Source organism: Lolium rigidum, chromosome 4, assembly GCF_022539505.1.
Source record: "Lolium rigidum isolate FL_2022 chromosome 4, APGP_CSIRO_Lrig_0.1, whole genome shotgun sequence".
Taxonomy (NCBI): domain Eukaryota; kingdom Viridiplantae; phylum Streptophyta; class Magnoliopsida; order Poales; family Poaceae; genus Lolium; species Lolium rigidum.
Window position 1 is genome coordinate 58,513,951 of NC_061511.1, and position 129,660 is coordinate 58,643,610.

Consider the following 129,660-nt stretch of genomic DNA (forward strand, 5'->3'; position numbering starts at 1 on the left):
AAAACAAGACGTTGCCGTGCGACAAATCGCACGGCAAAGGGGCCTATACGCCCGGCAAAGTCTTTGCCGTGCGTGGGCCGCACGGCAACGAGCGCTCGGCAACGCTACCGACGGCAACGATGTCATTGCCGTGCGCTTCGGGTAGTCTGCACGGCAACGTCTTTGCCGTGCGTCCTGAGCTTTGCCGTGAGCCCACGCGTTTCCCGTGCGGCAAAACGTTGCCGTGCGTCTACTATGCTGCCGTGCGACAAATCACTGCCGTGCGTCTAGTTCGCTGCCGTGCGACAAGTCTCTGCCGTGCGCCTAGTCTCTGCCGTGCCAACTTCTCTGCCGTGCGTCTACCTCGCTGCCGTGCGCCTAGTCTCTGCCGTGAGCCTAGTCTCTGCCGTGCAAACTTCTTTGCCGTGCGCCCTCGCCCTTCCCAGCACGGCAAAGCCTCCTCCGAGCACACCCAGCGCCTCCCGGGAGCACGGGCTTGCGCCACGTGGCGCCTTTGCCGTGCGTGTGCGCACGGCAAAGTGACCAAATGTCCTTTGCCGTGTGCACACACACGGCAAAGGGGCCTGATTTTTTCATTTTTTTGCTGTTTTTCATTTATCCCTGCAGTTCAAATATTGCATTTCACAAATATATAACATATACAACATATATATTCACCATAGCATCACCAAACACATCAACAACACCACAAATACATCGAGCACACATAGTTCATGCATAACAAGTGCAATGTCCATTATTACAATCCATAACAAGTGCGAACAATCCATAACAAGTGCGAACAATGCATTACAACGACGACGAGTGCACGAAGACCATGCCATCAACCTTGTCCTCCTCCGCTTCCGCCGGCCTCATCGTCATTGCCTTGTGACATATAATCTATAAGCATGTTGATGGAATGAACATTTGCATTTGCATATTGAACACTTGAACAAGTAGCGGGTTGGGCACAAGAGGACTCACCGCGGTTCATGCTCCGGATGATGTTCATGTTGTTGACGGTGATAGGTGTCCCCGGGGTCTGAGTGGGCGGTGGCGGCATCCACATGGAGTAAGGTGGAGGAGGAAGACTCCCCGGTGGAGTAGACAGAGCCGTATGGCTCATCAGCCAGCTCATCTGTGCCTGCTGCTGCTGCATCATCTGCTGCTGCTGTTGCATCTGCTGCATCATATGTGTCTGCTGCTGCTGGTACTCCAGAATCGTCCGCTCCATGTTCCGTGCGTGCTCCTGGGCCGCCTGCTCCTTCGCTGCCATCTCCTCCTACGTTGTGTTGCCGCGATGTCATTAACATTTCAATGGAAAGCATGTAAAGGAAATGTAGAGACCCGAGGAAGAACATACCCGTAACCGCTCGACGAGCTAGATCCGAAGCCCGTGGCCGGGCTCTACCTCGAGGCTGGCCGCTCTTACGACCACGACGGATCCGGCGGAGAGAGGGAACCCTCGCTGGGTCGACGCACCCGTCACCAAACCATAGGCGGCCATGCTTCAAGCCTTCTCCCGCAAGCACCGCGACCTCAGGGTCAAAGTCCTCGGCCTCTGGATTGGCCTCCTCGCCGTACTTCCGCTTGAACTTGGAGACATACGACGTGCACTCGGGTCTCGGATTGCGGGTTAACCCACACGGACCCCGTCTCGGGATCAGGCGTCTTCCTTTGCTTCATCTTCTTTAGCACGGCAAAGACGTTGAGGCTTCGCTCCCGTCCCGACTTCCTGCAAAAGAGAACATGTAATTCGGTGAAGTGACACACCCTTGGAGAGTTAACAAATATATAACATGAATTCAAAGAATGAAGGAACCATTAATTTGCTCACCTCCTTACGCAGGTGAAGAGAGATGGGGATGCTGCCTTGGATATGCGATCCACCTCGCATCTCTGCCCGCTTCTTCTTGCCCTCCTCGTGCTTCTTGAGGTGCTGGGGGCATGTCCACCACATGACCATCGCACGAAAGCACCTATCGTCGTTGCCGACGTGCGAGGAGGGTTCTACATGCACAAGATAAACCCATTATGGTAAAATAAACTACATGGCGATAAAGAAATCAATAACACATAAATGCAAATACCATGCAAGTACTGCCACGGCTGCATGAGCGTGTCGCGAGCGTCCTCCTTACTCATGTGGACGAAGCGGTCGGCGTGCCGATCGCGGACGCATTGAACACGTGCCTCGTAGTGCATGCCGGTCACCCTCTTCCTTGCAAGCTGGTGTAGGACATCATCGCACGCATTCTCCTTGCCCTCGGCCCTCTTGAAGAATTTCTGCAACATAGGTAAAACAAGGGGCATTAGTGCAATTATTGTGAACCAAGGAGAGTGTATGAATGGTAAGAAGTCAAAAGTCACGTACCCAGAATTTGGCAACAACCAAATCCGCCGCGGTGCCGCGGCCAAGAGGATCTTCCGCGAGGCTGTAGTGCGCCCACCTCCAAGCTACGTCGCAGCCACCGGTAGGGAGATCGACTATCCCGGGGAAATAAAATCTAAGTAGGCCCCCAAGGATGTTCGAGTACCCACGTGGCGGTCTCTGCGTCGGGTCTTCAAAGCTGGAACGAGCTGCACCATGAAACGACAACATCAATATGTATGTGATAATAATTTTGATAATGACAAAATTGCGATAACGAAATGCCAAAAAATAACATGTACCTCCTTCCATAGGGCACAAGAACAACGTGCCTGTAGCGCCAGCTCTTCGGCGAGGGGAGCTGTGTTATCCCACGCCGATATGGCTTCCTATCACGTGGCCTCAGCCTCTCCAAAGCTGGAACGTACTGGTAATCCTCCGGCTCACACCACTCTAGGCTTGGATCAGGATCGAACACTAAGTTCCCCAACCCCTCATCCTCCGAGAGGTCGTCCTCATCCCCCTCCTCCTCCTGGTCCTCCCCACCCCCCTCCTCCTCCTGGTCCTCCCCACCCACCTCCTCCTCCTGGTCCTCCCCACCCCGTGGTGCTCCTGGTCCTCCTCCTCGTCATCATCATCGGGCTGCGGGAGGGGGCTAGGACTAGGAGTGAGTACCCGCGTCGCATTCTTCCTACGCGGCCGCCTCGTGGGAGCGGCGGGAGGGGGGCTAGGAGGGGGGTAGTAGCTCGGCCCCGCCTCGAAGTCCCTACACCTACCAAGTCCTTGAGCTTCTTTTTAAGACCGCCACCCCTTTTTTTGGCGCCATGCTTCAATCACCTGCAAACACAAATGAAGAGAGTGGTTTATTAGTACGCAATATTGTAAAGAGATAAATATTAGTGAAAGCAACAGAAATATAAGTAGATGAACATTAATGAAAGCAACAAATAATGCAAAAGGATGAACATTAATTAATTAGTGGAAGCAACAAATAGCTACCATAGAGTTCTCTCAAACATAGCACGGAGTTCTTACAAATAACCTAGCTAGACAATCTCTATTACACGGAGTTATTACAAATAGGCTAGCCTCACAATTACTACTACATAGATCGGTAGCACTGTGTCGCCATCCGTGATTGGACCGCGTGTCTCCTCATCGTCATCAGGCTCGGCGAACCAATAATCATCAATGAAACCTGGAGGTGGTCCATCCGCATCGAGGTCAATCCCCGCTTTGAACGCCTCGAGCAAACTCGGGTCTTCCAGGGCACAGACATCCTCATCTTCATCTTCTCGCATTGTCTCCATCCATGCCCGCGTCTTCTTGTTCATCGTCTACGACCATGTCATCGATAGTCGGCAAGCCGATTGTGAAATGGCCGGGGAGCCCTTCTTCTCGATAAAACTCGACACTCCTTGCTGAGGGGTCTACGCGGCGGTAATCGTCCTTGTTTGGCGGGGGCGGCCTATTGCGTGAAGGCACCGTCATCACAACATCCCATCCATGTAGACGTTTTGTCGGGTTTCTGCACGCGTACGGGAGATAGAATACTTGAAAGGCCTGGGTTGCCAAGATGTACACATCCTCTCCCTTATAAACGGAGTTCCTTTCAACTTCGACCAACCCAATTTCAGGATCCCGTCTCACCCGACGTGGGTCAAACCAATGGCATTTGAAGACGACGGGATTTAGCCCTTTGTGAAACCCGTAATTCAGCTCGTATATACCCTCGACTCTTCCATAGTAATGGAGCCCATCATCACCTTGACATACCACCCCACTATTTATTGTCTTCGCGTTGGGCCGGCTTGTTGTGTATTGATGGAGTCGCGGAAGCGATACCCGTTCACGTCATAGGAGTTGAACGCTTCTACGGAATGGTCAAAGCCCCTAGCAATTTTTCTTAGCTCCGACTTCATCTCTTTGTCGGTTCTTGCCTACAAGTTTAGCACAAGAAGTTTAGAACGAGAAATGACCGATAAATGTAGGAAGTGCTAGCTAATTTGGATAGAATAGTACCAAATTACAAAACCAGCTACTGAAACCGAAACCGCCTCCCTTATCGAAAATTTGCTTGGATTCTTCCGGGGTAGGCTCCCTGTGGGTATTCTTCCAATGTATAGCCTTGAATTTCCTATACCGATGAAAAGAGGAAGAGTTAGCCACGAACATACGAGTGAACGTTTGCGAATAATTAAATGGTTCGCACTTACTCGATGTACGGCTTCACTTCGACCATGGTGTTTAAGACATACGAGTGGATCAAGGTCCGCTCGGGTAGGTCCGTTCCGTACGGCTTCGAGCCACTTGACTTGCCACCAAGCCCCACGAAGATGCTAAGCTTGGGTACTTCTTCATTGTTGGCGGCATTGTAACGGAGGACCGGGTTGTGCTTTGTGGGAATGTTGGGATCATAGTGCTTAGTGGTGAAGTTTGCCACCTCCACGTTCGGGACTGCCTCGGCTATGGATGCTTCGATCTTGCATTTATTGCCGGTCATTTGACGAAGCTTTTGTGTTTCTCTCTCGGGACCAAACTGCCAACGGCCCCAATTCGGGCCCCCTTTAAGCACTCCTCCGCGAGGTGCGGGATCATGTGTTGCATCGGATTAAAAAACCCCGGAGGAAAGATCTTCTCCGGATCGCAAAGCAACACGGGTGCCTCTTCATCCAGACTTCTCAATCACTTTAGTGTCTAACTCCCTAGCACAAATCCGGCGGAAGAAAAAACTCAACCTCGCTAGCACTCGCCAAGTCTTCTCGGGGACATAGCCTCGAATCATCACCGGCATTATCCGCTCAAGCCATATGTGGTAGTCATGACTCTTCGGTCCTTGTACTCGCAGGCGTTTCAATGTTCAGGCCCCTCATCCGGTTGGCTGCGAACCCATCGGGGAAAAACAAGGAGTCCTTCATCCATTGGAAGACCTCCCTTTTTTGGGCCTTTGTGAGGCAGAACGGAGCGTGTGGCTTAGTCCAAGTTTTTTTGGCACCATTAGGTGGCTGCATGTTCAACTCCGGCCTATCACACCACCTTTCTTGATCAATTCGAGCCTTTATGTTATCCTTCGTCTTCTCGGTGTCCACAATCGTGCTCCAAATGGCTTCACCGATATTCTTCTCGGTGTGCATTACATCAATGTTATGCGGGAGCTCGAGAAACTCAAAGTAAGGGAGCTTCCATAAGCACGGCTTGTGAGTCCATTGGTGTGTCTCCCCATATCCTAAGAAACCATTCCCATCGGGGCTAGGCTGAAGAGCATCTAACTCGGCCTTGATTTCCGTTCCGGTCTTCGGAATTGGCTTCGGGCCACGGACAACACGGCCTTTCTTGAAACTCTTTACATCACTCCCGTATGCATGCCTCCGCTCAAGGAACTCGTCGAGCTTCATCAAAGCATGAATACTTGCCTCCCTTGTTTAGCCGAAGAAAGTCACGGCCTGTCTGCACTGTGGGCAAGGCCACTTCCCATGTGTACACCACCCGCGGAACAAAGCACGTCGCTGGCAGGTCATGCGGGGACGTGTGGTACCACACATACATATCGAAGTACTCCTTCTTTGATGCGTCATATGTTCGGATCCCGCGACCTTCCCAGCCACGAACCAAGTCATCCACCGGCGGTTCCAGGTACACATTCATGTTCTTGCCCGGGTATTTGGGCCTCGGGATTATCATCGACACAAACATGTTCTCCGATCTCATGCAGACGCCAGGGGGGAGGTTCATGGGAATAACAAACACTGGCCAACAAGCTGTATACTGCAGCCGACATACCATATGGATTGAACCCATCAGTTGATATCGCAGCTGCTACGCTCCTCGGGTCACACTGCTTTCGGTGGAAATTTCTTCACAAAGTTCTTCCATGCGGTACCATCCGACGGATGTATCATCTTGTCGGTGTATCTCGTTTCCTTCCACGGCCCACCTCATCTCGTTGGGCAGTATCCTCGGTCATGAAGAGCCGCTGGATCCTCGGTAGAACCGGAAGATAGCGGAGGATATTCTTGGCAACCGTGGTCTGCCTCTTCTGACCATCACCATTGCGGTCTACCTCAAAGTACCTAGAGGAATTGCATTTGATGCAATAATTTGTGTCAGCGTGCTCCTCTCTGAATAGCATGCATCCCTTTGGACAAGCGTGTATCTGCTGAGATGACATCTTAAGGTCACCGAGCAATTTGGTCGAATAGTAGAAGTTTTGCGGCAAGAGGTGCCCTTTCGGCGGAAGGCTGCCTACGATGACCGAGAAGTTCATCGAACCCATCTCTGCACAAGTTCCTATGGCACTTCAAGGCCATAAGGCGAGCGATGGCATCTAGTTGGGTAACCTCTGTATTTTCATGTAGGGGTTTCTGCGAAGCAAACGAGCCTCATAGTACTCCTTTGTGTTTTCCTCCGGGTCCTCACTTGTCTCCGCATCCCGAGGTGTCTCCACCTCTACATGAGAGCTTTCGGGCACATTACCATTAGCCAAGTTTTCTAAGCACCTATCAAAACCGAGTGTCATATTCCCCCCTAGGTTGAATCTGCCGCACCTCCTTCCTAGCACGTTTCTTTGCCTTTTCTCCATGGTAAGTCCAAATCCTGTAGGACGGTGTGAACCCAAACTTGATCAGGTGCATACTCATAGTTTCCTTGTCCTGTGCCTTTCGGTTAGCGCACTTACTACAAGGGCACCAAACACTTATAGGTCTGCTAGGGATGGCAAACGCCCTATCCACAAAGCTGCTCGGTCTTTTCTCCCCATTCATCGAGTATAGTTGCACCGGCTGATTCTGCCATCGTACATCCAGCCACGATTATCCATCCTCTAATCAGCAACAAAACAGACGAACATAGCATTTATATATCAAATAGGAAATAAATGCATCATATATTTATTTATTTTACGCGTGCATCAACCTGAAACTCTACTAGGTGGGCTCCTAGCAGCCGCCGGATCCGTAGATTGAGTACGTTCTCCCAGCTCTACCCCGATCCGAGACAGAATTTGGCGGCACCTCCCCGCTGCTCTCCCGATACACGTCTCGGCAAAAAGCCGAGAGGGGTGTGCATCCGGAGAACAACGGGGAGGCGCTACCGAAATCCTGTCTCGGATCGGGGTAGAGCACGGAGAACGTACCCAACTACGCATCCGCCGGCTGTCCCGATAAATGCCGTAAGAGTTACGGTTCATAATATGCGAGACCACTAATGCATATTTATCCGCGTAACCCTTACGGTCGGGAAGAGACGCCTAGGTATCGCGACGGACTTGGTGATCTAGACATAAAGAAAAAACCTAGGTACAAGAGAGGCGAACGGATTCTCACCCTCGAAGCGTGACCGACAGCCGGCGAAGAAGACCAACGACCCTCTGAGAGAATCGTCGAAGAAGATCCGAAACGCCCCGTCAAACACCCCCGCGACGCCGCCCCTCGTGTCCACCTCGAAGCATCGCTCGCATAACGAGAAAAATAGTCATGCAAGTGAACAAGAATTTTTTACAATAGTGGTATAACAATATTACTTCACCATAAAGAATTTCCTTCCGGCACATTATCTTATTTTTGCCATATGGGGCTAGTTTTAACATATCCGTATCATAAACACCTTTTTCAAAGCTAAATTCCTATTTCTAATTTATACTAAACACTAAAATATTATCTCGCTTCACCTCCAGATTACTATCTCGCTTCACCTCCGGCGCCTCGAAGAGCTTTCCGTTATTGCGGCCAAGAGATCCTCACCGCTGTTGCATTTGCATCTACGGAATTGCAAGCGATTGGCATTGTCACCGATTCTTTGCATCTACTCATTTGCTACGATTGCTATTGCGCGCTACTGATTGTTTGTATACTTTATATATTTCTTTGCATGTACCGACTAGAACAAAAAAAGTAAGAGATAGAAAAATTGCTAACCTTAATTGAGCAGCGATGCGGGATCGGAGGCAGGGCAGGCCGCAGCGACGCGGGAGGCAGGGCAGGGCGGCTCGAGGGGCAGAGGAGCGGGAGGCAGGGCGGCTCGACGCGGGAGGCAGGGCAGGGAAGGGGCGGCCCAGGCGGTGGCGGCTGACCGGAGGGGTAGAGGAGCAGGAGGTGGGCGACGGCGGCCTGCTGCGTGGGCGGTGGGGGCTGGCGACGGCGGCTGGCCGGAGGGGCCAGCAGCGGCGGCTGCGTGGGCGGAGGGGCCAGCAGCGGCGGCTGCGTGGGCGGGTGGGGCCAGCAGCGGCGGCTGCGTGGGCGGTGGGGGCTGGCGACGGCGGCTGGCCGGAGGGGCAGAGGAGAGCAGGAGGTGGGCGGCGGCGCTTGGCGCGTGGGAGGAGGCAGGTGGGGGCGCGTGCTCGATCTGGCCGGGGAACACCTGGTCGGATCGATGCGTTTTAGGGTTAAGTGAAAAGCCTTTGCCGTGCGCGAGGCCTTTGCCGTGCGGCGGGGCGCTTTGCCGTGCGGCAAAGACTTTGCCGTGCGCAAATAACCTTTGCCGTGCGGCTAGGCCTTTGCCGTGCGCAAAGTTTCCTTTGCCGTGCGGCAGAGTTCTTTGCCGTGGGCTCACGCACGGCAAAGAATTTTTTATTTTTACCATTTTAATTATCGATAACATTAAGTTTTATTTAAAAATTATATTAAACTTGTTTTTTCAAAATGTGTATTATGTAATAATATATGTCCCATGCTTTTCAATAAATATGTGATTCAATCCGGTTCACCTCACGCGGAAAAATCAAGGGGGTAGACGCAACTTCAATTGCTAACGCGGGAGTTGCGAGATCAACCCGAAATCCCTAACCATAACCCTTAACCCTAAACCTTACCCTAACCCTAAATCATAACCTAAGGGAATGAAAAGTTACATTGGTGCACCCTGCGCGGAGAAATCTGGGGGGTAGACCCGCCGGGGCACACGTTCCGCTGTTTTGGGGGGAGGAGGGGGATAACGACCGCCGGAGCACCGGAACCCCACCAAACCTTGCATGTGGACCTATGATATGTTCCAAAGTGTGGTGCAAGGTCTAATGGTGCAAAAGTAGCTCCCCTAAACCCTAAACCCTAAACCGGGAGGCTTCGAGCCCTAAACCCCTCTAAATCCCTAAACCACGACGCCGGAGCTGCAGAACCATGCATCATAAACCCTAACCCTAACCCTAAACCCTAAACCTAAACCTAACCATCAATACTTACCCTTTAACCTAAACCCTAGCCCTAGCCCCTAAACCCTAGCCCTAACCCTACACCTAACCCTAACCGATAGACCGGGCACACCGTCGATCGTGTGATAATGGCTCTAGCTGCTGGTATATGTGCCAAAGGGTCCCAATCTTTGGTTCTCCATGTGTATATGTACTAAACAAACATAAAGGAATGAAAAGTTACATTGGTGCACCCTGCGCGGAGAAATCTAGGGGGTAGACCCGCCGGGGCACACGTTCCGCTGTTTTGGGGGAAGGAGGGGGATAACGACCGCCGGAGCACCGGAACCCCACCAAACCTTGCATGTGGACCTATGCTATGTGTCAAAGTGTGATGCAAGGTGTGATTCACAAAATGGTGCATGGCATGGATCCCCGGTCCGACATTCCTCACCTTCGGGCGATAACACTTAGCAGATTCTCGGACGTGTACGGCTGAAGTGTCCCGCCGCGGGTATATCGGGGGCTAGACTGTGCCAAAGGGTGCCACACATGGTTTTCCATATGTCCATGGACTAAACAAACCTAAACCTATGAAAAGTTACATTGGTGGAACCTCGCGCGGAGAAATCTAGGGGGGTAGACCCGCCGGGCACGCGTTCCGCTGTTTTGGGGGAGGAGGGGGATAACGACCGCCGGAGCACCGGAACCCCACCAAACCTTGCATGTGGACCTATGATATGTTCCAAAGTGTGGTGCAAGGTCTAATGGTGCAAAAGTAGCTCCCCTAAACCCTAAACCCTAAACCGGGAGGCTTCGAGCCCTAAACCCCTCTAAATCCCTAAACCACGACGCCGGAGCTCGCAGAACCATGCATCATAAACCCTAACCCTAACCCTAAACCCTAAACCTAAACCTAACCATAAATACTTACCCTTTAACCTAAACCCTAGCCCTAGCCCCTAAACCCTAGCCCTAACCCTACACCTAACCCTAACCAAGTAGACCGAGCACACCGTCGATCGTGTGATAATGGCTCTAGCTGCTGGTATATGTGCCAAAGGGTCCCAATCTTTGGTTCTCCATGTGTATATGTACTAAACAAACATAAAGGAATGAAAAGTTACATTGGTGCACCCTCGCGCGGAGAAATCTAGGGGGGTAGACCCGCTGGGGCACACGTTCCGCTGTTTTGGGGGAAGGAGGGGGATAACGACCGCCGGAGCACCGGAACCCCACCAAACCTTGCATGTGGACCTATGCTATGTGTCAAAGTGTGATGCAAGGTGTGATTCACAAAATGGTGCATGGCATGGATCCCCGGTCCGACATTCCTCACCTTCGGGCGATAACACTTAACGATTCTCGGACGTGTACGTCGAAGTGTCCCGCCGCGGGTATATCGGGGGCTAGACTGTGCCAAAGGGTGCCACACATGGTTTTCCATATGTCCATGGACTAAACAAACCTAAACCTATGAAAAGTTACATTGGTGCACCCTCGCGCGGAGAAATCTAGGGGGTAGACCCGCCGGGGCACGCGTTCCGCTGTTTTGGGTGGAGGAGGGGGATAACGACCGCCGGAGCACCGGAACCCCACCAAACCTTGCATGTGGACCTATGATATGTTCCAAAGTGTGGTGCAAGGTCTAATGGTGCAAAAGTAGCTCCCCTAAACCCTAAACCCTAAGCTCGGGAGGCTTCGAGCCCTAAACCCCTCTAAATCCCTAAACCACGACGCCGAGACTGCAGAACCATGCATCATAAACCCTAACCCTAACCCTAAACCCTAAACCTAAACCTAACCATAAATACTTACCCTTTAACCTAAACCCTAGCCCTAGCCCCTAAACCCTAGCCCTAACCCTACACCTAACCCTAACCAATGAGACCGAGCACACCGTCGATCGTGTGATAATGGCTCTAGCTGCTGGTATATGTGCCAAAGGGTCCCAATCTTTGGTTCTCCATGTGTATATGTACTAAACAAACATAAAGGAATGAAAAGTTACATTGGTGCACCCTCGCGCGGAGAAATCTAGGGGGTAGACCCGCTGGGGCACACGTTCCACTGTTTTGGGGGAAGGAGGGGGATAACGACCGCCGGAGCACCGGAACCCCACCAAACCTTGCATGTGGACCTATGCTATGTGTCAAAGTGTGATGCAAGGTGTGATTCACAAAATGGTGCATGGCATGGATCCCCGGTCCGACATTCCTCACCTTCGGGCGATAACACTTATCGATTCCCGGACGTGTACGTCGAAGTGTCCCGCCGCGGGTATATCGGGGCTAGACTGTGCCAAAGGGTGCCACACATGGTTTTCCATATGTCCATGGACTAAACAAACCTAAACCTATGAAAAGTTACATTGGTGCACCCTCGCGCGGAGAAATCTAGGGGGTAGACCCGCCGGAGCACGCGTTCCGCTGTTTTGGGGGAGGAGGGGGATAACGACCGCCGGAGCACCGGAACCCCACCAAACCTTGCATGTGGACCTATTCTATGTGTCAAAGTGTGATGCAAGGTGTGATTCACAAAATGGTGCATGGCATGGATCCCCGGTCCGACATTCCTCACCTTCGGGCGATAACACTTAACGGATTCCCGGACGTGTACGCCGAAGTGTCCCGCCGCGGGTATATCGGGGGCTAGACTGTGCCAAAGGGTGCCACACATGGTTTTCCATATGTCCATGGACTAAACAAACCTAAACCTATGAAAAGTTACATTGGTGCACCCTCGCGCGGAGAAATCTAGCTAGGGGGGTAGACCCGCCGGGGCACGCGTTCCGCTGTTTTGGGGGGAGGAGGGGGATAACGACCGCCGGAGCACCGGAACCCCACCAAACCTTGCATGTGGACCTATGATATGTTCCAAAGTGTGGTGCAAGGTCTAATGGTGCAAAAGTAGCTCCCCTAAACCCTAAACCCTAAACTGGGGAGGCTTCGAGCCCTAAACCCCTCTAAATCCCTAAACCACGACGCTGGAGTCTGCGAACCATGCATCATAAACCCTAACCCTAACCCTAAACCCTAAACCTAAACCTAACCATAAATACTTACCCTTTAACCTAAACCCTAGCCCTAGCCCCTAAACCCTAGCCCTAACCCTACACCTAACCCTAACCGAGTAGACCGGGCACACCGTCGATCGTGTGATAATGGCTCTAGCTGCTGGTATATGTGCCAAAGGGTCCCAATCTTTGGTTCTCCATGTGTATATGTACTAAACAAACCTAAAAGAATGAAAAGTTACATTGGTGCACCCTCGCGCGGAGAAATCTAGGGGGTAGACCCGCCGGGGCACACGTTCCGCTGTTTTGGGGGAGGAGGGGGATAACGACCGCCGGAGCACCGGAACCCCACCAAACCTTGCATGTGGACCTATTCTATGTGTCAAAGTGTGATGCAAGGTGTGATTCAAAAAATGGTGCATGGCATGGATCCCCGGTCTGACATTCCTCACCTTCGGGCGATAACACTTACCGATTCCCGGACGTGTACGCTGAAGTGTCCCGCCGCGGGTATATCGGGGGCTAGACTGTGCCAAAGGGTGCCACACATGGTTTTCCATATGTCCATGGACTAAACAAACCTAAACCTATGAAAAGTTACATTGGTGCACCCTCGCGCGGAGAAATCTAGGGGGTAGACCCGCCGGAGCACGCGTTCCGCTGTTTTGGGGGAGGAGGGGGATAACGACCGCCGGAGCACCGGAACCCCACCAAACCTTGCATGTGGACCTATGATATGTTCCAAAGTGTGGTGCAAGGTCTAATGGTGCAAAAGTAGCTCCCCTAAACCCTAAACCCTAAACTGGGGAGGCTTCGAGCCCTAAACCCCTCTAAATCCCTAAACCACGACGCCGGAGCTGCAGAACCATGCATCATAAACCCTAACCCTAACCTTCAACCCTAAACCTAAACCTAACCATAAATACTTACCCTTTAACCTAAACCCTAGCCCTAGCCCCTAAACCCTAGCCCTAACCCTACACCTAACCCTAACCGATGAGACCAGGCACACCGTCGATCGTGTGATAATGGCTCTAGCTGCTGGTATATGTGCCAAAGGGTCCCAATCTTTGGTTCTCCATGTGTATATGTACTAAACAAACATAAAGGAATGAAAAGTTACATTGGTGCACCCTCGCGCGGAGAAATCTAGGGGGGTAGACCCACTGGGGCACACGTTCCGCTGTTTTGGGGGAAGGAGGGGGATAACGACCGCCGGAGCACCGGAACCCCACCAAACCTTGCATGTGGACCTATGCTATGTGTCAAAGTGTGATGCAAGGTGTGATTCACAAAATGGTGCATGGCATGGATCCCCGGTCCGACATTCCTCACCTTCGGGCGATAACACTTAATGCATTCCCGGACGTGTACGCCGAAGTGTCCCGCCGCGGGTATATCGGGGGCTGGACTGTGCCAAAGGGTGCCACACATGGTTTTCCATATGTCCATGGACTAAACAAACCTAAACCTATGAAAATGTATATTGGTGGAACCTCGCGCGGAGAAATCTAGGGGGTAGACCATCAGGGGCTCACAGACAGCCGTTTTTAGGGGGAATGACCCCCGGAGCACCGAAATGCAACCAAAACTTGCAACTCGGACCTAAAACCTACCCTAACAAACCTAAGAGAATGAAAAAGTACATTGTGCACCCTCGCGCGGAGAAATCAACGGGGGTAGACCCGCCGTCCCGCTGTTTTGGGGGAAGGAGGGGGACGGCCGCCGGAGCACCGGAACCCCGATATTTGTGGGGGATGAGCATGGAGACTAATTTTGTATTGCACATTGTCTTAAGTAACACTAATAAATAGTCATCAAAAAGTAAAACTAATAAAAAAATAAATATAAGTATTAGATGTAAATAAAATAGAAAGAAAAACAAATAAAATGAAGTATGGCGCACGGCAAAGAAGGAGTGCACGGCAAAGGCGTCTTTGCCGTGCATTTTATCTGGCCGCACGGCAAAGGAAGCCCACGGCAATGTCCCAGTCCTTTGCCGAGCACAGTTTCTTTGCCGTGCGGCCTCCGTTGGCTTTGCCGTCATGGTTTCTTTGCCGTGCGCGTTTGAGGAACTTTGCCGTGCGAGTGAACGTTGCCGTGCGGCATGGGTGAGGTTGCCGTGCTCTTTATCTTTGCCGTGCGCCACCCTGTAACTTTGCCGTGCACATATTCTTTGCCGTGCGTGCCTCTTGCGGCGCACGGCAAAGAATTCTTTGCCGTGCGGTGCCTCACGGCAATGATATGCTGCACGGCAGCGCCTGATTTTCCTGTAGTGATTGTGCTCTTTATCATGAAAACAACATTTCGTATTTGCTTGGAAATTCCTTTTAACCAAGTTATGCAAGAACCATGTACAGTAAAGGTTGTGATTTAAAAAGTGCTTTTATCTTCCATATCTATTTGGGCAAGCACCTATTGTGTCCATATAGAAGATAAAGATATATAGATATAACCGTGGACCCATGTAGCGATGTTAAGTTCCAAGTGAACTCGTCATTGTCTAACATTAGAAAAACGCCCATCAACCATTGTATGAAATGAAACCATATTGTCTATTCATCAATTGTAAGAGTTCTTCTACAAACTATAATTAGTGGGAAAGGCTTATAGAGAAGGATACTGCTGAGCCAAAGGCTTGTACTATAGCCAACTAATTTATGGTGGATCTATTTATAGATTTGGTTGTATATATATGTTCATATATTTGTCAATATAATGTAGTGGTATGAAGCTGAGGAGCTCCACAACGACTTGACAATTGGCATTTGGCCGGGTCTTGGATGAGTATTTTCCTTCAAACTCGCTTGCTTGATGGCATTTTAACGGTTATGTCCATCTATTGGATCTTCCTACGGCTGACGACGTCTGCGTTGAGGACCTTGACTCATTTGATAGCTTGGTATCTCAAACTATCTAGACCAGGAAGCAAGGCCTAGACCAACAGTCAGGTGGATTGGGATATACGGAGTATATATCTAGAAGGGGGTCATCCTATGGATGTTGGCCTCTCAACTCATTCAAATTGGGGGCGCAAATCTTAGTTAGTAATTTAGGTGTTTTAATTTGGGCACCTAAATTGTGCTTTGCAAGGGTTGCACACATGGCTATTTATCAGGTGGTGGCTTACGATTGGTGGTGCTCTTCAAGTATCGAATTTAGAGCTCTTGGTTAAATCTCTAGGGCTAAACCTCGTTGGTTGCAACACGTATATATGTGGTGTTTAAGCGTTGTTTCCAGGTCGAAGGTTATGCTTGGATATTTCTCATACTTGTTCTCTGGTGTGAAGACATGTGATCTGACCTTCAATTGCTAGGTTTGGTGAAGGTGATGCTTCTCCTGCCGTTCTCTTCTGGGAGACGTCATTGTTTGGAGAACCCTTCTTACAATTGGAGTGTTGTGAAGGATGGTGCTTGTTACATGTGCTTGTTTTTTGCATGTCATTGTGTTCTGTTTTTTCTTGTTCATAATACGTACGGTGGCTGTGTGCATGCTCCTTGCTCTGACATTGTGTTTTGGAGAATCCGGATGTACTTGGTATGATGTCGATATTAAATGTATCAGCCTTTGTTGTAAAATGTATATGCATATATGAGCTGATAGTGAGAAATTAAAGAAATATTGTCTGCGTTTTAAACCACGAAGTCTGTAGGAACATGTTGCAACCTAATGATCCTTTAGTGCATAATTGCTAGTTGAGTGCAATGGATGATTACATGCCGCGTGTATATTAACATAAGTCAAATGCGAACCTGCATATAAAATGTTATTTCCACCGCATCGACATAGGCTAATGCATTGGTCCTGCTCAACGGCCCTCAAGCCAAGATAGTTGACTTGAACAATATATGCTCCTTCTAGCCAGTGACACTTCCTTTGTCCGGTACATATGCTAAAACAAACAAATTAATGAACTCAAGAGGCTGGCTGGTGGTTAGGGTCGATGGATCGACATGGGTGACTAGCTAACTAATTAAGCTAATTAAAGTCAACGACTCGACGGGGGCAACAAGCAGTAGTAAGCTCTTCATCCATGGCGGCCGAGGGTGTTAGGCCCCTAGGTGTGATGCTCTCCAAGCTGGCGGCACATGAGGCGGGCTCTGCTGCGTGACCGGCTGGAGTGGCTGCATGCCTTCGTCCGCACCGCCGACCGGAAACGCCAGGGCCGGCACCGACGTTGATGTATTCTGCCGTGTCTTCGACCCTGTGGAGGTGCTCGACAACGGCTTGCCCTACCACCTGCAGGTATAGATTCCTCGATCCCTACCCGGCTACCCCAGGAGGACTCTAGAGTTAGCTATACAGACATGACATCGCCTCCTCGTTTTCCTTTTTTTTTTGAAAAAAAAGAGAATAATCCCGTCTCTCCATCAATTGATCAACAAAGACATATTTATTGCATACTTTCAAAATTTACAAATACGAACCACAGAATGCAGCTATATGAATGATGAATCCATCGGCCGAATATACATAAGATAAAACGTATATCCATCATGTAATCTACTAATATACGAAGTGCCATCGATCACCCCGATTGAAAATATTCTGTGCCAATGCATCCAGAATTTATAGGATCTAGCTGCCACCGAGGGGGCCAGAAAAAAACAAATATATATAGATCCAATGCGTAGCTTTCTAAATAATCATCTCCAGCCTTGTTTATAGCTAACTTCGTGAATAATCTGCAGAGTCGTCGGGTCGACATCCAGTTAGCCAACACCTTCGACATGGAGGATGCCTTCGACATTGAGGATGCGCTCGACGACTTAACCTTCCATCACCAGGTATAGATTTATCGATCCATACTCTCTAGATCTCTAGGCTTACCTATAAATACATGACATATATTTGCCGACTCATTGTTTCGAGGGAGCTCTGCATAATTGGGGATGGAATGGAAACTTACTCGACACACGAGATATTGTCAAGCTTGCATGTTGTTACATTTGATGCTAATATGTGTTGTAGACTTATTACTTTTTTTAAAAGGAGAGTATAAAACCTTTTCCCCTATGCATCATTTGATGTACACAACCATCTTTATTGCATTGTTTATACTATTTAAAGTTCAAAAATCATAAATCACAAGGAATGACTACATAGAGGAACCAATATAATACACACAACGAAGAAAACGTGTGCATAATATAACCTACTTCCATCCCACAAAAAGCTGCTCAACTTCTTCTAAATACAGATCTATCTATAACTAAAATATGTCTATTTACCTCCGTATCTAGACGAAGTTGAGCAACCTTTTTAGAGCTGCGAGAGTATTAATGTGGCACCGGCCAACCTCTTTGTAGTTACCCCGTGCACTAATCTCCAGATCGTTGTACCCATAATCAATCTCTCTGTCCCTCGATCTCTGAGAAGAAAGAGTGCATGTAGATCCATTGTGTAGCTTTGTGGATAAGCTAAAGAATATGAGCATCTTTTGCCTTGTTAAGAAATTTTTCTTTTGATAGTTTTAAATGGCCAACACAAAAAGCATAAACTCTCATAGAATATGAGTTTTTTGCTTTTCTATCAATCTCATTTAGCCCCCACTTTGTGGACCGTATTCCACGTTGATTGTGTATTTATTTCTTAACAAAGTAAATGTTTTACCATTTTCAAGGTTATTGATGGTTCATAAAGAAACTTGGCCAGGTGATGTTCCTAAATAGATGACCTTCTAACTCCAGAAACTATTTCGTCATCCAAAATAGATAAAATAGAAAATGTGGAATTTAAATTATTACATGAGAAGGGTAGTCTGTCACAAAGCTGAGGGGCCTTCATCGCATGAGTGTCATCGGCATTTGGGTCCGGCCGAATGTGACCACTCCAATGAAGCCTCTTATGTGATCCCTCTGAGATGCCCTCAAAGGCGAGTGGCAAGGTCGAAGGTGTAGGAGAGCACGGTGTTTCTCACATGGCATGCTCGAACTCAAACGAGAACCCTCTGGGACTATTGAGTAAGATGGAAGTTTGCCGCAGAGTGTTGTTAGCCAGTACGACAACCATACAAAATTAGGCAGCCTGGGCCCACCCACTGGCAGCATCATATCCGCTGAACGCGACAGTGGTAGATCGATGGCAAGTCACAGTAGTCCTACACCCTCTAGGCTGCTGCCAGTGGGGTGGGCTTAGTCTTCATAATTTAGTTTGGTTGTCGTATCGGGGCTAAGGGCACTCTGCGGCAAACTTGAATCTTACTGACTACTCGAATAGAGGGTTCTCATTTGAGTTCAGGCATGCCATGTGGGAAACATGCATGCTCCCCTACACCTTGGGCCTCGCCATTTGGTTGTGAAAACTCGAAAGTAAAGTGAAGCACTCTCCATACCAATCGTGCCAAAGGACATTCAAAGAATGTGATTGATAGACTCCTAGAAATAAAAAAGCACATTTTGTACAACCATTCCAATCCAGGGCGGTCATGGCCGAGCTGCATTTGGCATGCTGCCGAGTTACCAGCATATCGCCGAATGCAATAGTGGTAGATGGATAGCATGTCACGGCAGCCCTACACCCTAGGTTGACGCTCGGCAGCCTTCCGAGTGCATGTTGGCATCTTCTCCTCTCTAGCATGCAAACAGTCCACGACGATGGGTGTGGTAGGGCTTGTAGCTGCCAACGTGAGTCCAACCCCATGGAGGTAAAGACACACTGACTCGCCCTTGTGGTGATTGCATGGTGAGGTGAGATGCCTCATGCTTGACCATATTTATCCACCTAACCGAGAATGTAACAAAACAAATGTTTGACTTTTTACCATTACGATCACTAGTAGAGATATGTATGCCTACAGCCTACCGATGGTATGGCTGTTATCACCAGAATTTGACCAAGTCAAAGGTGGGCCGCAATTGCAGAAGGAGTTAAAGATTATACACGGAAGAAGTACATGAATCGGCCTTTTATGCCAAGTTGGGCTAGTTTGCCCTTGTATCATGTAACATATTAGATCGCATCTTAGTTTAGGAGATAGAGTTTTACCCGTGCACGGTAGTGCACACCCACATTAGAAAGTCCCCTGGACTATAAATATGTATCTAGGGTTTATGGAATAAACAACAACCAACGTTCAACCACAAACAAATCTCGGCGCATCGCCAACTCCTTCGTCTCGAGGGTTTCTACCGGTAAGCACCATGCTGCCTAGATCGCATCTTGCGATCTAGGCAACACAAGCCTGCCCACGTTGTTCATGCGTTGCTCGTCATCGAAGCCTTTTTGATGGCGAGCAACGTAGTTATCTTAGACATGTTAGGGTTAGCATTGTTCTTCGAATTACATGCTTTCGTAGTGCAACCCTTGCATGTCTAGCCGCCCTTACACCTATCTTAGGTGTAGGGCGGCACCCGCTTGATCATAGTTTAGTAGATCTGATCCGTTACGGTTGCTCCTTGTTTCATCAAGGATTAGTTTAACATCCGCAATAGTTAGGCCTTACAAAGGGTTGGAGGATCCAGCGGCGTGTAGGGTGGCGTTTGCTAGCCCTAGAAAGGACGTTCCGATGATCAACCTCGTGTTGGTTTTTAGGCCCTCTCTAGGATCGGCTTACGGTCACCGTGCGCGAGCGCGAGGCCCAATCGTGAGTAGGATGATCCGATTATGCGGCAAAAACCCTAAATCGTCGTAGATCTCATCAGCTTTATCTTGATCAAGCAGGACCACCATATATTCGGACACCCCGTCTGAATCATGGGTGGATCGGCTCTTTGAGCCGATTCACAGGATAACCTGAGAGCCGATCGAGGCTCGTATTTAACGTTTACGTGTGTGCCCTGCAGGAAACTAAGCGAGGCATCATCCACACCTTCCCGACCGGGTATAGGTCGGGTGGCACGCCCTTGTGATAAACATCGGACGTGCGACCAGGAGGCTTTGCGGGCCGTCGCTCTGAGGGACTGGGGCCAGCCGCAGCCCTAGTTGTTCCCGGCTCTACCGTGTTGACCGTCTCTGCCCGCCAGGGGGTTTCTGACGTCAACACATTCTGGCACGCCCGGTGGGACGATCTTCCACATCCACCGCATCGCCATCTACACCTGAGATGGCGGAAAGCACTCCGGTCAAGTATGAGGATCTGCCTGATGAACTCAAGAAGAAACATCACGAGATCAAGGCAACCCTCGAAGCCGAACTCATCGGCTCCTTTGAGAAGACCTGGCCACGCTATATCAAGCTCGGTAGAAGCTCACGTCCGTTGCCTGGCGCCAACATGGTGGATCTCAGCCACTCCATATGCCAGCCAGAGTTCTCCTTTGGTGTCAACATGGCAGGGCTTGCAAGCCGCCATGGCAAGGATGAAGCGGAAAGCAGCCACCCCCGTGGCAGGGATAAAGAGGAGGCCGATCCAAGCGACCGGCCCCGGGATAATGACAACTGCTCTCACGGCAGAGACGAGGAGGAAGCCGTTCCGCGCGACCGGCTCCGACACGATGTATGGGCAATGGGGGCGTCGGCTGATACACTGGGAAAAATCCATTGCGCTCCTGACAAAGCCGACGTTCACATCGTAGGACCTGGGCCGACCATAGAGCCGATTTCAGCAATTACCTGGCAGAATCGGCTCGGGGGGGCACCTAAGTATATGAGCATACACGACATCGTTGAACATGTGTGGAGAAATATTTGTGGCTGATAGGGAAATCGGCCAGTAAAAAAAAAAACTACAGAAATCGAGACATGCGTCAGTCGACACGGCGGTCAACCTTACAGCGAAGCAAGTTTACATGCATCAGTTCACACAAAGAAGCCCTACTGAAGAAAAGCCTCAAGGGCGCGAAGAGCATCGGCACGGATCCGATCCACCTCGGCGATCTCGGCCGCGTCATCCTCGTCCCTCCCCATCACCAGCTGGCTGCTCAGAGCACGAATTTCAGCCAGGTCGGTCTTCAGATCAGCTGTGAGACCTTGTGCTTCCTCTTGGGAGCGAGCAATGAGGGCTTTCTCATCCTGGATAAGTTGTTTGGTCTCCCTGGTCCTCTTTTCAAGGTCTTCCAGCTCTTTGCACAAGGTTTCAAGTCTGGCACTACGAGTGGAAGCAGCGGTCTTGGCGTCTAAAGCGGCTTTCTTCTCATTGAGCCGTTGACATTTGCCTGCAATATCGGCTCTTAACGGGAGTTGGGCACGTCGAAGAGTAATCCTTTGACGAGCCGATTGCACCCGTGACCTGAAAACTGACAGAGTCACTGCCGGCCAAAGCTTAACTTGCAGCGCTACTGGGAGACGGGGCTGGATGTCCTCGAGGAGACCCTTGATTGCCTCGGGGTTCTCTACCAGGGCTTCGACCGAGGAGGAGAGCAAAGCTTTGAGGCGCTGGAGTGGACCATCAACTGCGCTAGGTTCCAGCTCTTCACCTGCTTGGGAACCTGCCTTGGAAACAGCTGGCTCGATGGAGTTGGGATCGAACGACAACAAGCTTGAAGGGTCACACCCCTGACAGACGAGCAAGAGCAGCATGAGCATGCGACAGAGGAAAAGAGTGGGCCCGGGAGAATGAATCTTACCTCCCCCAAGAAAGGAATGGAAGCCGAGGTAGCAGCAATCGGCTTTGCGGTAGTTTCGGTCAGGGTAGCCACTTGGTCGGTCATGCTTGGCGAGTTGGGTAGGCCAAGGGTAGCCGATGGCATCGGCAATTCTTCAACGTCCCCGCTAGAGGTCCCGTTAGTCTGCAAGGGAAATGTTGAGGCAATCCAATTAGTAGCAAGACAGTGTGAAACACGAACTGTTGAGGGAATTACATTTGAAACCTCTTGGCTCGGCGAGGTGACTTGAGGGCCTGTGCGAGCCCGTGTGACGCATCGACGCTTCAGGCGTGACCCCGTTTGGATCGGAGCCTGAAGGACAGCAGGTTCGGGAGTCGACCTCTTCCTAGAAGCCGACGTTGGCGAGTCCGTCTGGCTCTGCGTGGTGGATCTTTCTATATCGTCCGAGGAGGAGTCCCTTGGACTGGACTGTGCTCCCTCACTGGAGTTCCCCTCAGTGGAAGCCTGAAAGAAAGGAGGTACACCCATGTTACAAAGGTTAGAAAGGCGAACGTGGTCGGACGAAACACGGATCAACTTACGTGCAGGCTTTCCTGAGCAGGAGCTTTGCGCTTTAGGGTCTTCCTGGCAGCCACCTTTCTCACTGCCGTCCTCGCCTGCGTCGAGGCTCGGGGGGCAAATGACCCGGAAGATGCTTTACTCTTGTGAGCCGATTTCGGTGAAATCGGCTGGCTCTGCATTATAATTTTCTTCAGAGGTGGCGAGTTCTGGCAGAAGAGGACCACTGGGGCTGGAGGAAGGAATACGAAGGGGGAGCCATCGGCTTGCGTGGGAGTCGGGCCGTCTTGTTGCTGTCAGGGAATGGGGTCAGGTCGCAAACAATCATCATAAGCGGCTGCAAGAAATATTTCGAGTGATGGTACCTGGTCTGCAGGGATGTCATACTCGGCATCAAGTTGTCTCAACAGCGGTCCTAAGGCCCTTCTGAAGACATGGGTCTTCCACATGGACCACCAAGTCTCGAAACCATCAGTGGTGAAGGAGAAACGGAGGTCGTGGGGAATAGGAATGGCCAAAGCATCAAAGAAGGTATAACACCTTTGGCCCGTAAGGATGTCAGGCAGTTCAGCTCTGCTTGCTGTCAGATGGTGCAAAAAGAAGTGTGGAGGCACCTGCCCAAGACCAAGCTGTCGGGCTGCCACTACCGGTTGATAACACTCATAGCCAGGTTTGATGATCCGGTTTGAAGTGCTCATGCCGACAGGAAGGAAGCAAGGACGAATCATGATGGAATACAGATGCTGGGTGCTGGCGTCATCGGCAAAATTATCCAATCGAAAAGAGACTGGATTTTCAAAATTCACTGATTCAGTATAAGGAAAGAACAGGGGGTTGTCTAAACCTTGAAAGAAGATCTTGAACCACCCTGCTGCTTCTTTAGGGATCAGCCTGCTGCCTGGGAGACCATACAAAGCTTGGCCATAGCTGAGGTGCATCGGATATCCTTTCCGTTGACATCCGGAAAGGTGCAGGAGGTCAAAGGTGGGAAGTCGGGGATCTGGGTCTGAAAGTATAGCTGCGCCCATAGCTGAATAAACCACCAGGGGCCGCCAGTTTTGACTGTCTTTTGAGAGAACAGTTTGACAGACATCAGTTGAAGAGATCGATAGACCTCTCCAAGAAACAGTTTGCCTAGGCCGAGTTGGGTGCCTTTAGCCAGTTCATAGGCCAGGGAAAGATAATTCTTGGTAGGGGCGAGGGATGGGCCACGGAAGATAAAATGCTCTAACCGGAAGTTCGGGAAGGCCGTATGTTCTCTCTCTCGTCACGGGACCTTTGGTCTTCATATAACGTTTGAGGTAGGCTCCCCAGCTGGTGCACTCTTTTTTAGAAGAAAGGGTGAAAGGAACTCTCGGCAGTTTGAATGCAGAAGGGCTTGGGGACGCAACGTCTAGGCCTGTGATCATGGCTACATCCAGCAGGGTTGGCGTCATAGGGCCATGGCCGAACATAAAGCAGTTCCGTGCGTCAGACCAGAAATAGCCGATGGTTTTCAGAATATTTTCATTTTTCTCAAGAGGAGATAATGATAATGACAGGGCATCGGCTATTCCTATGGCTTCCCAGGTTGCATACTGGGTTCTGGATACTCTATTATACCATACCACCCAACCCTCAGGGGGATTAGGCCAGGCTCGTAGATAGTCGGCCCATGAGGTCAGATCTAAGTTCTGATTTACGAAGGGAATTCTGTTAGCTTCGCAGGAAATTAAGTGAGCAGGACTCTCAGAAGAGCGAGGACCGAGGCACAAAGAATTTGCGAGAGAAGGATGTGGTAGCAAGATGTCTGAGACCTAAAATTGATAGCGGAATAGAGCATTAATTCAGGTGTTTGCTGTTCGCTCTTAACATTGGTGCATATGACAAGAGGGCTGTCGAGGGTTACCTTCAGACCGGAGACCATGGCGTCAGCGTTGGATGATTCCGCCATTGGGAGCGCTGAGGAATTGGGACGGTGCGGCTGAAATCTGAGATTCGTGGAACTGTCGGGGCAGCGATTTGGGGATCTAGGTTTCTCAGATGAGGGGCGCAGGTTACCGTTTGGGAGGGCGGCTAGGTTGACCCTGCTCCCGTTATATTTTGGAGGCTGATGTGGTACCATCGGCTCTTTCAGGGAGTGCTTGACTCTAGCTATCGGCAAAGTTAAGTGAAGACATTCCTTCAGTTGAGATGAATGCTTTAGGACGGTGATAAAGTCAAAGGGGGAAAGGCGCCACGACATGTCCCGACGAAAGGAAAGCATAATGATTTTGGAAATGTTATTTCCAAAACCAGGGGGGCATGTGTTATCACCAGAATTTGACCAAGTCAAAGGTGGGCCGCAATTGCAGAAGGAGTTAAAGATTATACACGGAAGAAGTACATGAATCGGCCTTTTATGCCAAGTTGGGCTAGTTTGCCCTTGTATCATGTAACATATTAGATCGCATCTTAGTTTAGGAGATAGAGTTTTACCCGTGCACGGTAGTGCACGCCCACATTAGAAAGTCCCCTGGACTATAAATATGTATCTAGGGTTTATGGAATAAACAACAACCAACGTTCAACCACAAACAAATCTCGGCGCATCGCCAACTCCTTCGTCTCGAGGGTTTCTACCGGTAAGCACCATGCTGCCTAGATCGCATCTTGCGATCTAGGCAGCACAAGCCTGCCCACGTTGTTCATGCGTTGCTCGTATCGAAGCCTTTTTGATGGCGAGCAACGTAGTTATCTTAGACATGTTAGGGTTAGCATTGTTCTTCGAATTACATGCTTTCGTAGTGCAACCCTTGCATGTCTAGCCGCCCTTACACCTATCTTAGGTGTAGGGGCGGCACCCGCTTGATCATAGTTTAGTAGATCTGATCCGTTACGGTTGCTCCTTGTTTCATCAAGGATTAGTTTAACATCCGCAATAGTTAGGCCTTACAAAGGGTTGGAGGATCCAGCGGCGTGTAGGGTGGCGTTTGCTAGCCCTAGAAAGGACGTTCCGATGATCAACCTCGTGTTGGTTTTTAGGCCCTCTCTAGGATCGGCTTACGGTCACCGTGCGCGAGCGCGAGGCCCAATCGTGAGTAGGATGATCCGATTATGCGGCGAAAACCCTAAATCGTCGTAGATCTCATCAGCTTTATCTTGATCAAGCAGGACCACCATATATTCGGACACCCCGTCTGAATCATAGGTGGATCGGCTCTTTGAGCCGATTCACGGAGATAACCCGAGAGCCGATCGAGGCTCGTATTTAACGTTTACGTGTGTGCCCCGCAGGAAACTAAGCGAGGCATCATCCACACCTTCCCGACCGGGTATAGGTCGGGTGGCACGCCCTTGTGATAAACATCGGACGTGCGACCAGGAGGCTTTGCGGGCCGTCGCTCTGAGGGACTGGGGCCAGCCGCAGCCCTAGTTGGTCCCGGCTCTACCGTGTTGACCGTCTCTGCCCGCCAGGGGGTTTCTGACGTCAACAATGGCAAAACTAGCGTTATGGCACGCATCAAGCATGTCATCAATACGATGCCTCTGATAAGTGGTACTAGTGGTTTGCCACCGACACGCCGCTAGTAAAGCATATACGGTTGGTGTCATTGCCACACCACCAGTTAAGCATACGCTAATCGTGTGGAGTTGTATTAGAACGGTACTAATGCAATTTTTCAAATTAGAAAAAGTTGCTAGTTCATACAAACATATAACATAATTTATGGAATCCTATAGCATAGTTCGTGCAAAACATAAAAATGAATACCAAAAGCATAGTTTTTTTTCGAAATGGGGGAAATATCGCCCCACCTTCTGCATCCAAGGGATGCACACGGCTTTTTTTATTAGATTATTCACGAAACCTTACAAGAAACAATACAAAAGATCAATCTCAAAGCAACCTTACTATACCTACAGTGGGATGAAGAGTGTGACAATACACCAACTCACATCATCCAAAACTAAATGCCTTCCTAAACCGCCCAATAGCAGGTGAGAAGCACATCCAATCGAGCAGACTCTCAGCACACGCCAACGCCCACGCCACAGGAGTTGCTCCCACCGTCTTCATTGACTCCATCATCAAGAGAGATCAACGCATTAACCTTGCAAGACCTGCCGTCGATGCCACCATGACGTCAGACAGCTCCACCATCTTGTACCTATACATCATCCCGCATCTGTCGCTGATACCCTGCAGCACCATGCCACTGAGACTCAGTGCCAACAATGTGGTAGATGAACACCACTCCAGCGAAAACCGCCAACACCCAGCAGCTGCTCCAAAAAACGATGCCCCAAAAGGTAGAACGACGCAGGGCGCGCTGCCATCGTCCGATCCGGGAGACCCAGACCTAGGGTTTCCCCCGGAGCAGTGATGCGTGTAGCTGACACGTCCGTTGGGAACCCCAAGAGAAAGGTGTGATGCGCACAGCGGCAAGTTTCCCTCAGTAAGAAACCAAGGTTTAATCGAACCAGTAGGAGTCAAGAAGCACGTTGAAGGTTGATGGCGGCGGGATGTAGTGCGGCGCAACACCGGAGATTCCGGCGCCAACGTGGAACCTGCACAACACAACCAAAGTACTTTGCCCCAACGAAACGAGTGAGGTTGTCAATCTCACCGGACTTGCTGTAACAAAGGGTTAACCGTATTGTGTGAAAGATGATTGTTTGCAAGAAAATAGTAAAACAAGTATTGCAGCAGATTTGTATTTCAGTATAAAAGAATGGACCGGGGTCCACAGTTCACTAGAGGTGTCTCTCCCATAAGATAAAAGCATGTTGGGTGAAAAAATTACAGTCGGGCAATTGACAAATAGAGAGGGCATGACAATGCACATACATGTCATGATAAATATAGTGAGATTTAATTGGGCATTACGACAAAGTACATAGACCGCCATCCAGCTGCATCTATGCCTAAAAAGTCCACCTTCAGGTTATCATCCGAACCCCCTCCAGTATTAAGTTGCTAACAACGAGACAATTGCATTAAGTATTGCGCGTAATGTAATCAATAACTACATCCTCGGACATAGCATCAATGTTTTATCCCTAGTGGCAACAAGCACATCCATAACCTTAGGGGTTTCGTCACTCCCCGCATTCACGGAGACATGAACCCACTATCGAGCATAAATACTCCCTCTTGGAGTTACTAGCATCAACTTGGCCGAGCCTCTACTAATAACGGAGAGCATGCAAGATCATAAACAACACATAGGTAATAACTTGATAATTAACATAACATAGTATTCTCTATCCATCGGATCCCGACAAACACAACATATAGCATTACGAGATAGATGATCTTGATCATGTTAGGCAGCTCACAAGATCCAACAATGAAGCACAATGAGGAGAAGACAACCATCTAGCTACTGCTATGGACCCATAGTCCAGGGGTGAACTACTCACTCATCACTCCGGAGGCGACCATGGCGGTGAAGAGTCCTCCGGGAGATGAATCCCCTCTCCGGCAGGGTGCCGGAGGAGATCTCCGAATCCCCCGAGATGGGATTGGCGGCGGCGGCGTCTGCGGAAGGTTTTCCGTATCGTGGCTCTCGGTCCTGGGGGTTTCGCGACGGAGGCTTTAAGTAGGCGGAAGGGCAACGCGGGGGGGCACACGAGGGCCCCACACCATAGGTCGGCGCGGCCAGGGCCTGGGCCGCGCCGCCCTAGTGTGGCGGCGCCTCGTGGCCCCACTTCGACTCCTCTTCGGTCTTCTGGAAGCTTCGTGGCAAAATAGGACCCCGGGCGTTGATTTCGTCCAATTCCGAGAATATTTCGTTACTAGGATTTCTGAAACCAAAAACAGCGAAACAGACAAGTGGCTCTTCGGCATCTTGTTAATAGGTTAGTTCCAGAAAATGCACGAATATGACATAAAGTGTGCATAAAACATGTAGATATCATCAATAATGTGGCATGGAACATAAGAAATTATCGATACGTTGGAGACGTATCAGCATCCCCAAGCTTAGTTTTGCTCGTCCCGAGCAGGTAAAACGATAACAAAGATAATTTCTGAAGTGACATGCCATCATAACCTTGATCATACTATTTGTAAACATATGTAATGAATGCAGCGATCAAAACAATGGTAATGACATGAGTAAACAAGTGAATCATAAAGCAAAGACTTTTCATGAATAGTACTTCAAGACAAGCATCAATAAGTCTTGCATAAGAGTTAACTCATAAAGCAATAAATCAAAGTAAAGGTATTGAAGCAACACAAAGGAAGATTAAGTTTCAGCGGTTGCTTTCAACTTGTAACATGTATATCTCATGGATAATTGTCAACATAGAGTAATATAACAAGTGCAATATGCAAGTATGTAGGAATCAATGCACAGTTCACACAAGTGTTTGCTTCTTGAGGTGGAGAGAGATAGGTGAACTGACTCAACATAAAAGTAAAAAGAATGGTCCTTCAAAGAGGAAAGCATCGATTGCTATATTTGTGCTAGAGCTTTTATTTTGAAAACATGAAACAATTTTGTCAACGGTAGTAATAAAGCATATGAGTTATGTAAATTATATCTTACAAGTTGCAAGCCTCATGCATAGTATACTAATAGTGCCCGCACCTTGTCCTAATTAGCTTGGACTACCGGATCATCGCAATACACATGTTTTAACCAAGTGTCACAATGGGGTACCTCCATGCCGCCTGTACAAAGGTCTAAGGAGAAAGCTCGCATTTTGGATTTATCGCTTTTGATTATTCTCAACTTAGACATCCATACCGGTACAACATGGACAACAGATAATGGACTCCTCTTAAATGCATAAGCATGTGGCAACAATTATTATTCTCATATGAGATTGAGGATATATGTCCAAAACTGAAACTTCCACCATGAATCATGGCTTTAGTTAGCGGCCCAATGTTCTTCTCTAACAATATGCATGCTCCAACCATAAAGGTGGTAGATCTCTCTTACTTCAGACAAGACGGACATGCATAGCAACTCACATGATATTCAACAATGAATAGTTGATGGCGTCCCCAGAAACATGGTTATCGCACAACAAGCAACTTAATAAGAGATAAAGTGCATAAGTACATATTCAATACCACAATAGTTTTTAAGCTATTTTTCCCATGAGCTATATATTGCAAAGGTGAATGATGGAAATTTAAAGGTAGCACTCAAGCAATTTACTTTGGAATGGCGGAGAAATACCATGTAGTAGGTAGGTATGGTGGACACAAATGGCATAGTGGTTGGCTCAAAGATTTTGGATGCATGAGAAGTATTCCCTCTCGATACAAGGTTTAGGCTAGCAAGGTTATTTGAAACAAACACAAGGATGAACGGTGAAGCAAAACTCACATAAAAGACATATTTAAAACATTATAAGACTCTACACCGTCTTCCTTGTTGTTCAAAACTCAATACTAGAAATTATCTAGACTCTAGAGAAACCAAATATGCAAACCAAATTAGCAAGCTCTAAGTGTTTCTTCATTAATGGGTGCAAGTATATGATGCAAGAGCTTAAACATGAGCACAACAATTGCCAAGTATCAAATTATCCAAGACATTTTAGAATTACTACATGTAGCATTTTCCAATTCCAACCATATAACAATTTAACGAAGAAGAAACTTCGCCATGAATACTATGAGTAAAGCCTAAGGACATACTTGTCCATATGCTACAGCGGAGCGTGTCTCTCTCCCGCAAAGTGAATGATAGGATCCATTTTATTCAAACAAAACAAAAAACAAAAACAAACCGACGCTCCAAGCAAAGTACATAAGATGTGACGGAATAAAAATATAGTTTCGGGGAGGAACTCGATAATGTTGTCGATGAAGAAGGGGATGCCTTGGGCATCCCCAAGATTAGACGCTTGAGTCTTCTTAGAATATGCAGGGGTGAACCACCGGGGCATCCCCAATCTTAGAGCTTTCACTCTCCTTGATCATATTGTATCATACTCTTCTCTTGATCCTTGAAAACTTCCTCCACACCAAACTCGAAACAACTCATTAGAGGGTTAGTGGACAATAAAAATTAACATGTTCAGAGGTAACACAATCATTCTTAACACTTCTGGACATTGCATAAAGCTACTGGACATTAATGGATCAAAGAAATTCATCCAACATAGCAAAAGAGGCAATGCGAAATAAAAGGCAGAATCTGTCAAAACAGGACAGTCCGTAAAGATGGATTTTATTGAGGCACCATACTTGCTCAAATGAAAATGCCCAAATTGAATGAAAGTTGCGTACATATCTGAGGATCACTCACGTAAATTGGCTTAATTTTCTGAGTTACCTACAGAGAATTAGACCCAGATTCGTGACAAGCAAAGAAATCTGTTTCTGCGCAGTAATCCAAATCTAGTATTTACTTTACTATCAAAGACTTTACTTGGCACAACAAAACACAAAACTAAGATAAGGAGAGGTTGCTACAGTAGTAAACAACTTCCAAGACTCAAATATAAAACAAAGTGCTGTAGTAAAAACATGGGTTGTCTCCCATAAGCGCTTTTCTTTAACGCCTTTCAGCTAGGCGCAAAAAGTGTATATCAAGTAACATCAAGAGATGAAGCATCAACATCATAATTTGTTCTAATAATAGAATCAAAAGGTAACTTCATTCTCTTTCTAGGGAAGTGTTCCATACCTTTCTTGAGAGGAAATTGATATTTAATATTACCTTCCTTCATATCAATAGTAGCACCAACGGTTCGAAGAAAAGGTCTTCCCAATATAATGGGGCAAGATGCATTGCATTCAATATCCAAGACAACAAAATCAACGGGGACAAGGTTATTGTTAACCATAATATGAACATTATCAATTCTCCCCAAAGGTTTCTTTTTAGCATTATCGCGAGATTAACATCCGGATAACAATTTTTCAATGGTGGCAAGTCAAGCATATCATAGACTTTCTTAGGCATAACGAAATACTTGCACCAAGATCACATAAAGCATTACAATCAAAATCTTTGACCCTCATTTTAATGATGGGCTCCCAACCATCCTCTAGCTTTCTAGGAATAGAAGTTTCAAGTTTTAGTTTCTCTTCTCTAGCTTTTATGAGAGCATTTGTAATATGTTTTGTGAAAGCCAAGTTTACAACGCAAGATTGGGGCTCTTAGCAAGATTTTGTAAGAACTTTATAACTTCAGAGATGTGGCAATCATCAAAATCTAAATCATTACAATTTAAAGCAATGGGATTATCATCCCCAAGGTTGGAAAAAATTTCAGCGAGTTTATCACAGAGCGGTTTCAGCGGTTTAGCAGTTTCGGGTAATTTTGCGCGCTTTACACTAGGAGTAGAAACATTGCCAACACCAATTATTTTACCATTGATAGTAGGAGGTGCAGCAACATGTGAATCATTAGCATTGCTAGTGGTGGTAATAGTCCAAACTTTAGCTACATTTTTCTCTTTAGCTAGTTTTTTATTTTCTTCTCTATCCCACCTAGCACGCTAGTTCAGCCATTAATCTTATATTCTCATTAATTCTAACTTGGATGGCATTTGCTGTAGTAACAATTTTATTTTCAATATCCCTATTAGGCATAACTTTCGATTTCAAAAGATCAACATCGGAGGCAAGACTATCAACCTTAGAAGCGAGAATATCAATTTTATTGAGCTTTTCCTCAACAGATTTGTTAAAGGCAGTTTGTGTACTAATAAATTCTTTAAGCATAGCTTCAAGTCCAGGGGGTGTATTCCTATTATTGTTGTAAGAATTCCCATAAGAATTAGCATAATCGTTACCATTATTATAAGGATATGGCCTATAGTTATTACTAGAATTGTTCCGATAAGCATTGTTGTTGAAATTATTATCTTTAATGAAGTTTACATCAACATGTTCTTCTTGGGCAACCAATGAAGCTAACGGAACATTATTAGGATCAACATTAGTCCTATCATTCACAAGCATAGACATAATAGCATCAATCTTATCATTCAAGGAAGAGGATTCTTCAACAGAATTTACCTTCTTACCTTGTGGAGCTCTTTCCGTGTGCCATTCAGAGAAATTAACCATCATATTATCAAGGAGCTTTGTTGCTTCCCCAAGAGTGGTGGACATAAAGGTACCTCCAGCAGCTGAATCCAATAAATTCCGCGAAGAAAAATTTAGTCCTGCATAGAAGGTTTGGATGATCATCCAAGTAGTCAGTCCATGGGTTGGGCAATTTTTAACCAAAGATTTCATTCTTTCCCAAGCTTGAGCAACATGTTCATTATCCAATTGTTTAAAATTTATTATGCTACTCCTCAAATATATAATTTTAGCAGGGGGATAATATCTACCAATAAAAGCATCCTTGCATTTAGTCCAGGAATCAATACTATTCTTAGGCAGAGATAACAACCAATCTTTAGCTCTTCCTCTTAATGAGAAAGAAAACAATTTTAATTTTATAATGTCACCATCTACATCTTTATACTTTTGCATTTCACATAGTTCAACAAAATTATTGAGATGGGCAGCAAGACATCATCGGAACTAACACCAGAAAATTGCTCTCGCATAACAAGATTCAGTAAAGCAGGTTTAATTTCAAAGAATTATGCTGTAGTAGCAGGTGGAGCAATAGGTGTGCATAGGAAATTATTATTATTTGTGGTTGTGAAGTCACACAACTTAGTATTTTCAGGGGTAGCCATTTTAGCAGTAGTAAATAAAGCAAACTAGATAAAGTAAATGCAAGTAACTAATTTTTTTGTGTTTTTGATGTAGCAAACAAGATAGTAAATAAAGTAAAGCTAGCAACTAATTTTTTTGTGTTTTGATATAACGCAGCAAACAAAGTAGTAAATAAAATAAAGCAAGACAAAAACAAAGTAAAGAGATTGGGAAGTGGAGACTCCCCTTGCAGCGTGTCTTGATCTCCCCGGCAACGGCGCCAGAAATTTGTTGCTGGCGTACAGTTGACGTGGGAGTTAGAAATCTTTGTGGAGTAACTTTTCTTCAGTTCCCCGGCAACGGCGCCAGAAATTTGCTTGATGCGTGTAGCTGACACGTCCGTTGGGAACCCCAAGAGGAAGGTGTGATGCGCACAACGGCAAGTTTCCTCGCAAGAAACCAAGGTTTAATCGAACCGAGTAGGAGTCAAGAAGCACGTTGAAGGTTGATGGCGGCGGGATGTAGTGCGGCGCAACACCGGAGATTCCGGCGCCAACGTGGAACCTGCACAACACAACCAAAGTACTTTGCCCCAACGAAACAGTGAGGTTGTCAATCTCACCGGCTTGCTGTAACAAAGGATTAACCGTATTGTGTGGAAGATGATTGTTTGCAAGAAAACATTAAAACAAGTATTGCAGCAGATTTGTATTTCAGTATAAAAGAATGGACCGGGGTCCACAGTTCACTAGAGGTGTCTCTCCCATAAGATAAAAGCATGTTGGGTGAACAAATTACAGTCGGGCAATTGACAAATAGAGAGGGCATGACAATGCACATACATGTCATGATAAATATAGTGAGGTTTAATTGGGCATTACGACAAAGTACATAGACCGCCATCCAGCTGCATCTATGCCTAAAAAGTCCACCTTCAGGTTATCATCCGAACACCCTCCAGTATTAAGTTGCTAACAACAGACAATTGCATTAAGTATTACACGTAATGTAATCAATAACTACATCCTCGGACATAGCATCAATGTTTTATCCCTAGTGGCAACAGCACATCCATAACCTTAGGGGTTTCTGTCACTCCCCCGCATTCACGGAGACATGAACCCACTATCGAGCATAAATACTCCCTCTTGGAGTTACTAGCATCAACTTGGTCGAGCCTCTACTAATAACGGAGAGCATGCAAGATCATAAACAACACATAGGTAATAACTTGATAATTAACATAACATAGTATTCTCTATCCATCGGATCCCGACAAACACAACATATAGCATTACGGATAGATGATCTTGATCATGTTAGGCAGCTCACAAGATCCAACAATGAAGCACAATGAGGAGAAGACAACCATCTAGCTACTGCTATGGACCCATAATCCAGGGGTGAACTACTCACTCATCACTCCGGAGGCGACCATGGCGGTGAAGAGTCCTCCGGGAGATGAATCCCCTCTCCGGCAGGGTGCCGGAGGAGATCTCCAGAATCCCCCGAGATGGGATTGGCGGCGGCGGCGTCTCTGGAAGGTTTTCCGTATCGTGGCTCTCGGTACTGGGGGTTTCGTGACGGAGGCTTTAAGTAGGCGGAAGGGCAACACGGGGGGGCCACACGAGGGCCCCACACCATAGGTCGGCGCGACCAGGGCCTGGGCCGCGCCGCCCTAGTGTGGCGGCGCCTCGTGGCCCCACTTCGACTCCTCTTCGGTCTTCTGGAAGCTTCGTGGCAAAATAGGACCCTGGGCGTTGATTTCGTCCAATTCCGAGAATATTTCGTTACTAGGATTTCTGAAACCAAAAACAACAGAAAACAGCAACTGGCTCTTCGGCATCTTGTTAATAGGTTAGTTCCAGAAAATGCACGAATATGACATAAAAGTGTGCATAAAACATGTAGATATCATCAATAATGTGGCATGGAACATAAGAAATTATCGATACGTCGGAGACGTATCAAGCAGCACAAGTGAGAGACCGCAGAGTGCGAGGACGATGCCTTCAAGAAGGTAGCGGCGCGACACGTCGCCATCGCCCGCCAACCGAGGTCGGAGCACGGTTTTCACCGGCAGCCGCGCATCCCCAACTCACCGAGTGTAGTGCCAAGACGGGCAAAGATGACGCCTTCGACAAGGTAACGACGTCGACTGGCGCCGCCATCATCCGCCAAGAACGAGGTCGAGGCTCAGTTGCCACCGGCCGCCATGACACCCCGGACTAGATCACCATTGCCGGAAACCTGTGTGAGATACCATGATCCCCCACACAGGACTACCAGCCTGGCCGACCACCTCCGACGAAGAAGAAGGCCGCCTCCTCCGTCGAACCCGAGGCTGCTGACATAGGCATACCCAATGGGCCTGCCGAATATGGTACCCAGGGTTTACTGAAGGCCCATTACCCGAAGAATAAGAAGATTCGGAAGCCCAAGATACTATTAAGGAAAGCTAGAGTTGTAATAGGAGTCGTCGTTTGTAATCTTGTGGGATGGGTTAGAAACCCCCCCGGACTCGGTAAACTTGTGTATTACGAATCCCTCGGCTCCGCCTCCTATATAAGGGGGAGTCGAGGGACAAAGAGAGGATCGAATTTATCGTCAACATAACCCTAGTTTTATATTCGTCGAGTACTTTTCGGCTGAAACCTTCGAGATCTACTTGCCCTCTACATCTAACTAAACCCTAGTCTACAATCCGTAGGCATTGACAAGTTAATCCCTTGTCAGCTGCTGCCCCGGGAAGATCCCAAGGTCACCACCCCGCACCGGCGAGAAAGGGAGGGGAAGGCGCAGCCCGTCCCCCCACCAGCCACCACCGATGTGCCACCGACGGGAGGCGGGGGAGGCCGCGGCTAGCCACCGTCACCCCTCCTTCCTCCGACCACCGCCGCCCAGCCATCACACATGGGCAGGGGGACTACCGCCGCAGCATGGAGGGGATCCCCCAGCCGTCGTCCTCGTCGCGACAAGAGGGAAGCCCGCCGGTATGGATTTTTTATCCTCTTAAAGTGAGTATGGATTTTTTTCCCAAACACCCACCGGTTACTCTTTTTTTTAAGAAGACCCAACGTTTTTTTTTTTGAGGGTGACCCACCGGTTACTCAACTCCATGTCTTGCATCCAGGGTTGGGCCCATGGGAGTGTGGCCCATGCGGCCACACAGGCCCAAGTTTTTTAATTGGCCTCATACAGGTTGGTAGGGCCCACAGATCCTGGTAGTGGCAGGGGTAGAATTGGGCCTAAGTCGTGCAGGTATCTCTCTCAATAATTTTCCTGAAAAAAAAGAATCTGCTGCCCAGCCCGTGTAGCTAGCCCACATTTGACGAGTTGTAATTTGCAAAGCCCATGGACAGGCAGGCGCAACTATACCCTGTACGCTATCGCCACAAACGCGCCGGCGCAGCTAGTGGTTTCGTTTTCAGAGCCCGCGCAGAGACACAATCCCACCGCCGCCGCCGGCCGCCGGCCGCGTCGACCAGAACGTTGGAAAATGAAACTCACTCACCTTGACCACGCGGTACATGTTAGGATGCCGCGGCGGTACCGTATCGGAGCTCGACCGCAGGACCGCGCTGCCCGCCGCTCCTGCTGCAGCCGCCATCGTACGCCGGTACACTGGGGTTCCGGGCGTCCGGCCTTGCCCTATCTTCGTCACCGCCAACTGGTCGTCCTCCTGCCCGTCCTTTCTGTTGGTAGGTAATTTATTTCCTAGTGCCAAGTTTTACTAGCCATTTACCAATTCAAGTTGCATTCTTGTATTAGGGTTAATCTAAATGGGGATCAATTATTTTTATGTTTTTTTGCCTTTGTGTGGTCTCGTTCCTCTCCCATGAAACCGAAGAAATGGCAGTATAGGATGAATCTGCTAATAATTATTAATTGATACGATTACTGTGTAAGTTATTATGACATATACTCCCTCCGTCCCATTTTAATTAATTTGGCTGTCTTTTTTGCGAAAACCCCCCACCTTTTCTTCTTTTTTAGCGTAAACCCGTCGGTTGACAAGTCAACTGGAAACCAGCCCATCGTCCCCTTCCCCTACCCCCGTCCCCTCCCTCCCAGTCATCTCGTGCGCGGAGTTCATGGCGAAGGAGCGGTCGCGGCGTGAGCTGATCTCCCTGCGCTGGAGCTTCCTGACGCTGCTGACGGGCGCCTCCTGCCTGGGCCGCTTCCTGGCCACCACCCGCCGGCCGTTGCACGGCCGGGGGCTCGCCGAGATCCGCCTCGCCTCCATCCCCGCTCGCCCGGCCGCCCCTCTCTCTCGCCGCCCCGCAGACTCCCCGGATGGCAGACAGATCCCCCGCTCACGCGTGCACACAGAGAGCCATGGCCGGCGCGCGAGCTAGGGTTCGGCAGCTCGGACATTTCGTGCCCAGCAGGAGCGGGCGGAGGCGGGTGGCGGAGGTGCTGGCCCGATCGATCCAGTGCTGGACGGAGATTACTTTTTTTGTTAAGGACTGGACTGTAAAATGAGATTAGTGAACCGTTTTTCTCCTCCCGCGTTGATTAAAACGGGACGGAGGGAGTACATTGTTATAGTTCTGTTTTTCTAGGAACATAGTGTCTATTTTACAGTTAGGCACATGTTCGAGCGCTTGGCATGTCAGACCTGTATGGTGATAACCCCCTACATGCCATGGTGATAACCCGGTTTTGCTGACAACTATTTTCGAGCGCTTGGCATGTCAGACTGTACACCGATGCTCACTACATCATACCACGTGTCTATGATTTAAGTAATGCGTGAATCCAATTTTTGATACGTACGTGGATAACTGGATATTGATCAGATCCATTTTCCGGAATTCCTGCCGTTGAGATATTAGTTATGTATATTTTGGCCACTACATTCTAATTAACATTCGTACTTTTTACCATCAAATTATAGACATACAATTAGTTTAAAGTTAAATCATAACTGGAAACCAATTTCAATATATATTTTTTCTTTCGTGGATAATAAACGTAACGTGATGGTTCTTAGAATACTAATAGGAAAGCTAATGATAATTTTCCTTCCATATACAATACACGTGGGTCTTTTTTTGTGTGGGGAACACGTGAAGTGTGTACATGTAATGCCTCAAGACTACTCCTTTTATTTTTCTTTTCAACGGAAGTTGACACGTGATATATAGCATGTCTATAAAATATATGTTCATGTATGCTACGTAATTTTTTTAAATCTTGTCAATTAAAATTACAGATATAATGGTTAAATTAATTTTGATGATGTGGATCAACGTAGTGTCTCTATTTTAAACCCTGTATTGTGATTTTAGTATATAATAGATAGATTTGTGAAATCTGATTCGTGCAGCATGTGCAGTTATATGAACACAATAAACAAGTTGTAGATGCATATGCATGGGGCAGGTTTTTGTAGACCCCCAAAAAGTAGTCCTCTATTTCTAACTTTAAAATTTTCAAGAGAGAAGTTGAGGCCCTGCTGCCTATTCTTTTTTCCTGTAGTACTAGACAAATATTACAACGTATATGTGCAATATATCAACCATTCTGTGTCGAAACAAGTTGGAAATTTTAAATCTTCTATTGGACGTTCATATCCCTAGAATCAAAAAGTATTAAGGTCTTCGTCTAGTCTTCAACATACACTTAGAAACTTCTGCACGATTTCAGAGTTGTTGTTCATGTTTTAGCACCTATTTTAGCCATCCAAAGTGATATTTGTGCTCCATGAATGGACTATTAATTCAGATGACTTTGTTAAGATTTGTGAGTTGATTATCCTTTCCAGATTTCTGGTGTACAACTCTCTGCTCTATTTTACTTTCAGTAAGTAGAGTTAGTACTGCGTTCTATATGATTTTGCAAAGTGGCTTCATGTGAGTCATCTATTTGGATTATTTCTCCAGATTGTCCCCCCTTTTACTTTCTATATTATTTTGAATGATTTTACCTTCATTTTATTTGCAAAAAGTATGGACCAATTTATTTTTCTCAGCTACTCCCTCTGAGTCATAAAAAGTGTCGGAGTCTTAGTTCAAATTTATACTACTCTTGCACACGGGATGACTGTTGTATAGCTTTTCAGTTTACATTATGTCATATCTATCGGTGTCCTTTGTCCTTTCTAAACTGTAGAAATAAACCTTTTCATTTCTCAGTTCCAATATAACTGCAGATTTCAGTGAGTGACACACGAGGTCTCTTTTTGGGGCACTGAGTTAGGACATGGATATCTACCTACAAACTAAACTTCGCTTCATGACTGAACTTATTCATACCATGAGATTGAATCCTTTGTCCTTTTCTAAACTATATAAATAAGCCTTTTCATTTCTCACTTCCAATATAACTGCAGATTTCAGTGAGTGACACAAGAGGTCTCTTTTTGGGGCACTGAGTTAGGACATGGATATCTACCTACAAACTAAACTTTGCTTCATGACTGAACTTATTCATACCGTGAGACTGAACTTCTGCGCAAGATTAGTATCACAGGGTCGATTTCATTGCCACATCCTTCTCAAACTAGATAAGTAAACCTTTTGCATTTTTCACTTTCAACGTAAATGCAGATTTCAATGAATACTCTAATAGAGAACACACTAGGTCTCTTTTTGCAAAGCATGGAATTAGGACATGGATATCCACCTAGAAATTGAAATTTGCTTCATGACTGAACTTAGTTCATACAAGGAGGCTGAACTTTCTCGCAAGATTTGTATCAGTGTCGCAGAATATTTTTCCTGGATGTGAATTTTTCATATCAATTTTTTTTTTCCGATATGGGTTTAGTACACTAGGTGTTAAGCTACATCTCATATCAGTAATCTTTCTGTTTGATCAGTATGGGTTTAGTACAATAGTGCATTTGGTCTGTTGGGTCACTAGCATGCGATACTCACGTACCACCACCAAATTGATTTATTTAGCAACATATTTTTGTCTTCTGAATTTGTGTACATCATTTAGAACAATAGTTTGTGTACCACCTTTGGCTCAATAAAATTAGTACTAATGGATCTTCTGGTCCTAAGCGCCTTAAAATGGGTGATGTTTTCAGTTGGTTGCTACTTAAATTACTGAAGGAGATATGCCCTAGAGGCAATAATAAAGTGGTTATTATTTATATCTCTATGTTTATGATAAATGTTTATATGTCATGCTATAATTGTATTAACCGAAACATTAGTACATGTGTGATATGTAGACAACAAGAAGTCCCTAGTATGCCTCTTAAACTAGCTTGTTGATTAATGGATGATTAGTTTCATAATCATGAACATTGGATGTTATTAATAACAAGGTTATATCATTATATGAATGATGTAATGGACACACCCAATTAAGCGTAGCATAAGATCTCGTCATTAAGTTATTTGCTATAAGCTTTCGATACATAGTTACCTAGTCCTTATGACCATGAGATCATGTAAATCACTTATACCGGAAAGGTACTTTGATTACACCAAACACCACTGCGTAAATGGGTGGCTATAAAGGTGGGATTAAGTATCCGGAAAGTATGAGTTGAGGCATATGGATCAACAAGTGGGATTTGTCCATCCCGATGACGGATAGATATACTCTGGGCCCTCTCGGTGGAATGTCGTCTAATGTCTTGCAAGCATATGAATGAGTTCATAAGAGACCACATACCACGGTACGAGTAAAGAGTACTTGTCAGGAGACGAGGTTGAACAAGGTATGGAGTGATACCGAAGATCAAACCTCGGACAAGTAAAATATCGCGTGACAAAAGGAATTGGTATCGTATGTGAATGGTTCATTCGATCACTAAGTCATCGTTGAATATGTGGGAGCCATTATGGATCTCCAGATCCCGCTATTGGTTATTGGTCGGAGTGAGTACTCAACCATGTCCGCATAGTTCACGAACCGTAGGGTGACACACTTAAAGTTGGATGTTGAAATGGTAGTACTTGAATATGGAATGGAGTTGGAATATTTATTCGGAGTCCCGGATGAGATCCCGGACTTCACGAGGAGTTCCGGAATGGTCCGGAGAATAAGATTCATATATAGGATGTCATTTTATGTGAATAAAATGTCGCGGAAGGTTCTATGGAAGGTTCTAGAAGGTTCTAGAAAAGTCCGGAAGAAACCACCAAGGAAGGTGGAGTCCACATGGGACTCCACCTCCATGGCCGGCCAACCCTAGTGGGGGAGGAGTCCCAAGTGGACTCCCCTTAGGGGGCCGGCCACCCCCATATGGGAGGTGGAACTCCCACCTTGGTGGGAGTCCTAGCTAGGCTAGGTTTCCCCTCCCTATGGAAGGTTTTTGGTTCGGGTCTTATTTGAAGACTTGGAGACCAACTCTTGGGGATCCACCTATATAATGAGGGGCATAGGGGAGGGGGCCGGCCACACCAAAGCCACAACCTGGCCGCCCCCCTTGAGTGGCCGGCCACCCCCTCCCAAACCCTAGCCGCCCCCTCTCCTCCATAGCTCCCGCGTGCTTTAGCGAAGCTCCACCGAGTTCTCCACCGCCACCGACATCACGCCGTCGTGTCTGTCGGATTCAAGAGGAGCTACTACTTCCGCTGCCCGCCGGAACGGGAGGTGGACGTCGTCTTCATCAACAACCGAACGTGTGACCGAGTACGGAGGTGCTGCCCGTTCGTGGCGCCGGAACCGATCGTGATCAAGATCTTCTACGCGCTTTTGCAAGCGGCAAGTGAACGTCTACCGCAACAACAAGAGCCTCATCTTGTAGGCTTTGGAATCTCTTCAAGGGTGAGACTCGATACCCCCTCGTTGCTACCGTCTTCTAGATTGCATCTTGGCTTGGATTGTGTGTTCGCGATAGGAAAATTTTTGTTTTCTATGCAACGTTATCCTACAGTGGTATCAGAGCCGTGTCTATGCATAGATGGTTGCACGAGTAGAACACAATGGTTTTGTGGGCGTTGATGCTCTTGTTATCTTTAGTTGAGTACTTTGCATCTTTATGGCATAGTGGGATGAAGCGGCTCGGACTAACTTTACATGACCGCGTTCATGAGACTTGTTCCTCGTTCGACATGCAACTTGTATTGCATAAGAGGCTTTGCGGGTGTCTGTCTCTCCTACTATAGTAAAGATTCAATTTACTCTTCTATTGACAACATTAGTATCAACGTTGTGGTTCATGTTCGTAGGTAGATTAGATCTATATCGAAAACCCTAAGCCACGTAAAATATGCAAACCAAATTAGAGAGCGTCTAACTTGTTTTTGCAGGGTTTGGTGATGTGATATGGCCATAATGTGATGATGAATATGTATGAGATGATCATTATTGTATTGTGGCAACCGGCAGGAGCCTTATGGTTGTCTTTAAATTTCATGTTGAGTAGTATTTCAAAGTAGTTGTAATAGTTGCTACATGGAGGACAATCATGGAGACGGCGCCATTGACCTTGACGCTACGCCGACGATGATGGAGATCATGCCCGAAGATGATGAAGATCATGTCCGTGCTTTGGAGATAAAGATCAAAGGCGCAAAGACAAAAGGGCCATATCATATCACATATGAACTGCATGTGATGTTAATCCTTTTATGCATCTTATTTTGCTTAGATCGCGACGGTAGCATTATAAGATGATCCCTCACTAAAATCTCAAGATAATAAAGTGTTCATCCTTAGTAGCACCGTTATCAAGTCTTGTCGTTTCGAAGCATCTCGTGATGATCGGGTGTGATAGATTCAATAAGTACATACAACGGGTGCAAGACAGTTTTGCACATGCGGATACTAAGGTGGCCTTGACGAGCCTAGCATGTACAGACATGGTCTCGGAACACATGATACCGAAAGGTAGAGCATGAATCATATGGTTGATATGATGAACACTTTGAGTGTTCGCCATTGAAATCACACCTTTTCTCGTGATGATCGGGTTTAGGTGCGGTAGATTTGGTTCGTGTGATCACTAAGACAATGCGAGGGATATTGTTTTGAGTGGGAGTTCACCTAGATTTTTAATTATGTTGAATTAAAATTTGAACTCAATTTGTCATAAACTTAGTCTAAACTATTGCAAATATATGTTGTAGAGATGGCGTCCCCAATCAATTTTAACCAGTTCCTAGAGAAAGAAAAGCTTAAGAGCAACGGTAGCAACTTCACCGACCGGTTCCGTCATGTGAGGATCTTCCTCTCCGGCGGAAATCTGCAATATGTGCTTGATGCACCGCTAGGTGACCCTCCCGCGAAACTGAAACCGATAAAGTAAAAGCTGTTTACGAGACTCGGAAAACTCGGTACTCTCAAGTTCGAGTGTGCCATCCTGTGCAGTCTGGAATCCGATCTTCAAAAACGTTTTGAGCACCACGATCCTCATGAGTTGATGAATGAGCTGAAAGCTATATTCGAGACTCATGCGGCCGTGGAATGCTATGAAGCATCGAAACAATTCTTCAGCTGCATGATGGAAGAAGGCAGCTCCGTTAGTGAGCACATGCTCGCCATGACCGGGCATGCGAAGAAACTCAGTGACTTGGGAATAGTGATTCCTAACAGACTGGGGATTAATCGTGTCCTTCAATCACTGCCACCAAGTTACAAGAACTTTGTGATGAACTACAATGTGCAAAACATGAACAAGGAGTTACCTGAACTCTTTGGCATGGTAAAAGCTGCTGAGATTGAGATCAAGAAAGAGCACCAAGTGTTGATGGTCAACAAGACCACCAGTTTCAAGAAACAGGGCAAGTCTAAGGGAAAATTCAAGAAGGGTGGCAAGAAAGCTGCCACACCTCCTGTGAAACCTAAGAACGGCCCTAAGCCCGATGCCGAGTGCTATTACTCGCAAAGAGAAGGGACACCGGAAGCGTAATTGCTCCAAGTATCCGGCTGATCCGAAGAGCGGCCTTGTCAAGAAGAAGAAAGAAGGTATATCTGATATACATGTTATAGATGTTCATTTCACTGGTTCTCGTTCTAGTACCTGGGTATTTGATACTCGGTTCGGTTGCTCATATTTGTAACTCGAAACAAGAACTAAAGAATAAACGACAACTGCTGAAAGATGAAGTGACGATGCGCGTTGGAAACGGATCCAAGGTCAATGTGATCGCAGTCGGCACACTTCCTCTACATCTACCTTCGGGATTAGTTTTAAGCCTAAATAATGGTTATTATGTACCTGCGTTGAGCATGAACATTATATCTGGATCTTGTTTAATGCAAGACGGTTATTCATTCAAGTCTGAGAATAATGGTTGTTCTATTTTTATGAATAATATCTTTTATGGTCGAGCACCACAAAAGAATGGCTTATTTCCGTTAGATCTCGATAGTAGTGATACGCATATACATAACATTGATGCTAAGCGAATTAAATTGAATGATAATTCTACTTATATGTGGCACTCGTCGTCTTGGTCATATTGGAGTGAAACGCATGAAGAAACTCCATACCGATGGATTACTTGATTCACTTGACTTTGAGTCACTTGATAGATGCGAAGCATGTCCGATGGGAAAAATGACTAAGACTCCATTTTCGGTATGATGGAGCGAGCTACCGACTTATTGGAAATCATACATACCGATGTGTGCGGACCAATGAGTGTAGCATCGCGCGGTGGTTATCGTTATGTTCTAACCTTCACAGATGATCAGAGTAGATATGGGTATATCTATTTCATGAAACATAAATCCGAAACTTTCGAGAAGTTTAAGGAATTCCAAAGTGAAGTAGAAAATCAACGTAACAAGAAGATCAAATTTCTACGATCTGATCGTGGAGGTGAATATCTGAGTTATGAGTTTGGCATGCATTTAAAGAAATGCGGAATACTTTCACAATTGACACCGCCAGGAACACCACAACGAAACGGTGTGTCCGAACGTCGTAATCGAACTCTCTTAGATATGGTTCGTTCTATGATGTCTCTTACTGATTTGCCGTTATCATTTTGGAGTTATGCATTAGAGACAGCCGCATTCACTTTAAATAGAGCACCATCAAAATCCGTAGAAACGACACCGTATGAATTATGGTTTAATAAGAAACCTAAGTCTGTCGTTCCTGAAAGTTTGGGGTTGCGAAGCCTATGTAAAGAAGTTACAACCGGACAAGCTAGAACCCAAAGCGGAGAAATGCGTCTTCATAGGATACCCTAAGGAAACTATAGGGTATACTTTCTATCACAAATCCGAAGGCAAAATATTTGTTGCTAAGAACGGAACCTTTCTTGAGAAAGAATTTCTCACTAAAGAAGTGACTTGGAAGAAAAGTAGAACTCGATGAGATTGATGAATCTATACTCGTTGATCGAGTAGCGCAATACCGGAAGTTGTACCTGTACCGCCTACACCGGCAACGAGAGGAAGCTAATGATAATGATCATGAAACTTCGAACGAGGAAACTATCGAACCTCGCAGATCGACAAGGGAACGTACCACTCCTGATTGGTATGATCCTTGTCTAAATGTCATGATTGTGGATAACAATGATGAGGACCCTGCGACGTATGAAGAAGCGATGATAAGCCCAGATTCCAACAAATGGCAAGAAGCCATGAAATCCGAAATGGGATCCATGTATGATAACAAAGTATGGACTTTAGTAGACTTACCTGATAGCCGAAAGGCTGTCGAGAATAAATGGATCTTCAAGAGAAAAACAGATGCTGATGGTAATATTACTGTCTATAAAGCTCGACTTGTCGCAAAGGGTTTCCGACAAATTCAAGGAGTTGACTACGATGAGACTTTCTCACTCGTAGCGAAGCTAAAATCTGTGAGGATTTTGTTAGCAATAGCTGCATTTTTCGATTATGAGATTTGGCAGATGGATGTCAAAACGGCGTTCCTTAATGGAGACATTGAGGAAGAGTTGTATATGGTACAACCCAAAGGTTTTGTCGATCCTAAAAATACTGACAAAGTATGTAAACTTCAGCGTTCAATCTATGGACTGAAGCAAGCATCGAGAAGTTGGAACCGACGCTTTGATAAGGTGATCAAAGACTTCGGGTTTATACAGTGTTATGGAGAGGCCTGTATTTACAAGAAAGTGAGTGGGAGCTCTGTAGCATTCCTGATATTATATGTAGATGACATATTGTTGATTGGGAATGATATAGAACTATTAAGCAGTGTTAAAGGTTACTTGAATAATAGTTTTTCAATGAAAGACCTTGGTGAAGCATCGTATATATTAGGCATCAAGATTTATAGAGATAGATCAAGACGCCTAATAGGGCTATCACAGAGTACATATCCGGACAAGATTCTAAAGAAGTTTAGAATGGACGAAAGTAAGAAAGGGTTCTTACCTATGTTACCGGGCAAGGTCTTGAGTAAGACTCAAGGACCGGCTACGGCGGAAGAAAGAGAAAGGATGAGTAATATCCCCTATGCCTCGGCGATAGGATCTATCATGTATGCCATGCTATGTACTAGACCGGATATAGCACATGCTCGTTAGTTTGACTAGCGAGATATCAAAGTGATCCGGGAATGGAACACTTGGACAGCGGTCAAGAATATCCTAAAGTACTTGAAAAGAACTAAGGATATGTTTCTTTGTTATGGAGGTGACCAAAAGCTCGTTGTAAATGGTTACACCGATGCAAGTTGGAACACTGATCCTGATGACTCTAAGTCACAGTCTGGGTACGTGTTTATATTGAATGATGCTGCAGTAAGCTGGGCAAACTCGAAGCAGTGCACGGTGGCGAAGTCTTCAACGTAATCGAGTACATAGCGGCTTCGGAGGCTTCATCGAAGCGGTATGGATGAAGAGGTTCATTATAGAGCTCGGTGTGGTTCCTAGTGCATTGGACCCATTAATCATTTACTCGTGATAACATGGGTGCCATCGCCAATGCACAAGAGCCAAGGTCACACAAGAGGCTGAAGCATATCAAGCTGCGTTACCACTCGATTCGCGAGTACATCGAAGATGGAGAAGTAAAGATTTGCAAAGTACACACCGATCTGAATGTAGCAGATCCGTTGACTAAAGCTCTCCCTAGGGCAAAGCATGACCAACACCGGAATGCCATGGGTGTTAGGTATATTACAATGTAATCTAGATTATTAACTCTAGTGCAAGTGGGAGACAGAAGGAGATATGCCCTAGAGGCAATAATAAAGTGGTTATTATTTATATCTCTATGTTTATGATAAATGTTTATATGTCATGCTATAATTGTATTAACCGAAACATTAGTACATGTGTGATATGTAGACAACAAGAAGTCCCTAGTATGCCTCTTAAACTAGCTTGTTGATTAATGGATGATTAGTTTCATAATCATGAACATTGGATGTTATTAATAACAAGGTTATATCATTATATGAATGATGTAATGGACACACCCAATTAAGCGTAGCATAAGATCTCGTCATTAAGTTATTTGCTATAAGCTTTCGATACATAGTTACCTAGTCCTTATGACCATGAGATCATGTAAATCACTTATACCGGAAAGGTACTTTGATTACACCAAACACCACTGCGTAAATGGGTGGCTATAAAGGTGGGATTAAGTATCCGGAAAGTATGAGTTGAGGCATATGGATCAACGAGTGGGATTTGTCCATCCCGATGACGGATAGATATACTCCGGGCCCTCTCGGTGGAATGTCGTCTAATGTCTTGCAAGCATATGAATGAGTTCATAAGAGACCACATACCACGGTACGAGTAAAGAGTACTTGTCGGAGACGAGGTTGAACAAGGTATGGAGTGATACCGAAGATCAAACCTCGGACAAGTAAAATATCGCGTGACAAAAGGAATTGGTATCGTATGTGAATGGTTCATTCGATCACTAAGTCATCGTTGAATATGTGGGAGCCATTATGGATCTCCAGATCCCGCTATTGGTTATTGGTCGGAGTGAGTACTCAACCATGTCCGCATAGTTCACGAACCGTAGGGTGACACACTTAAAGTTGGATGTTGAAATGGTAGTACTTGAATATGGAATGGAGTTGGAATATTTATTCGGAGTCCCGGATGAGATCCCGGACTTCACGAGGAGTTCCGGAATGGTCCGGAGAATAAGATTCATATATAGGATGTCATTTTATGTGAATAAAATGTCGCGGAAGGTTCTATGGAAGGTTCTAGAAGGTTCTAGAAAAGTCCGGAAGAAACCACCAAGGAAGGTGGAGTCCACATGGGACTCCACCTCCATGGTCGGCCAACCCTAGTGGGAGAGGAGTCCCAAGTGGACTCCCCTTAGGGGCCGGCCACCCCCCATATGGGAGGTGGAACTCCCACCTTGGTGGGAGTCCTAGCTAGGCTAGGTTTCCCCTCCCTATGGAAGGTTTTTGGTTCGGGTCTTATTCGAAGACTTGGAGACCAACTCTTGGGGATCCACCTATATAATGAGGGGCATAGGGGAGGGGGCCGGACACACCAAAGCCACAACCTGGCCGCCCCCCTTGAGTGGCCGGCCACCCCCTCCCAAACCCTAGCCGCCCCCTCTCCTCCATAGCTCCCGCGTGCTTTAGCGAAGCTCCACCGGAGTTCTCCACCGCCACCGACATCACGCCGTCGTGCTGTCGGATTCAAGAGGAGCTACTACTTCCGCTGCCCGCTGGAACGGGAGGTGGACGTCGTCTTCATCAACAACCGAACGTGTGACCGAGTACGGAGGTGCTGCCCGTTCGTGGCGCCGGAACCGATCGTGATCAAGATCTTCTACGCGCTTTTGCAAGCGGCAAGTGAACGTCTACCGCAGCAACAAGAGCCTCATCTTGTAGGCTTTGGAATCTCTTCAAGGGTGAGACTCGATACCCCCTCGTTGCTACCGTCTTCTAGATTGCATCTTGGCTTGGATTGCGTGTTCGCGATAGGAAATTTTTTGTTTTCTATGCAACGTTATCCTACAATTACTACTTCCTTAGAAAAAAGTCTTCCAGAAATTCAATGATAGTGCCTTTTGATGGTTTGATCTTCTCTCAAGAATAGCTAAAAATATGAGGGTTACATGTTAGGCCAGACCTCACTTCCCTTTTTTTTATCATCCAGTTCTGTATAATTTCGAGGCGATTTGTTTCCGAAGTTTTAAAGTTTACATTTTAAGAGTTAAAATCATTCTTTGGTTTCTGAGTTAAGACCTTCAGAGGTTGTTGTCAATACTCCACTGGTGATTTGTACTGGAAAAGGGTGCAGCTAGATCCAGAACTTGATTTTTTTTTCACTCTTAGCACCATACAAGCAATGCTGTGAATTGAACTCTTTTTTCCCCTGTTTTCAAGTTATGAGGTGTTGTTGGTGGAAGATCCATGAGATCGTTAATGTTTCGGTTTTGTTATTGTTGGAGCCAGAGAATGTACCTATGTCCAAGTCATATGCATTGAGATTTCTAACCTACTAATGTTAAGGAACTTCCCTTGGGCTCTCTAATCCAACAAGCACCAAACATCAATTCAGTAGCAGTCGAGCAAGATTACCGTATGGTCTCAGTAAGTTAGCTGCATGCTGATATATTTGTTTCTCACCTGTAAAATATCAGTGTTCTCAAGAATCAACACTCCTTGCCCTCTATCACCAACTCTCACATGTGACTGTTCTTGCAGGCATGTCAATCCGTGCACATCTCAAGGCAAAACATGCTCCAGCAGGTGTGCATGGCTCTGCAGCTACCTATATACACATGCAGAAAGAGCCATGCCAGGCCCAAGGGTTTATAAAGGCGGTCGTTCTTGTGGAAGATATTTTTTGGATATCCAGAAACTGAGACATTCCGTGGAAACACTGCCCCCCACCCACTACAATGCAAGGCCATGTTATGAAGTTACCTTAGAGGCGTCAAAAAACTATGGCAGGAAGTTGTGTGCCAGGTATGACGACCTGAAGGGTACCCTGCACATCGTATGCTCTCAGTATAGCGAGTTCTTAGTTCTACAAGCGTGGAAAATCAATAATCGAACTTCATTGTACTCATTGAGAAGATTTTTCCCTGGCTATCACGCAGTAGATGCGCCACAAGTGACTGATAAGCTCCCTCTCCTGAAAGTATGCCAATATAGAATCAGAGCTAACTTCTAAATATCGCTTAATTTACATGTTGCTTTGGCCACTGAATATTCGTTTCATAATTGTGGATACGGTGTGCTATTTTTCCATATAAAATCTGAGGTTAAGAGTACTCATCAGCACAGTGGCGATACCAAACACACAAAGGTGCCCTATCAAAGCGAATGGCCACGTGTGATCAAGTTTTGCAATGCATCTCACTGAAGATTATCTGTGTAGGATATTTATTTAGCTACCAATTCACCATGTAGGTTTCTCAAAAGATAATGTAGATTTTGTTATAAGGTAGGCATGCCCTCTCAGATCTGTCCTATTGTGTTCTATCTCAGTTACGGCTCTATCTGAAAGATATTTGATTTGCATATGCATCCACGTCGTATTATGAGAATGTTTGGATTGCGCCCTTACACGCCCTACCAAAGATCGATTTCGCTATCACAACTTTGCCCAATGACCAGTGGTTGCCGCAAAAATTGAATGCCTGCCTAGAAATTGGCATTGATCCGATCTTTTGGTCAACGCCAAAAAATTGGCCAGGCGGTACCTGGTTGCAATTCGAACATACCCTATGTTTCACCAAAGAATATTGTGTCAGATTGGCTAGCACCACACCGATTATTGTTGTTGTCAAGTCTGCACCGTCCGTATTAGTGTACCCATTGTGCATACTTCACATGGCATTTGCACGTACAAAAACTTAGCTTCCTCTATTTGTGAGTAGCAATTGCTTGCCTCCCCACCCCCCGGTTAGTCACCCAGTATATTAGATAATCCAATCTCCGTTGTTCACCCATAAAACCTATACCCAAATTCTTCCGGGCGGATGCGTGCCAGACGGAAGCTGCGGGCGCACACGCTACGCGACAAACAACGCCTACTCGCTTCGTCTCAAACCTCACCCCGAGTCCCCGACCCGCTTTTTCTCCCCAAATCGCGCCGAGCCACTGCCCTACGCCACCCACAGCAACGCCCGGCGATCCACCACACCGCGGTACCGGAATCCCACGAGGAAGCTGCTGCTCGTCGCGCCGCCCGCGACCCCTTCGTCGCCCGATCCAGATCAACAACGAGGTCCCTTACTGCTCGCTGGCGCGGCTCGCCCCTCTCGTTGCAGCTCCGAGATAAGCGCTGTCGCGCCTCCCAGCAGCCCGCACGCTTCCCAGACGAGCAGTGTCGCGGCTTCCGGCAACCCCGACATGCGCCGCCGAGCCTCTCCGAGAGCCACGGCGAGGTGCGACCTCGAGGCCGGCAGTTGCTGGTTCTTATACAGGAGGCAGTGTGGGGTGCGGTCGGGGAGTCTAATCCGCTGCATCTGGCTCCGTGCTCTGCATCTCAGTCTTACTAATTCATTTGGTTGGTCGTGTTGTAATTTTGCTTGTTCTCTGAACCGTAGTGTATTGCTAATTATTCTCTGTTAATTCATGACAAGTACTACATAATAGTACTATATGGTCGTGTTGTATTTTGCTTAATTGCAGACATTTTTTGCTTAATTGCACATATTAATTGCTTAATTCTATTAATTTGTTGCCTTACTCAATTAGTCACTTAATAAGAGTTGCTCAATTATGTTAGTTTGTTGCTTAAAAATTATCCAAATAATGTATTTTTATGCTACTACGAAAACCCCTATTCCCTCGGCGAATTGCGAAGTTGCCTATAATCCTAATAATGTATTTTTGAGAGGGGGGGGGGGAAGTCAGAAAGAGATACCAAAAGACTGTAGCCCGTGAACCCGACGGACCATCTTGCAAACTCGACGGAGCAACTTTGTTGTCCAGCAAAGCAACTTCGAAATTCGATGGAGCAACTTTGCTGATCACCAGAGCAACTTTAAAACCCGATAGAGCAACTTTGGAACCCGTCGGGGCAACTTTGCTGCCTAGCAGAGAAACTTCGAAACCTAACGGAGCAACTTTGTTGTCCAGCAGAGCACCTTCGAAATCCGACGTGGCAACTTTGCTGCCTAGCAGAGCAACTTCGAACTTCGAAATCCCACAAAGCAACGTTGAAATCCGACGGAACAACATTGCTGCCTAGCAGAGCAACTTTGGAATCCAATGGAGCAACTTTGGAACCGACGAAACAACTCTGCAGCCCAACAAAGTAACTTCGAAACTCGACGGAGCAACTTTGATGCCAGACATAGCAACTTAGCGGGTTTCCTCCGCCACCCAAACCGTCTCCTCCGCCCAAATCGATCTCGGAGCTCCGAGCTTGAGCTGCGCATGGTTGGGATCGCCATGGATGACAGGATGAGCCGCACCCAGGCTTGTTTCTGCGAGAGGGGATATGGCTAGGATTGTAATAATTTTTTATTTATCATATTAGTTGCTTAATAGCACATATTAGTTGCTTAACTGCACATGTTAGTTATTTAATCTATTTATTTTGATGCGCGACAGAGCAATTTTATTGTGCAGCAAAACAACTTTGGTGTGCGACAAAGCAACTTTAGTGTGCACCGAACATGTATACTTTTTTGGTACACGAAAGCACAACTTTTTGTGCCCAACAACAATTTTGGTTTTCATTGGAGCAATTTCAATGTGTGACGAAGCAACTTAAGTGCCCTGCAGAGCAACATTGGTGCCCGGCGACGCAGTTTTCGAACCGTGCAGAGCAACTTTGGCGCCCGACCGAGCAAATTTAATGTCCTGCAGAGCAACTTTGATACTCGACAGAGAAAATTTGGTTTGTGACTGTCCAATTTTGGCGTCCAGCGAAGCAACTTTGGTGCCTACCAAATAAATTTTGATAGATGGCTGAGCAACTTTGGCGTCCAGCGATGCAACTTTCGTTTTGAATGTAGAGTGCAGCAAAGTTGCTTCGCTCCACACTAAAGTTGCATCGTCACACGTTATAATTGCTTTGTCGCTAGTAGAAGTTGCGTTAGAAAAAACTTCATCAAAATACATAGTTTAGGCAATGAAGTAGCATTTTGCAGCAACTACTATGTGATTTAAGGCAACAAATTAATGGCGTCAATGGCGTCCCCCACCCTCCTCGGCCGGCTTCCCCTCGCAATCCTCGTAAGTCGCCTCCCTATACGCCATGACTGGTTACCTCCTCTTCCGTGCTGTCCCTCGTTGCCTGAGTTGTTGGCTCACCCGTGGTAATTACCTCCCGCGCCAGGCTCTTCTTCCTTGACGCGCGCGTGCGCGTGGGAGATTTTCCTCTTGGCGGTTCTGCGCGGCGGCGGGCGTTGGAGGGGCTACTCGATGGACCTGCTGCGCGGCATCGGCGGGGGAGGAGACGAGCAGGAGAAGAGGCAGCAGCACTTCGATTTGGAGACGGAGACGGAGGAGGTGGAGCTTAGCCTCGGGCTGTCGCTCGGCGGCCGGTTCGGGCCGGACAGGACCCGGCTCCCGAGGTCGTCGTCGGTCACCTGCATCCTGGCGCCGGAGGAGGCGCCGCCCGCTGCGCTCCCGAGGACCAGCTCGCTGCCGACCATGGCGGATGCGGACGCGGGGGGTAAGCTGAGCACGGGTGGGTCGAACGCTGCCCGCGCGGAAGGCGCCGAGGTGGAGCCCTCGGCAGCCGTCGCGGTGGAGCACTCGGCGAGCCTGCAGGTGAGCGCCGTCGCGGTGGAGCCCTCGGCTACCCATGCCCAGCAGGGGAGCACCGTCGAGGTGGAGTCCTCGGCCACCCAGCAGGGGAGCGCCGTCGTGCTTAAGGATGGCAATTTTACCCACGGGTACGGGTACCCGCGGGTACCGTACCCGCATGGGCAGGATATGGGTATATTTTTATGCCCATGGGTAGTACCCATACCCTACCCGTTAAGTCATGGGTAGGGCACGGGTATTGCTTTGTACCCGCGGGTATACCCATATCCTGCCCATTTATTGTCAATTTCTTATGTTACACGTCCATTTTTGTTGACTTATGAGTTACTATATGAGAATGACATTTTTATAATTTTTTAATTGTTATGTACTCAACTACCTATTATCGAGTTGAGATAATTCATTTTTAATCAAATTTATTATCGATAAATGTAAAATTGCGAGAAACTTATATACAATTTAACCTACCCACCGGGTACCCAATGGGTACGGGTACCGGCCGGGTATGGGTATGGGTAAAGTTTTATACCCATGGGCACGGGTATGGGCAGAAGTTTGTACCCATCGACTATACGGGTATGGGTATGGTATTGCTCTACCCTGCCCATACCCTGCCCATTGCCATCCTTAGTCGTGCTGTGCTGTGCTCCCTGGCTCCCCACTGCCATGGCCATGCCCGGAGGGAGATCCCGCGGGAGGGATCCCGCCCTGCCGCTAGGTACCTTGGCGAGCTCGCGTCCACGAAGAAATAGGCTTGAAGAAAGGGGATCGAGAGGAACTTTCCTTTTTTGGATTGACCGCTCAAATGGACCAAGCAGCACGCGGCCGCCCGCTAGACACATCCAAACCTATATATGATCTGATCAACAAAGCTAATCTAAATAACCACACGCAGCAACATAGAAAGTAAAAGATTTAAACAAAGCTAACACATCTTACTGTCATTAAATCATCGCACTAGCCCCGCTGTGTGACAACACAATGCAGGTGGCGAGGCGAAGCTCGCGTGCAGGGGCGGAGCCAGGATTTAGGTATAGGGGGGCGAGCCACTAATGGAGCCAAAAAAAAAATGGCCTCTCCAAACTACAAACAAATTTATACTCAAATATCTTTGAAGAAAACAATTGCAAGTGTGTCCGTAACAGGTAACAATAGTGAACAAATCCATATACGGCACCATGTAGACGAGGTTGAATCAACCCACTCGAATATATGACATCAGAAAGTTAAATGTATATCAATGGAAGTAACCATTGGTACCTAAATCATATGTATTTTTCTAATATTTATACGAGTTTGATGTCAAACTGGCTTAAAGGAGCACTTAAATTGGACCAGCACTCAAATTGGCTTGATAGCTATGAATACACAATCGAATAGAAATTAATTAATTAATTAATTAATGTTATATAAGGAGTAGTGTCCAATGTTGCTAGATTACATACCTGGAAAGAACTAAATCAGGGCCACGCTCGTCCACTCCACAAGGTTGAAGCGGATTCGTTAGCAATAGCAGAAAAGTCCGAGCTTCCAGGCAATTCTGATATGCGCATGCCCATACCCTAGATATCGGCGAGGCCGAGCGACGGAAGGCAATCAACAATTGACTGGGACGCGATAGGCGCCTCTCGCCGGCGACATCAGCGACTCAACGAGCGACAGCAGGAATTGCACGGCGAGCGGCGGCAGCCGCAAACGCGCAGGGGCGAGACAAAGATATAGCGGCGGCAGGTAGGCAGCTTTGACCTTTGATAAGGATCGAGGAAACAAACTGCAACCCATACGCTGCATCCACGATCAGGAAACGATCGGGACTGTAGCCTAACAATTACATGGGCTGTTGGGTATTTGGGCTTCTTGCTTTGGTGTGCAGTTTTCTAATTAATCGATAATGGGCTAATCAAGTGATTACTTCTAGCCATTTGCTCATATACAGTAATATATTACAGTACTACGTACTGAAAATCCATAGGGGGGGCAAACCATTGGGGGGGGGGGGGGGGTCTAGCCCCTGCTCGCCCCCCTGCCTCCGCCCCTGCTCGCGTGTCCCTCTAGTAAAGGTGGTGCAATCGCATCGGAGAGAAGACCGCATCAAGCACTTTCTTCAAGTTAACTATGAGATTCGAGAATCGGCAACTCATGAACGAACTTAAAAAAGATCTCATCGAGTTGTGGTGGAAGTGGAGTGGTAATCAAAATACTTGAGTTGGCATGCCTTGCATTTCAGTTTCCATAAACTTTGTGATTTGGTTCATTGATAAACGTTGTGTTGTAATAATCATATACTACTTGTTTCCTATTTTTCCAGATTTTAATATACCCTATTTAAATTTATTAATGAGTGATTCGGACTAGTATACAATACTTCGTTGGAATTGTGATTCATTGATTGCTTGCACATTTTAATTTGGGTTGGAGTGCACGACACTTTTTTTTTCTCTTCCTCCCCTTACCACAGAAACCCTAATCCCCGCTGTCCTCACCGCTTCCCCATGCCAGACCCTAGCCGCGGCCGCCGCGAAAATCGCCCCCGTGCACAGCGAGATTGCTTCCTCGACCCTGGCCTCTACACGGGCCACCCAGTGGTGCACTTTGATGTTCCCACCGCCGCCGGGCGGCAGATTTTTTCCATCCAATGTTGTGCCAAAAACGAAGAAGCGATCGTTTCTCCTCTTCGCGGAAGCCGCAGCGACGATCTCGCCGCCGCCCGTTCCGAATCCGGGCCATTGATCGTTGTCTTCGTAGATAGGGATGGGAAGTACTTCACGGACTATGATTCTCCACGCATCCAAGAACTGATGCTCAAAGTATTGTCTTTCCTGTCAAGGTATGCTCCTCTGGATCGCTTCATCGTCAGTTTTCTGTCTCTCATCTAGTAGAAACCGAATTGTTTCTGCTTTAGTATCTTTTCCCTTTATTATACAGACAGCCATAGCGCATGGTCATGTGGATTATTCATCGCCTACATTATTCGTCTGCTCATCAAACTTCTTGCCCTGCTTCAGGCGTGAGGAGAAGCATGTGGGAGACACTGCACCTGCACAAACGATGGAACAACTAGATCTCCCTTCCTTGAACAACTTATTACACACTGCATCATTGAAGGAATCGTCCATTACCAGTTCCTCGTCCTCCATATGGGCCCTGGTATCCCATGATTGGGGAATCACATTTTACATCAGGATTGATCACACTGGATTTTTCCACACCTATCCTTGTGTCGGTGGGCCGTTTCGTAGCTTACAAGAGGCTTACAGTGCCATTGATTGCTATCTTCGTGATCGTGAGGATCCAACAATGTAAAGTTTCTCAACTTCGTTCTATGTTTCTGTTGGTTCATTTATCCTGTTTTGTGTATACAAGTGCAATTGACTATGTTTAAACATGGTTACCCTTCTATTTTAAATTTCTCTTTGGAACCACATAAAGCTAACAAAGCAGCATTGTCTGTTCGGTTTTAGCCATGCACACCCACACAACTCCCTCTTATGTAGTAAACAATGGTGATAGCACAACATCAAGCTCTACTAACTGGTCAAAATAGTGCCATGACTTGTAGGCATGCAAACAGTTTGGTTTTGTTATGTTTTGTTTTGACTGATTGATTAACTACCATGTGCTATGTTAGATCTTAGATGTAGCTTGGGTGCTGTTTTGTCTTATTCATCAATCTTCCAGTCAAACTAATTCACGCTCAGCCTATGTTAGGCTGATAACATTGACAAAGTACCAATATCTCTTTGTGTTCCCTATGTTTGCGAAAGTATGGCATGTTAACCGTTTATCATGCTTTGGTCTAAACTAGGTGCATAGATCCAGATGACCCAGATTTGATTTATCATGTGCTAGAATCCACACGTGAGAGAGCTATACGCCGAATTCTTTGCTGGCCTGATGGCACAAGGACTTCGCGGTTGCAATCAGAGCCAATTGATCAGAGGCGTTGTTGGATGCTTCAGTTGGTTCGAGCTTTGGTGGGCAAATATAATGATGATCACAATCTTTTAGGGGTTTGCTCTCATTCCCTTGCTCCCACCCTCACCCTGTGTCCTCCTACCTAGGGTGCATTGTTCATTCATGTTTCTAGCAACAATTTGTTGACCACATCCATTCTTCTTTCTTTTAGGACCTTGCATATGAACTACAAGGTGTTGTGTGCTACCACGTGTTCAATGAGGGGGGTAATAATCGTAGGATGTACTATCATGTCAATTTCACTGCAAATACTAAATTCAGCAAGGACCTATTATTCTTTGCTGAGACTATCAGTGAACAACGTGATGAGTTGGTGGTCAGCTGTATCTGCAGGATTAATCCTTCTGACAAAGGTATTTGATACTCTGGTGCCAAACTTGTGGGTTCTTTAGTTTGCTGATTGTGTTAACTTAAGCTTATCTATTATACTGTTTTGTATTGTCTATCTGTCTCTAGCTAGATCTCAACTAATTCTTATCCATTATGCTTGATGATGTAGCCTGTAATATCTCATCTATTACTAGGTAAATAAGAGAGCGTGGGAAATAAATTGTTTGATTGACATCTTCTTGGCCTAAAATATTCATGTAAAAGTCACATATTGTATTGTGACAAATTAACTATCTGCCTACGGAACATACTTACATGCCCGCAGCCCCTGTTGGTCTAGCGTTGTAGTAATGGTTATATGCCAGGCCCCACATTGTGCTTGAGCTTTATATCCATAATATCTTCTATTAGTTCGCATGCAGCCATGTGTAATGGCTGCATGCACATTTCTTACAACCATGCTATTATTTTTATATTGTGCCTATGCCTTGTGGATTATCTGGCAGCTGATTGACAAATTCCCCCCTTATTAGACAGGGGGCACTGCCATGCTTGTTTATCTGACGTGAAGCACCCCAAGGATGATGCATACTTTGGTGGTCACTCTTCTGCTGGTGTCTTGTCGGGGACGTATCATTCTCATGGTCCCAAGGAGGATTTGGGAGTAACTGCTGCCCAAGTACGTATGATGAATTATTTCCTGGCAAGCTATTGTTAACTTTTATTACGATTGCTTTATTCATCGTTAAGTTGCATGTCTTTGTACAGTTGAAAGACGAGGAGTCCCGCGTAAGATATTCACATAAGGTAATTATAATTTCATAGCTTGTGGCCTACTACCATTTGTAGTACTATGATGTCCGTTACCTTATTGATTATACCTTCTTTCTGCATTTTGTTTCTTTTATTTAGGGCCCTAGGGATCCAAACTTCCTGGAGAAACTCAGGGCACCAGTCGAAGTTAACTTTCCACCCCCGCGGCCAATCGAGGATACCATTGCCTTTATTTCCAGGTTCTGTAGATAAGATGTCTGCTGTTTGGTGTTGCTAAGATAAGAAAGAAAAGGACATGTGGTTTGGGATGTGTACCTATTTATAAGAAGCTCCACTCGATTTTCTGAATAAATCGATGTGCAATTCCTTAAGCGACTTGATGTTGTCAGGGCTTTTAGTAGGTTTATGCGAAGTAAATCCATCTTTGCCTTGTCCTGGTTCCAGCATGTAGTCATTTACCTAGGCACCTGCAACAAAAGTTTGTGGTAGATGTCTTCTCTAGATTGTTGATCAAAGGAACTACTCGTGGGTTAATTAGAGGTCTTTGGCCCCAATTTTAACCCCGAAGATGTTTTCAGCTTGCAATATGTCGATGCCACCTTGTTATTCCTTGAAAATGATACTAGGTAGCAATTAATTTAAAATGGATATTGACCTGCTTTAAGTAACTCTCTGGAATGAGAATAAATTTTCATAAGAGTGAACTGCTCCCCATTAATTTGGAAGTAGAAGAGTTGCAACCTTTCATTGAGTTTTTCTAGTGTGTTATTGGAAATTTTCTAGTAAAGTATCTAGGCACCCCTTTGTATTTTGATAGATTAAGGAGAGGGACTTACAGCCTATAATAGAAAGTATCTTGAGTAGAATTACTAATTTAAGCTTGCTTGTTTAGTATTCTCATTTATTTGTTGTCTTTCTTCATATTCCCTAAATGTTCACTGAAGTTGCTTGATACTCAGTTGGCTAATTTCACATGGAATGATGAGGAAGGTAATCATAAAATCCACTTAGCTAGACCCAAGTCTGTAAGAAGGAGGCGGGGGTCTTGGTATTCCTAATCTACAAGATTTAAGTTTCTATCCTATAGGGTCTTGGATTAAAAGATATATCCAAGGAGAGGGATCACTCAACACTATGAAGCGCCGCGTACCACCTTCAAGAAGGGATGTGACGACAACGATGCTGCTGCCCGGACGAATCCTAGGGTTTCCCCTGGTACGCACACGGACAAGGGAGGAAGGCTTCACCCCACGCCCTTCAGGAAGGTAGGGAGGCGTCCGTAGATGCCACTGCGTTGGCGTCGGTCGGACCGACAGAGATTTCTCCCGACCCTTGCAACCCCGCCCCGGACGCTCCATCGTGCACCACCATGCTTGCCGCCCACCACCACGCTCCACGACAACCTTGCAGACACCAACACCGTCTCACCGTGGCAATCGAAACGAGGCCAAGTGAAACAAGAGGGGACAACCGAGAACTAGACGCAGCAGGTCAGCAGCCACGCTGGAGGGAACAACCTCCACCACCACCTGCAGGTACTGACCGGGCGCATCGACAGGAGCAAACCAGGCTCACCTGGCCCGGCCGAACCCAAACAGGGTCATGAAGCACCCGTCTCCGCGCTACAGCACACGCGCCGCCGACACCGCCATACCCAGCTCCGGCCACACCCTCCGACCGCCGGGGGCAGCACCGAGCCCAACTGCGACTCAAGGTTCGTAAACTCCAGGCCCGGCCCGCCGGAGCCCAGATGGGGCCCAAAGGGCCCAGATCTTGGCCATACGGGCACTAGACCGAGCCACCTCGCCACCCGCGACAAAATAGCCGCGCCGCCGTCACCACACCACCCGTCGCCGCCCCATCTCAGAAGAAGTGCCGCCGCCGGAACCACCATCGACCAAAGAGCACCGCCGCCGGCAGAAGGAACCCCGCGTTCCCCCCTCCAGACGCGCGGGTATGGGCTTCTCCGCCGCCACCGGCACCGCACGGGGCTTTTCCCGGCGGCCTACGCCGACGATGGCGGCTGGGGAGGCCAGAGGAAGGGGGCGAGTGGGCACTAGGTGTTGGGCGCCCTCCTACCGCCCGCGAGGACGGCAGCAAGGGCCGGGGGAGAGGAGGGGGTCAGGGGCGGAGGCAAGGGAAGCCTGGCGGCGGTGGCGCGACGGGGCGGAACCCTAGTCGCCTCGCGTAACTTATTACTGAATCAAGCGGAATAGCTTCACACACGACAATTAACGTTCGATCCTTTACGATTCTTCTTCCATCTCGCGCTAGTTACAACCGTGCTAAATCCAGCTAAACCCAAACCCGTAATACTGCCGAACCCCATCAAAATCTGACCGATTCCACCTCTTTGGCTCTTCCTCCTCTTTTTCATGGGCCCAAACGCAAGCGGCGCAAAGAGATAAGGGAAAGTGTGATCGCAAGAAAAAGATGAATAAGGCAAAGTAAAAAGAGGTGTGCTTCTTTTTTTGCACGGAAAAGAGATTTTATTTAAGAGTTAATAGAGTTACAATCAGAATATATCACCGTAGCAATTTCCAGAGGAAAGCTCCTAAGCCACGTAGCAGTTCTATCCTATGCTTTACCAAGTTTGGCCAGCTCGTGACTAGCACGGTTTGCTTCACGAGAAATCTTGACCACTACTACATCTCTTTTCCTCATCATCTCTCGTATCACCTGTACTCTCGCCGCATAAATTGAGGTATTTGGCGTATCATCCTTGATGAGCTGAATAGCTTCAGCACAATCGGTTTCTACGGTGAAAGCTAGTGCAGTCCAATTCAGGGCCCAAGCGATGCCATCCTCGATTGCCGCAAGCTCGGCGTTAGTGGCAGTCATTGCAGTATTTGAGGTTCCTCATTGCAGCACAAATAACCGTTCCAGTGTGCATCATAGTCCAGTGATGGTATGCCAAGGTGTTTCTTCTCACACTCGTCCTTCCGATGCCCCATAAAACCACAATGTGAGGTAGTGAACACGCTCATACTTGAGTTTAAACACCTTCACCTCCCCCGGTTTTCCTGAAAATTTGGGTCTGCAGCCGTCTGTCTTTGGGTAGGTTCACACGTACCCACAGAAACTCGTTATCATCCTGTTCTTCCGATGGCACATCCATCTCCATCGCCTCCCATATTAGCACCGAATCAAGGACAGTTTCTGATGGTTGGGCAGACTCGTCGAGGTTCTTCACAAGTGATGCATTCTGATTGAAGATCCACGGTCCACCCGCATGAAAAAATCATAATCACCCTTGGAAAGCAAGGTGATCCTATAGTAGTTTTGCCCCCTCTGAGTATCTTATTCCACTGCGAAGGTGCCATACCTCATCAGCGAAGCGATTGAACATGGCTCGGGTATTGGGCTTGAAATTCGCCATGTATCTCGCCAGCAACTTTCAGGTAATGGGATCCTTCGGAGCCTCCTTCACTAAAAAGAGGTGTGCTTCAGTGCGCACCAGCTCCAAACTCGCATCTCCTCACCCAAGAGGTATGGTGATCCCGATTTTATTTTATTTTCTACCCACCGAAATCCATATCTAACCCCAGTACAAGGCTTGTATGGGTATACAGGGCCCGACGTATCGATACGCCATGACCCCACTTGAGTCCCACGTGATAAGCTAATCATCGTGATTAGCTCCCATGTCCGTGCATGCATCATTTTCATTGGCACTGAACATGTGAGGCCGTTGTTCCCCGCAGCCGCTGGGTAAAATGCCGGTGTTCATTGTCCGTCCGACCGCGCTTGGACCTTCTCAGAGCCTGCTCGCTTTTCGCATCTCGCCGCCACCGATCGTGAAGCCCCCGTAATACACGACCGTGGAAAGGCGCACCACTGGATTCTTACAGATGTAACCAAAAAACACGTGAGATGTCGATTGAACGCATTTACCGTTGCCCTGTCGTCGGGATCTTCCTCCTCGAACGTCTCCACGTCGTCCGAATTGTTGATCTTCAGCCCGCCGCCTTCCCTCCTGCCTCTCCAAGATCTTCTTGTTCTTCTTCTTCCGTACAACCGCTTTTTCTTAGCCGGGGCCGCCACGGCAGAGCCGGTGGCCGACCGGCCCCAGCTCTGGCTGCATCTGGTGCGGGCCACTTCTTCTCCACATCCACCGCCTCCTTCCCTTCTGCGATAGCCCCTTCTCCATGGACGGCCATGAGCGAGAGCGAGAGAGTGCGAGAGCGAGCGTGCACGTGCGGGTGCTAGACCTATTATTTCCCGATTGGGGATTGGATTTGGATGGAAGTGGCGTACGCGTATAATACCAAGAGATTCGAGCCATACGAGTTTCTACGCGAACCCGCAATATTTTCCTGCGGACGATTGTGCCCTTAATCCCGAATCGGTACCGCTTCATCCCGACCGTCTATCTGCTTTAACGAGCTGAGAGTTTCGCCCACGCTAAAGCAAAAGCAAAGTAACAAAATAATGACTATTTGGCAGGTGGGGCATACCCGAAGAAGAGAGGTGAGCCGAGACTTGTGTAATGATTCGACAAAACTGAGAGAAAAAAAATTGTCTTCTAGGCAAACTAAATTGAAAGGAAGAATTATTTTATTTTATTTAAAAACTACTTAAATTTTTTAGTCTCCAACGGGGCGACCCATCTCGCGCCCGCGCGTCCGGATGGGTCCACCGGACAAAAACGCGGCCCAGCGCGCGGACCCATCCAAAAAACGGATGACCACGGCTTCCGGGACTACCCAAACCCGGCCCAAATCTGGGACGAGTTTGCGTGGCCGCGGACGCCGAAGGCTGGTCGCTCGCGTCCTCCCCTTGTCCGCCCCTGGCCCGCCCGTCTGTCTCCAAAAACACAAACCCCTCGCACACATCTCCCGCCGCTCCGCCACCAGCCAAGGACCGGCGATTTGGGAGCTTTGTCGATGCCGGCCACCGTCGTCGAGACGCCGACAAGCGGGGAGGAAGCATAGTTCGCGGCCCCGCTCTGCTTTCGCCGCGTCGTAGCAGAGTCGGAGGACGCCGTCGTCGTCGCTGTTGTCCTCTCACCGTCGCGAGACCTCCCGCCGTTCGCAGCTGCGCCATTGCCGCCGGAGGTGAGCTCTCGTGCACCGTGTTTCCAGACCGCAAGTCGGCCGAGACGGCCATGGTGTGCAGGTCCCTAGGGACGCATTGGATAGCCTCCTCCTGCGAGGTGTTCGATGAAATGGGAGTACTAAAATTTGTCCCTTTTCATCCGTAGATCATGGTGGACAGCGACGACGACTACTTCTTCAAGAACTTCATCGACACGTCGCCAGACGAGGAGTCCGAGGACGAATTTTTCACGGACGCTGCGCTGATCATCCACGAGCACATTGTCTCGCAGATCCCCGTGCACCGGGGGTCCTTGCCGTGGCGCGCGGCCGCCTTGGACCGCAAAAGAGAACGCGGCCACGACCAGCTCTTCACCGACTACTTCCAACCCAAGGCATTGTTCACGCCGGCCATGTTTCGCCGTCGTTTTCGAATGTCCAGACCGTTGTTCCGCTGGATAATGGATGGCGTCAAGCTCTACGACGACTACTTCTGCTCGAAAGTGGATGCAATTGGCAAGGTAGGCCTCTCTTCGTACCAGAAATGCACGACAGCGATTAGGATGCTCGCATATGGCGTTGCCGGTGATTTCGTAGATGAGTACACGCGCATGAGTGAGTCTACCGGCTTGGAATCGATGTACAGGTTCTGCAGAAGCGGTGATCGGTTCGTTCGGAGAACGGTACCTCCGGCAACCTAATGCGAGAGGACACAGCTCGTCCGTTGTCAATCAACGCTTCCGGGGGTTTCCTGGGATGCTTGACAGACATAGACTCGCATGCACCGGGAGTGGAAGAACTGCCCCTTTGGTTGGCGAGGGCATACAACGGTCATTCTGAGGGGTGCACAGTCATTCTTGAAGCTGTTGTTTCACAGGAAACATGGATTTGGCACTCATTCTTCGGAATGGCTGGCTCGCACAATGACATCAATGTGCTGCAGCGCTCACCGGTGTTTGATAGGCTAGCGTACGATCAGTCCCCTGATGTGGATTTTAAGATCAATGGCCACCACTACACCAAGGGGTACTGCCTTGCTGATGGTATCTATCCACCTTGGGCTACACTCGTGAAGACAATCCGAAAACCCAACTCAGAGCAGGAGGCAAGGTTTGCCAAAGAGCAAGAGGCAGCCCGGAAAGATGTCGAGCGGGAGTTTGGCATCCTCCAAGCTCGTTGGGCTATCGTCAGACACCCTGCAAGAGCCTGAGATGTGCAAACTCCGTGGGAGGTGATGACCGCTTGTGTAATCATGCATAACATGATTGTTGAGGTAGAGCGGGGCGATTCACTCTTTGATAATGACTGGGAGGGCCAGGGAAAGTTGGTTACTCCTCAAGGTGGTCCGGCATCATTCCAGGACATTCTTCATGCACACCATGAAATTCGAGATCTAGCTGTACCCAACCAGCTGCATTCTGATTTGATCGAGCACGTATGACAGCATGTAGGCAACAATGCTGCAAACAACAATGATGAAGGAAATCCCGAAGCCTAAAGCATTTGTACCGTTTTTACATTTTATTTGAATAATACTTTATCTTTGATGACAATGTACTGTGTAATAAATTTTGAGCATTTGAACTATTTCCTATATTTTTCTATAATTTATTTGACGTTTATAGTGAATTTACAAGCAAATACCATACGGCATCGCGGCCCAATTCTGCTGCGATCGGCGCACCGCGCGACCCAAACGGACGCGCGGACGCGGGGCTCCGTCCGCGCGTCCGCTCCCCACCCAAACTGTCCAAAACAGACGCGCGTCCATTTGGGTCGCTCGGTTGGAGATGCCCTTAGAGCATGTCTAGTAGAGCCCCTAAACCCCTAAATCTGTAAAAATAACCGCTTTTTTACAGTTTTTGACGAAAAAATCGCAAAGACTAGAGCCCCTAAAGCCGTAAAACCGTAAAAAATTCCCAGTGTCGGACCCGGGAATCCCTTCTTGGCTCGTAGAAACGAGGGTTGGGCAATCCAACCCGTCCCCGACCTGTAGTCGTCTCGGACACGCGCGGGAGGGAACATTCAGCTCGTTCCCCTCTTCCTCCCTCTTCCTCCCCCGATCCTGCCGCCGCCCTCCAACCCCGCCGCGCCCCGCCTCCTCCGCCCCGCCTCCGCCGCGTCCCGGCCTCCTCCGCTCGGCCCTCCTCCGCCAGCCCCGCCGCGCCGCGCCCTCCTCCCGCCCCGCCCTCCTCCCGCTCGGCCCTCCTCCCGCTCGGCCCTCCTGCCGCCCAACCCTCCTCCCGCCCCCGACCTCCTCCCGCTCGGCCCTCCTGCCGCCTCCCGCCGCCGCCGCGTCCCGGCCTCCTCCTCCTGCCGGCGCGTCCCGTCCTCCTCCGCCTGCCCCGCCGCGCCCCGGCCTCCTCCGCATCGGCTCCTAGCCGCCGCCGCCCCGGTCAAGGTATGTTCTTTTTTTTCTTTTTTTTCATTTCTTTTGTTTCATTTTGTAGCACTAATTGACGGTTGATTTTTTTGCGGATGGAGATGAACAACGACGTTGTCACGGACTCGATGTCGGATTCGTCGGATTGGTCGACATCCGACGATTCCGACATTGATGAGTTGTTGCAAGACGATGATGTCGAGATGATGAGCCTCCTCGTCGAGGTGCAATCGTTTGAAGACCGCGCGAAGCTGATGGATCGGAGGAGAGGGTCGACGATGGGGCGAACCACCATCTACCGGAACCGCGCTCTCGGACACGAGCATTTGATGGAAGACTACTTCGCCGAGGTACCTACATACCCTCCTCGCCTCTTCCGCAGAAGGTACCGAATGCGCCGTAGTCTATTTGTGAAGATTGTCACCGACTGTGAGGCGGCCTCCACATATTTCAAGCGTCGTAGATCCGCCGGCGGTATCATGGGGTTTAGTGCATACCAAAAGATATCGGCGGCAATGCGGGTACTGGCCTATGGTGTATCTGCGGACTACACGGACGAGTATCTTCGCATTGGGCAAGATACAACCACGGAATCCGTCCGTAGATTTGCTAAGTTAGTTATCCGGTTGTATGGTGAGACATACCTTCGAGCACCAAACGAGGAAGATACAAAAAGATTGATGGAAACCAATGAAAAAAGGGGATGGCCGGGGATGCTAGGTAGCCATGATTGCATGCATTGGACATGGAAAAATTGCCCAAAGGCATGGCATGGAATGTATTGCGGTAAAAGCCGTGATGCTACCATTGTGCTTGAGGCCGTGGCATCGGAGGACACATGGATTTGGCATGCATTCTTTGGGTTGCCGGGAACACTCAATGATATAAATGTGCTCAATAGATCTCCTTTGTTTAAAAGATTAATTTCTGGAGATGCTCCAACTTGCAACTACACAGTCAATGGCAATGACTACTCAATGGGATACTATCTCACCGATGGCATTTATCCCGAATGGGCAACTCTTGTGAAGTCCATCAAGGAGAAAAATGGGGTGCCCTTGTCCAGAAAAGAGGCTCATTTCACAAGGGCACAAGAGGCAGCCCTCAAGGATATAGAGAGAGCTTTTGGTGTCTTGCAAGCAAGGTTTGCCATAGTTCGGGTCCGGCTCGGTTTTGGGATAAGAAAACCTTGGTGGACATCATGAAGTGTTGTGTGATTCTACACAACATGATCCTAGAAGATGAGAGGGGGTTAAACTTGCCTTGTTTCTATGACAATGTTGGCACACGTGTGCAACCGGAAAGAAACCCTTCTCGTGTAGAAGCTTTTCTTCAAGCACACCGTGAGATTGAAGATGCAGCCACTCATGGTCGTCTCCGTGATGATCTAGTCGAGCACCAAGTGGCGATTGGATGGGCAGCGCCGTGGCGCATGATTTACCTTTGTTCTATTTGATTCGAACAATTATTGTTGTATGGTCCAACATTGTTGTAACAATTTGAATGATTATTGTTTTATGTGCTCAAATGTATTATTTGGTGTTGTAATAATAACTAGAATGATTATTGTTTTATGTGAAATGTGATCATATTTGTGATATGTGAAATGATGATATGTGATGAAAACTGTGATATGACATATGACAGTTTTAGAGGTTGGGGTTGAGCCAAAGACTAGAACCCTCAAACTGCATTCTTTAGGGGTTTAGGGGTTCTACTCTTTACCCCTGTTTTTCAACCTGTAAAAGTGCACAAAAATGACTATTTCCAACCTGTAAAACTGCTATAGAGATTTAAGGGTTTAGGGGCTCTACTAGACATGCTCTTAATGACCCAAACCCAAAAACGTGTTTGCCTCTCCTTGCCTCGCGCGAGAAACAGTGAGGATGGTTCGAATATCAGATGAAGTTTGTCGTACTTACATCAGTAGGACTCTAATAAAGACCCGGATGCGAGCGAGAGAGATGACAAGACCAGAGTAGCAGACCAGGCAGCCATCGCCAGGCGCTGTTCAGACAGACCCTACGCCTGCACTGCAGTCTGCAGTGCACTGCGACGACTTGACCCCATCAATCCAATCCAGTCCCTCGATGGCGAAAGACAGAAGAAGCTGCGCCGGGCCCGCCTCCCGAGGCCCTGCTGACCGCGCGGGCCCAGCCCATGCCGGCCCGCGCGCTCATCAAACCCATACTAACCAGCTTTCGTCAGGCCCGTTGCCGTTCGCTGTCGCGTAACGTACACGTTGCCCCCGTTTCAAACGCTGATCCCGCCGAAGGCCTCCGTGCCGTTTCACACCTGCTTCCTCCGTTTCTTCATCTGAACGTACACTTGTCTCCCTGATGAATTCGCCTTGTCCTTTAAAAGGCATCCAAAAAAGCGTAGCCACGTTTAATTATCCATGCCTTTCCTGGTTCTCTTTTTGTGTTTCCGAAATTCGAATGTGCATCTCTAGTCGTGTCTCTAAAACGATGCCACCAAGAGATTTGGGATGCGCCTAGCAATTGACCCGCACAGTGGCACGCTCAAAACGATCTTTCTTACCCGGCGTGGTCCGATAGAGTGTCCGGCGCTCTGCACGGAGAGGTGTCGCGAGTGGTGAGCCCGTCGCATCAGCAAGGCCATAACTTTCATATTCCATAATTTTCATCTCATTCTCAATCCGCCCGCCATAACTTTCATTTCTCCTGCAAGCCGCTACTCTTTCCCACCTAGTTCAACAAGCACAAGTACCTCGATAAGGACCACACCGTGATGCAAATGAAGAGGACTAGAGGAGCCAAAAGGCTATGTCAACCCGGTGGAGCATCATACAGGCGACGGTGAACACATTCCATGGCTACCATGCCAACATTAGGACGGATAGCGACACAGAAAATGCATTGTTCTATACGCGTCGGCAGGGCGCCCTGTCGGCAAACCTGCTCATCCACGGCGCCAAGAACGATGAGAGAAGGAATGCCTTTTTGATGAAGCAAAAAGAGAAGATCGTGCTCGAGAAGGAGAGAGTCATAGTGAAGAAATGGAAAAAGGACTTCATGATCTTGACCGCGGACACGCCGGGAATGGACCTTCAGGTGATAGCGGCGCTCATGTACTATTACAACATGATCTTGAAAGAAATCGTCGATCGAATGATCACGACACCTGCTTTAGAGTCTGCACTGGCAGTGGCATCAACAGCTGCGTCCGCGACAACATCGGTGAGTACACTAACTATAACAACGGTACTGTCAACAATAACAACATCGACGCCCATGGAGCGGTCTGAGGTCGTCATGTTGTACGGGCCAACGACGACTCAATAGCCGCCTATCGGGAACAAGTGTCACCCGAAAGGGTCTAATCGTCGATCAAAAAGTGCTTCACCGTTGTCTCAACAAACCTGCTCATCTGCGATGCCAAAAACAACGAGAGGTGAAATGCCTTGTTGATGAAGCAAGAAGAGAAGATCGGGCTCGATAAGGAGAGATTCGCCGTGAAGAAACGGAAATAGGACTTCATGATCTAGACCGCAGAAACGTCGGGAATGGACCTTTAGGTGATAGCAGTGCAGATATACTATTACGACATGATCTTGAAAGAAATCGTCGATCGAATGATCACGGCACCTACTTTAGCGTCGGCGCTGGCAGCTGCATCCACACAACATCAGCGAGTATACTAGCCACGGCAACTGCATTGCCGATGACAACAACATCGACACCGACAGAGCGGTCCGAGGTCGTCATGTTGTACGGGCTAACGACGACTCAAGAGCCGTCGTAGGCCGGTGGAGACAACCCCTTCTTCTAGGCTTCTTCTGCTCCGGTTTGTAATATTGATCAGGATGACTTAGGCCGGAACTTTGAAGTGCTTCTTTCGAATGCGATGATCCTTTTTTATTTATCTTTATTTTTGTTTAAATTTTTGTTTGGCGAACGCGGCACCACGCCCCAATCGAGTGATCCGGCGCTTATGCTAAACGTTCATTTGGGGGCGCTTGTGGAGATGCTCTCGTAAGCTCCAACTCACATTGTACCGGTTTTTAATATTGCTCGTATGTGTTTGAGGGAAGATTATAGAGGAACATCACACAGTTGGAACCTGACATGGTTTTGGAATTTCAGGTAACATAAACCTGCTATATATGGAACTTGGTTCAAAACAAAAACCAGCATAGGAGCTCACTCATGGCAGACACCTTACTAGATCATTCATGGCAGACACCTTTGAAATGGCGGTGAAACTATCACAGTACAGTACTGTAGCAATATTTTCGCACCTGCTGCCTTTCCCGTTACACAAAAGTGGTTACTAAAAGTGAAAGTAAAAGGTGTACTCCGTACATAGTGGAGCAAGTAAAACAGTAGAGTACAATAACTACTATTTGGAGTGACCAGACGCATTTACGTCACTGAACTCAAAGCTTCCATTAATCCGCTCCCCGATGCTCAGGTAGCTTTCCATTCCATTGGCACCTTCCGGTTTTTCCTTCTTCTTCCCTCCGCTCGCAATTCAAACCGACAAGACAAACACCGCCCGACATTCCCCTCTCTTCCTCCCACCATGCCGCGCCGGACCGAGCTTTGACTCGCCCGTGTCCGTCGCTCCGTCGCATCGCATGGCGAAGCTCCCGCACTCCTCCTTCGCGCTCGACTTCCTGCGCCGCCTCCTCTGCGCCGACAGCGCTCGCGGGGGCGACATTGCGCTGCGGCGAGGCGACGATGCCGCTGCCGCGGTGTTCCGGGGGAAGCAGGAGGAGGTGGCGTCGCCGGCGCGGAGCCCCTGCATTGTGGCCAGGCTGATGGGGCTCGACGCGATGCCGACGCCGCCGCGCGACCAGCAGCCGGCGCTGCGGCGGAGCCGGTCGGAGGGCTTGTCGCCGCCGCCGCCCACGCCGTGCTGCTCGCCGCGGCCGAGGGTGGCCAGGACGACGTCGGCGTCCTTCAGCGACCGGCCCACGTACCTGAGGCGGGAGAACGACGAGTTCCTGCTCCTCAGCTTCAGCCCCGACGACGCAGGCGACGGCGATGGCCTCCTGTCGGCGGAGTACTCGCCCCCTTCAAGGAGAGGCGCCGACGGGCGGAAACAGAGGCGGGAGCGCCGGAGGCGGCGGCACGGGGAGCCTGGCCGGACGAGGAGGCAGGCCGCCGCGGAGGAGGAGTGCGGCATGGAGAACTCGAGCCCGGTGTCGGTACTGGAGGCGCAAGAAGAGTCGTCGACCACCACCACCACTTCGTCGTCTTCCTTGGAAGAAGTGGACCAAGCAGAGCAGTGCTCACCCACCCCAGGTTCGTCCTGTTCACACTCCCTGTAGACTGTAGCACATTAATTCTGTCGTCAGTTTCTTACTCCACCGGCTCACCCAACTACTCGCGGAATAGTAGCAAAGTAGCGTTGAATTTAAACTTGGAGATGGAATAAAACTGGCAAATTTAAACTTGGAGAGGGATTAACCTTCAGGGCAAAACAACTTGAGCTGAATTTCAAATCGTCAGTGAATTGAAGCATCCATCTTTTTTTAACAAGAGGAGGTGCGTACAGGTGCCTTTTTATTGATTAAGAGCAAAGTACATACAGTAGTGGATTACAAAGCCCTGGTATGAAAGAAGCTGTAATCTAGCAACTACAGGGCAGAGGGCACTGACGATGTTACATGTGAATATGTGATGTATTGATACAATTGAAAGAAGGAAAAGACTGGGGGTTTCTAAGAGCTTGGTGGGCACAACTGTGTGCTACTCCATTGATGTCCCTAGGAATAATTATGATATATATTTGGCTCCATCGTAGCAGAATTGCGGAAAAAGTCAAGACATGTGCAGGCTCTTATATCCCAGTTTAGAACTTCAGATAGTTCACCGAAAAACGGCGATCCGCTGCTGCTTTGGCTAGCTGCAAGTTATCCATCTTAAATTTGGATTGGAGTTCACTTTCAGAAATGAAACACCTTCAGAACAAAAAAAAACACAGAAAACAGTCAAAATCAGAGTGGAATTTACCTTCAGAAAAGAAAGCCAACTTCAGTAAAAACAAAGTCAGGTGATTGCACTGCGAAGTTCATGAGAATGACAACTTTGCGTACAAGGCACCGGCAAGAAGTGATTGTTGCTGAGTGTTTTATGTAAATCAACTAGTGACCCGCGAAAAGTATTAGGCACCGACAATTGCAACACGGACAATTCTGTGGTCTTTGTCTAATGCTTGGTTATGCAATGCAAGTGTACTCACTGTTTGGAAGTCTTTGCTAGTGTACTGAGCTTCTGGAACCCAGTCTTCCTGTGCCCTAATCATTTGTCCCTCTCCACTCTGCAAACTGCACAAGTCTGGAGCCAATTGTAAGTTGTAACACAGCTAGATGCACATAAACCTACAAAATAACATACTAGATGAATTTGGAGTTATCTGACCCATATGAATTACTAGCAAAACAAGTCAGTAACTATGAATTCAGGTGACTTGCACTGCAAAGTGCAAACTTCATGACAATGACAGGTCATTTCCTCACCTGTCTGTGTATAAGACACCAGCTAAAAGCCATTGTTTGTGAGAGTTTGTCCTAGATATCACCCAGGAAAATTCTTCATTTTCCAACTTGGAGAAAAATTATGTGGTCCATGTCTAAAGCAGGGCAGTGCGAACTTCTGAAACATCGCCTTCTTGTGCCCTAATCACTTGTCCCTTTCCACTCCACAAAACTGCACAGGCTCTGGAACCATCTCTCTGTGATTGTAACACAACACTGAGACCTCTAGATGCACATACTGTAGCTAATAGTCACTTTGACTTGGTCATCGAACTCATTTCGGAAAAGGGGAAGAAAATTCGGGCTACCATTCCATGGAAGAAATGGAGCAAGCAGGGCAGTGCTCACCTAGCTCTGCCCGTTAGTGCTTTCTTCAGTTGCTCACTGCACGGGCTCACTGGATCTTAGACCTAACTTAATATTGGAGTGGGTCCCTTCAGAAAAGGAAAATCGCCTTCAGAGGAAGAGGAGAAAGAGAAACTTCAAAATGGGAGAGGAATGAAATTCAGAACAAGAAAACCTTATACAATAGTGTACTAAAATTCAGATATTGCCCTGCTAACTTCGTGAGAACTGTTATAAACGTGACAAGCAAATAACGAAAAACGATAAAAGAACACACGCAGGGTGCACAAGATTTTAACGTGGAAAACCCTCTCCAACAAAGAGAGGTAAAATATCAAGGGCGCCAGCCAGCAAAGCTTCACTATATCGGGGAGTGTTTACAAACGCCGTGGGTTATCAACCCTAGTTGGCGGCTTACAAGAGGTATATATAGGCGGTGGCAACGATCCGCTACGCTTCAGCCCAAGCCTACCGGCGACGGGCTTAGCCTCCCTTTAGAATGAATTTGGATAACAGTATAATAAGAACAACAGCTGAGAGTTCATATACCAAAAATGAACTAACATCCTAGGAAAAGTATTTCTTTCAATTTAGGGAATCAATAGTCTCAACAACGACAAGTTTGTGGTCCATGCCTAAAGCTTGGTTATGCAATACTATATTAGCTGTTTAAAAGTCTTAATTAGTAGTTCTGAGCTTCTTTCTTGTGCCCTACTCGCTTGTCCCTCTCCAGTCTGCAACTCTTGCACAGTCTGTAGCTAGATCTCTGATTGCAACACATCAATAAGGCAGCTATATGCACATACCGTACATAATACTAGTCACTTTGACTTGGTCATCAAACTCATTTCAGAAACCGTAAAGAAAAGAAATGTTCAAACTACATGTTACTTAATTTATCTGGTCATCCTTACTGACATGGCAGCATTGCCACTGCATGTAACAGATGGAGGAGAAATCCGGCTGGCACTGAGTCAACTGCAAGGCTCGAGAAGGAAGCTGCCGCAATCCCCCTTCGACGATCATGGTGGCCACCTGCCTCCCGAGGCACCAAACACCAGTCGTGCCTCGAATTGTTCAGGCAGGGAGAGGAGGGACAGGAGAGCCGTGAACAAGGCCGAAGCGATCGCCCCAGCTGCGACTGGGATGTGGCGAATCATCTGCAGACTTGTTGAGGACGATGTATGTGGCGCGAAATGGGGAGGTAGGGGTGAGAGCAACATTGCGGATGAGATGGAGTCAGCGATACTTGATCAGCTCATATGTGAGGAAACAGATGAGCTAATGCAGCCAGCTGTGGTATGAAAAACTGTGTATGGTTACTTGCTCAAAAGGGACCAAGTTGAGTGTAATCAATCATAAAGATCGAAGCTGGCACTTCAGATTCCTTGCAGCTAACTGTGGTCTGAAAAAAGTCATCTGCAAGAAGCACGCATGTTGCCAAAATGTTCTGAATACTGGACTGGGAATGAGACGATCGCTTGCACCAGGTGTGAAAAAATTCTTGTTGGAGATGGTGATCCCAACATGAGGTGAATATCCAAGCATTACAGTGGAGATATATATGTTCAGAAACTCTTGAGGTTGAAGGTCTCAAGAATCTGAATTCTCCTTCCCTCGATACAGCCCATGCTATGAAACTGTACATGATTTTCCTCCCTATTTTGGCTCCATGTACTAGCCCATGAATAACCTAACAATATATTATGAATTAGTTGACATGATCTTGTGTAAAGCTTGCCCCAAGGTGCTTACTACTTCAGTAAACCGAGTCTTCAACTCTTGTTCAGATATCTAAGTAACCTATTTCTTGATACTGTAAGATTTGTTGGAGACTCGGTGAATCAGAACAAATCAGATTCAGCGAACAGCCTGTTGATAAGATGCTGGGCGAGCCTGTTGATAAGATGCTGGGCGTTCTTCAAATGAAACTTTCTGTGAGGTTGGACGGTCTCATTTTTTCTTCTTCAGACAAACAAAACCAGAAAATGATTTGTCGGAAAGTTTCCGCAAAGATGAAGTCAATGATGTAGCCATTTCACAAGAAAGGTCTCACCACGTCAACATCGACGACAACGGCGATGCCCCTATGATCAGCCCCATGAGCAGGACATTTTCAATTTTCTAACTCAGGGCAGGAAAGATACTCCATTTCTTAATCAGGGTTTGGAGATAAGAACTCTACGTTTGATGGATGAGACATCGTGTGCCAATCTAAAACCTATCTGGAACAGGATTTGTCGCCATTCGTCGAACAGATAAAATAAGTTTCGGATTGCTTTCAGAGGAAGGTTTGAATGTCTCACATGGAAAAGGAGACCAAATTACAATCAATCCTCCTTGTGACGCAAGTAGGTTTAGTTTATCCAATTATTTATTATCATCTTGTGCATGTTAGCCAAGCTACTGCCTTAGTCTTGCAGACAATTGTTTGACTGCATCCACATTAACCCCTTAAACAAGCATGATAAGAACTAATCTTATAGATTACTTGGATGCTTGAATTATAGAGATTGCTTGAATCATTAACTCATCATCAGTATGTTCCATGTGTGTTTTTCTCCTAGTTACAATGTAAAATTGTAGCCATAGAGAGCAGTGGGAAAAAAAAGATAATGAACACTCTTTTAAAAAAAACATATAAGAAGCAAGAAAACTAATAGAGAAGTAGATTGAATAGACAAGAACTTATCAAAAAGTAAAGCTAAGATATTCTCAGACTTCTGTTATGTTGGTTAATTAATTGGATAAAAGGTTATACTAGTAAGTTTATTACGATTGTATATCGAATTAAATGTACATATTTGTCATTCAATGATGGTTGTCCCACCTTTCATTTCAAAATTTTAAGTAAATATATCTGTTCTGCAACTTGGATAAGGAATAAGTAGATATCAACATGTCTAATTATTTTAAAGCATCTCCTAATATGCTGTTTTTAGAGAACTGACATGATTATTATAACACACTGCAACACCAAATAAAGCCTAAGCACACAGATGGATATAAACCTTTTTTAAACCGCTGCACAAGGATGATCCACAGCCATACAGATATAAACACGTTACGGAATGGACAAATAAATATGAGCACCAACAACAGAGAGAGGTTGGAGATTACATTGTTAATGGCTCAAATATCTGGATGGGCATAGAGTTAGAGTAGTCCAAAATCTGCTCCAACTGCAATAACAATACTTAGCATGGTTAGGGATTGATACAGCTACAATAATTGGGAATGTCCAAACACAACAGCTACACTTGAATACAAAAATAAACAAGAGACAGAATGGACATCAATACTAGTTTCATCATATTCAACCAAAAAGACAAAAAAAAAAAAAAACAAGGAAAAGCAATGCTCCAGGTCCAATGTTCTAGAAGAAAATGCTCTTGTCAAAGAAAAAATCAACATTGGCAACATTAAGAAAAATACTACTCCCAATCAGAATAATAGTTAATTTATCATGGTGACACTTGTGCCTAACCCACAATCAGAACAATAGTTAATTTAATCTACGTGCTTGCTTTAGTTGTATAGCTCTTTCCTTTCCGATAAAATATTGAGAGCACTAATAATACTTGGTGCATGACGCCTCCATCTCCACTAAACTAACCTGTGATTGCTCAGCAGTTTACATCCTATGACCCACCAACCACTTCAGAAGAAGCTAGTATATCAAATTGTCCAAATGGGTTATGATCCACCCATTTGGAGAATGGAATCACAAGAAAGGAAGATGTGCTCACGGAAGAACCAAGAATATATACACAGACAAAAAAATCATCAAGTGATCTTAGTGATGTACTTGGCTCAAGAAGAATACAACTTCTGATAGTTTTCATATTGAACTAGGAAGAAGAACATGAAAGAGATCTTGCTAGTCTCAGAATATGTATAAATATCATCAAGTAAATAAACTCTCATTGGAATTTTGTATACAGCTATTTATAAACCGAAGGGAAAAAAGTAATATCGGCTGTTCTTCATCAATCTAAGGCTCCCTTTGGGCATCCAAGCTTGTTGTTGATGAACAACATTATTTTTCTGTGAACAGCCTATGTACTAAAGAACCATCTCATATGAATCAAATTAAGCAAATAGAAAGGGGAAACAATTGAAGGAAAGAACTTTGGTCAGCTAGGTGCTATGAGCCAGTGATCATGAACGGAATTAGGCCACCATCTGCTCCTGCTCCAGCCACTGCGAAAAATGGTCGCCGGCGTGGCCATCCTTGACAAGAGAGTTCACCCATGAGACATCTGGTTCAGCCTGGGTGGCTGGGGAGGCCACCGGCATGGCGGATTGCCCGCGGAATCCAAAAGACGCGGACTTGCGGAACTTGTGCAGCTCATCGCCCTGAACGCCCCAGTCGAGCTTGCCGCTGGGCGAGCCCCAGTCCAGGTTGCCACTGGGAGAGCCCCAGTCAGTGAGCATCGCCGGTTCGCCCATCGACATGAGAGAGCGCGTGGCCGGGGCGCGGGCGCCACGGTCGATGAAGCTCTGGCTGCGCTTAGCGAACGCCGAGGCGCGGGAGGTCATGATGGCTTTCGCCATGGAGTGGTCGAGATTGAAGGAGCTGTTCGCGCCTCCCACCATGGGCGAGGTCGGCATGTGCTGCAGCTGCTGCGAGTCGGGCAGCGAGTTGTAGGCGGACATGTCGCCGGCCTGCTTGAGCGAGAGCGCGTGGAGCTGGGACAGCATGGCCGTGTCCATGGAGCCGAGCAGGTCGGTGTAGTCTGGCGGCATGTTCCTGGCGGGCGATCCAGCGGCAGCGTGCGGCGAGCCGAGACCGGCGTTGGGCGCGCCGCCCCAGGTGGCCCTGGGCGAGTGCGCGTTGGTTGACACCTTGTCGAAGAGCTTCTGCTGGTACTGGTCGAGCGCGAGCATCTCGAGGTCGAAATCCAGCTCGCGCGCCGTCTTGAGCCTGCCGGCGGGCGACGAGGGCCACGCCATCCCTCCGTTGGGAGGGGACGAGCGCGGTGAGACGGGCTGCATCATGCCGACCGAGACGGCGGAGGGGTTGACGGAGCGCAGCTCGTCGCGCCTGTGCGCGAAGAAGCAGATGCGGCGCGCGCATCCGACCTCGTCCTTGCATAGCCGCGTGCGGTACTGCGCCGGGTGGAGCCAGCACTCGAACACCCCGTGCGCGTACTCGCAGCCGTCGCCCTTGCGGCAGGCGCCGCCCTTGCGGAACTCCGGGCAGGGCACGCAGGAGTAGGAGTAGCGGCGCGGGTCGCGGCGGCGCGCGTTCTCGCCCGGGTGCACGAAGGGGCACTCGGTCCAGTCGTGCGAGTAGGCGCGCGAGCAGGGCTTCACCTTGAAGCTGTACATGCGGAAGTCGTCGGTGCTGAAGAGCCCGCTCTTGAGGTCCGGGAGCGTGAGGTCCGGCGGGTACTCCTTGCGGGGCTCGTGGGGAGGGGAGGCGGACTTCTTGGGGGAGGAGGAGGGGGAGGCGGCCGGGGAGTTCAGGAGGAGGCGGAGCGGCGCGGTGGCGGCGCGCGGGAGGAGGTCGCCGGCGCGGAGGGCGGAGGCCGAGAGGGCCTCGGTGGACGCGCCGGCGGCGAGGAGCAGGTGCGTGGCGGCGACGGCGTGCGCGGCGCCGCCGGCCGCCGCGAGGTGGAGCGCGGTGGCGCCGTCGGTGGGCGAGGCGCGGGTGGCCTCGGCGGGCGCGGCGGAGAGCGCGTACGCGAGGACGGACGTGCTGCCGTAGAGCGCGGCGACCATGGCCGGCGTGCGGGTCTCGGTGGCCAGCCGGCCCTGGCCGGCCGCCGAGGGGCCGTACCAAGAAGCCTCGGCGTCCAGGCAGGCCTTGTGCTCCTCCACGGCGCGCCTGAACTCCGCGACGTCGTCCGCCGCCGCCAGCTCGAGGAGAAGCGAGGCGTCCATGGCCGCGGAATCCTTGGGCGTGGCCGGAGGCGGCGGGACGGAGGGCTTGCGCGGGCCAGAGCACATGACGGCGGCGCAAGTGGAAGAAAGACCTTCGTTTGTTACCAAGATTCTTGCGTTCTCGCTACACACGATTCTCTTCTTCTTCCAGTAGGTTCTTGATCGGGACAAGAGGAGGTGGGAGAGAGGTGGTGGGTAGTGGGGAAGCGGGGAGGCGGGGTATATGTAGAGGGAGATGGAGACGCGAGGTTGGGGATGAATAATGGAGGTGGAGAAAAGGAGGAGATGGTGGGGATGGATGGATCGAAAGAGATAAGTTGGAGACGAAGCAGCTGTGATGGTCTCTCTCTATGTATGTTGTGCCTTTCGCTCTCGTGCGCAATACTTTTACACACAAAATGTTTTTTTATTTCCTGCTTTCGATCGGTTTTTTTTTTTTTTGTTTATTTGTGTTGCTGCGGTCAAAAGGAGGAGGAGCAGCGAACGCGCACAAGTCGTAGCTACCTTCTCCCTCCTTTCCTTTCTTTAATTCATTTTGGGGTTTTCTGCATTGGAACAATGCAATGGAGCTGTGGGTACAATTGTTCCGGATTTGGGTACACACGTTCCTTCTCTTCGCAGCAGAATTCTATGTGGTTATTATCCCTTGAGGTAGTATTTTCCGCTTAATTACTATATTGGAGATTATGATGAAAAAACAGGTGAATATCTGATATTGTGGTTGGAATAGATTGACCTCGTTACCATGGTGGTGGTCGATTCGGAGAAGAAAGTAGTGAACTCGATTCTGTGGTGCGTGCGATAGGTTGTTTCCACGGATTCAGGTACACATGTTCTTTTCTAGCATTTGTGGCTATCTCAATAGTTTTCTCCCCTGTAAAAAAAAGTGTTTTTTTCCTACTTAATTATCCATATGGTGGGTTCAGGATAAAGGCATATGTAATATTGAGGTCGGAATCGGTCGACCATGTACCATGGTGATAGATTCTAAGGACAAAAAAAAGTGGTGAACCCAATTCCATCTGACTGGAGGTGTGGTTACCCGCCTTTGAGGTGGACACGAATCACCCGTCGACAACATGGAGAAGAGGATAGCTTATCGACGGTAATATGGACCATCGATTGCGAGAGGGAAAGGGGGATGTATGAACAAAGTGGTTAATGCACACGCTTATTTGATTGCTCCACTATGATGGAGAAGGCAATTTCATAAATTATAGCCAAGTGCCTAATTTTAATTGGAAAGCGCTTGAGCCAAGTTAGTTTTGTACGGTACAAATGATTTAGGTCAACTCGAGCAAAATGATGCAAAAAAAAAGTTCAATAACAGCTATATTTGTAAGATCCGTACACATTCAAGCAATACACTAATTTCCTAATGAAACATAATTTGAGCTGGCTGAATTCAACTCAAATTAACACCGTTGGGATGTAAATTATGTGTTGGGAAGAAATTCTAACATGAAGTGTAGCTGATTTTTCTTTACTCTGTCGGGAGCTCCACTACATTCTCTCTTACGAAATCTCTCATACATTTGTCATCTAACCTCGCACATATCCAAGAAACAAGTCATATTGGATATGGTATTTGTACAATATAACATTAATTAAGACAATGAAATAGAGGTACATCACTCTTAGCTCTCTCCCACCCCTTAGTAAGGTGTCATCATTTTTTTTTCAACATATAAAATATATGGATCTCACTTAAACATTTCAATCCGCACGACTTAAATGTGAACCTTTTGGTATCTATATGTGTTCTTGCAAGCCCAAATTTAGAGCATGTTACACGTACTATTCTGAAAGAGAAAACTGAAACCATCATTTTTTTTCCTCTAGTTCTATTCAATCTTCTAATTAGGGTGAAATGGAAAGAAGGAACACTCAAAATAGAAAGCGGACCATAACCTAACCTAGGTAGAATCTTCTATGTACCCCTGCAAGGCCAAACTTTGAGGCCGTACACTATTTGGAAAATAGAAATTTGGAGCCATCATTGTGTCTATTTCCGTCTTGTGATTGATTATGCTGACACGACAAGCAGAAATAGTCAAAACAGGAAGAAAAATCTCAATAACACGAGCGAAATCATAGATTGTTTGACGTCGACTTGCTTAAATCTAATGTCAATACTTGAACACCACATCGAAATTGCTAACGCGAGCATTTTGACCATTTGTGATGCCACCTACTAAACGATCACTCGATCAAACTGAAAAAGGACATTTTGATGTCCAAACCACAGTTTGGACATGGAATTCTCGATCAACCATAAAGGTGCCAAGTTATCCATTAAACCTTGAACAATTGACAAGTAGTAGTAGTACCAAGTACCAAGTCGTCCCCTACCGTGTGCAGGAGCGTGTGTGGCCATACCCAATAAACAAGAGACCGTGGTAGGAGGAGTACAATCTGGACTGGCAGACCCGACGGTAACGACGTCGTTTACTCCGTGTGCGTGCGTGGCAGACTGTCAGCGGTTTTAACGCCGTGTAACAAAAGCTCCGTTACAGGTGACGTGTCCCTCAGGACTTATTCAAAGCCACGGCTGCGGTGGGCCCCACGGCGGACGACTCGCGTAGGCGCGCACGTCACCGTCCCGGCTGCCGGAAACGAGCGGGCGTGGCCGCGACACGTGGCGGCCTCGTGCCTTGACCTGGAAACGCTGCCCGGTCGTCGCGCTCGCGCACCCAGTATTTGGCTCACTGACAGGTGGTGTCCTGTGACGCTGGGTCCATATGTCAGTGGCTTCTGCTGGACTTATGGCGAGTGTGGTTCTGCGCCCGGCGCGGTTTGGGGCTTTCCGAGTCAGTCTTCCACCGCGCGCGATCTATCGGCCTTTCCGGTCCGGTTTGCTGACCGGGTTTCGCCCGCCGGCGGGACGACCCGGTCCACGCCTTCTTTTCTGGGTATTCGCTTGCTGATTCTTTAACTGTAGCTTATCCGATGCTGATCCACTGGTCGGGCTTAAACAAAGCTTGCTGTTTAGTGCTACTAATTGGATAATTGGACCCCTCAAAAAAAAAAATTGGATAATTGGATTAAAGACATTCTCCTATTCCCTACAGAGCTTTAGAGAGGAAGAATATTTTGGGATTTTAGGAATCTGCAAACGTGCCAGACGGAGAAAAGTGGATCCCAAGTTTCCTGTGTTGCCCAAGTGACTATGAATTTTGTGAGCTCAGTGTTAAGAACAAGACATATAAAGAAAAAACTGTTGGATTATTAGGCAATTTCCGTGTGAGATTAATTACCGAAAGCAACATTACAGAGGCACAAACATACTTAACCGCACACATCAGACTAAGCACATGCATTAGATCTGAACATGAAACAAGTAGCAGTGCAAGGTAGGAGAGAAAAATCACGTACATCGCGACCGGGAAGGTCGCACCAGCAGCAGCACCACCACCACCATGGGTATTGTTGATGTCGCCCATGGTGTAGTCGGATCTGTCGATGAAGCAGCCGAACCGTCGAAGAAGAAGACGAACAGCAGCGAGCAGTCGCGCCGAGACGCTCCCCAAAAACCTTATCGCCCGTCTCCCGGTGCAGGATCTCGACGGATGGAGTTTTCGGAGGCCTGCTCTCCGGGGCGGCTGTGCATGCAGTCGCCGGGATGGGGAAGACTAGAGAGTAGCGCAGCAAAAGGAACTTCGCGAGAGAGATGAACTAGAGAGTTCTGAGAACTGTGTATTTCTCTAGATCTGATCTATCTCCTTGTATAGCCTGGGAAGCCGACCCGACCGCGTTGTCATAGGCTTCCTTGAGTGTGTCTCGAACTCGAGTCACGAAACGCGGCGTGCGTGCGTGACAAGGCGAGGCGGGGCGGGCGGAGGAGGAGGAGTGCGCGAGGGCTCCTTCTATTCTCACTCACTTGGAATGACTAGAACAGCAGCCCTTATATACCACTCCAACTCTCTCCCAACTAGCAATGTGGGACTAAACTTTGTCCCCAAGGCTGTCCCAAGCTGTCAACGTGATGGGCCTTGAGATTTCAGGAATTGTAGACTATATGGGCTGCCTTACTGGGCTGGAGCCCATCTACATTCAACAAAAACAAGCTGAGGCGTAAATTGAGAACAATTAGATAGCATAGTGTACTAGTTAATACAAAATCATAGCATATCATAATAGTTCATACAAATTCATCATAGTTAATACAAACCATAGCATAATCTCATACAAATTCATAGCGTATTCCCATACAAATTCACTGCATATTCTCATGTAAATCCATGGCTTCTCCACTTGATCAAATCGAGCTGGCGTTGGACCGGATAACTCAAATATGCCACCTATCCATGACCGACGGTAGTGAGCTCTCTAGCCTCTAACCTAGTGTCGGAATTGGCAAAGCGCTCGTAGTTGTGGCTCCAAAACATTTTGTGTGTGTGCTTAACTCCACTCGGAGACTGAAGAGGGGTTTGATCACTCCATGCGATGTACAACGAATTAGCCTCATTATCTATCCATTTGGGTTCTCTTTTCTTCCACTTCTCTTCGCCGGATAAATGGGTTCCTCTTCAGAACATGAAATTTCAAATAAAAATTTGCGAACATATCGACAAAACCTTCCACCTCATTTACATAAACAAAAAAGGGCTAAACTTGCATTGTTCCCATTGTGTCGAACACCTCGAGTACGCCGTGGGGATGGGTAGGGAAGGAAGCAACCGCTGCCGGGTTGATGCTCCAGGAGGCCAAGGAGGTCGGTGTCAATGCTGCCAAACTAATGCCACATTGTGGAAGAGCTTAGGACGTGTCCGCGGAGGTGAGGCCGAGCAAAAATAGGTGGGCTGAGATGCGATTATCCATCGCCGTGGGGATGGTTCGAACGCCAGTAAAAACCCTGCTAGGGCGAGAGGGAGGGCCGGCGGGAAACTTCCGTGTGCGACAATTGGCTTTCCCGCGTTGCGTTTCGGTTTTTGGGAGTGACAAAACGGAGGACAATACCTAGGGAGGCGAGGGGGTGTTTTTTCTCCCTCCGGAAAATATAAGGATTCAGAGCCTTTTTGGGACTCTGCTGGAGCCAACATTTTTGATCTTTTTGGCAGCGGTGGTAGTTTTTAGGGATTGAGACTCACGTTTTCTTCTTGAGGTGGAGATACTCTTATCTTCTGGGTTCATGGAGTTCCTGCCTTGCAAAAAGAAGATATCGTTATATCTTTTCAGTATTTGTGTGATCCTCCACCATTTGTCATCTGAATTTCCCGGAATATGTCTCATGGGAATTTGAGGCACGGCTGTCAAGTGCTGAGCAAGTCAGTTATTACTGGAATCTTACCGTGAGTGAGAATGAGAACGATTCGTGCTGCTTGTGTCGAAGATGTTGGAGAGTGGAAGAGGACGTTAGCTATACACGCACGGAGAGTGGGGTTTATCCCCCCTGTGTCGTCACTGAGTGGAATCCAAGTGGTGATCCACCGATCCTACTGTCTCTACTGGCTGCCAAAACCGAGCTGTGCGAGGCGAAAAGTGTGAGGCAGGGTTGCAACTTGGGAGCAGTGTGCCGACCGCAAATGGAACACTCTCCTCTTGGCTCTTGGTCAGCCACTGGTGGAATCATGCCGAACACAAGGTACAGACAGATGAACCGTATTACCGATGACCTGCATCACGCACGGCTACTCGTTGCAATTTGGCCCGTTGCATTTTCCATGTTGTACTGAATTTGCTGGCCAGAAATGTCTCATTTTCCATGTTATCCCGTGAACAAGAGAGCTACTGTTAATGCTATGTTAATGCTATGTGCTTAATTTATCTGCCGAAAAAGATTTGCATGCAGAGCGGTGTGGACTTTCAACAGCAACAGCAATAATGCAGGCAGGTCTCGACAGGAAAATTAAAAGGCACCCTGGATGCACGGCAAGACGCGGCCGTCGCGATCACCGGCGGCTGGATTACAAGCGTGAACACACTTGGATAGATGGATTATAGATGGATGCATTAGCTAGCACGCATGCTAAGTCAGCGTCTCATAATAAATTGTCTCGCAGGCGTACTGACACGGACGTAGCACTCGACCTGACCTCTCCTTGTCCCCTCCCACTCCCAGGGACGATGCACTTGCGCCGCATGAATGCGGCCGTCACCGCCGTGGCAGTTTCAGGAATCAGGCTGGTAAGTGATAGTTGTAAGGTGCAACCTATTTCCTCCGATTCACAGTTATTAAGGCTTGTTTAATTCAAAGTGTTTGAAAGGAGCATGAATAGGAAAAATGTATGAAAGTATATCATGGCATATGAAAATACAGGAACAAAAACAGAGGAATTAGTTGCAGACATCGTTTGGTCACACCACAAGAAAAACACAGAAAATTTCTATAGAGATCGAGTACATGTCATAGTCGTTGTAGACACATAATTTTTTTTTTTCCAAGAGGTCTAACCTCTTGTTAGAATTTCTATATGGGGTTGTAATGTAGAAAATCCATCCATAGAAATTTTAAAGGGTCCGGTCCTTTAAATCAAATAGATAATACAAGAAAAATTCCTATGTGCAAGAATTCTACAAATTTTCTTTAAAATCCCTATGAGTCAAACATGCCCCTAGGCAAGATATCTAAAGCATGCTCCTCCGGACTCATCTGATCAGATAACCATGTTTGTACACTTCGGAGCGTGTCAATCAAGCATTGAACAGATCTTTGAATTCCTTGCAGCTGAAATGTGTTTGGTCGTAGAGATGGACCACCTTTCTTTTTCTCCTTTCCTTGTGGGGCGATCGCTCTTATGCAGGACTGTATTACAATAATATGCCAAGAAATGGGTTATGTAACCATCTGCACTAAAAGTGGAATGTTATTTCCAGGACAAGTCAGATTCGATTGGCATCAGTCAGGTGCTCCTCTATGCGAACTTTCACCATGTGCTAAGGCTCTGAACTGCAAAAAAATCAACCGAGCCATCGGATGTACTTAAGTGAGCAAATCCCACATGTTCAATCATGTAGCAAAAATGTTTCGCATGTAGCACTTATTTATGTTCAAAACAAACCAATGTATGCAACAAATCCCCATTTGGTTCTGCCAAAACGTGGGGAAAAAAAGCATGTCAAGTTTGGTACATTTTCATCAGTCATGTAGCAAAACGTGTATGTGCTTGTAGCATGTGGAAGCATGATATGCAACATCTACATACCTTGGGAAAATCCTTATGTCACATATGTCTAAACATTGTATCATTTTGCCCATGCTTACACGATAAAAACTATAGTCCTTTCCCGCGATCCGAAACACCTTCTACAACATGAAATGAAAATCCCAAACAACTAACCTCTACCATCACCTAGCTCGTCATCCTCGAGCTCGCTGACGTTGAATTAGACTCGTCGGAGACAGATCCGGCAACCCTAGAGCCACCGCCTCAGTATCACCATGTTCCAGAGCAAGGAGCACGCAGAGAAACGGGGATTGGAGTCTCTGCATCCACATCAATGGCGACAGGTGCTGAACCCCTGGGATGTCGACGTTCAACGGGTCTGTGCGTGAAGCGGTGGTCAACCTTGCTGGAACGCAGAACGAACACCACTAGCACATAGAGTAGTTGCCGCATCGGCGATGTTGTAGGAGGACACGACCTAGACTCGGAGCTCACTTGCGAGTGGAGGAGGACATCCAGAGGAGCGACGCCAAAGGGAGGATCAGTTGTCGACACACATCTTGCACGAATCAAGAGGAGAGACAGAGTGAGAGGGTCCATGCGATGCAGCAAAGAAGGCGTGCGATGCAAAAAAGCCAATTGATGCAATAGCCGGTTGCCTTTAAGCCTTTTACTAATTTGTGTCATAATTTTATTTTAAATTTAAGCTAAAATCATGACAGCAATTACGGATCAGATGGAGTGGCAGGTTTCACAAAATTGCAAATCATTTCGTAGCTGTTGTAATTATCGTGCTTTGAGTGGAGCCCCCATTCACAACTTTAATTAGATATGCATATCGAGCAAACTACAGACTAAAACGCGTTAAATATTGTATGTGTATCTAAATAAAGTTAAGTCATAGAGGGAGCACCTCCGTCCCATTAGCACCACACATTTGCTAAAGTTAGTCCAAATTCATTCACGCGCGGTCAGCGGTGTGCGCCAGTGAACGGATCTTGGATGGCCGGATAGACTAATCCACGCTCAGGAGCCAATGATTCCTCGCCATTAGTTTCTCCGACTGTAGACAATACTACGAGCAGTTTCACTAAGTGAGCTCAAAGGTGGAGGAGATTAGTCGAAATAAAAGGTGGAGAGATCAAAATGAGTACCTGCACACGTTGTGCGGCCAGCGGGCCCTATCAGCGGGACGTCTTCCGCCGCTTAGGTGCTAAAAATAACGGTCATGGTATAAACTTCATTTATTTAATTAACTGAACTCGGATGCTTCTTGTTTCTGTTCTGTTAGTTCTAGGTTGATTTGGAATTAAGTTCGAGCTCTCCAGAATCATTAGATTTGAATCGTGAATTGTGATTCATGCACCTGAGGATTGCACATGAGGTTGCAATTACATACGCAATTGCACACAATATTTTCAAGTTGCACATAAATTGCACATGGATTTAGATGATATCATCTGATCGCTAATTACCTTGATTATAGGTCAATCGAGAATTTGTCACATTCTTTACACGTTAGACATATCTTAGGGTCTAAAAAGGGCGATGACAGAGCAACACACACTACCCTCTCTGAATGGTGCCGGACCCAATGAGGATGTGGACACAAGGAGAGCTCTCGCATTTGGAGGCGGGCTCTCAAAATCCAACATCATAGATTTTCGAGTAAACCCTTGTATATGGTCGTTATTAAGTTTATCTTTTGAAAATATAGATCTCCCTAACATATCCAAGTTTACTGATGATTTTTATTTCCATTAGGTTGAATGCAAGGATTTGGATCGGTTTTGGCATCTTTTCAGAAAAAAAAATGAGATAAGTTTGGGCTGAAGCTTTTGTAAAAATACGATTGCAACATAATGTATAAAACTACTATTTATTACTCTATTTCTCTTTCACAGAATGTTCATGTTTTATGCTCATAGTCACTAGAAAGTAAGTATCAAACTTTTGTGCCAAAAATTCTAGATTGATTGTTTTACGAGCTTGTCCTTCAGTTGACGAGCACGTGTGAATTTGTTATCTTCCTTTCTAAGGACTCCAATCCCCCAGGGTCGTGTATCAACAAGTGAATTTGTATTTTCAATCTCCTTTGACTGTGGATAGCCTATTTTCGGGTGATGTTCGCAAAAAGAACAAAGCACATTCCGACTTGGATTTTTCAGTTATTTGAGACTTTTTGAATGGTTGTGTGCATCTTAACTAAGCAGAGCTTGGGTGTAATTATTTTTTATGAGTAATAAAGCGCCTATTATAAAAAACCATTATTGAGCGAGGAAGGAAATCTGTCTGCCAGATTGTCAAGAAATAGCAAGACTGAATAACTTCATATACAGAAACAAACAGAAGAAACGAATGGGAACTTATGCCGAACATTCTTGGGACATTTTCTTATGTTGGCTTTTCTACAGGTAGTTTGTAATCGTTGCTTTCCTTTGAATCATTGGAAGTACTCAATAATTGACGGGTGTAGTCAGCTACTGACCCCACGCATGAATGAGAGTCGACCTATGCGCCGCGTGATCTTGGGCGTTTTCTATGCAAAGACATAAAGCGAATTCCATGGTTAGGATTGGTCCCCTTCTTCAATCATTAACCTTGCTATTTCAGTGCCTGGCCCGGTACGGCTTCATTTCTATCATAATTCATAAGCAACAAATGGAAAGCTTGAGTTATGCACTAATTTGTGCCATGGTGAGGATCGAAGCAAACACTCAAAACAAGCAAATCATCATACTACAAGATAGTCAAGACAGCCTCCTCTCTTTATACTACTAGCTTGGACATGCTAGCATTTGATTATGGTACAAATTATAAAACACTGTTCACTCATTTAAGCCCGCGTGTACTTATATATCTAAAACATTTTATAATTTATAACGGAGGGAGTATAATATAAGGGTTCCCTCGACTCGCGTTAGTTATCAGAAACTACACTTACTGGCTAGCTTGAGTAGATGATTTCTTTGGTGCGTCAGAAATTCCGCTTCCGGCTAGTGATATAATGACATATCCATGAATACAAATAAATATTATGTGTTCTCTAAAATGTACTGTATTCTCTCGGTTTTTATATGTAAGGCGACTTCATATTTGAAGAAAAAACTTTGACCAATAATTTAGCTCATAAAATATAAGTTATATGACAGCAAAAATGTATTATTGGAAATATTTTTCAAATATGAATCCAATGTTAACTTTTGGTGACACATAACTCATATTTTGTTGTTTAAATTGTTAGTCAAAATCCCACCTTGAAATGTGTGGTTGCCTTATATTTTGGGATGGAGTTAAGTATTACATCCGTGTCTGCATGATGGTCCATTATCAGACCATAATCCAGCAACTGTCCACAAGTACCATTATATCCCGCAACAAACTGGGAGGCTCCACAGAGCACAATCCGATATGATGGTGCTACTCATTATTTTGTTCGTCTCATGCATGGATTCGTTGGACTGACCGATCGTGATTTGGGTGCAGGGAAAAAGAAGAGAGAGGGGAACAAGCCAAGCCATACCTAACACAACTTGGATTTTGCAGGCGAAACCGGCGCCCGTGTTGCGCTGTGTTCTGCTCTGTGGCTCGGTTGCCTTTTTGTTTTCTGGTCGCATGAGATGAGCCAACCCCACTCTGGCTACATTCATGGTGCTGATAGAGCGATAGTGGTAGTGGATTCAACCATGGATCGATCGTGGTTCCGTTGGATGTGGCTCTCCATTAATTCGCCCTGTATATTCCAGTTCCACCTTTTAAACAGACGCATCATTATAGAATCATGGTTATGATCAATTGATCATGTTATATGAACTTGCATAAGAGTACTTCCGTCACCCAAAAAGAAACTTTCTTAAGAGTTGATACCAGCTGCTGTCTAGCACCTCAGGCGGTGTGCCATCGGACATTGGTTTAAACTCTCACTGTACAAATACTTTGTGCCGGACCAGGTTTCTTCAGAAAGATCACATAACCTTTATCTCATATTCATATACTTTCACGAGAATGGCTAACTACCAGTAAAGGTTCATGGAGGATTGAAGGGGCTACTGTCCACTGTCCACACTGTCCACCCAAGCGTAGAGGGATGGTACATCCACTTAATTCTATAAAGAAACAAAAGGTTAGCAATTTAGAAAATGTCAAATAAATACAATAAAATATGGTCCTTGTTTAAATAAAAAGTTTTAGTAAACATGCTTTCCAATTTTATCCGATTACTTCAGTTTTACAGGATATATATAGGTGTTATGCATTTTGAAAAAACCTATCATCCCCGATAACATTTTTGCAACAATTTCTTACGGTTCATTGTTTTTATAAGTTAGTTATAGTTGCGCCGAGATGTGAAAATTCATAGTATCTCTGATAATATTGAGCGATAATTTTAGGTTTTCCATGTTCGTACATCGCTTATTTAACATGGATGTCATGCTAGCACAACCCCAGCCAAGTCATCATCAACACCGATTTTCATTGTCACAGAGACCAAATATATACGATTGTCGTGCTTGATAATCCAAGAATTAATACCAGATACGGGAAACGAGAGACCAAGTCAGAATTTCATTTCAATAGCCGAAAGATAGAAAAATGCATTCCTAGCTAGTATTAGCCACAGGCTAGGACTCGAACAAGAACCTCCAGCGAGCATAAGCGAACCTAATGGCCAGCCATACTAGTTTCGATCAGATCGAAGGAGGCACCTTTATCATTTTCCAATCATATGCATTTTCTCAAAGGAATTTCTCCTTGGCCATGAGAGATGCGTGCGCTAGGCATTAAAGCCAAGCCAGCAAACTCCACCTAGCTAAGTCGTTACTCGAGATCGCATCAGAGCGTGTCTTATAGGATGGCTAGAGAGAAATTGCATATTAGTTAGTGGTCAGGGAATCAGTGTTAACGACTTCAATAATGTAGTGCATGCGTTAATTTCAGTGACCCATCGTTAATTCCCGGTGCCTACTGTGCCCAATGACAAGAAAATTCATCTTCCTAGTAAGCAGAGGTTAACAAATAATACACACAGTGGGCGTGGGTAGGATGAAGAGGAATAAGCTATTCATCTTTTGCTTAGGAAAACCTTGCTACTTATAGAAAATTCGGATGGTAAGCACGGATCTGAACTCACACTCCTCCGGTAGATCAATAGATAAAAATCACATTTGTTAATGAATTTGGTACTTGGGTAGGTGAGGGGCTATGAGAGCGTTATTCATCAGTCATCACTTATAGGTCACTTGTTATAGGGTTGTGTTAGGGTGCCAGAGTTGCAACAGACTTTGCCTAGCACTTCTGAATAATGAATTTCCTCTTTTTTCTAGAAAAAAAAATCGAGTGAGCTAAAGGACATACTTTCTAATTTTATCCGATTCCATGTTTTTACAAGATATTTCCCTTTCTAGGTGTTAGGGCATGTACAATGGTAGAGAAGGCATGCCTTCCCTTACCCCGCCACATCAGTTAGAGAAGGCATTAGATATAAGTCATACAATGCATTATCTCTTACGACCATCTCTGCCAATTAATATTAATAATTAAATTTTGGTAGGAAATTTGTTGCTAAGGGAAGACATATGTGATACAATAAAGAAAACAGTCTTTCCTTATTTCGTAAGAGATGACCCCTTAGCTAAGGGAAGACAGCCTTCTCTCACTTCATTCTCTCTCCTCCAACTAAGCAAAAAATTGACGTGGCATCCCTATGGGAAAGCTGACATCACCCCATTGTACGTGCCCTTATGCATTTGAAAAATCCTTATCATTTACAATACCATTTTTTGCAACAATTCCTTATGCTTCCTTGTTTTTACGAGATAGTTATAGTTGCCATGAAATGTGAAAAATCATACCATCTCTAATAATATTGTGCAATAATTTTAGGTTTTCCATGTTCGTGCATCGCTTATTTAACATGGATGTCATGCTAGCAAAACCCCATCCACGCCATCATCCACGCAGAGGTGATGGTCAGGGAGACCAGATATATATGGTTTCCGTGCTTGATAATCCAAGAATTAATACCAGATACTGAAACCGGAGGCCAAATTCGGACTTTCATTTCAACAATCGAAAGAGAGAAAAATGCATTCCTAGCTAGTATTAGCCATAGGCTAGGGCTAGGGCAACAACCTCTGGCGAGCATAAACGAACCTGATGGCTAGCTCCAATCAGATGGAAGGAGGCACCTTTATCATTTTCCAAGCACATATACATTTTCTCAGAAGGAATTTCTCCTTGGCCAGGAGAGCGACGTGCACTAGGCATCCAAGCGCGTGCGAACAAGGCACAGCCTCAGCCTCACCCTCAGCGCACCGGCATCTACCCTAGCTAGCGATGGACGTCCGCATCGGCGAACGTACGTGCGTACGCGTGTGATGTGACGACGGCGATGGCAACGATTATTTGCGGTGTTGGGCGGAGGCTCGTCAACGTCAACGTCGCCACCGGCCTGCCGGCGAGCGACGGAGCGAGTGAGCCGTCTCTTCCATGAGACCCGATCCATCCATCTTTACCATACAGCTAGCCAGATGCCCTGCTCCTCTGGTTGGCATCTGCTGTCCGCCACAAAATTCTTTAAAATTACTGGCTAATTCTTTACTGTTGAATATTTGTGGACTTTGGGGAAACAAGCTCTTCCATTTGCTTAAAACAAAAGTTTCAAAGAGCACTCAGGGGTGCAATCCCCGTGTTAGCACACTCGATTCTGTCTTGTCCACTTGAAGCACATCAACATGTCCAAAAGACCTAGATTTTCAGGAACCTATTCCGAGAGCCAGAGAGATCTGGATTCTAGAGCAAAGTGCGTAAGATCGCCTTGCCTACCTATTTGTGATCGAAACATTATGGACGCGAGTGGATGGACGTGCGCGCGTATGCAATTGGTCGGTTTTCTCTTTTGATTGCTTCAAAGCAAGAAACTGAATTTACTTTCTCTCCACATATATGCAACTATGCAAGAATTAGCTGCAAGTGGTGTTATAATTCTGTGGCCACTCTCTCGCCAGGATACTCTAGAAGGAATTGGTTCCAGCCAAAAACGTCCCTTTCGGAACAAAGAAGAAAATGTATAGTATTATTACCTTCAGGTCAAATTTCCACAATAGGTGCACACTGTTTCTGATGAGATCTGCCCCTATTTAATCCACGGACTTTGCTCACGAGATCGCAAGGTCCTTAATATTTTAAATTAATGGCTCTAGAAAACAGTACCTGCTTGAATGGCTTTCGGTGATGCTAAATTGTTATTTTTTCTGTCCGCGGTCGGCTGGTGTTTGTTATAGAAGTGGAGAAAGAAATAGCTGTTGCATTGCTGGGCGTTAGAGAGACAGAGACCGATGCTTCTGTGGAAGCAGGAAACAGATTGGATTGGATCCTGCATGCATGGATGGATCCAAACTCATCATCCTCTGCCTACCTGCCCGCCCTCCTCCTACTTTGATCATGCTGTTGTCCATATGGCAACATCTGCTGGTAAGTACTTCAGTTGATAAGTGGTGGTAATAGTGGAGCTCAGCCTGCTACACCAATATAGGCCTAGCCCACCGCACCACCTGTACCGAAACTGTTCTCTGTCTTTTGGTGGATGCCTATATTCAACAACTATGAGAAATGTTTTGCTGAACCTTGAAATATAGCTGAACTTACGTTCAGAAAGTTATCTCATATTTTTTTAGTTGCCTGATCTATTCTATTGTTTTATTTATTTGATATAGTCAGTTTGTCAAATACCTAGCATAATTAATAGTTCAGAGGTTAAGTTGGAAAATCATAATCTGAGAAAACAACACACTAAATATTATGCAAAGTTGATCTCAACTTGTTGGTCTAAAAAAATTTGACTTCTCTCACAAGGAATTTGAAATTGTTGTAATCTGGTTATTTTATCAATAAAATGGGATTGTTTCCTTCTAAAAAGGAAGAAATACAATGTGTCTACCATTTAACATTTTTCGAGTGAGAAAAAGGACTGGAATTTGTGTCTTTTGAGTGGAGCGGTGATTTGGTATCAACAATTAAGCGTGCATGTACAAGGCATGTCTCAATCGACATGTTCATGTGCAAATTTGTAAAGCCTGCATTCAAAACTAAAGAGTAACAAAACACGAAGTAGAATACATGTCGATTCCAGCTTTCTTGTAGAATCTAATTAAATTACTCCTCATGATGTTAGCAAATTCTGTTCGGAAAATATAAGTCTGCCTCAGTTTGTTCATTGTTAGTTAGGAAATGCTTAAATACTGTCATGAAGGTAGCAGCGGCGATCAAGTATGCTCATTACCTAAGATGAATTCTAAAAGTTTGCAGCGCATCTATGAACATGACGGTGAGTTCTGTTTATATTGGTTCGTGCAGCTGAACCTAGATTTCGGAGAGTTCTCTCGCTTTTTTTTTCACAGAAAGTTTCCAGTAAGTTTAACATGTTTTCCTATAAAGGTTCACCACCATTTGCCTCGAATAAATATTTGAGAACACTAGAGTGAGAAGCAATGCACTGGTGTATTATGTATTCTGATCACTGAATAAGTTTACTGGTCCATTCCCTTGGAGAAAAAAAAAGCTCCGCGTTTCTGATCTTTTGATATTACTTCACGGTTGGAATATCTTCATTCTGAGTTGCGCCCGGATAAAAAACGTACGCTTCGGTGTAGGATTTTCCGTTCTTGTCTTTTTCTTGATCTTGAGCTGGAATGCTAGATCTTACCGTCCGCTGCATCCCCTCGCCGTCTAAGGCTCCATGGATGCTAGTTCTGAAGTATTGGCGTCCTCCTCACTTCCTCAGCGTTGGGCTGCACGACCGTCGGGATCACCGCACAGAGCTACACATTCGTGCACCACTATGAAGTTAAAAAACAGCAACAAAATCAGAGTGCCTGGGTGTATGCCTGTATGGGCCAGTGTTGACAGTTACACCCACCTAAACAATGAAGTAGGAGATGTCTCCGGTGTCGGCGGACGAGCCAGGACCCTCGCTCAGCTCCAGTGGCAGCGCGTGAAGACAGGGCCCTTGCCAAAGGAGCTTTGCCCTGAGACACAGAGCAATTACGGTTATGACTCTCCGGTCTGAAGGACCTACCTAGTGCATGTTGTAATTCTGGTCATGGATCGGTAATTCCTGATGTCTTCTATGCCCATATTTATCTTGTGCTAAAAAACATGACAAACGATGTATGAAATGGGATAGGATAGTTCTAAGACAGAGTGAGGAATGAGCTATTAATTTTTTCTACAAGTAAGCCTTGCTTAACATAAGAGACTTGAGTTTATATATAGGCGGTGACATGAAGCCATTGGTCCTCCAGTAGGTCCACAGTTACTAATCCCGTTATTAATTCAGTCCTCGGGTAGGTCGAAGGCTTCAATATCTTTATCAATTGTTTAATTTCCTTATCCTTTTACTTTTGAAATACAATCATATCATGGTTTAGCTGCGTGGATAGCAAGTTTCAGATAGATCGATAGCCTTTTTTTTTTGGCTTGTCGTCTCTGTCAGCTGTTATTCTCAAGCAACTTTCATTTCGTAAACTCGTTTTCTTCTCAATAATAAAAAAAAAATACACAGTGGGGAAAATGTATGGTCATTACCTCGTAACCCATGTCACCTGCCATCTCCTCTATTAATCGTTCATGTAGCCAATAGCTGCCACAACAGTACAAAACTTTGTTTTTCTTCTTTTGTGTTTATATAAGCCTGCGATTTGACCCTGCGGTTAAACATGCTAAAGCATACAAAACGCCTGCACGTAACACAGAGCACAAGAAATTTCAAGGATATAACTTCAGTAATAAGAAAAGAAAACATAGACTAGGTTGTAAACCAAACATTGCCCGAAGATCAAGCTGCCGATGTAAGAAATTTTAAATGAATCGCTTTTTAGCTGTACGAATGGTTGAAAAGTTCAGAAAATCCAGTCAAACATGTAAGTGATCCGGCAATAAGGAGTTTCAGAGCTCAACTATACATTAAACCAATATCACTCAAGGTAGATGATATATGTAGTCGTTTTGCTCGTAGTCCACAATTACGTTTCAGTGATAGAACTGGAAATACACAAGTCATGACTCAATTCTTACGGCCTGAATGAAAGAATGCATCATGTGACAACAAGAAGGGCCACCAGAGTCTGAGTGCAGTCAAAATGCCTTCAACAAAATGGCTATCCGGCCAAACCCTCCACTAATTTACAAATCTATCTATACAAAAGGATATGCTACTTCAGGTATTTTAAATTACGCATTGGCCTGTTAAGCCACGTGCTGTGCTGGGCCTTCGCAGGCCGGGCTCGCGTGCTTCGGGCCTTCGCACGCCGGAAACACGGCCCGTTGGTCAGAACCCAGCGTGACTTGCAAATGTAAAGGTAGCCGCCGCTCAGCCGCAAAACCTCGGACCGAACCCTAGCGAGCTCCATCCATGGCGACCTCCCCCGCCGCACCCGCACCGGCAGCACCCGCCGCCGCGGACGCCCCCGCGAACCCCCACAAGCGCAAGAACAAGGGGAAGGGAGGCGGCAACCCCAACAAGAAGAAGAAGCTGCTGAAAGGGCCGGACGACCGCCGCCGCCGCAACAAGCCGAGCGCCAAGTTCCTCAAGCTGCTCGAGAAGCGCGCCCGCGACTACAACTCCGACGACGAAGACGACGTCAAAGTCCAGCGCCAGCCGCGGAGATTGCAGCCACGGCCACCGAAGCGGCGGGACGGTGCCGGCGCCGGCGACGCTGCTCCCGATGAGGCCGAGGCCGACGCCCCCTCGTCGGAGGAGGAGGCCTCCAGCTCCGGAGGGGAGTCCGACGACGGCGAGAAGGTGGTCACGAGGTTCGAGGAAGGCTGCAGGGCTTTCCGGGTCGCCTTCACCAAGATCATGTCCAAGAGGCTCGCCGACGACCCATTGGTTAGTTACTGCTCCCCCCTGAATTCCCCATGCTTTCACATTTCTGTCACGCTGCATAGCGCAATGTCGGGACCTGACACTTGTATTCTCTTGCTATCAGGGTCCAATCCTGTCGGCGCACAAGAAATTGGTCGCCGCCAAGCTGGCCGAGGAGGCGGACGAGCACAGGTCCAAGGGAGACGCCCGCAAGGAGAAGCGCATTGTATGATTTTGCACCTCCTTTGCCTGCTCGCTAATTCGCCACGCCCTTGAATCGTGTTTGTGTTCGAGGCGTGACCTCTTGTTTTGGTGACAATGTAGGCTGCGCAGAAGGGCCATGTCATGCCCGCAAATCATGTTGACAACAAGGAGAAGATGCTAATCAAGGTTGCAACCCAAGGGGGTAATGCTCTTCTGTTCAGAGACTGTCCTGCTTTCTGCCATGTCATTTTGCATGTGATTTGTCTAATATCAAATTTCTCTAACTAATGCATTGCCCTCCCCACATTTTTTCATGGACCCTGTTGGCGATTCAGTTGTCAGGTTGTTCAATGAGGTGAGCACACTTATCTTAATTGCTAGGAATACGTGTTGCTTTTATGTTATGAATATGATTAGCCTTTCTAGGGAGCTTCAGTTGACTCTCTATCCTAAAGGAAAAGTTCATGGTTTCCTAAATTTTTTTGGGCACTCAGCAAATTATGCTCTGGAACTCTAGTTATTTTCTTCACCTCTCCCATCCGTGTCTAATGGACATCACATGGCATGCCCTTTGGGTGTATGCTCTGTTTGATTGCTGTGTTTATGCAACAAAGAGACTTGCTTAGTTCAAGCTGCAGTTAGGTCTATACTTAGTTACTTACCTACTAAGGTCCTCATTGATTCAAACGAATCCCATAGCATTTTTTTTGGAGGACATGAATCTGTAGGAGTTCTTCCTGTGTAGGTGGTTTGATTAGCAGGACTGAAATCCGTGTTTATTTTTTCTGAGGAGTCCTTTGCATTCTTTTCTGTATATGCTTTATAAAAATATTTTGTTAATGAGCTAATAAGTTGTAAAATTTGTTTTTTTTTCCTTTCCAGGTGAGCAAGCGGCAGGCTCGTAAAGGTTTGAATCCATCAAGAAGTAAAGGTGTGCCCATTTCCTTTGCGTGCTATGGACTTCCTCCATAACACTTTTAATATTCCTTTAGCTCTTTCATCTAATTGTTTGAACTTCTAAATTGTGGCTGGCTAACTTTGTAGCGTCATCATTATATCGAAAAGCAAAGCATCAGTGGGTGTGGACAACTCAAACAATTTATTGACTTGATGATAAAACATGTATAAATGAAACAGTAGTGTAGAACACATACCATGTAAAATGCCAGTTAGTCAACATCATTGCAATCATGCTATGTTTATCCAGTTAGTTCCTATTTGAGCTGGATTGGTTGCAAGGATTATGAGTCTAACGAGTCTATGAGTCTTAACTTGATTGTTCAACTAGCTTGTTCGATTTGACTAGTTCGTAGAGCTGAGTGGTCGAGCGATCAGTCATGGACTAATCTAGATTAGTCGTGGTATTTGAGTCGACCGATTCAATTTGGGCATGAATAAGTGAGGTGCTCAGCCCGCGGGATGGAAAGGTCGAACAATAGCTATTTCCAGGCTTGCCGCCTCGCCATCCACTGACCATCCGCTGCCGGCGGTGACCATAAGCATTGCGACGCCCTCCTTTCGCTGGTTCTGCTCCTATATGTTTGCCATATATGTACTAGATACTGCTTAAGTACATTTCGACTAGTCGAGCAGTAATATAGACTAGTCATGAGTTGGTACCCTGATGACTCGGCTCGATTCTCTGACTCGTACTCCTTGATTGATTGTAAACAGCGTGTGCAAATGCTTGTTAGTGAGTGAGCAGAACAGCTTATAACTTTCAGTTAAATTGTGTGGAGCGTTTTTCTCTCTTTTCTGCTTGCACTCTGTATACACCAGCGTGCACCATTGTTATGTCAATATGACATAAATTGGTGTGCAGGTCTTGTTATTTTTTAAGACTTGTAGGATAGCTGTTACTTCAATGAAGCTTGAATTTTTTTATATGAACTCTGCTATCTACCCTATAAACACCGCAATATTTCATTGGCCTCTGAATGAACAAGTAGGCATAAAGCTGCTAACATACTTAGTGGATTTGAATTTGACAACTGGACGTTTGACTTTTGTTTGAATTTTGCACACGTACTTGGAATTTAAGCAGAACTGAGAACAGTTTGAGATGTCACATCTAGTCCTTAAATGCCCTATAATTGTGCACATCATCCTTATTTTCTACATTCAGTTTTGATTCTTTACCATTTGTATACTGATATCCAAATGGGCTGATCAATTTTTTGTTCATCCTAGCAGCTTTGGCAAAAGAAGGGACACACTCTGTACCATCTAGCCAAGGACAAAAGGGCCAGGCATCTTCCAAGTTCTCTAAGGTAGTTATACCTAGTTCTTTCTTTACTAAAATATCTGTCTTCACTTTATGGGCTTATGGTACTAAGTATTAATGTTGTGTCTTCCGATTCAGGTTAGTGGATGTGCAAGTCCTTGTTGCAAAATAGTGTATCAAGCACTTGCACTAAACTTCACACAAGACTCAATTTTGAAATTAGTTTATAGGAGATAATGAATAATATGTATAGCTGAAACATGTTAGCTAGTAAATGGAAAATACTGCCATAGTGCAACTTGACATGAGCCATTAATGCAAAGCACATTGTGCAACCCTGTTTTTTTTACTGCATTATGAATCTGCGCCTGTAGTAAAGTGCAGTTTGAACACGTTATGTCTTATCTTCTTTGTTGAAGTTAGTAACTTTTAAAATTGAGGATTTGCCATCAGACCTAAGACAATAGGAGCTGCAGGATACATTGACTAGTTGAGGGATAAATAGCAGTATACCATAATTACCAGGTGAAGAGGGGATCCTAACAGTAGCCATAGTAGCATTGATTGAGTCAACTAGCAACTTAGTTAAACGGCTGGTTTAGTTAAGTAGCTGAACTATCGGTTTCTAGATATTTAGCAACGCATTTGTACTCTAATGTCGCATATATAATTGAAACCGAACCCGTGGATTTCTGTGCTTGTAATTTCTCATAATATCTGCTTATTAGCATATTGGCAAAGACGAAGATGAGCCAGGGTGGGCACCTCTACGCGACACATACATGCTTGGTACCAAATTGAAGGACTGGGATAAAGCACAGGTAAAATCTTCCTGAATTTCTTTTGTGTCACTGCAACACAGTACCTGTCGAAGTAACTAATATCTGTTTATGGTGCAGGATTCTGATGTGGCTCAACAAACTGAGGTCCCTCTGGACAACTTTTCTGATGATGAATAGGAAACATAATTCTGTTGTACTGCTGGCTGGTTGATGGGCTACAATTGAGAGGGGAAAAGCAGTGTGGGTCGATGTTTCTTGAAAGCAGGAGAAGAATGGTGCTTCTGATGGTTTTCTGTTACTAGGTTTTATTGCACCCAAGAGCGCAAGAATTCATCAGAAGGCTCTACTTTTGTTTTTCTTTCGTCGTGTATGGCTGTATGCGTGCCATGTATACGTTGCATACTTTGTATCAACAACAGAATTATTGCGAACTTTTTGTCACAGATGCTAATTGAGTGTACATTGCAAACATTGCAACTATCCCAAACCTGATGTTTCGACGCTGCAATGGTTTTGATTGCAGTATTTTATTCCATGCCGTTCCAGCATGAAAATCAAGTAAGTGTGGCTACTTGAGGTCAGAAATAAAGATAGACTGAAGGCGGATTTGGCTGGGTTGAGTCACATGAGACGGAGACGATGGTGGAGTGGTGTGCATTGGGTGCTGGGTTCGGATATACGAAGGATGGTGTGGAAGATGAACGAAACTGATGTTATATTTTTTTTTTGAAACGGGGGCAAAAGTTTTGCCCCAATCCATTAATTAAGAGAGAGTGTTTGGGCAAGATAGCCCTTACAAAACGAACCAAGGAGGGAAGACCTCACTCTTCCGGCATGATTTCACCCAAGCGTTTAGCACCCGCCAACACCCACAAGCGGACTTCTCTCTTAATCTTATCTAACAACACAAAAAAGGGGGTATGCTTGTTGCGGAAAACGCATGCATTCCACTCATTCCAAATTTCCCAAGTAACAAGAAGTGTGAGGGAGGCAACGGCTTTGCGGTTAGTCATGGAAGACCACCATTGCTTGACCGAGAGGCCCACCCATTGCGAAGGTTGAATGCCGTTGATGCCAAGCCATGTCCTTAACGAGATCCAAAGCCGAGTAGTGAACCGGCACTCCACAAAGAGATGATGCACCGACTCCAAAGATTGCTTGCAAAGGGGGCACACGCCACAATTTGACCAACCCCTTTTTTGAAGCCGGTCGGCGGTCCAAATCAAGTTTTGGAGAAAAAGCCATGCAAAGAACTTCGCTTTCGGGGTGGCCCAAACCTTTCACACCGTCTTATGCATGATGGAGAGGGTGGAACCAAGGAATTGCACCTCATAAGCGGACTTAGCCGAGTATTGCCTGTTCGCCGTGAGGTTCCAAGAGATGGAGTCCTCCACTTGGTCATCAAGGTGCACATGAAGGAGTAAGGACCAAAGCTCGACAAATTGGAGAAGGTGGTCCATAGAGAAGTCTTCATCCAAGGTGATCTTGTGCACCCAAGCATTCCCATTGAGAGCATCGCAAACCTTCCAACTTTTTCTCTTGGAGATGTTGTAGATAAGAGGCGCGACATCAATGGGCTTCCGACCTTCAAGCCAAGGGGCAGCCCAAAAGGGGGTCTTACGCCCGTTGCCAAGGGTGATGGAGGTGGCGGCATAGAAGATGTACATGTCGTCTTTGGTACAAGGGTTTGCGGCGCCCCTCCAAATCTTGGTGTTGTCGTCTGGCATTTCAGCATTCAAAAATATACTGGCATTTCATATCACAGCCTACTTCGTTGTCACAAAAGGCTTTCCAATTTTTCTCAATTCTTCAGTATCTCTATCCTGCGTACATGGCTACAAAAGAACAATTCGGGCCTACAAAACATTCGCAAACCGGCTGAGCAGAGGCTGCCTACAAAATTTTCCCTCAACCAATGTCTCTGGATTCTCATTCCATCCAAACCATGCAAGAGAAATCCACTCGACTGGTTGCTCGAGATCGCATGTTAGCCTAGCGGACCAGGTGATGCGCATTCGGCAGATCCTTTTCAAATCAGTAAATAAATGCAAAATTTCAACGTAAATCAACTACTACAAGGATGAATACTTTGTAGACTGTGGAAATGCGGCCCGATTGGGCGAACTGGTTGGCGTGCGGCGTGCCGACATTGGCTCCGGCGATCTCTAACAGCTAGGATGTTGCTTCCATCTAAAAATTTCTAACTTTTTTTCTTAGTTTTTTTTATCTTTTTGGATGTGTGCATCTGTACTGTCATTAGCATGTTGCGTTGTTGCAGAGGCTAAGTGTAATTGGTATCTTTTGATATTAATATATTCTTTTTATCGAAAAAAATATCATTTCAACAGACTAAGGATGCCGCCGCAAACCGGCAAAATGGTCGCTGGCATTTAGATGGATCGATACAGCCCTGGCTGACCAGCCGAAACGCTAATTTGCCATAATTTTGTTACTGGTGTGCATTATTAGGGTGGTTATAATGCCCCCTCGAAATTTGGGCTCCACTTTGACTATAAATTAAACATGTTAATTGCAAATTATATGTTATATAAATTATACGACTAGGTTCATATTTGAAGAAGCTTCCAAATGTATAATTTTATCGCAAATGAATTAGATTTTGTTAGTCAATTTTATGGTTAAAGTTGGGCTTAAATTTCGAGGGGACCTTATAGTAGTAATTCATAACTGAGGTAGTACTATTTTTCAAATTTTGTGTAAAAGTCAATTAGACTGATAGAGGTATGAAAGATTCTATTTCTAAAGTTATCGACTTGGCATAATGTGGTGCATCCAAGCGGCTGCACACACATGAATCATATGTGTCTGCTTTTAGAAAAAATATTATTGGTAATGACTAAATATATGTAGTTATGTTTAATTAAGATATGTATGTACAATACACATTACGTATTTAATTATCTTCTATTATGATGTACTACATAACATTTGTACTAGGAAGGATGAAGCAACAAACTAAGGTAAGATAATCAACATTTATCACCACTTCCGATGTCACACCGTCACTATGGTGACGAGAACATATTTTCTCCCCAAATATTTGCGCTCTTCTATGACCCATATATTTTCTTCTAGTCCGGAGCAACGCAGGAGTGTTATGCTAGTGTTTGATAAGCAACGAATGGGTGTGTTAATGAATCCTGGTCACAGAGTATTATTCCTGTTTTATTCTCCTGGAGAAGAAAAGGAGACTGTGCTAATGATCTTTTGATATCACTCTACTGTTCGAACGATATAATAGTATATACTGAATTTCTGCTAAAACCTGTCTAAAGACATGCATAGTGGTTACGTTTGGTGATGGCTTTTCCGTTCTGGTCTTCTTCTTGACCGTGAGCCAAGTCTTACTGTCGGCAATGACCATGGCGCCATGTATGCTGTTTCTGAGGCTGCCTCTCCGGCGTTAGGCTGCACACGCCCTTCAGGATCACACCACCTTCAGGAACACTCAGTTGGAGACGAGATAGACGAGCAGCATAGCGGCACTGCACGTTCGTGTGTCACCATCAAGTCAACGGCAACAAACTAGAGTGCCAGCTGGGCCAGTCTTGACAATTAAACTCGCCTGATCAGGATGAAGAAAATGCACTTCCTGGTGAGGCTTCACTCCGAGACACAGAGCAACTGCGGCTGTGGCTCTCATGTAGGTGTCACGCATAGTTCAACAACGCGCATGCTCTACCTATGGTACTCGATTGGCAATTCCTGGTGTCTCCTATGTCAAGAGTTGTCTTGTGCTTAAAAAGTACAGCAAACAAGGCATAAAACAGGATTGGAGAATTCTAAGATAGAGGAGCGAAATGAGGAAGATGAGTATTCATTTTTTTTCCCGCTCAATACAAAACACTCGGGATATAGGCGGAGATATGAAGTCATTGGTCCTCGAGTGGGTCAATAGCTAAGAATCATTTGGTTATGATCTTCGTCCTCCGGTAGGTCAGAGGCTTCGATAGCTTTATCAAATGTTGGTTTTTTTGTCCTTTTCTTTTAGAAGAGAAGACATTATTAATTTTATGACATCTGTACTAACATAATACACCTAGACACCAGATAGAATATTGTTACAAGGTTCAACAAATAGTATAAGAAGTCATATATTTCTATTAAAGCGCAGCATCGGATTGTAGCATCCTAAATTTACACTTTTTCATGCTATTAGAATGCATATCATGGGCATATCATCATTTAATTAATGAGCTCTTTTACAGTGATTGGCACGGAACTTTGGCTCCGTCTAATCAAGTCTGGGTTCCGTCTAATGTATTTTTTCATAGCCGTTGGTTAAAATCGGTGTGTAACTTCTATAATACTTCAACAATTCTAAACGGACGTTTGAAGATCAACTCATCAAATCAAATCATAATCTATATCTAAGGTTCCTTGGTTCGGTCCGTTAGTTCTCGCCTTCGTCCGATCGCACGGGCGCTTTCGTCTGCGGATGTTCCTTCTTTGTTATTTCTTTTCCTCCATCCCCACGTTCGTTGCTGTATTGTCCGGAAACCTATCCTCTTTTGGAAATTCTTTCGTCCGTAGTGTGGAAACCGGGAAGCGATTCGTATTAGATGCAGCAACGATTTTGAGCGGCTCCAATACAAGCCACGATTTTGAGCGTCCCCGATCCGCCCCGCTGATTCGTACCTGATGCAGTCACGATTCTGAGCGCTTGTCCACGTGAGGAGCTCAGGCAGCTAGCTATGTCGTATAACAAGAACGAGGGTGATTGGTGCCGGAAGAACACGAGCTTAGGGCCTTAGGCTGCTCGAGGAGCCTGCAACATGGAGGTTCTGATCGCATAGTACCTGAGGACAGGCCGGGAGCAGTCGGGGCACGTAGGTGGGGAAAACGGGTGCCTGATTTCCCCGCGGCAACGCGACGCCCGCCATTACCAACCGCCGTGTTTGTGAGCTAGGACGCGTTCATGGAATCACGGTCCAGGTAATGACGAGGGGAAATCGGCGTCTACGGGCGCAGACAGCCTCGCGACCGAGACCAAGGATCTATTCTGACAATAAACACCTACTTCTCTATCTGGCAGACTACCGTACGTCCTGATTGTAATAATTGATCTATGGAGAATCAGCCTCTACATATCCAGGGCCTGCGCCCGTGCAATAGCGACGAACGGCTTTTCTCTGTTACCACTTGCACTCAGCCATCCACCGGCCCTCAAATACTCGCTGGCCGGAGGCAAAGAACATACATATAATCAATATTTTATTGCTTTAAGATTTGTGTACCATGAGATGATTTGTCCGCTTAAAAGGACGTTTGTCTTTTATAATATTCGCAAAATATATTTGAGGTTCCGGTCCCACCAAATTTAGTTCCGGTCCCGCAATTTTGGTTCCGTTAGTTTGGTTCCATCTAATTATCACCGTTGGATCAGGGCAGATGGACGGTTATTAAAAATGCCAATCACCCTAAAACTTGTATTAATTTATTTGAATGTCAATTGATTGTAGTGCCATTTACAGTTATGCGAACTTGATTCAAACATATATCAAGGATGGAGACATTTTTAATGTGAACCACATTGTATATTTCGATCTTCAAAAATGAAATACGATTTAATAAGCCCTAAAGAGCAATTTTAGGGATTTATTCAAGACCTAAAAACCATTTTTTATAAACAAGATAATTGGGACCGACTTGGGACCAGGATCTTTCTGCAACTCTGCCCACTGGTGGCACTTCGTAAAGACATTGCACTTGTTCGAGAACATCTGCAGTTGTGGCTCTCCGATAGGTATGCCGTAGAGTCACACAGCGTGGATGCTGTATGTGTGGTAGTCGATTGGTAATTCCTGGTGTCTCCTATGCCCAGATTTGTCTTGTAATAAAAAAATATAACAAACAAGGCATAAAATAAGACTGTAGAATTCTAAGCCAGAGGAGCCAAATGAGGAATACGATGTTCATTTTTTACATAGATCAGCCTGCTCAATATAAAAGACTTGTAATATAGGCGGAGATATCAATTCATTGTGTCAATAGCTAAGTATCCATTGGTTATGAACTTAGTCCTTGGGTAGGTTAGATGCTTCGATTGCGTTATGAAATGTTGAAAAAAGTACAACTTCCTTCAGTGAATACCATTTACGTTCTATTGCATACGGTTCTGTTTTGGCCCAATATGTGCTATGTCTTCGCGTTACGGGCCGACTAAGATTAGGCAGACAATACATTTTTTCGGTATCGGCGCTCTTCGGCGGAAACTGCTCGCTAGCGCACGCGCGCTGCCGAGTACCGGTTCGCTGAAGGCATGGTACTTATGGGCCGGCCCATATGTGGAGCGTTCACGAGGAAAAAATTAACATAAATACGGTAAAGCTGGGATTCGAACCAGGGTGCCACCGTTTGAACTGAGACTCTTGCCGCTCCGTTGAAAAGATGTTGCTGATCTAAAACGCGCACCATCTTATTAATATATCTATAGGCGTGAGATATGGTTCCTTTCCCTTTCATATATGATTTTTCTTCACGTTTTTCTTTCAATTTTTACTTTAACATTTTTCTTCTTTCTTACATTCTTTTCCACATGTATGCCTTTTTCTTCTTCTTTTTTTTCTTTTTTCTTTTATTTTTATTTTTCATGTTTTTAATAGGATTTTTTCATCTAGGTTTTACCTTTTTTTATTGTTTCTCTAAACGTTTTTGTTCCTCACCATCTACACTCTTGTTCCTCTTTTCATAGGCTCTTGTTCCGTACCGTCTACGTTGTTGTTCCCACCGTCTAGGCTATTGTTCCCCTTCGTTCATGTTGTTGTTCCCCTCTGTTTCAGGTCGTTGTTCCTCTCCGTGTAGGTCATTTGTTCCCCTCAGTCTGGGCCGTTGTTCCTCTACATGTAGGTCGTTGTTCCCCTCTGCCTAGGACGTTGTTTCTCTCTGCGTAGGTCGTTTGTTCCCCTCGGTTTGGGTCACTGTTCCCCTCCGTCTAGTGTGTTGTTCCGCTCTGTATAGTTTGTTGTTCCCCTCCGTCTAGTGTGCTGTTCCGCTCTGTATAGTTTGTTGTTCCCCTTCGTCTAGTGTGTTGTTCCGCTCTGTATAGTTTGTTGTTCCCCTTCGTCTAGTGTGTTGTTCCGCTCTGTATAGTTTGTTGTTCCCCTTCGTCTAGTGTGTTGTTCCGCTCTGTATAGTTTGTTGTTCCCCTTCGTCTAGTGTGTTGTTCCGCTCTGTTTAGTTTGTTGTTCCCCTTCGTCTAGTGTGTTGTTCCGCTCTGTATAGTTTGTTGTTCCCCTTCGTCTAGTGTGTTGTTCCGCTCTGTATAGTTTGTTGTTCCCCTTCGTCTAGTGTGTTGTTCCACTCTGTATAGTTTGTTGTTCCCCTTCGTCTAGTGTGTTGTTCCGCTCTGTATAGTTTGTTGTTCCCTTCGTCTAGTGTGTTGTTCCGCTCTGTATAGTTTGTTGTTCCCCTTCGTCTAGTGTGTTGTTCCGCTCTGTTTAGTTTGTTGTTCCCCTTCGTCTAGTGTGTTGTTCCCCTCTGTATAGTTTGTTGTTCCCCTTCGTCTAGTGTGTTGTTCCGCTCTGTATAGTTTGTTGTTCCCCTTCGTCTAGTGTGTTGTTCCGCTCTATATAGTTTGTTGTTCCCCTTGCAATCGTGATGCGTTCCCTTGCAATCGTGATTTGTTCTGCAGAAACTAAAATAGTTACATTTTTTGCACTTTTAGATTTGATTTTGGTATTGTTTTATCTAATCAGATTATGTTTCGTTGGAACTAAATCATGTTTTTGGATGCTCTTTTTTTTTTGCTTTTTCTATGGTCCCATCCCAAGTGTAGAAGCAGACCAATTCAATTATTTATACAGATTGATACATGCATGATCACGTTAGCAAGCTTGGAACCTGGCCAGGGTCTGTACGTGGTTTTGTATGTACAGATTAGGTGACTGAAGCACACATACACATGCACACGTCGCATGCATGGATTAGGCGACCAGGAATGTCGCATGCATGAATTAAGCAGCTAGAGTACGTACACATGCATGGATTAGGCGGCCGGAAACGTCACTGCATGTACGCGACCTGACAATGCTACGTATGTATGCACTGGCTAGCGTGCCGCGTTTTCAGGCGTAGCTGCGCACTTTTTTAGTCCCACATCGGGGAGAGAAGAAGAAACACTTCAGCTTAAATACCCGCGCACGCCTGTAGTTATCAACCAGTGCTGGATGCTAGCTGGATACAGCTGTTACACAGCGACCGATTCCTGCCCGACGTAAATGGGCCGACGTAAATGGGCCGCCAAAGAATATGCCCAGCTGACTGATTCTTGTGTGAAGTGTAGGATAGAGGGCGCGCGGGCGCCAGGGAGGAGGACCCCTCTTCGGCACACCACACCGAAAGAGCCTTATGTGTGTTATGGGACGTTTTAACAGGCCCAGTCTATACTAGTGGGCTATGCTTATAATTTTCGGTTCTTTTGTCCATAAGAGCCCTCCATTTTTATCCATCTAAAGGCCTAAAATATTCATACACTCTCCAAAACTTGACAGGTATGTTACATACCTTTGCCAAATTTTGCACGGAAACACAAAAAGGCCGTCATTTGGTAGCAGGGAATGAAGGGGACGGGACAGACTTAACCTGCCAATCAGTACTCAGTAGCAGCGTCATCGGGTACGAGGAGCTCGGTCTGTTCTATGAAGGCATTAGGCATTCCGAATCACTCAATTATATTTACGGCCTCCTTTTAATATTTTTTAACTACTTCTATTTGATTCACTGGAAAGTACTCTGACAACTTATGATGTCCAGATTGGCCAAATTCAGGTTTTGGTGCATCAGATGATGATCCTGAGATCGAAACATACTAATTAGTGAAGTAGGTTATCAACATGATATTTTGTACCTGCTTGGAGCCTTGGCACACACTTTGTACTCCGAACAAGACACTACTGGTTCAGTTTATTTTCAAATGCTTTATCCAAGCACTAAGTTGCTACTTCTCATATTTTCAACTTTAGTTCTTGTTGTCTGACTACCACTTTCAGTTTAATATAGAGACAATATGTTCACCATGTAATATACCAACTGGACCATGTCAACCAAATTACTTTTTCCCTTTCAACATAAAATTCAGAAGTCCTTCAAAATAACATGTGCCATTTCCTTTTGTTTGTCATGTTCAGATATAAAAGTGACAAGACCAATGAAGTTTATTTCTGTGCTGAGCTTCAGGGAAGCCCTTGGACAGCCTTTGTCTATGCTGAGCTTCTGGAAATCCCTTGGAGAGCAATACCTAACCAAACCCACCAATGCAGTGACCATGCCAAGGTCTCTGAAAATTTTGTGTTTCAGAAACGTATGTACTCTTGCATCTGAAATTTTTCAAGAACAGCTGAGCAATGGTGCGTCATCGCCATGAGGGCATCTTCTATCTGCACAGTTAAGGGGGTGTTTGTTGTGGCTTTTTTGAGCATGGCTTATGGCAAAAGCCACAACTAAATAGGTGCTTTTTTTGGCTTTTGGATTTTGGAAGCAAAAAACAAAGATCCTATTCTTTTGGCTTCCAAAATCCAAAGCCAAAAAAGCACTTATTTAGGTGAAGTAGGCTCATGCCAAAGCCAAAAGCAAAAAAAAAGCCACAACAAACACCCCCAGAATGCTCCATAAGAATCAAGTGGCTGCACAGTTAAGAATGTTCCATAAGAACAGCTGAGCAACGAAGGGAAAATCTACCGGGAAGCGCCGCAGAGCTCGTCGTCCCGTGCGACGCCTCGTGATTAGAAAAAAAAACGCATCACGTCCTATAGGAGCGAGAGCAGAACTAGCCCGCACCCGTATCCGTTCGTATCTCTTCCCCTACCCAACCTATCCCACACGAATCGTACCACCGAGCTCCTGGACCATGCCGCCGTTGGTAAACTGGCGCCCCCCACTCCTCCGCCTCGCCTGCGTCTCCCCCACGGCCCACCGCTCCGCCATGCGCCGTCCCCGAGCACAACCCCGCCACACGCAACCCCTCCCGGCTCGTAGAACGCTTCAGCATCCCTACCTTATCCCATGACATCCAACAGGAGCAGCACGCGAGGCCGCCGCGAGCAGCGCCGCGAGCACGTCCAGGAGGGGAGGCCGACGCCATCGAGAACATTCCGGGATGGGAGGCTGCCGTCGCCATGGAGCACGCACCGGAGAAAGCCACCGATGCCAAGCACGCAGCATGTGGGCGGCCATGAAGGGCGAGGATGCTCTGCGCCGTGGGTTGCCGGCCCGACGGAGAGGAGGCGCGCGGCGCCGGCTGGGCGAGCTATGGTGGAGACGGAGATGGTTTGCAGGAACCTGACCGAGGCGGGGCGAGCCGGCGAGGACGCGGAGGAAGGAGCCGGACGGGCGCGCAGCCGGAGGAGGGGCAGCCGACCAGGGTCGAGCTCGAGGGAGCGGGGTGGTGCCGCGCTTGCCGGGGCGCGGCCGGTCGCTGTTGTTGGTTGCTCGCGCGCGCACGCACGCCTGTCCGCTCGCCGGTGCTCGACTGGTGCTGCTTGCTGCTGCCGCGTAGCTACTGCTGCTCATGCGCGCGGATGCTGCTGCTTGCTGCTCTTGGCATGCCGGTTGTAATCCTAAATATTAGTAGTTTCAGGTTAGTACTCTCTCTCAATTGGATTTTCGTTCTGAAGACAGGTCAGTTCACCTGATCTCTCTCTCAATTGGATTTTCGTTCTGAAGACAAATACGGAGTACATGAAGGACGACAGATGGTGGTTGCCGGTTGGAGTAACTACTAACTAGCTCACAGCAATAGATACATACGTACCTGGCGGCGTCTCTAGATGTTGCAGCGGCGTAGAACTGGTAGCGGCCACAACTAAGTGGCGTAGCCGACGTGGTGGCGGCGGCTCGCCGGCGATGCAGGACTAGCCCGATCTGCTGTCGGCGGCGGTCGCCCGCGATGGAGGACATGGCCGACCTGGTAGCGGCGTTGCTCGCCGTCGATGCAGGATTGGGCCGATCCGGCGGCGGCGGCGGCGGCGGCGGTCGCCTTCGACGTAGACGGGGTGTTAGTTCCGGCGGCGATCGCCCACGACCCAGAGACGAGTTTGTCTCCGTTTCTCACGATAGAGCTTAACGCTCGGCAAACTCTGTTATCTAATTGTTGGGCCGGGCCAAATACTGCTACTTTTTTTTAAAAAAAAATCCCATTATCAACGCTTTGCTGGGCTGCCGGGCCTAATCTAAATTGTTAATCATAACCCTTCCTCAAAGCAAAATGCTTCGTTTCCCCCGGAGGCTGCGAGCAACGCAACCTCCGGGTCGGGCGTCGTCCGATCGTGTCCATCGCGTGGACCTCCTAATTGACACGCGTTTCATGTGGGTCCACGACTGCACTGATGACTCGTCATCCTCCTCGCTCTTATCCTCTCCCTGTCCTGTTCGCCAGACCAGAGAAAGGCATCGCGACCGCTCCCCACCTCCCTTTCCAATCCGCCCGGTGAGCTTCGCCGGCTCCGACAGCCACCAATCCCCGCCACCCTCCACTTCGGCAGCCTCCACTCTTCTTCTTCCTTCTAGATCTCCGACCACCACACCCCCTACCGGTACCCCACGATGTTGACCACTCGTAGCCACCGACCAGCTTCCGCCATGGAGGTCCGTCTGTGGGAGAAGTATATGCGCCTCCGATCGCCGGATACGAGGAGGAGATTAGGGGCGGACAATCGAGCTTGCAGATGCGGCGGCGAATTTTGAGTGCTCCCCGCCTCGTGCTGCAAGGAAGGGGATGCGCGCTGCTGCAACGGAGGGCGGTGGAGGAGGGCAGAGTTGCATGCGGTGGGCGGTGCTGCAAAACAAGGGAGGGGAGCTTCATACGGTGGTCGCCGGTGCTTCCACGCCACGACGCGAGTGCTGCAATAGGTGGAAGGTGGTGCTACCATCAGCGGGCAGGGCAGCTGCAAACGGTCAGAGGTGGCCGCCGGTGGTGCTACCACCGTCCGGAGGCGGTGCTACAAATCAAAGGGAGGGGGAGCTGCAATCGACGTTGCGTGGAGCTGCAATGGTGCGCGGCAGGAGCTGCAAAGGTGTGCCGCCGATGCTGCAAGGCTCTACTGCCGGAGCTACAAGCCCGTCGCGGAGCACCGTCGTGGTGCTGCAAGCTCGCGGTTGAGTGTTGTCGTAGTGCTTCAAGCTCGCCGACGTCGATGCCGCCTCCGTGCTGCAAATCCACTGGCATGCGCCACCGGTAGTGCTGCAAGGGGAGCAACAGTGCTACCATGGGCATCTTCTCTGGCGACGGCACAGGCGGCGGTGCGTGTAGGGGAGCAATGGTGCTACGATGGGCGTCTTCTCCGGCGACAGCACAAGCGGCGGTGCCTGTATGGGGGATGCATGGGGTGCTGATGCGAGAAGGACGCCAGCCACGAGATGCAAGCCGGAGTAGCTGCACTGCATCATGCTGGAAGCGTGGGCTCGTGCCATGCCTTCGAGGCGGAGCGCTGTTCGTGGGTGGTCCTGGAGGACACATGTCGCGTGGTGGAGCCGGAGGCTCGGGAGAAAAAATCCTCCGAAGGATCCTCAGCACTATCCTTCCTCAAATCATACCTCCCTTTTCCCTGGTAATGGTAAAAGGTACCTAAAAGAAACCATAATTTTTCATGCTATTGTAAGATCAGGTAGATTTCGATCTACTCGGATAACCGAGTTTGGTTTATTTCATATGTATATATAGGAGGATTACATGAGGTATTGGATACGGACTCTAAGTCCTATACAACTTGTGTAACACGTTGTTTAACACCCTCCCTTAATCACAACTTACTAAGTTGAGATTATGTCTAAACTCTAAAAAAATTTCTAACTGGGAGTGGCTTTGTAAAGCCATCTGCAACCTGATCTTTGGAAGGAACAAATCTGACTTCTAGTTCCTTCTTCAACACTCGTTCTCGAACAAAGTGAAAATCTATCTCAATATGCTTGGCTCTGGCGTGAAACACTGGATTTGCTGACAAATATGTAGCACCTAGATTGTCACACCACAATACTGGTGTCTGTCGAAGCTTCACACCCAATTCCTTGAGAAGAGATTGTACCCATATCATTTCTGCAGTTGCATTTGCCACTGACTTGTACTCAGCTTCTGTACTTGACCTGGAGACAGTAGCCTGTTTCTTCGCACTCCAAGAAATCAGGTTAGGGCCATAGAAAACTGCAAAACCTCCAGTGGATCGGCGGTCATCAACACAACCGGCCCAGTCAGCATCAGAAAAGGCACTAACAAGCGTGAAGGAAGACCTCATGAAGGTAAGCCCAATACGCAGGGTACTTTTAACATATCTCAGAATTCTCTTTGCAGCTGTCCAATGAACAGTGGTAGGTGCATGAAGATACTGACACACTTTATTTACTGCATAAGAAATATCTGGTCTTGTAAGAGTTAAGTACTGCAGAGCACCTACCATACTCCTGTAACTTGTAATGTCTTCAGGACCAAGCAGGCTACCGTCATGTGCAGTTATTTTTTCTGATGAGGATAAGGGTGTAGGACAACCAGTACAATCCTTCATACCCACCCGGGCTAAGATATCCTGAGCATACTTGGCTTGATTCAAGACTATACCATCATCAACTTTGTGCACTTCCATGCCCAAGAAGTAATGAAGATCACCTAGATCCTTCAATGCAAAATCCTTGCTTAAATCTCGAAGAAGAGCATCTGTTGCTTGTTGAGAGGAACTAGCCACAATGATATCATCAACATAGATAAGCATGAAAATAGTGACCCCGGGCTTACGGTATATGAACAAGGAAGTGTCAGACTTAGACGGCTGAAAACCAAGTGATACCAATTTTGAACTCAACTCCGGAGTACCAAGCACGTGGAGCTTGTTTCAGCCCATACGAGTGCTTTGTCAAGTTTGCGGACATAGTTTGTTTTCCCCCGTCTTCATAACCAGGTGGCTGTCGCATGTATACTTCCTCTTCCAGAACACCATGAAGAAACGCATTCTTGACATCAAGCTGTCGCAAAGTCCAACCCCTAGATACTGAGATTGCTAGAACAAGTCTGACATTTGCTATTTTGACAACTGGACTAAAAGTGTCCTCATAATCGATACCATAGCGCTGTTTAAATCCTTTGGCAACCAGTCTTGCCTTGTATCTGTCAATAGAGCCATCAGCCTTACGCTTTATTTTGAATATCCATCGGCAATCAACTACATTCTTAGCAGTATGAGACGGAACCAAGTGCCATGTATGATTCTTCATCAACGCCGAGTATTCTTCATCCATGGCCGTATGCCATTTGGGATCACTCAAAGCTTGCTGCACAGTGGTCGGCTCATCCATAACCGCGGACATACCCCATCGAACGGTACCGTCACGATATTCTTTGGGTCGTTTGATGCCACGAGACGCACGTGTAACTGGACGACGTGTTGCAGACTGGCGCACAGGAGATTCCGGCGCAGACGATCCGTCTGAGGTGGCAGGAGCCGGAGCAGATGAAGCAGCCGGGCTGGTCTCGCCGCTGGTCCCGCCACTGGCCGCAGAGGATCCCGCGGCGTCCTGTGTGGCAGACGACGTGGAGGAAGCGCCCGCGCGTCCAGGCGCAGAAGATCCGGCGCCCAGGCCGACAGACGAGGCGGGAGCGGGAAACCGCACGGAGGCCGAGGGAGAGCATCTCGGCGCGGATTGGCCCGGCGCAGGAGACCGGACCAGGTGCTGCGGTGAGTCAGGCGCGTGATCCGACGCAGATTGCGTCAGGAAATCTTCCTCGGGATCGCTGCTGTTGGCATTTTGTGACAGAATTTCAGGGGAGGCTGGTGGGTGATTGGTTGCACCGTTTGGCTCCAAATTTTCAGCATCTGTCCGTGGTGAAACCTGCACAACAAGAGGAGCACTAGGGAGACCATTAGTAGTAGGCAAATTAGTCACATGTGGATCATCAGAAGTAGCATCCCCGAAATCAGAATTTAGAAGAGATGGATCAAGGAGCAATATTTCTTGTCGAAGGCGAGCACCAGCATTAGGATGAAGGTTTTGGAAAGGAAAAACAGCCTCATCAAAAACAACATCACGAGAAATATACACACGTCCAGAGGAGACTTCTAGGCACTTAACACCCTTATGTTTGGGACTATATCCCAAGAAGACACATTCAGTGGAACGGAACGCAAGTTTGCGCTTATTGTAAGGACGCAGATTTGGCCAACATGCACAGCCAAACACACGTAAAGATTTATAGTCAGGTTTAGTGCCTAGAAGACGATGAACAGGTGTTTCATTATTGATAGTTTTACTGGGAAGCATGTTAATGAGATATGTAGCAGTTAAGAAAGCCTCATCCCAGAATTTGAGAGGCATATGAGCAGTAGCAAGAAGAGCAAGCCCTACTTCAACAATGTGTCTATGTTTTCTTTCCGCAGAGCCATTTTGCTGGTGTGCATGAGGGCAAGAGACATGATGAGAGATCCCTTGGGACTGAAAAAGAGAGTTTAATTTTTCATATTCACCCCCCCAGTCAGACTGAACTGTTAGGATTTTTCGGTCAAGTTTCCTTTCAACTAGTTTCTGAAAGTTGACAAAAGCAGCAAGGGCATCAGATTTGCGTTTGAGTAAATAGATCCAAGTGAACTTGCTGTAATCATCAATAAAACTAATATAATATTCATGACTACCAACAGAGGTGGGAGCAGGGCCCCATACATCAGAGAAAACTAATTGTAGGGGTGCAGAAGACACACTAGTGGACACTGGATAAGGTAACTGATGACTCTTTGCTTTCTGACATGAGTCACAAATCGACTCAATGTGAGAATCCCTGACAAAAGGGAGCTTATTCTTTCTAATAATGAACCTAACAGTAGTAAAGGAGGGATGACCTAGGCGACTATGCCACTTATTATTGGACGGCTTGGAGGCAAGGAACACATGCTTGGATGATGACGGTGACAGTAGTGAAGATATGAATGGGTAAAGGCCTCCAACACACCTCCCTTTATGAAGAATTTCCCTTGTAACCTGATCCTTAATCAAGAAAAAGAAGGGGTGAAACTCTATGAAGACCTTATTATCATATGTAAAACGATGAACAGAGAGGAGATTTTTGGAGGCATTAGGAACATGAAGGATATCACAAAGACGAAAACTCTGATTGGGAGTGCGTACTATTGAATGACCAACATGTGAAATTTGCATACCTTGCCCACTGGCGGTGTTGACCCTGTCGTGTCCCTTGTATTGATCACGAACCGTCAGATTGTTCAGCTCACTTGTGATATGGTTGGTGGCACCAGTATCGGAGTACCAATTTGTGTCGACTCCATAGGAGGCAATATGTGCTTCCTTATCATCATCGGAGCCATCATCTTCATCTTGCCAACGATACCAGCAGTCCTTGGCCTTGTGTCCCTCGCGGTTGCAGATCTGGCAAGTGGCATCCACCCACGGAGTCGTGCGACGGCGCCCACGGCCACGACCCCGGCCACCACCAGGCGGTGCGCGACCACCACCACGGCCATAGGAGGGAGAACGATCATCACGACGATCAGAGCGCCGAGCGTCACGGTGGTCACCACGGTCACCACGGTCACCGCGATCTTGGCCTTGATTTGAGCGGCGGCGACGTTGGCGCTGGGCGGCATTGGCAGAAGTCTCGAAGTCTGCATCAGAGGACCCGCGTAGCATCTCTTGGCGCTGGTCATAAGCATCGATCTGAGAGTAGAGGTGAGCCAGCGAGATCGGCGTAGTGAGAACACCAAGGGCGGCCACCAAGGAGTTGTAAGAGCCACCAAGGCCCGCAAGGACGAAGGAAACGTGTTCCCTGGTCGAGACGGGGCAACCGGCCATAGCCAGTTCATCGACGAAGCCCTGCATCTTGGTCAGGTATGTCGAGGTGGGCATGTTGAGTTTCTTTGTGTTTGCCAGGGAAGTCCGAAGATTCGTGATCTTGGCTTCACTCTGCGAGGCGAACATCTCTTCAAGAGCTTTCCAGACGCCGGCGGCATGCTCAATCCGGTGCACGTGGGGAAGAACCTCGTGGGAGAGCGACTGGAGGAGGTAGCTGAGGACGATCTGATCCTGGGCGATCCAGGTGTCGTACGCAGGGTTTGGCTCTAGCTTGGGAGCCTTGTCGACGGAATCCTTGTCCGCCGTGACCTCGATCTCTTCCGGGGCGGCGGCAGCAGTACCCGTAAGATAGCCGAGAAGGCAGGCGCCGCGGATAGCCGGAAGGACCTGAGCGCGCCACCCCGGGAAATTGGCGCGGGTGAGTTTGTCAGAGGGCGGGTTCCCGAGGGTGGTCGGCGCCGTGCTTGAGGAAGACGCCATGGCCGCGACCGAAGACGACGGCGACGAGACGGCGTCGAGGGAAGCTAGGGTTTGGCGATCAGCGTGTCGGCAGAAGAGGCCGGCCTGATACCATGTAAGATCAGGTAGATTTCGATCTACTCGGATAACCGAGTTTGGTTTATTTCATATGTATATATAGGAGGATTACATGAGGTATTGGATACAGACTCTAAGTCCTATACAACTTGTGTAACACGTTGTTTAACAGCTATTACTTTAATTACTTTAAAGTTCGAACAACAAGAGTCTATTCTGAATTTCTGCTAAAACCTTTCTAAAGATATGCATGGCAGGTTGGTAGTTACGGTTGGTGATGGCTTTTCCGGTTATGGTCTTCTCCTTGACCGTAAGCAATTGACTTGGTGAGCCAGTCAGGTGGCGTCCCTTCGTCGCGATGTTCACCACGGTGCCATGGATGCTGCTTCAAACCTATCAGGATCATCACGGGGAACACCCAGTTGGAGACGAGACAAAAGAGCAGCATAACGGCATTCCACGATCAAGTCAACTGCAGCAAACCAGAGTGCCAGCTGCGGGTGTGCGAGTCTAGACAGCTACACTCACCTGATCAGGGTGAAGGAGGAGCCATCACCACTGTCGTCGGGCAAGCGAGGCACCAGCTTGGGAGGCAGGATTTCTCTCATCAGCAGTAACAACGCGTGAAGACAAGACACTTGCCGGAGAAGTTTCGCCCCGAGATGCAGAACGACTACGGCTGTGGCTTTCCTATAGGTGTCATGCAGAGTTCGGCAACATGCATGCTCTAGCTCTGGTAGTCGATTGGTAATTCCAGGTGTCTCCTATTCCCATATTTTTTGTGCTAAAAAAATATAACAAACAAGGCATAAAATATGGCAAAGGAGTATGTTCGACAACGTTCATGCTCTAGCTCTGGTAGTCGATTGGTAATTCTAAGACAGAGGCGTATATGATTATGATGTACATTTTTTCATAGGTCAGCCTGCTCAATATAAAAGACCTGGGATATAGGCGGAGATATGAAGTCATTGGTCCTCGAGTGGGTCAATAGCTAAGTATCCGTTGGTTCTGAGCTTAGTCCTCAGGTAGGTCGGAAGCTTTGATAGCTTTATCAAATATTGATATTTTTGTCCTTTTCTTTTAGAATTTTTTTTTATCAATTTTATGACCTCTGTATTGATATAATACACCTAGACACCAGATAAAATATTGTTACGAGGTTCAACAAATAAGATGGTAAGTCATATTTCTATTAAAGCACAGCAGCAGATTGTAGCATCCTAAATTTACACTTTTTTCATGCTAGTAGAATGCATATCATGGGCATATCATCATTTACTTTCTTTGAATTGCAATTGTTTTTTTTTTTGCGAAGGTGGATCATATTGCATTAACCAAGATTCATACAGAAAAGGGCTGAAACAAAGAAAAATACAACGAAAACCTTCAGCACCCCAGCTTCGTCCTCGACGCACAGCACGTTACGCCGGCGAATCCCGCCGCCACTCCTCCACGCATTGCCTGGACTGGAAGGATCTCCCGAGCGGCCGGGAAGTCGACGCCCCTCGGCACATGAGCGCCTCCATCCTGCACCCCGCACGACGACGCCGGCTTGGTCAACCGCAGCACCACCACCTGGATCTTCGAAGGCCAGCTCCACCATCTCTCGGACGCCGGCTTGAGGGAGACGCGCACCGCAGCCCCGGAGAGCGGCGATCGCAAGAGGAGCGGCAGATCCGCCGCGGAACTCCACCGGAGCCCCAACAGCAGAGGAGAGGAACGCCGCCCACAAAAGCCACTCCGGCCACGCCGCCTCACCCTCGGCGCCGCCGGCTAGCACCCTACTCGCTTCCTACACTATGTACACGCCTTGATCCGTCGATTCTTCGTCCTCCCGCCGCCGGAGCGGCCGCCGGAGGACGAAGAATCGGGCGAATCGACGGCGGCGAGGTGGAGCAACGGGGGGGTTCAGAAATCGCCTCCTTTCTACTGTAGATGGGGAAAGGAGGAGAGGTCCAGGCTCTCTCGGTGGTCACTTGAATTGCAATTGATTCGAGTACCATTTGCAGTTCTGCGAACTTGATTCAAACATATATGAAGGATGTAGACATTTTACATGTGAACCACATTGCATACTCTGATCTTCAAAAAACAAAATCTCTACTATATTAAATGGCTAGAGGTGGTGAGATGGTTGGTTGGTACGTTGTGTATGGCCGCGGTCATCCGCAAGAAAAAGTCGGCACAACGCGGTAGAGAAAACCGTCGCGCAAAAAAAGCATGTTCGCAGCACCACCCGCGAGGGCTCCAGGCATAACCGCACCGCACGACTCCCCTGTTTCCGTTCCTCCTCATCTTCCCATCTCAATCGTCAAAATCCAGAGCTGCCTGGATCCTCCACTGAATTCGCCACTTCCAAGCCTCCCACACTCGATTCTTGCTGCCGATACGCTGGGATCGAGATCCTCGCCTTCCTCGATGAAAGGCGGCAGGCCAGCCAGGAGCCACAACGTCGGCGACGTGGCCGTCGCCACACAACCCAAGATCAAGGGGAATGATGGTAGAGTGGGCGGCGCCGACATCGGCGCTCCACCAGCGGATCGTCGAGGAGTCTAGGCAGAGGGAGAAGAAGGGATCGTGATTCGGCCCATCCCCTTCTTCGCCGTCGATAGGCCTCCTCGCGGAGATTACTTCATCGCCATCAACAGCCTCCTCACCGAGATGCAGGAGGTGGAGCGCATCAGGGGAGCGCTCAACAGCTTCCTCGAAAAGATTGCCGAGGAGGACGAGCCCACAGCATAGGATGAGGTGGAGGTCGTGGCGTACGTCAGCGAGGAGCGTGCCAGGATGCCGAGGCACTAGCCGGCGCAACGCTCTGGGATTGGCAGATTGGTGAGCATCGAGCAGAAGCAGCCCAGCATCGCGAAGCAGAGGTGAAGTAAGCCGGCCCAGCCTAGGTGAGGTGATTGCTTGCTGCAGTTCAGCACTTGCCTCAGGCTTGTCTGTGTCTGCTCATATCGTTTCAGTTCTTTGATATCTCTTCTACTGCTCCATTTTGGTATGTAGGGCAAAGCATGAACGAACTTGCACTTAAATTGTTTGTTTAGTGTCCTAACATAACATTATATGTTTCGTGTTCCTCATTGTTTGGTATTCTAGGTAGACCTTTAGCCTTTTCCTTTTCATCTTTTGCCCTATTTGTTCATGTGGCTGATTTGATCGATTGTCATCGTGTGAGCGATCCTCCTCCTTTAATTTTTGGGGTTGATATGATATGGTTTTTGTTGTAGCTAAGTGTTCCTTACTCATTTCTTATATGGATACGACCAATTATGTGTTACGGCTTGACAAAATGAAATGACATATTATATAGTTGGCGACTTGGTGAGGTTCTGTTTACTTCTCATTCTTATCCATTTCAGCATTCACTTAATGGTATATTTCTTGATCGGATCTGAAGTATAACTCCTGTCCAAGTATGTTTGGTCTGTAGTATTAAGAATTCAAAATATTCTATGCTGGATACGCAAGCATCGCAGAACTATTTCTACTTTAACATTGTCGATTGGTCTTCACATAATGATCTCGCAGTTGGATTGACGAATACCATCTACTTCTGGAATTCATGCATCAGCAAGGTGAGCAGCCAATGTAATTCTTGCAAGATTTCTTTTCTGAAACTTGAAAGAGAGATTCTAAACAAGATTTTGAGTGCGCAGATTACCAAGCTCTGCGATTTGGGAGTGGAGGACATTGTTTGTTCAGTGTGTTAGGCGCAGCTTGGCACTCACCTAGCTGTAGGGACTAACCAAGGCAAAGTTCAGGTTACGTCTTGCACCTATGTGGAATGAATAAATGACGTGTTCATTATCCATCATAGTTTCGGATGATCCTTCAACCCCTATTTATGGAATTATAAATTAATTGGCAATATAAATTAGGTTGTCCAATTGCTAATGATCTGCATGTTTGTGCTGTCTGTTAGATGTTTGTACTAGCAATTTTGAGAGATGGTTGGAACACTTGTAGGATGATTATGATGCAGAGGATGATGAGTACACAGAGAAGCTAAAGAAGGAAACACTTGTACTGTTAGCAACGTGAGCTCTCACCTTTTTTATTTTTAGTTTGCTGAATTGATGAAGTGAGCCCTTGTCATTCTGATTTGTGGGTTGCTGAATTTTCCACGAGAGTTCTAGCCATTTTGATTCGTTTATTTCTGAATTTCCAGGGCGAGCTCTCACTGTTATGGTTTGTAGTTTGCTAATATTGGCCCCTTAAGACATCATAAGCCTACTGCATGGGGAGTATCTATGTGCTTTTAACCCACGGGTGCCAATTACGATCGGCAAAGTCATTAATTGGAATTGTCCACCACAATTTTCAGTAGAGAATCTTCTTATTTGTGTGTAAATTACACTGAACAATGCAATGTTGTCAAATGGATTATTGTTCTGTGTAAAAGAATCTAACCAACTTCAGTAAAACATTTGTTTTCTGCTAGGTATACATATGCAGCTAGGTAGTTAGATTCTTTTTATATCACTTGTTAGGCTAATTATATTTGATGACCACATATATGGCGATGGGAACGCAATCATGATGCTGCAAGATTCAAAAAATGATTCATTGAGGTTGTAAAATTTGTGGGGTTAAGATTGCTCACTAGCACTACAACATCGTATGCAGGCAGCTTTATTTTTGCACTGGAGCAGGGCAAGGAGCAGGAGGTTTGCCTTAAAGATTTATGTTGTAATTATGCATTGGGAATAGTCAATACAGACATTTTAATAAGGTTTTCTTGACTGAATATGAGATGTTTCTAACTTAATAAAGATTGATAATTGTCCCGGTATTTGATACAAAGGTTATCTGCTTTTATATCCCAGGTTGCAAAGGTGGTGGCTGAGTTACTGTTGGAGTACGGTAAGTAATTCATCCCTCTTTATTAGAGCATCTCCAGCCGCGTCCCCCAAACCGTCCCCCAAACCGCGCCGGATTGAGCGTTTGGGGGACGTGTTTTGTTCGTGCCGCGTTTGGGGACGTCGCTCCCCAGCCGCGTCCCCCAAACGCCGCCCCCAAACATTTAAAATAAATTTTTTAGCACATAAACCATTTATATCAAATGTAGCATATGAAAAAAAATGTTTTCGAGGATTGTTTTCAAATTAAATTACAACAAACAATAAAACAAGTAATCAAATATAATAAAAAGGGCTAGATGATACATCAAGGTGCCACGGTATTTCCTTTGATCCTCCACAAATGCTCAACGAGATCAGCTTGAAGTTGCTCATGCACATTGCTGTCACGGATCTCTGCGTGCATGGCGAGAAAATCAGCAAAATCTGCGGGCAACTCATGATCAACCTCCGCGAGAGGGCCTTGACACTCATAGGGACCAACATGTGACCTAACATGATTCTTGCGGTCATCCTCGATGATCATGTTGTGCATGATCACACAAGCCTGCATCACCTCCCACATTTGGTCGTGAGACCAGCTTAGAGCGAGGGTACCGGACAATGGCAAATTGTGCTTGAAGCACACCAAATGCCCGCTCGACATCCTTCCCGCAAGCCTCCTGTCGTGTAGCAAAGTGAGAATTCTTCGGACTCGATGGATTCGAGATTGTTTTGACAAAAGTGGCCCATTTTGGATATATACCATCGGCTAGATAATAGCCTTTGGTATATTGGTGGCCATTGATCTCATAGTTGCATGGTGGAGCATGCCCTTCCACTAGTCTGCTGAACACCGGAGACCGTCTGCAACACGTTGATGTCATTGTGTGATCCCGCCATGCCAAAGAAAGAATGCCAAATCCACGGGTCATAATCTGCCACAGCTTCAAGCACCACACCTTGCAATATCCATGACGCCCTTTGTATATACCTTGCCAAGCAAACGGGCAGTTCTTCCATGCCCGGTGCATGCAATCGATGCTTCCAAGCATTCCAGGAAATCCTCCGGCAGCATTTTGTGCCATGATCCTTGCGATCTCTTCCTCGGTTGGCCCTCTCAAGTAGTATTTGCCAAACTTTCCCACCACAGCTCGGCAAAACTTGTACATGCACTCAATGGCGGTAGACTCACTCATGCGAAGGTAGTCGTCCCGTGTATCGGCAGGTGCTCCGTATGCAAGCATCCTCATGGCGGCGGTGCACTTCTGAATGGATGAGAACCCGAGAACGCCTACGGCGTCGACCTTGAGCTTGAAGTAGGGGTCGAACTCTCGAACGCCGTGGAGGATATTCATGAACAGGCCCTTGCTCATCCTGTACCGGCGCCGAAAATTGTCGGCATGTGTTGCCCCGTCGGCGAAGTAGTCGTTCTGCGGCATGGCATGCCCCTCCATCCTCTGCCGGGGCTTCGACTTCCTTCTTCCCGGCCTTGATCCTCCGCGGCGCGGCCTCTTCCTCTTCTCCGCCTTAGCGTCAAGCATGTCCCGGAGGGACGCGATGATCGGCAAATGCTCCCGCGGGTCGTCGTCGAACGCTTGCTCGTCCTCCGGCGGCAGGGCAACCATCTCATCGTCGCTGTCCATGGCTAAAGCAAAATCAATGGTTAAAATTGCGCCGAGGCAGAGGACGCAACAAACAGCGACCAATCGCGCCTACCTGGCAAGTCGTCGAGCACGTTCTGTGCGTGGAGGTGGGGCGGATTTGACGGCGCGTTCTGGGAGGCGCTGGCGACGCGGCGGCGGCGGCACGACCGGCGGGAGCCCCAGCCGCGACAACGGTGCTGACTCGCAGCACGGATCGGACGCCCAAACGGCCGGGAAATCCGGCGGCGGCGGTGGGGTGGGAGGCGCGGGAAGGAAGGAGCGACGAGAAAAGAGGCGCGAACCAACGGTTTATGCAAATAGTCGTCGACATGTGGGAGCCCGCCTCGCTTTTCGTTGTGTCCGGCGTCCCCGGAGCGTCCCCTGTGGGACGGGGACGGGCTCGGGGCGCCGGACACCGTATCGGGCCGCGCCGGACAAAAATGGGCTTTGGGGGACGCGGCTGGAACGCTTTTTTTTGTCCGGCGCGCCCCAAATCCCTTTGAGGGACGCTTTGGGGGACGCGACTGGAGATGCTCTTAGATCTCCATCTGGTGATTCTTCCGAAGATCCCTCTTCTCAATGGTTCTATGGATCGTGAAGGAAGATAGTTTACTTCCCTACATTGCTCACTTTTATAATTGTTTGATTGCATAAATATGGTAACGTGCATTGCTGCGTAGACAGACTGCACCAAGAATGATGAACAGTCAAACATATTACTTTCTATGGAATTTGTATCATCAACAATATTCTAAAACTTACATTTCTTAAGCATTTATATTGGCATATTTTTAATGGCATCCTCAACAGTTGAAAAGTTATGCTGTTTGAATTTTCCATTTTGTCATATTTTGTTTACTCTTTTCTTTTTTCTATTTTGGTTTCCGTAGATTTCTGGTGGATTTCATATCTAGCCTATCGCAACTTGGTTTGGACAAAGGATTTTATGGTGATGATGAATTACTTCATTTTACAATTTGATGATGCGAGAGCGCAGCCAACGAACCGGTGTAGACTAGAGAGGCGAACTAAGAGGTAGAAGGTAGTGATAGACCAAGGTACACCGTAAACAAGACTTGCCCGCTTATGCTTGTTGTATCTTATTGAAAGACGGTTGTATTAACCCATTTATTAAAGTTTGGGTAGTGGCAATACAACAGTAATAAAATATATTTTCCGTTGCAACGCACGGGTATTTAACTAGTAATTCCTAATGTAGCAAACCAATCTCAGCCAAGATCTAACACATCCCATTTTCTGTGGTACCACTTAAGTGAATCAAATCAGTATGTTTTAATCTTAGCCGTTCATGCACGATCTGTTATGTGACGGCCCTAGTAGCCGGCCTTCAACAACAAAACCGAATCGTCGTATGTTTCTTAAACTATGGCCGTGATGATGCATGCCTAGCTCCGCCAAGGTGAGGTTGCTAAGAGCACCCCACATTAGACCGAACTCCTCACTACGGAACCCGCCGACGTGCCGACGGCCAGAATCTGTGCCGACGGCCAGAATCTGTGCCGACGGCCGCCGTCGGCACAGCCTCACTCGCCGTCAGCCCAGTAAAGTGGCCGTCAGCACAGCTCGGCCGTCGGCACAGAACCCCCAGAGCCGAAGGCCGCCGTCGGCACAGTTCAGCCGTCGGCACAAACACCGTCTATGTCGACGGCATGTAACCTAGCCGTCGGCACATGGATAGATGGTGGGGCCACCGACAGCCACCGACAACGGCGTCAACAGGTGGCAAATGGCGTGAGACTGTGCCGACAGCCAGGCCGTCGGCACAGGTTCCCTCTAAGTGGGCCGACGGCCAGGCCGTCGGCACAGCTTCCCCGCCAATTTTTCCTCTTCCCGCCCTTTTTCCCGCCATTCTTCTCGCGCCCATTTCCTATGTAGGCCGACGGCCAGGCCGTCGGCACAGCTTCCCGCCAATTTTTTCTCCAACATTCCCGCCATTTTTCCCCGCTCCTTCCCTCCCGCCATTCTTCTCGCGCCCATTTTCTCCCGCCAAGTATTCCCGCCGTTTCAGCCGTCGTCGTCCTATATATATCCTTGTCTTCTCCACTAACATCACCAGCAACATTTCTCTCCTCATCAACTCTCTCATCCAAAAACACCACAGAATCCTCTGAGCTCAGCTGCCGTCGAGATGGCTCCTCGTCGCCGTAGCAACATGGGCTTCATCGGCGTTCGCCAGCGGGCTGCGGGCCATTTCGCGTCTGAAATCACCGCCGGTGGTGTGCGTGTGTGGTTCGGCACCTTCTACACGAAGGAGGCTGCTGCCCGCGCATACGACATTGCGGCTTGGAGGTTTGGCCGGCCGCGCCACGAATTGAACTTCCCGGAGGTCAGGTCTCTGGCGGAAGCCCAGAGTCTCTCTACTGAGCCGCTACTTCGCTCACAGAGTGAAGCGCGGCGGTACAGGTCTGGCCAGCGGCGGATTGATACCACCGAGGCGGATGAGCAGTTCATGGCACAGTGGCGCAGAGACCATCCCGGAGACGTCGAGGTAGAGCGCGCATTCTGGAAGAGCAAGCAGACGTACAGGAGAGAGAGGAGGGCGGGAAAGCGGCAGAGGAAGGCTGCGGTTGAAGCAAAGTATGCCAAAGGAGAGGCGTCGACATGGGGGGGGATGATGAACGGTGGTCGTGGAACCTCACAACTACCGCTTCAGAGGACACCCCCAGCGAGGACGAAGATTTCGACTTCTCTGATTAATATGTGTGTGTGTCGAGTCCGTGTGTCTAGCGGGTCATGCATCGACCCAGTGTTAAGTTCTTTGTTCGTGTGTGAGTGTAGTTCTTTAAATGTTTTGGTTTGTGTGTGGGTCTAGTTCTTTAAGTGTTTTGGTTCCTGTGTGGGTGTAGTTCTTTAAGTGTTTTGGTTCCTGTGTGTGGGTGTAGTTCTTTAAGTGTTTCGGTTCGTGCTTGGGTCTAGTTTTTTAAGTGCTTTAATTGTATCGTGTGTGGGTCTCAAGTTCTTAAGTGTATCAATATTGTGTGTCGTCAGAAATCGAGCATCGGAGGGTGGAAATGGTCCCAAAACTCATGCAGATTATAGACTGTAGGGATAAAATCCAGGATCTGTATGTGCAAACTCCTGGTACGGCTAAAACGGAGCCTATTTTATGGTAAATTAAGCCCAACCTATGGTTTCCCATGTACATATGTCCTAAACAAACCAAAGCAAATAAAAAAAATCCATTGTTACACCGCACACGGAGAAAGCTATAGGGGTAGATCTGCGGGGTCCCCGCCCTAGGGTTCCGAAGATACAGATCACCGGCGCGTCGGAACCGCTTAAAAACTTGCATATGTCCCTAGCATATGTGCACAAGTGTGATGTAGGGTTTGGCTAACCTTGCATGTACCCGGCGTTGATGATTTTCGCAGACATGAGCCAGCACTTGGTGAAAATTCAGGATCTGTATGTGCAAACTCCTGGTACGGCTAAAACGGAGCCTATTTTATGGTAAAGTAAGCCCAACCTATGGTTTCCCATGTACATATGAACTAAACAAACGAAAGAAAATAAAAAAGATCAATTGTTACACCGTCACACGGAGAAAGCTATAGGAGTAGATCTGCGGGGTCCCCGCCATAGGGTTTCCGAAGATACAGATCACCGGAGCATCGGAACCGCTTAAAAACTTGCATATGTCCCTAGCATATGTGCACAAGTGTGATGTAGGGTTTGGATAACCTTGCATGTACCCGGCGTTGATGATTTTCGCAGACATGGGCCAGCACTTGGTGAAAATCCAGGATCTGTATGTGCAAACTCCTGGTACGGCTAAAACGGAGCCTATTTTATGGTAAAGTAAGCCCAACCTATGGTTTCCCATGTACATATGTCCTAAATAAACCAAAGCAAATAGAAAAATCCATTGTTACACCGTCACACGGAGAAAGCTATAGGGGTAGATCTGCGGGGTCCACACCCTAGGGTTTCCGAAGATACAGATCACCGGACCGTCGGAACCGCTTAAAAACTTGCATATGTCCCTAGCATATGTGCACAAGTGTGATGTAGGGTTTGGCTAACCTTGCATGTACCCGGCGTTGACGATTTTCGCAGACATGGGTCAGCACTTGGTGAAAATCCAGGATCTGTATGTGCAAATTCCTGGTACGGCTAAAAAGGAGCCTATTTTATGGTAAAGTAAGCCCAACCTATGGTTTCCCATGTACATATGTCCTAAACAAACCAAAGAAAATAAAAAATCCATTGTTACACCGTCACACGGAGAAAGCTATAGGGGTAGATCTGCGGGGTCCCCGCCCTAGGGTTTCCGAAGATACAGATCACCGGAGCGTCGGAACCGCTTAAAAACATGCATATGTCCCTAGCATATGTGCACAAATGTTTTTAGGTCTATGACGCGTCATTTTATGTGCTAAATGTTTTCCGTTTCGCGCGTTGGCGGACGGGTGCAACTGCGCGCCCGATACGGCCATACCGCATGTCCCGGCGGCCCCGTTTTGCACAGTTGGCAAAGTAAACGGAGCCAAAAATTCGAGCGGAGCCGCGTGGCGTCATTTTATGTGTCCTAGTAACCACTGCAAAAGACGGAGCTGGGATACGGCAATTATCTTGAAAAACCCTTCACGAACAGGGCTATCACGTCCGAAGTTCTATGGCTTTTAGGGGAAATGAGTAGGAAACGGCCCGTTTCACCACATAGTTTGTCGGAACGAGGCCATATTTGGCACGTGCGTGGGCCCTAGGATGGGAAGCAAGGCCCCGGTCGCCGATTTCCAATCCGAACCACGGGCGACGGTTTTTCCATTTTCGGGGTGCCGGAAGGGCTTTTTTTGTGAAGCGGTTACATGGTGCGCATTTCAGTATTGCGCGGGACCTCCGCGCAGCGGTAGGATACCTCCTACGCACCACCTATCACATTCCATATGCGCGCGGTAGCCATGCGGGAATCCCTCCCGCTTCTGCGGTGTCCCGCCGAATCCGCTGGAAACTGACCGGATTTGAACTGGGGCGACACTTTCCTTCGCTCAATAAACGGAGGGAAAAATGTTTTTAGGTCTATGACGCGTCATTTTATGTGCTAAATGTTTTCCGTTTCGCGCGTTGGCGGACGGGTGCAACCGCGCGCCGGTACGGCCATACCGCATGTCCCGGCGGCCCCGTTTTGCACGGTTGGTCGATGACCCACAAGTATAGGGGGTGTATCGTAGTATCTTCGATAAGTAAGAATGTCGATCCCAACGAGGAGCGAGAAGGTGTTGACAAGCGGTTTCGATGAAGGATTCACTGTAAATGCTCACGAGACAAGTATTCGGGGGTTTTGATGTAACGAGATGAATAAAGTACGAGTAAGTAAAGTGCGAGAGTAACGATTGCAGCGAGTGGCCCAATCCTTTTTAGCACAAAGGACAAGCCGGTTTGTTTACTTATAATGACCAAACGTTCCCGAGGACACACGGGATTTTAGTCTAGTGCTTTCGCTACATACGGCTAATTAATCTTCATTGTTTTGATAAGTGTTGTGTGGGTGCACCTATGCTAATGTACCGCCCTTCCTAGGACTAATACATACTTGTGATTATACCCCTTGCAAGCATCCGCAACTACAAGAAAGTAATTAAGATAAATCTAACCACGGCCTTAAACTCTGAGATCCTGCTATCCCTCCTGCATCGATATACCAACGGGGGTTTAGGTTTCTGTCACTCCGGCAACCCCGCAATTGGCAAACGAGTACAAGATGCATTC

General features: G+C 47.1%; 3 protein-coding genes across 4 annotated transcripts; 2 read left to right on the top strand and 1 right to left on the bottom strand.

Moving 5' to 3' along the window:
* The first annotated feature begins 56,271 nt into the window (after positions 1 to 56,271).
* On the top strand, positions 56,272 to 59,346 carry LOC124649953. Of its 2 annotated transcripts, none has more exons than XM_047189521.1 (7): positions 56,272 to 56,513; positions 56,612 to 56,985; positions 57,492 to 57,696; positions 57,813 to 58,014; positions 58,525 to 58,670; positions 58,760 to 58,798; positions 58,904 to 59,346. In XM_047189521.1, exons 2-7 carry the CDS (start codon positions 56,735 to 56,737, stop codon positions 59,015 to 59,017), a joined length of 957 nt encoding a protein of 318 aa, XP_047045477.1. In that variant the 5' UTR covers positions 56,272 to 56,513; positions 56,612 to 56,734; the 3' UTR covers positions 59,018 to 59,346. The 2 variants fall into 2 exon arrangements, with proteins under 2 accessions (XP_047045477.1, XP_047045475.1); XM_047189519.1 differs by having other exon boundaries at positions 56,692 to 56,985.
* Positions 59,347 to 76,917: 17,571 nt separating this feature from the next.
* On the bottom strand, positions 76,918 to 79,135 carry LOC124708764 (zinc finger CCCH domain-containing protein 33-like). The gene has a single exon (XM_047240430.1). It carries the CDS (start codon positions 78,987 to 78,989, stop codon positions 77,208 to 77,210), a length of 1,782 nt encoding a protein of 593 aa, XP_047096386.1. The 5' UTR covers positions 78,990 to 79,135; the 3' UTR covers positions 76,918 to 77,207.
* A 17,305-nt stretch (positions 79,136 to 96,440) lies between these two features.
* Positions 96,441 to 100,322, top strand: LOC124647125 (RRP15-like protein). The gene is made up of 8 exons (XM_047187109.1): positions 96,441 to 96,917; positions 97,018 to 97,119; positions 97,218 to 97,299; positions 97,433 to 97,452; positions 97,980 to 98,028; positions 99,288 to 99,367; positions 100,050 to 100,142; positions 100,221 to 100,322. The coding sequence occupies exons 1-8, from the start codon at positions 96,441 to 96,443 to the stop codon at positions 100,278 to 100,280; spliced, it is 963 nt and encodes a 320-aa protein (XP_047043065.1). The 3' UTR covers positions 100,281 to 100,322.
* Positions 100,323 to 129,660: the final 29,338 nt, after the last annotated feature.

Excerpts from the sequence above, each read along its gene's own strand:
- LOC124649953 (XM_047189519.1), top strand. The coding sequence starts at position 56,485 with ATGCTCAAAGTATTGTCTTTCCTGTCAAG. Across the intron at positions 56,514-56,691 it reads GTATTGTCTTTCCTGTCAAG|GCGTGAGGAGAAGCATGTGG; the intron begins GTATGCTCCTCT and ends GCCCTGCTTCAG. Across the intron at positions 58,015-58,524 it reads GATTAATCCTTCTGACAAAG|ACAGGGGGCACTGCCATGCT; the intron begins GTATTTGATACT and ends CCCCCTTATTAG.
- LOC124708764 (XM_047240430.1), bottom strand. The coding sequence starts at position 78,989 with ATGTGCTCTGGCCCGCGCAAGCCCTCCGTCCCGCCGCCTCCGGCCACG.
- LOC124647125 (XM_047187109.1), top strand. The coding sequence starts at position 96,441 with ATGGCGACCTCCCCCGCCGCACCCGCACCGGCAGCACCCGCCGCCGCG. Across the intron at positions 96,918-97,017 it reads GGCTCGCCGACGACCCATTG|GGTCCAATCCTGTCGGCGCA; the intron begins GTTAGTTACTGC and ends TCTTGCTATCAG. Across the intron at positions 97,453-97,979 it reads TTGTCAGGTTGTTCAATGAG|GTGAGCAAGCGGCAGGCTCG; the intron begins GTGAGCACACTT and ends TTTCCTTTCCAG.